This window comes from Sparus aurata, chromosome 11, assembly GCF_900880675.1.
Source record: "Sparus aurata chromosome 11, fSpaAur1.1, whole genome shotgun sequence".
NCBI classification, from domain to species: domain Eukaryota; kingdom Metazoa; phylum Chordata; class Actinopteri; order Spariformes; family Sparidae; genus Sparus; species Sparus aurata.
The window spans coordinates 146,736-290,914 of record NC_044197.1 but is presented as its reverse complement, the minus strand read 5'-3'; the positions used below and the strand labels follow the sequence as shown (position 1 = coordinate 290,914).

The 144,179-nt window shown below is 43.9% G+C and overlaps 4 protein-coding genes across 7 annotated transcripts in view; 2 read left to right on the top strand and 2 right to left on the bottom strand.

Moving 5' to 3' along the window:
• med16 (mediator complex subunit 16) overlaps nucleotides 1–3,513 on the bottom strand; it is a 6,249-nt gene extending 2,736 nt beyond the window's left edge. Inside the window, exons 1-8 of one of the 2 annotated variants that reach the window (XM_030433232.1) lie at nucleotides 3,152–3,513; nucleotides 2,407–2,591; nucleotides 2,119–2,226; nucleotides 1,736–1,905; nucleotides 963–1,244; nucleotides 738–887; nucleotides 360–465; nucleotides 127–282 (exon numbers count right to left, since the gene is read on the bottom strand). In XM_030433232.1, the coding sequence (XP_030289092.1) occupies nucleotides 127–282; nucleotides 360–465; nucleotides 738–887; nucleotides 963–1,244; nucleotides 1,736–1,905; nucleotides 2,119–2,226; nucleotides 2,407–2,545 (1,111 nt within the window). In that variant the 5' untranslated portion in view covers nucleotides 2,546–2,591; nucleotides 3,152–3,513. The remainder of the gene's footprint in view (nucleotides 1–126; nucleotides 283–359; nucleotides 466–737; nucleotides 888–962; nucleotides 1,245–1,735; nucleotides 1,906–2,118; nucleotides 2,227–2,406; nucleotides 2,592–3,151) is intronic. The other variant, XM_030433233.1, reaches the window with a different exon arrangement.
• Nucleotides 3,514–3,614: 101 nt separating this feature from the next.
• Nucleotides 3,615–20,353, top strand: tmem259 (transmembrane protein 259). Its single transcript, XM_030432797.1, has 10 exons — nucleotides 3,615–4,478; nucleotides 6,359–6,733; nucleotides 14,750–15,055; nucleotides 15,184–15,319; nucleotides 16,985–17,095; nucleotides 17,704–17,826; nucleotides 18,520–18,620; nucleotides 18,769–18,826; nucleotides 19,346–19,429; nucleotides 20,217–20,353. Exons 2-10 carry the CDS (start codon nucleotides 6,515–6,517, stop codon nucleotides 20,351–20,353), a joined length of 1,275 nt encoding a protein of 424 aa, XP_030288657.1. The 5' UTR covers nucleotides 3,615–4,478; nucleotides 6,359–6,514.
• Nucleotides 20,354–28,658: 8,305 nt separating this feature from the next.
• On the top strand, nucleotides 28,659–39,780 carry LOC115591116 (uncharacterized). Of its 3 annotated transcripts, none has more exons than XM_030432796.1 (11): nucleotides 28,659–28,842; nucleotides 30,080–30,785; nucleotides 30,923–31,163; nucleotides 31,340–31,419; nucleotides 31,527–31,570; nucleotides 32,470–32,672; nucleotides 32,943–33,013; nucleotides 33,840–33,962; nucleotides 37,035–37,221; nucleotides 37,495–37,521; nucleotides 38,056–39,780. In XM_030432796.1, the coding sequence occupies exons 2-11, from the start codon at nucleotides 30,141–30,143 to the stop codon at nucleotides 38,319–38,321; spliced, it is 1,887 nt and encodes a 628-aa protein (XP_030288656.1). In that variant the 5' UTR covers nucleotides 28,659–28,842; nucleotides 30,080–30,140; the 3' UTR covers nucleotides 38,322–39,780. The 3 variants fall into 3 exon arrangements, with proteins under 3 accessions (XP_030288656.1, XP_030288654.1, XP_030288655.1); XM_030432794.1 differs by having other exon boundaries at nucleotides 28,661–28,842; nucleotides 32,943–33,193; XM_030432795.1 differs by lacking the exon at nucleotides 28,659–28,842 and adding an exon at nucleotides 29,472–29,502 and having other exon boundaries at nucleotides 32,943–33,193.
• Nucleotides 39,781–42,263: 2,483 nt separating this feature from the next.
• On the bottom strand, nucleotides 42,264–118,167 carry grin3bb (glutamate receptor, ionotropic, N-methyl-D-aspartate 3Bb). The gene is given in 10 exon segments (XM_030434466.1): nucleotides 42,264–43,286; nucleotides 43,289–43,832; nucleotides 43,939–44,006; nucleotides 45,277–45,441; nucleotides 46,733–46,884; nucleotides 51,868–51,983; nucleotides 55,221–55,366; nucleotides 58,945–60,037; nucleotides 82,816–83,465; nucleotides 117,469–118,167. Coding segments are annotated over 10 exon segments (3,762 nt in total). The 5' UTR covers nucleotides 117,985–118,167; the 3' UTR covers nucleotides 42,264–42,974.
• Between the last annotated feature and the right edge of the window lie 26,012 nt (nucleotides 118,168–144,179).

Sequence of the window (144,179 nt, the reverse complement as noted above, 5' to 3'; positions counted from 1 at the left end):
GGGTTCAAACCGGGCAAAGACAGTCTCCTGTTCAGGTTAAACCTGAAGCTGGAACAGAGACCACCAAAAAATATTGACCTGGACCTGGTCCAGGTCCAAACTTGCTAACACTTAAGTTCTCCTCACCGAGTCCGGGGCAGAACTTGGTGTCTGACGCCACCTTCAGGTCGGTGTTGGAGATGGAGATGGGCAGTTTGGGCAGAGCGACTGCAGACACTCGCTCCAGGTCGTTGGTGGTCGTCAGGATCCTCCACTTCAGGATGGTCGGCTGCTTCTCGCCGACTGGACACAGACGGGAGGTCAGCGGTCAAACATCAGAATACATCACTTAGACCAGTTAGAACCAGTCTGTCTCTTACCAACTGGTGAGCGGTGCTGGAAGATATTGTTGACAGGAAGTCCCTCCTTCCTCAGAGACCAACACTCCACGATGCTTCCGCTCTGATTGGACGCACAAAGCAAAACCTACAACACACACACACACACACACACACACACACACTTCATGTTCTTCTGTTCTCTGACCTATCAGAACAGAACATTTATTTATATCTATCCATCTATCTATTATATATATATATAATATAATATATAATATATAATATATATAATATATATATACACACTATTATAATCCCAAATTGGGAATTTCTTTGATTTATAATTATTCTTTGTTTTAAACTATTGTTTGGTTCTACTGTGGTCCTGTCAGAGTTCTGTGTGGTTCTGGTGGTTACCTGTTCAGAGTTCTCTCTGGTGAGGAACTTGAGGTGTGTGACAGCGGGGTACTTCTCCCTCCTCAGGGGGTCGGTGGTGCAGCGCAGGAACAGAGACGGTAACAGTTCAGTGTCAATGCGACACTTCTCGCTCACCACGCTGACGACCACCTGAACACACAGAAAAACTTTATTTCATGCTGGAGGTGGAACAAGAAGATGATCAGGTGTGTTTGTGGTTTTGACCTTGTAGAACTGGATGGGGGATGAGCTGCTGCCATCGGTCGCCGCCACCACGATGTTCCCTCCTCCTGTGAAGGCGATGTCGGCTAACGCCACGCGTCCCCTGAGCCGACACAGGCTCTCACTGGCAGTCAGCAATGCGCCACCTGGCTTCAACAACGACACGGTGACCAAACCGCTCACCGTCACTGCCAACCATCCCTCCATCGGCTTCCCGCCAAACAGAGTCAGAGATGGAGAGAACTTCACCCGAGAGAACTTCTCCCCGAAGTTTGTAGAACCAGACTGAAGCAAAACAAAAAGAAAATAGTGAGATCCAGATAAAAAATTTTTTTTTTTTCAGATTTAGTTTTTTTTTTATTTTTAGGATCTGTTGTCTGTAAACATCAGTTAAGACTCAGTGGTCTTATATTTTAGTGTCAGTTTAATATGCAGTGACAGTGAAAAACTCATGAACAAGTATTAGTACTGTTACTTTACCTTTATTTCTACTTGTTTTTGTAGTGATCAAAGAAGATACTTCAAGTAGAGTACAAAAGTACTAATAATGACTCGAGTCATGATTCATTTAAAAAAATACTTTGTTTTATTGGCTGACCAGCTGACCAACTCTCAACATATTTTGCATGAATTAAAAAAAAGAATAGATCAATAAAAGTAGAGCTGTCATAAGAAACTTAAGGACTGACCAGACGTTTCAACTCCTGATCATACAGTTATATAGCGCTGACTCATCACTGGCTACAGCCGTGAATTTGTGTGTGACTGAGCGTTACCATCTCGACATGCAGGGCCAGCTTCACTCCGTTGTGTAGCCAGCTCAGAGCCACGATCGGATCTCCATCCAGAGAGCTGGACAGGACGCTCTCCCAGCTGTTCACCAGGTGATCAGACATCGACCAACATTTAATCTGACCATCCCCGTCTGCAGACAGCAGCCTCGAGCCTGCACACACACACTTAATACAATCAGTGATCCATAAATACACAAACAACGTGTTGACACAGATGTAAAGTCTCTCAGAGAAGACGTCATTTACAGAGACGTCTTCAGAGAGTCTGTGTCACATCCTGCGTCCTACACGAGGGATGAATGAGACTAAAATTAACTAAAAAGTAAACATATAAACTCACAGTGGACTGTTAAAGATCGGCTCACCTGATTGGTCCCACTCCAGACAGGAAATGACCTCAGTGTGTCCAGAATTGATGGAGTAAACGTCCCAGGGGTGCTCAGTGTCGATGATGTGGATCATGTGACTTACATCTGAAACACACACACACACACACACACACACACACACACACACACACACACACACACACATCTTGAATGATGATCTGGTACACAGAGTAAGCGCCTCACACATTCTTTACTCAGTCAGGTTCTTGGGTTGACTTCATGTGCTGACTTCCTGTTGGGCGTGTTTGCGCTGGATGTGTGTACCTTTGTCATCATCATCGTTCTTCAGGTCTGTGGTGAAGGCCACCAGGTTCCTGCAGGACCAGGAGCAGACCAGAGGGATGGAGGGACAGTGAGTGCTTTTTGGGCGTTTCTCCCACTCGCACACATACGCCAGCTCCATGATTTAACCACTGAAGAAGAAACTGGAAGCCAGCAGGAGGCTTCACCTGTGAACAGACACACACACGTGAACCAGGTGTTCAGCTTTTGATTAAACTCTGTGAAATACAATGAAACCTTGTCTACACATGAATGCGTCAGTGACAATAATCACATTATATATCAGTAAACTCAGTTTAATTCACTTAAGTAAAATATCGATTATCAGCATTTACTAGAGTATAATTTGTAATGCTTTAGCTTGTACTATAACAATACTTGTAGTATTTTATACTGCAGTATTGGTACTGTAACTGAAGTAAAGGATCTGTATACTTTAACTTATGCCACCCTGCTATTCGACCTCCCACAGCGAACATACTTTAAACAACTCTGAATTTAAGCAGATTTCTATGCGGCACTTTGTCCTGATGAGGTCTGTAGTTTCAAGCTAAACATCGAGACCTCCTGTTCAAAGCAGCAGCTCTGAGCTGAAGAAGTTTGCCGAATTAAACCAGACTTCAGTCAGAATACAAACATACATATTACGTAATTTAGAGTAAATTAGTACATAAATTAGTAGTGATACATTGAAAGAAGTGTAGTTTAGCCGCTAACGTTAGCTCACCTCTCTGTTTTCAGGTTCAGAGACGAAGATACGAATAAAATGGGCTCGTTTTCTCGATAAAAGATTAATTTTAACCTTTGAAATAAAAATATGAAATAAATCTGTGGAGTTCAATATAATAACACATAAAAGTGTTCATGTTAGCTGCTGGAACAACAAACCTTCCACTGTTCATTCAGTTCAACAGGGTCTCAGGACCCTACAGGTCGTACAGCTGTCTCCACACCCGCCTGTCTGTAAAATATATAATTACACTAAAAACATTAATTATACGGGAACTCTTTGTCTTACTGCTTGTATGATGCTTATGTGGCGTGTTTCAATAATCTGTACAGAGTTTCTATGATTTCTGTTAGACTGTAGATTGTGTTTAACTGACGTGGCGCCGCCGGACAGCCTCCTCCGCAGGAGAAACCAGGAACGATTAATCCCTGAGCTGAGTCTATCGGGTGCAGCGGTCTGCGTAACAAGGCGGAAAACATTTTTAATAAAGTGTGTTGGTTAGTCTTTTAGGCGTTCATGACAGGAGGAAGTCGTTCGTGCTGCTGTTAGACTGTAGAGTGCTATACAGGTGGGGCAGTGTAACAGCACAGCTCTTGTACCGTAGTTGTATTTTACTTTTAAAATCAGGAAAATGATCATTGTGAGAAGGAAAATGAATAAAGAGTGGCAGCAGCTCTGTGATCAGCACAACTTCACATTAATGAGCAGCCGACTGGTTCTAAACACTGTCCGCGACCAGGAAGTGTTCAACATGTATAGGATAAGTTAATGCCGTATAAATGACATAACGAGGACATGATGGAGTCATGGGCGGTGATTGGGTCACTTCAGGACTGATGGAAACTCCAGAAGATGGCGGCAGTGTGACTCTTTGGATAGCAGCAGCTGGTAAACCTGAGAGTGGCAGCTAGCACCTGTCAGACAGAACTCAGGGACTGCGGAGGCGGTGGAGGACCCGGATTTCCGCTCTGGTTGCGATTCCGTCTCATAACAGCAACCGTCAGTCTCCTGTTAGCTCCAGCTAGCCTCTGTTAGCTTGTTTTAGCTGAAGTGAAGCTCGGAGTAGATCTTGACGCATCAGACGGAGTCTTTAATGTCTATTGGATCAAACTGAAACGACTCCACGGGCTAGCTGCTAGCTAACTCCGCTGCTGCTGCTAGCTGCTTCATCGGTCTCTTCCTATGGACGACTAGCGCGCTAAAGGTGCCAGATAACTGGGCTAACAGTGCTAACAGCTAGCTGTTGCATTTATGAGCCTACCTGCTCTGATGAAAACATCGAGGGAAGACGTTAGCATGGACTCAGCTGTGGAGTAAATAATAGGTAAGACAGATGAATGTTAATCGAAAGCTAATGTTAACCCTAGCTTATCAAATTTAGAGATATGAAGAGTTACCTGGAGTGTGTTTACCTGTTCTGGCAGCTAGACAGCAGGCAGCAGGCCTCAAGGCGAGCAGGACAGCCAAAATACACGCTACTACTGATGCAAGTACAAATATATTATACACCTACATACAGTAGTACTAATACACACAGTGATGCAGATACACACAGCAGGCCCCAGGACGAGCAGGGCAGCTAATGATGTCAATATATATGTATACACTGATACAAGTACCGAACAGTGGTACAAATACATTCAGCACTACAGGAGACAGCATGACTACCAACATTACCTCACATGTATATTTGATACTGATACAAATACAGACAGACAGACAGACAGACAGACAGACAGGCTGGAGACGGACAGCTCAAAAACACTGTTGCTCTTTGTTTTAGAACAAAAGTCAAAGATACTGACAGGACAACCAAAAGTGACCAGCTAACCACAGTACATCTCCATAGTGTATGTATGTATATTTATATTTATATATATATGTACATGTATGTATGAATGTACAGATGTATGTGTGTGTATATATGTATATGTGTATATGTATATGTGTGTATAGTTGAAGAGCAGAGAAAACAGCATGAGAAGTTGTACAACTGTAAATACTTTGAAACATCACATGCTCAAGTACATGTGAAGTTAACGTCAATATTGATAGTACTGTCTGATGGATTAACTGATCATGATTGGCAGGAAGTGTTGTGTTAATGAGCTTCTAACAAACCTCAGTTAGTTTGAGTGAGAGGTGGTGTGTTCCGCTCAGTGCGGAGCTTCAGTCCTCCATTAACACACTGATCTACAGTGAGATATGAGCTCAGTGGGTCACTGATAATGGACCAGTTAACCTACATGTGTACAGCTGAAGGTCCTGACCTTTAAGTCTGTGAGCTGCTGCATCATAAACCCAACATGTGTCATTCAGCACCAACTCGCCCTGATAATCAATACTTAACCCTTGCCATGTCCTGGTTCTCCTGTGCTGTGTTGACTCAATGTCTTCTGTCTGTGCAACATACACAGACACTTTTCATTGGCTTCAGAACATTTCCAGTTTGTAAAGAGCTTACCAAATATCTGGACTGAAGATTAGTCTTGGCTCATGACAAACACATTTCTGACATGATGACTCGGATATGAAAATGATATGAAATATAACCACTGAATGAAAAAATATTCAGTGATAAGTATGAAAAAATGATATGATTGCAAAATCATTCAATGATGGTGATGGAGTGATAGAGCACCTATAACATTTTATGTGTTTAAAAAAAAAAGCTTTGAGGAAATTAAAATAATCATTGTTGGTAACATCTTCAGTCTCCATCAGTAGGTTTCTTATTTAACATGTGTGTACACGTGACAGAGCTACAGTTATACTCCACAGGGAAAACTAGTGCAGATATAAGTATCTGAGTGGTATTGATCCGATGACGGCAAACATTCTGCAACAACAATTTCAGTGAATACATGTTGTCAATGATCCTCGGGGTCTCTGATGCTCAGGACACATTTCAAACCAATCCAGTGAAAAATAAGAGGCTGGTGAGAATCACTAACATGATGAACTGCAGATCTGACAAAGTATCTGAGTACAGCAGGGTCACATCAGGGTCACAGCAGTTTAATATAAGATGTTACAGGAGCTGTGAGGGCATCAGTGAACTTGAATGAACCGGGTCTTCTCCCTGAGATGGCTGAACTGAGATCAGATTATTAAAGTTGATTCAGGACGTGAAAAAGATAAAAGTACATCTTTAAACTGTTGCAGCTTGTGTGACTGACCTGCTTCAGTGTTCTTCTGTCCCAGACTGTGAAGACGTTTGGTCCATCAGCAGGTGAATCCTCTTCAGGCTCTGATCTGAGGTCAGAGTTCACCTTCACTGTGACGGTCTGACAGCAGCCATGCTGACCTAGAATCAGCTGTTATAGTGCAGAGTGAGCAGAGTAACCAGAGACAGAGACCATGTCAGAGAACCAGGCCAACAACAACAACGTCCCTCTCAACAACAACAACAACAACATGGGACCCAACAGGATCCGAAACCCCAACATGAACCAGAACCCCCTCATCAATGTCCGAGACCGCCTCTTCCACGCCCTCTTCTTCAAGATGGCCGTCACATACGCCCGCCTGTTCCCGCCGTCCTTCAGGAGAGTCTTTGAGTTCTTCGTCCTGCTCAAGGTGAGAAAATGTCTTCAGGTAAACGCTTTGTGTCAGGAGCCGTTACACTGTTTCTGCTCTGCAGGTGTGACGACCCACTGAAGTGCGGCTCATTTCATAAAACGTACTGGAGCTGCTCAGCTGCAGCTTCTGGTTTAGGACGGGTTTTAATTTATGGAGTCTCAAACAATCTTCACCTCCTTCTATTGTCATACAACATGTTGAAAAATATGAAGGAACACATTTGTTATTCAGGTCCAGCAGTGTAAAGAATAGGGCTGTAACGATACACCAAACTCATGATTCGGTTTGTATCACGATTTTTGACCCACAGTTTGATACAAACCTCGATTTTATCTTTTTTTAAATTAAACATTTTGTTTATGTAACATTTCAATAACTTCTGTATGATACTTGTCTGATAGTGTCAGAGACACAGTATTGGCAAACTGAACCAGTGTGAATGGATGAGCCGGCTGTGCGTATAGAGGGCGTGTCTATCGATGGCCTGTTAACTACACAGGTCCTTCACTCAACTAAATAAAGAGAAATGTCCCACAAAGCAACGTTACAGAACAAAACTAAGGTAACATAGTAACTGTCTTTTGCAATGAGGAAAAAAATAATGCAGCTGTATGCGGAGCGCGTTCCTCCTCCTGTCTGTCCTCCTGACAAGTCATCACATTTCCACCCGAAAAACAGCGTCTGTCACCGGCAAAAAACTTTTACTCACCGAGTGTTTATGATGAAAAATAAATCACGGTGACGGTCAGCCCTCCTGACCGAGACTTCAGTGAACTTTCCCCCGGAAAACAGCCTCCGTCCTCGTAAGTGACAGAGTCAGACAGTGTCCTGTTTATTGATGGCGATTATACAGGGTTCGTACGGGTGCTTGAAATCCGTGAAAGTGCTTGAGTTTCAATGTTGTGTTTTCAAGGTCTGAAAAGTGCTTGGATTTTAGTTTAAGTGCTTGAAAGTGCTTGACATTATATATATGCTCATGTAATATACTCTACGTCTTTCACAAAATTGGGATCAGACTGGATAGTTTGCTTATAACAAGGAGAAATAAAATCAGTAAGAGATCCGTATGTGGAGATGTTTCCTCCTGGGCTCCGCGGAGCCTCTCTGCTCCTCTCCGCGACCTGCCGGTCTGTGTGTAGCCCCGCCCCTTTCCAAGAGAGACAGCAGGAGATGACAAAATGCCGGGAGGCTGTTGTTTTAACAAGCGTTGGCTTCAAAATGATAACTACAAACTGTGGTTAAGATAAAGACCGAATCAAAGAGTGGCGTCTTGCAAGGTCTGTAAAAATTTTTTGCAGATTTGTGCAATGGGAGAGCCTGCGCTCTCCAGTCACAAGAAATGTAAGTTAAGATTTTGTGAGTAACTTAGGCCAACACTGCACGTTAACACTTTATGTTAACCACTAACGTTAGCTAAACCATAACACGCTAAATAATAATTAACACACCATTAATCACGTTAAGTGACCTCGTTAAGTTAGCGCCTGATTGTCCGTGTGTCGTTACACATGCAGACTGGTAGCAATAGAGAAGGATGGCTGAAGAGAAGGTCGAATTTGATGCACCAGAGCTGAAAGTGCCAGAGTCAGAAACTGACTGTTCAGTTTGTCTCTGTAACGTCACATCAGGCACTAACATACGTAAGAGCTTTAAGTGTGAAAAGGAAATGTTCACTTTTCTCCCATTTTCATGACTTACTTCTAATAAAGTAAGATTAGCCTACATTGTAAGGCCCTTTAGCTAATGTTTATGAAGTTTTTGTATGTTTTATCTGGATACAGACTGATGTGAAACAGATTGACGTTATGTCGCTGTTCTATTGGCTGATATATTACAGTCAGTAGCCCAGCAGCACTAACCTGTTGAGGCAATGATAGCTTACCTTGTTATTGCTCGCCTGGACGGGGATCTTGCTCACAATTTTTCTAAAAGACGGAGAATCCACTGTTGAAAGTGGCAGCATATCTTCGACAACATACTCTGCCACAGTCTCCTCACTTCTTGAGGTTCAAGCATCACAGAACGGGAGAACGGCTGTTGGCGAATTTGTATAAAAACAACACACCACTTAATTTCGGGTTTAAAATGCATTGTAACGCGCGTTACTGAGATTTGTACCAAGTAAAATATTTTTTTTTGTAATGCCTTACATTACTGCGTTACAGCAAAAAGTAATGCATTACAGTAATTGCATTACTTTTGTAATGCGTTACTCCCAACACTGCATTTTGAAACATACAAATTTATGTCAAAAAAGAAAATTACAGGGTGCTCTCAGGTCTCTCTGTCTCGGTGCAGGTGTGCCTGAAGAACGCCAAGTGGCTTCCATTTTTTTGGATAAAACTTTGTGTTCTCCTTTAATTTCTAAACTTTTTGCTATTATGAAACATAATTTTAGAAGTTTACAGGATAACACAATGTACATAATTGTGATAAAAAGTGAAAAAAAATAAAAATGAGTGTATATATTCTTGTAGATCATGTATTTTACCCCAGCGATATGGTGCTGGAAAAATTTGAAAATGACCCTTAAAAGTGATGAAAAGTGCTTGAATTTGACCTTGAAAAATGTGTACGAAACCTGTATGTAATTTAAAGATTTTTTTTTTTTGGCATAGACACCTTTATTAAGCAGTAGACAGATAGGAAATATGGGAGAGAGAGGGGGATGTGACATGCAGCAAAGGACCTCCAGCCGGAATCGAACCGGGGTCGGCTGCGTTCATGGCACGCGCTCTAACCACTCGACCACCTGCGCGCCACGATTATGTAATTTAGAGTGAAAAACGTAACTTTGTTACTTTCCAGGGTGTTTGGTGGGTCAGGATCTCAATCATGACACATTATAACAGCATCCATATGATTATAACTTATCCGCGGGTTTAGATTGACAGGAGGACACCTGGGAAACACCTTGAAAACACAGACATCATCATCATGACGTGTGCCATCACGTCTCTTTAGGAGCTGCAGCGCCGGCTTTCGGTGTGACACATCGGTCTGTCTTTACTGCAGCGGTGCTTCGCTCTGTGTGAACGACCAACGGCGGAGAATTGGTGAACCACCCCTGTGGTGTTAATGCGGCGTCTCTGTGTGAAAGGGGCTACTTATAGCTCACAGGGCTCACACCGCGAGACAGGTTCATGGATCTGAGTGTCACAATTTCAGTTTCGATACGTGTATTGTAACAGCTCTACTGACGCGTCTTTCACAGTGGGAGCTTTTGGGAAAAAGTTCCCGGCTTGGCCACAATATAAACTGGCTTCAAGGCCTGGCGCTCTTTGTGGGAGCTTGATCTCGACGATGAGGATGGCCATCAGAGGAAGTTACCATTAAGCCAACCGCATTGAATAGTCCTCCTCCTCTTCCTCCTTGGATTTACTGGCGGACTAAAAACCATGTCGCCATCCACTGTGTCAGTATATAACATCATGCTGTTCACTGACGGCTGCTGTCTTGAGTGAGTGAGAACGAGACGTGCAGATCCAAAAATCGAAAATCTATATGTGGCGGAGCACCACAAATACATAAATGTGTGGGAAACGCTGCGTGCTCTCGGTCCAAACTTTATTGGACCGAATGAGGTGAATCGACTCATCTCATGGGGTTGTGATGCTTGAAAGAATTTCTCCACGTTTTACAGAAGCTTCTTTCTTAAAGGGATAGTTCAGGTTTTTTGAAGTGGGGTCATATAAAGTACAAGTTCTATAGTCGATCTGTTTCCTGCCGATCTGTGTTCCATGCGTAGGGATACGGGGGTTCTGCGGTTCTATAGGTGGATATCTATAGTTCGACTATAGATATGTACTTTATATGACCCCACTTCAAAAAAACCAAACTATCCCTTTAATGGGTCTGTTGTTATTTTCTCTCCTGTTAAAACCGATTCAGGCACGTTTGTGACGTAAAACTTGAAGTTTAAGATAAAAATCACAGACCTCAGGGAAGTGGGAATGTGGTCAATATGCGTTTCGTAGCATTAAAAAAAACCTGAGTAGACCCACTAATGTTAGGGGAAGAAGCTGTATTAGTCTTCCCTACATTGGGAAGGTGATGCCACTGCATCCACCACACCCACCACACAGCCAGGGCTTCTGATTGGGCTAGACCAGGGGTACTCAAATCTTAAAGGGCCACAAAGATTTTTTTCAATGACTCAAAGGTCCATGTATTGAGGTCGGTCAGGCCACATGCAATAATACTGTAATATTCATAATAAAATGTCCTTTTCATTCAAAACAACAAGAAAAATACAAACTAAAATAAAATGTCATTTCCATTTTAACATAAATGAAAACACATAGTTGAATATGTCCTCTTTGTGTTTGCCTTCAAACATTGTGTCCATCACTTCAGTCATGCATTATTTTATTATTTCTGCATCTGAGAACGGCTTCTTGTGCTTACCCAAAATCCACACCACTCTAAGTGAGCACTCAGTTGCTTATTGTTGTTGTGTCATAGATGATAAATCCTGCTTGCAGCTTGATATGATGATTTCAGTGCATTCATTTGTGTTGTGTTTACCTCTGAATTTTGAGGAAATGTCTCTTCAAAATTCCTATACTTCATCTCATAATGCCGTTTCAAATTGGAAATCTTCATCACAGCTTCTCCTGGCATATTGTAACGCCCCTTGACTCTTGGGTATTCTGTTGGTGTTGGTGTAATTATGGTTCGTGAATGTGTTTGTGAATAAGATGATATGTAATATGGTTGTGGGTTAATTCACGTCGTTTGTTCTGTGGCAGTCTGAGCAGTTTATTTGGAGCACGCCATTTCCAATCTCTTACAACCGGCAAAATGTGAATACACGAACTGCTCTGAAAATGAAAGTTAAAAATTGCGCTTGCAGCGGTGAGTGACCCAGCTGTCTGTGTTTCTTTGGCATGGAGACAAGTCCCGGTGTACATGTGCTGACCCAACCAAAACACATGGTGAAGGAATAACAGTTCGGGGGCCACAAACAGGAGGCCGGAGGGCCGGAGGGCCTATTGAGGACCGCTGCTCTAGACGTTATTTTCCTGGTGAGGGTTATTGGTTAGTGAGGGAGAGAAACTTGATTTTAGACGTTACAGATGAAGACGGTGATTATTAACATCCCATACAGTTAGGTCCATAAATATTTGGACAGAGACAAAGTTTTTCTAATTTTGGTTCTGTACATTACCACAATGAAATTTGATTGAAACAATTCAGATGCAGTTGAAGTGCAGACTTTCAGCTTTAATTCAGCGGTTTGAACAAAATATTGCATAAAAATGTGAGGAACTAAAACATTTTTTAGACACAGTCTCTTCATTTCAGGGGCCAAAAGTAATTGGACAAGTCAAATAACTGAAAATAAAATGTTCATTTCTAATACTTGGTTGAAAACCCTTTGCTGACAATGACTGCCTGAAGTCTTGAACTCATGGACATCACCAGACGCGGGGTTTCCTCCTTTTTAATGCTCTGCCGGGCCTTTACTGCAGCGGTTTTCAGTTGCTGTTTGTTTGTGGGCCTTTCTGTCTGAAGTTTAGTCTTTAACAAGTGAAATGCATGCTCAATTGGGTTGAGATCAGGTGACTTGGCCATTCAAGAATATTCCACTTTTTTGCATTAATAAACTCCTGGGTTGCTTTGACTGTATGTTGTGGGTCATTGCCCATCTGTATTATGAAACGCTGCCCAATCAATTTGGCTGCATTTGGCTGGATTTAAGCAGACAGTATGTCTCTGAGCACCTCAGAATTCATCCAGCTGCTTCCATCTTGTGTTACATCATTAATAAACGCTAGTGACACAGTGCCACTGACAGCCATGCATGCTCAAGCCATCACACTGCCTCCGCTGTGTGTTACAGACGATGTGGTATGCTTTGGATCATGAGCTACAGCTCACGCCCTCTCACGCCCTCTCCATACTTTTTTCTTGCCATTATTCTGGTAGAGGTTGATCTTGGTTTCATCTGCCCAAAGAAAGTTCCTCCAGAACTGTGATGGCTTTTTAAGATGTTTTTTTAGCAGTCTGATCTAGCCTTTCTATTCTAAAGGCTTATGAGTGGCTTGCACCGTGCAGTGAGCCCTCTGTATTTACTTCCATGCAGTCTATTCTTTATGGTAGACTTGGACATTGATATGCCTACCTCCTGGAGAACGTTGTTCACCTGGTTGGCTGTTGTGAAGGGGTTTCTCTTCACCACGGAAATGATTCTGCAATCATCCACCACTTCCGTGGTCTTTTTGCGTTGCTGAATTCACCAGTGCTTTCTTTCTCAGGATGTACCAAACTGTAGATTTTGCCGCTCCTACTATTGTAGCAATTTTTCAGATGGGTTTTTTCTGTTGTTGCAGCTTAAGGATGCCTTGTTTCACCTGCATAGAGCGCTCCTTTGGTCGCATGTTGTCTTCACCGCAAAATCTTCCAAATACAAGCACCACACCTCAAATCCGCTCAAGGCCCGTTATATGCTTAATAATGACAGAATGAAGGAATTGCCCACACCTGCCCATGAAATAGCCTGTGAGTCAATTGTCCAATTACTTTTGGTCCCTTTTTAAAAGAGGGTGGCACATGTTAAGGAGATGAAACTCCTAAACCCTTTATCCAATTTGAATGTTGAAAACTGATAGTCTGCACTTTATGTCCATGTCCATTATGTAGCTATATTTGGAATTTGCTTGATTAAACAGCTAAAAAAACAAAACTTGTGTCAGTGTCCAAATATTTATGGACCTAACTGTATGTTGAAAGGGTTCAGAGAGGTGAGTCTGTTCCCGGACCCTGACCCATCTTTGACTGAACTCATTCACTTTGACCTCGTGTTAATCTTTACTACATAAATCTGTGAGGAAAACAACAACAGCAACAGAACGTTCCTGTAAATGAAGCATTGTGTCTAATCTGAAGGAATGAGGATTACATTACTGATTTTGAATAGTCTGGTGTGAAGTCCAGAGTTTACGTTGCTCCATCAGATTAACAGCAGTCACACCTCCAGGCTTTACCAAAGTCCTTACAGGCAGCTGTTGTCGCTGGGCGGCCATGTTGTCAGCGCTCCTGTGCAGTAATGTCTGTCCAACACAGTCGAGCTCTGAGAGGAGACGATCACTGATGCAGACGACCAGTCGGCTCTGATGATCTGCCTCAACACTTCAGTTTGCCCACAGTGACATTTAGAACCCTTTTTCTCAACAACTTCTACTGCACACGATCAATAATATCTAATAATCTATATTGTGTATGAGAAACCTCCTCATGAAACCTGACTGTGAGTACCAACTCCTCTCTCCTCCTCTCTCCTCTGTCTTCCTCCTCTCTGTCTTCTTCCTCTCCTCCTCTCTGTCTTCTTCCTCTCTCCTCTCTGTCTTCTTCCTCTCTCCTCTCTGTCTTCCTCCTCTCTCCTCTCTGTCTTCCTCCTCTCTCCTCTCTGTCTTCCTCCTCTCTCCTCTCTGTCTTCCTCCTCTCTCCTCTCTGTCTTCCTCCTCTCTCCTCTCTGTCTTCCTCCTCTCTCCTCTCTGTCTTCTTCTTCCCTCTCTGTCTTCTTCCTCTCTCCTCTCTGTCTTCCTCCTCTCTCCTCTCTGTCTTCCTCCTCTCTCCTCTCTGTCTTCCCTCCTCTCTCCTCTCTGTCTTCCTCCTCTCTCCTCTCTGTCTTCTTCCTCTCTCCTCTCTGTCTTCTTCCTCTCTCCTCTCTGTCTTCTTCCTCTCTCCTCTCTGTCTTCTTCCTCTCTCCTCTCTGTCTTCTTCCTCTCTCCTCTCTGTCTTCCTCCTCTCTCCTCTCTGTCTCTTCCTCTCTCCTCTCTGTCTTCCTCCTCTCTCCTCTCTGTCTTCCTCCTCTCTCCTCTCTGTCCTCCTCCTCTCTGTCTTCTTCCTCTCTCCTCTCTGTCTTCCTCTCTCTCCTCTCTGTCTTCCTCCTCTCTCCTCTCTGTCCTTCCTCCTCTCTGTCCTCCTCCTCTCTCCTCTCTGTCCTCCTCTCTCTCCTCTCTGTCTTCCTCCTCTCTCCCCTCTGTCCTCCTCTGTCCTCCTGCCCAGGCACTCTTCGTCCTCTTCATCCTCGCCTACATCCACATTGCCTTCTCTCGCTCGCCCATCAACTGTCTGGAGGTTGTGAGGGAGCGCTGGCCTCGTGATGGCATCCTGCGAGTGGAGATCCAGAGGAACTCCAGCCGAGCCTCCGTCTTCCTGCAGTACTACGACTCCACAGGCCTCCAGGAGGAGCTGGAGGCTGAGGAGGGGGCAGGAGGAGTGGCAGGACTCAGTCTGGCAGCACTGCAGGAGGAGGAGGAGGAGGAGGAGGAGGAGATGACCCTTGAGATGTTTGACAACAGCTCAGTGCAGGTGAGCAGTGATGTCACAGTCAACAGTCAGCAGATGTAAACTAGAGTCAGCAGGACACAGGGATTTGTAGTTCTCTCTGTACTTCTACAGATCTTTCTAGTCTCCTGACATTTTTTTCTGTGTCTCAGTTTGAGCTGGACATCGAGCCTCGTCTGAAACCGTCTCTGATGGGAGGAGGTGTTGGAGGAGCAGGAGGAGGAGGAGGAGGAGGAGGAGGAGGTGTGAACGACAGCCAGGACGTCTCCTTCAGCCAGACCACTAAAGGTATGCAGCCGCTGAAGGACTCAGTGTCTGAGCTGGAGATGATGGCCAGAGCAGGTAAACCCTCCTCTTCCTCGTCCTCTTCCTCGTCCTCGTCCTCTTCCTCTTCCACTTCCACTTCCACTTCCCTTCTCCTCTTCCTCCTCCTCTCACTCCTCCCCCCTCCTCTCCTCCAGGACAGACACACCTGGTTGTGTTGCAGTATCTTTGATCAGTTTGTATTTAAACTCATTGATGAAGATATCACTTCACTTATTGATTAATTATTCAAAATATTTTGAGTAAAAATGGAAAAAACAGGAAAACAAATTACTTTGAACTTTGAACTGCAAGTCAGTGTGTCAGGTGTGGTTTTTCTGTTTCCTGTTGCAGTAAACTGACTAAAAAAACATTTGAAGTAGTCACAATTATAAATGATCAGTGAAAATATTAATCATGTTTCATTGATAGGTCTGTTTAACAGTTAACAGCCCTGAAGCATCGTGAAGCAGTGACATGAGCTGAGCGACTGTCAGACCAGCAGGTGGCAGCAGAGTCACAACAAGAATCAGTCATTAATCAGTGACGTCAGAAGATCTCCAGTGACACTGAAACTGGCTTATCGATCAGTGCATCTTTCAGTATTACTGACGAGTGATAATTAAAGTAGTGTCAGCTGTTTAAACTCAGAGTTGCTGCTTCGGTGTTCTGGCGGGTTTTTATTCTTCTTACCTGATTTAAAACACCCAGCTGAAGTCTCACTCTCTTTAAACTCTGAAACTTCTACATCTTTAAATAAAGAGTTTGTGTTTTAAGATGCATATGAGCTGCTAACATGCTAATGCGCTGCTAATTTTACACCAGCGGATTAGACTGTAGCCCCATTCACACTGGCTTTTGGATGCGGCTTTAGTACGCCAATTCCCCGCCTCCGTCTCAGTCTGAATCTCTTGGAGGCAGCGAGGGGTGAAATTTTGCTCTGGCCCTGATCGTCTCTGGAGGTCGTATCAGGGCATTATTATTGGAGAACCGAACCAGTGTGAACGGATAGGCCGGCTTCGCGTATCGGGGGCGTGTTGATCGGACCGTCGTTAACTACACAGGTCCTTCACTCATCTTAAAATGTCCCACAAAGCAACATTACATGACCAAACAAAAGTAACGTAGTGGCAATGACGTTTTTTGGTAACTTATATGAGGAAAAAAATACCGCAGATATACGTGGAGAAGCGTCCGTCCTCCCGGCCGTCCTCCCGGCCGTCCTACCGACTCTTCGTCTGCCCGAAAAACAGCTTCTGTCACCAGCAAGAAACTTGAACTCAGCGAGTGTTTGTGAAGAAAATAAATCACCGCGACGGTCAGCCCTCCCAACCGAGACTTCAGTGAACTTTCCCTCAGGAAACAGCCTCCATCCCGCGAGTGAAGGAGTCAGAATGACAGGGGGACGCCATGGAAACACCTTGATAAAACACCGACGTCATCTTCATGACATGTACCATCACGCCTCCTTAGGAGTTCGTTCTGTGTTAATCACCATCCACGGAGAATTGGCGAACCGCGGCTGCAGCTTTTATGCGTCCTCTCCTGTGTGAATGGGGCTAGTGTGTTAATGGACCAAAGTCTGTCTGTCTGTTGACGTGTCTGTCTGATTACATGTCTGTACATTAAAGTTGTTGTTGTCGTCATCAGTGTGGCCTCAGGAGGAGTACATCGTGGAGTATTCTCTGGAATACGGCTTCCTGCGTCTATCTCAGAGCACCAGGCAGAGACTCAACATCCCCGTCATGGTGGTCACTCTGGGTGAGACACTGATAACACCTGTCTGTCAGTCACGTGACTGTAACACCTGTCTGTCAGTCACGTGACTGTAACACCTGTCTGTCAGTCACATGACTGTAACACCTGTCTGTCAGTCACGTGACTGTAACACCTGTCTGTCAGTCACGTGACTGTAACACCTGTCTGTCACATGACTGTAACACCTGTCTGTCAGTCACATGACCGTAACACCTGTCTGTCAGTCACATGACTGTAACACCTGTCTGTCTGTCACATGACTGTAACACCTGTCTGTCAGTCACATGACTGTAACACCTGTCTGTCACATGACTGTAACACCTGTCTGTCAGTCACATGACTGTAACACCTGTCTGTCAGTCACGTGACTGCAACACCTGTCTGTCAGTCACATGACTGTAACACCTGTCTGTCAGTCACATGACTGTAACACCTGTCTGTCAGTCACATGACTGTAACACCTGTCTGTCAGTCACATGACTGTAACACCTGTCTGTCAGTCACATGACTGTAACACCTGTCTGTCACATGACTGTAACACCTGTCTGTCTGTCACATGACTGTAACACCTGTCTGTCAGTCACATGATTCTGACACCTGTGTGAGTTCAGATCCGATGAAGGACGAATGTTTTGGTGATGGCTTCAGCCGCTTCCTGCTGGATGAGTTTCTGGGCTATGACGACATCCTGATGTCAAGTGTGAAGGCGCTTGCTGAGAACGAGGAGAACAAAGGTAGAGAACTCGACAACCTCTGACCCTGTACTCTGACCACAGAACCTGAGTTCCTCTGACCCTGTACTCTGACCACAGAACCTGAGTTCCTCTGACCCTGTACTCTGACCACAGAACCTGAGTTCCTCTGACCCTGTACTCTGACCACAGAACCTGAGTTCCTCTGACCCTGTACTCTGACCACAGAACCTGAGTTCCTCTGACCCTGTACTCTGACCACAGAACCTGAGTTCCTCTGACCCTGTACTCTGACCACAGAACCTGAGTTCCTCTGACCCTGTACTCTGACCACAGAACCTGAGTTCCTCTGACCCTGTACTCTGACCACAGAACCTGAGTTCCTCTGACCCTGTACTCTGACCACAGAACCTGAGTTCCTCTGACCCTGTACTCTGACCACAGAACCTGAGTTCCTCTGACCCTGTACTCTGACCACAGAACCTGAGTTCCTCTGACCCTGTTCTCTGACCTACTCTGACCACAGAACCTGAGTTCCTCTGACCCTGTACTCTGACCACAGAACCTGAGTTCCTCTGACCCTGTACTCTGACCACAGAACCTGAGTTCCTCTGACCCTGTACTCTGACCACAGAACCTGATTACAGTATCCGTGTGTTCTCTGATTGTCAGTGTTGATATTTTGACCTGGGGGTCATCAGCAGGTTGGTGATGTCAGCATGTGGTTTCTTGCAGGGTTCTTGAGAAACGTGGTGTCTGGAGAACATTACCGCTTCGTCAGCATGTGGATGGCCAGAACCTCGTACCTGGCCGCCTTTGTCATCATGGTCATATTTGTAAGTAGTTCAGTTTTTGCAACAACTGAAGCTGTGATGGGTGACGTGATCAGAACCTGTGAGTGAGTGTGAGATAAATAATGTAAACAGTTGAAGGATTTTGAGGTGATGTGTTCAGTGTTTCGGTCTGTTCTTTTGTGTTTTTCAGACTCTGTCAGTGTCCATGCTGCTCAGATACTCTCATCACCAGATCTTCGTCTTCATCGGTCAGTTTCCTCACCAGTTTAATGTCACCAGTCTGGTCTAGCCGGAGCTGTTAGTGAGCTTTGATAACTGACTGTCCCTGATGGTGTTCAGCCGGCTGCTAAACGATGTTTAATGTGAAATATTACTACAAAAGATAGTAAACGTTCTTTCTGCTGATGACTGTTTGTTTCAGTCACTGGTGTCGCTGCTGAACAAAGAAGTTTATATTTAGATTTAGAGTGTTAAACCTGAAGCCTGGACTGTGAAATGAGTTCAGCACCCCCAGGGTCTGTTAACAACCACCGACACACGAAGCTGTTTATCAACTCGGTAATTCAACCAAGGCTTTCGACATCTCACCATGATGGGGTTCACAGAAAGGGAAGGTGATGTACCACGTTAGAAATGAACCGCTGTTGTAGCCCTGAAAACCAGAGTTAACACTAAAGTTACCTCAACAAGCACAGATCCTGCCTCAGAGTTCAGGCCTCTGGATGTTGAGCTGTGTGTTGATCTGGTCTTTCTTTGTCCCCCCTCAGTCGATCTACTTCAGATGTTGGAGATGAACATGACCATTGCCTTCCCAGCAGCCCCTTTGCTCACCGTCATCCTGGCTCTTGTTGGTAAGTTCAAATCCTGAAAGCTGTTCAGAGAGTGTGGATCTGCTCCTGATTCAGGATTCACTTTAACATCCAACAGAGACCAGCAGTACATGTTTCCCCACCTGAGCAGCAGATCAGAGTTGTACTGGCCAATTGTACATTTGTCCTGCTTAGACTTTGACTAGCCCTGATCCATCAGGTGGGTTCGAGCTAAATCCAGTTATATCGGGCTCAGGATTCAGAGAGGTGGCAAGTGAATCCTTTCAAACCTTCTCTGATTGGTCCTGGACAAAGACAGGCAAGTCAGACGCACAAGCCAAGTCCTGGATGCCAAGTCCTGGATGCCAAGTCCTGGATGCCAAGTCCTGGATGCCAAGTCCTGGATGCCAAGTCCTGGATGCCAAGTCCTGAGTCATGAAAGCCGATGCAGCTAGCTAAGTTCTAGTCCTGAGCCACGGAGTCAATGTACTAAGTCAAGTGGTCCAAGTTCTAACTCCAAAGAGACAAGTCCCAAGTAGAGCCAGTTGGGAGTCTCATTAGGTCTTCTTAACATTTGTACTTGGGGTTAGGTCAAGACAGACAAGTAAAAGTTGAGGCGGTCATGTTCTGAGTCCATTCTAAGAACAGGAAACCAGTTTTGAGTCCAGGCGGTCCAGTTCTCAATGCAGTCTTCTCTTCGATTGTTTGACCTAGATGTCGTCCCTCCTCAGTTAGATCTGAAGCGGCTGGTTGGTTCTGGTTTTTGAGCTATCCAGCTAAAAGGTTTGAATCGAAACGTGACCTGCTGATGTCACTTCCTGTTTAACAGGCATGGAGGCCATCATGTCAGAATTCTTCAATGACACGACGACGGCCTTCTACATCATCCTCATCGTCTGGTTGGCTGATCAGTACGACGCCATCTGCTGCCACACCAACACAAGCAAACGCCACTGGCTGAGGTGAGTCACATGACCAACAGATATGAACTCATTAACTTTATAGTGTCACAATATGAACTAACAGGTGGTTTCTGAGGTTGGTTGATGGATCAGAATGGTTGTTTGTGTTCTTCAGGTTCTTCTATCTCTACCACTTTGCCTTCTACGCCTACCACTACCGCTTCAATGGGCAGTACAGCAGCCTGGCCCTGGTCACATCCTGGCTCTTCATCCAGGTCAGAACCATCATCATCATCTTCATCTTCATTCTGTTCCACACAACAATGTGCTTTAATTACAAGATAAGTGCACTGAAATTTCAGATAACTGAACAATCAAACGTTTGACTGACTTAAGAAATGTACGCGATCATCGTAGTCTGAAGCAACGGCGTGTTGGTCTGGATCACTGGCTGTCTGACAGTCCGGGCCTCGTTCACAACAACAACAACATTTATTAACTTGTCAAACCTTTTATCTTTTGAACTTGAACATTTTCTTGAATTTCTTCCTTCAGCACTCCATGATCTACTTCTTCCACCACTACGAGCTTCCTGCCATCTTGCAGCAGATCCGGATCCAGGAGATGTTACTGCAGAACCAGCAAGCCGGTCAGGCCAACCAGACGGCCCTGCAGGACAACCTCAACAACAACCACAGTGCTGCTGCTGCAGGACCAGCACCAGGACCAGCACCAGGACCAGGACCAGCACCTGCCAACACCACCCAGCAAGGGCCTCAGACTGACCCCCAACCCGCTTCCTCCTCTCCAGCAACAGGAGGTGGAGGGGAGGTGAGGGCGGAGCTGAACTGGGTCGCTCAGACAGCTGCCATCATCACTGAGGCTCTGTCCTCCAATCAGAACACCACTTCCTCTGCTAGGGTCAGTGGAGGTCAGGGGTCAGCAGGAGCAGCAGAGGTCAGCGTGGTGGCCGAGTTCTGGATGGGAGCAGCAGCAGGAGCAACACCAGGAGCAGCACCAGCAGGAGGAGCAGCAGCACCAGGAGGAGGAGCAGGAGGAGCAGCAGCACCAGGAGGAGGAGCAGGAGGAGCAGCAGTACCAGGAGGAGGAGCAGGAGGAGCAGCAGCACCAGGAGGAGCAGCAGGAGGAGCAGCAGTACCAGGAGGAGCAGCAGGAGGAGCAGGAGTACCAGGAGGAGCAGCAGGAGGAGCAGGAGTACCAGGAGGAGCAGCAGGAGGAGCAACAGGAACAGCAGCAGAAGAAGCAGGAGGAAGTGAAAAAGATCAGAAAGTCATTTCAGTAGAAATTAAACCCTCAGCAGGAGGAAGTGATCCTCCAATCAGAGGGCTGCAGCCGCCTGAGGCTGCAGCCTTGGAGGCGGGGCTCTCGGAGGTGGCCCCCCCACAGACAGACTGCCCCCTCCCACAGAGGTCAGGTATAGACTGCAGAGCAGAGCAGCAGAGGCCGTCCTGAGAGTCTCTCATCATCACCGCTCCGACAGGTGCTTCAGTCTGTCAGCTGATCAGGGGATCAGTTGTGATTGATTAGTGATCGGCTCATCCACATCTTTATTTTAAACAAATGTCTGATTGATTGTTTAGTTCAGTGTTTCCCCACCTGAGGGTCGACACAACACAGGAGGTCACAGGAAGAATTTGAGAGTCCAAACATTTAATAACAGTAATTTGTGTTTGAGAATGAACCAAAAATTTCACGTCTTCAAATTAAAACCGAGACTCTGATTGGCTCAGCCAGTCAAGGATCATTAAGTTAATCTGAGTCCAGTTCAGTTTAGTGACCTCAGCACGACAGCTGAGACTCAGTTTACTTACAGGAAACAAGAAAAAAGATATGATGGATCGAGTTCCTGATCAGATCCTACAGCACACAGTAATTGTAAGATTCCACCGGGTGCGTCAGCGTCGCGTCACGGCTGCAGCACGATCGCGACTGTTCAGCAGCATCACGGCGTGTTTCAGTCATCGTCCGTCGGTCTGTCAGAGTCAGCGCGACATCTTCCAGTCTCCAGATTCTGAACGTCTGTCACAGGAGCAAAGTAACAAACTGAAACTGATGTGAATTGGTTCAGAATATTTGGAGATTTTTCCGAATCTGTGTGAATCTGAAATAATAAATCTCTTCAGACCCGACGGTCAGTGAATGCATCACAATTTGTCTTCATCACCTGAAGCTTGTCTCTATTTAACATTCACTCAATGTTCTCCTGACATTGTCCTCACGTCCTGTGTGTCACCGCCTGAGAGCTTCCTCTGATACGCACACGCACACATGCACACGCACACACACACATGCACACACACACACATGCACACACACACACATGCACACACACACACACATCAAAATGTGCTGCTGCCACAAACACTCACCAGAGCACCTAATGTGGATTCATTGGCCCTGAAAATAGTCCCCAACAGAAGCACTATTTCCGTGTGTGTGTGTGCACGGACTCACATGTTGGTAAAAACAACAGTCTGAATTCTTTAAGCTGAAAACTGAAACTCATTTTATTGACTGTTCTGATCAGTTATTGATGAGTTATTGATCAGCCGGATCAGGTTCTGACAGACTGAAGCATGAACTCTGAACTCTGTTGTTTTCTGTTTCCATCTGCTTTATTTGAAGAAACAGACTCTCTGAGAACAGGAAGTAGTTTTGGAGCATGGCGGTCGTCGGACTGCTTGACTTCCTGTCAGAACGGATGCCTTATCAATAATCCTCAGACTGTCAGCAGCCCAGCAAGCTGATTGGTTGTGCAGTATGATGCCAGCTGTGTCACATGTCAGACTCCGCCTCCAACAGAGGGACAGGCCTGTCACTGTGATGCACTCAGGGGACTGAAGGTGCGTTCAGGTGCTTCTCATCAGCTCATAAATGTCAGCGTTGTCTCTGTGGAGCTGCTGACCGCAGACACAGGAAACCCACCCAGCTGATTGATCATCTGATTGATCGACTGACTGACTGACTGACTGATTAAATACCAGACATTATTGCAAGAATTTAAATGTCACAGAACAGAAAGTCAAACAACAGAATAAGGAACAAATCAATAAAATATTGTCAATAATACCCCAAATATATAAATAATGATTGATAATCAATAATGGTAAGAACAAAAATAATTATCGTAACTTTGATGTTTTGATAATCATTAAGAATTCTGCCGTTTTTCTTTCCGAAATAATTTCTGTATAAAAACAAACATTTTCAGTGAAACATGTTTTTTTCTTCGCAGGAAAATGGTCAATTAACAAAATCATTCAGGTGTGTGTTTGACTAGTAATCAATGACTTTAATGGGTATTGACTGAGTTTGTTCAGCTGAGACGAGTCACCTGAACGCAGCATTCACCAGGTGATCAGACGGACAGACGGAGGACTCCTCCTCTTTTTTGTTTTTCTGTGTTAGGTTTTTTTCAGTTGGTGTTGTGGAGGGGGCGGAGCCTGAGGTGTGACATCAGCACCAGACTGGGGTTTGGGGGGTTGTTGGGGGGGTTTTGGTTGTTTTCTTCTTTGTGCCTCTCTGCTGGATGACTGTAGCCTCATTAGTCGACCTGAAACTCATCAAATTGTATTTAACTGTCCAGTAAAACCAGTAAAATCAGTAAAAGCAGTGCACAGCCGCCTGTTTGCACGACAACCGTGTGAATGTCTTATTTTCTTCTTCAAACAGACAAATGAAACAGGAAGTTCATTTTGATTATGAACCAGGTCACTAAGATTAAATTATTAATCCAATAAGTTATTGCTGATGAGGGCGAGCCAGATGTCTGTTCGACATTAAATTAAATGAGATTTAGTCAAAATATTGTGTGGTGAGTTTTTGATCTGAGGTTTTTTTTCAGTGAAATAAACTGAATGTTTAGTTTTGTAGCTTTTTTTAATTTATTTTTTTACACGATTTTAAAAAATACAAAGAAGTGTCGTAAATGATCTCCAGCTCAGTGATGTCTCGTTGAGACATTTGACTTAATATTGAAAACTACATTAAATTGTGTGTACTTTGTTTTATAATTAGTGGTCATATTTATACCTCAGCCTGGTTCATTAAACCAGTTTCTTTCATTCTGCTGCCTAATTTAACTGTGACGGCCTCCCAGATGTTCAGGTCAAACCTCAGACGCACCGCCGGGACTTTTACTGGTTCAAACTGTTTTCATTCACACTAAAGCTCAGTGTTGATTCTCCACTCAGTAACAGAAGGATTTTTTAATTAACCTTAGACTTTCAGGTGTGTCTATGAAAATGAACACATGCTGTCAATGAACCTTATAGTTTCTGGATGTTCAGGGCAAATGTTAAAATAATCCAGTGAGAAATATGACGCTGTGAGAACACACAGAGTCACTGACATGACATTTAGCTCAAAGTGGATCTCAGTACGTCCATCAATTTATCAAAAGTTAGTACGTTTTCATCCTGTGAAGACGTCATGTGTCCCGTCATGTGAAGACGTCATGTGTCCCGTCATGTGAAGACGTCATGTGTCCCGTCATGTGTCCCGTCATGTGAAGACGTCATGTGAAGACGTCATGTGAAGACGTCATGTGAAGACGTGTGAGCTCAGACAGCTCGCTGCTCCACCAACACTGTTGTCTCTTCACTACATGTGTGTCAAATGTCTTGGCCTACATAGAGTCCAGCCGGTGTCTCAGAGCAGGACATCCTCCGTCCGCTGCTGTTGGAGCTTCGAGCAGATATCTGTCGTCATGTTGAACATTGTCCCTGAGCAGCCCCAACTTTTGGAGGATGCACCGCCACGATCCTTCGCGGCTATAAATTGTCCAAGGTTCATCGTGCGCCTGAAAAGAAGAAATGCATAAATAAATAAATAAATAAATAATGGCGACCAAGTGGCGCAGATATCGCGTTTAAATGTAAGTATTGGGTCTATACTTGGTTTTTACTCATTTGAGCGTCAAACAGCAGATATACCATATGAACGACCTTAAAACCTCCAAATCTTTCAAATACGTTGGTAGTGCTCAGCTTGATCCCTTTTGGAAGTAAAGCCTTCAAAGCCTTCACTTTCAAACGTAAGACATTCAGAGGTTGACTTATATCTGATATCTTATTGTGACTGTTGAGATGTTAGAAACTATTTTTACTTCATATGCAGAAATGGACCAAGATGAACAGATTTCATCAGGCTGTGATCTCTGCTTTATTTCCAGACTGTAAAGCTGTAAAATCTAGCCAAACGTTTGAATAAAGAGCTAAGTTTATGATTATCCTTATGATGATTATATATTTTTTGCTGTATTAGAACCCTTTTGTGTGTTGACAGTGACACTGACCATCTTTTACATTTCATTGTGTTTTAGCTTCATCACTGTCCGAGGTCAGATCAGCATTTGTTCACAGGGCGAAACATTCCGCCGGCTGGATGGAAGTCAGGCAATAATACATAATAAATAATAAAAAAGCCCATGTGTCTGTCCTGATGTCACAAATCTTTGCATCCCTGTGTTAATGTGATCTTGTGTTGAGCTTTTCTCTTGCTTCTCTCTGTGTTCAGAACAGTTCTGGGAACAACGGGCCTGCAGGGGAAGCTCGAGTCCAGCAGGCCAGAAACAAGTGGGACCATTTAAAGAACAAGTACAAAGTAGCTGCAGGTTTGAATGATGATGTGGAAATGAAATTATATTTGTTTTACTCATGCATGTTAATAAATACTTTGCTGACGTGATTGATTTCCACTGCCTCAGGATTGCAGATATCCAGGGACAGCAGAGGGTCAGCGGGAGGCCCGGCGCTGCTGCTGCTGGGTCCTGGTGTGTCCTCATGGATCTCATGGATGAGGTGTTAGGACAGAGGCCTTCCACTGCCCCCCCGTCCTAACTGCCTCCATCCCTGAGGACACACCAGGGCCAAGTGACCAGGAGGAGGAGGATGAAGACGATGAGGAGGAGGAGAGCCAGCCAGGGCCGAGGAGGAAGAGGAGGAGGATGAAGACGATGAGGAGGAGAGCCAGCCAGGGCCGAGGAGGAAGAGGAGGAGGAGAGCCAGCCAGGGCCGAGGAGGAAGAGGAGGAGGATGAAGACGATGAGGAGGAGGAGAGGCAGCCAGGGCCGAGGAGGAAGAGGAGGAGGATGAAGACGATGAGGAGGAGAGCCAGCCAGGGCCGAGGAGGAAGAGGAGGAGGATGAAGACGATGAGGAGGAGGAGAGGCAGCCAGGGCCGAGGAGGAAGAGGAGGAGGATGAAGACGATGAGGAGGAGGAGAGGCAGCCAGGGCCGAGGAGGAAGAGGAGGAGGAGAGGCAGCCAGGGCCGAGGAGGAAGAGGAGGAGGGAGGATGAAGGAGGACATGAGGCTGCAGAGAGGATGGAGAGGCTCTTCTCTGCTCCAGAGGACAACCTTACATTATATCTGTTGTTATTTACTTCATTTATGAGTTCTTTTTAAATTATTTGTTCATCTTATATAATTCATGAAATAAAATGTTGTTGTATTGTTACACGTCGTCTATTCCATTCAGTATTTACAACTTAAGTACAATTTATAACAGCAAACGGCATCAAGTGCAACTTTTCAGGAACAAGAAGGGACTGAATGTTTTTTACAAAATTACAGCATAAATAACTATTTACAGATTATTATTCACTATTAACAAAAACAGTTGTTATTGAAAAGAATATTAAAACAGGTGATGTACAGTAACAGGCTGAGCAGGAGTCCCTGCAGTGCTGCTGGGCTGGATGTGTCAGTGGGACATCATCTGGGTCGGTAGCCTTCCCCGAAATATATCTGTCATCATACTTTGGATGTGGAAACCTGCCAGAATGTGTTTGTTTCTGTCGTCTTGTCTCCTCCAGATGAACCTTCAGATGTTTTTTTGAACTCGCTTCATAAACTGAACCAGAACCTGAAACTGGACCAGTTCTTCAGGCCTGCTTTGAAGCCTGATGGATTCACTTTCACACAGTTTAATGAAGTCACTCCTCCATATGTTCCGTCTGTTTTCATTCATAGAAAAACAAATATTCATAACAATATTGATGAAAGATGAGGCAATAATTGGTCCTCAGCGTCTCACATGTTGTCTCCAGCAGACAGGACTGTCTGGTTCTGCAGGTCGGTGTGTTCAGGTCACAGAGGAGACAACACATCCCTGAAGAGGTGATGTTGACTTGACTGAGCTCAGGTAAACCAGACACACCTGTTGGCTTCTATCCTGCAGACGGAACCAGGACTGGCCCATGGTCCGTTTACAGCAACAGATCATCTCCAGATGAAGGACTTGGTGTCTCATGTGTCCTCTGTCTCTCTGACATGTTAATAAAACAAAATCTCAGTTGGAGAATTATCTCCTCTGTTAAATTCTTCTTGTTCTTCAATAACCTGTTCAGATATGTTGATTTGAACCACTCAGGCAGGAAGAGCAGAAATCACTGTAAGGTATGACGATCAGTGGAGCTCATCCAGACTTTTATCAAACTGGTTCTGTCCCTTGAAGACACCGTCTGTCTGCCTCTTCCTGTCCATCCACACTTGTTCCTCTCACTGATCGCAGTTATTGATGATCAGGTTATGTGTTCATCTATTTTTAGATGACCTGTTTCTCAGTGGAAAGTTCTGTTTTCTAAAAAACATTTTAAAAGCCACCAGTGACCTGCGGCTCGTCACCACCTGACCAGAACCCAAACCAGGATACCAACAGCAGCTAATCCGAGGCAGAGGTGGGCGGAACCACTGAATATAAAAGAGGTGGAAACCATCAAAGTATTATTGAGTTATTAGTGTTGATCAGTTTTATTATCTATCGGTCTGCTGGTGGAGAAAATCCAAGAGATTAAGGTAAGAACCAACTACACTCACTGGGAACACAGTGTCTGCAGGGTTCATAGCACTTTTACTTCTCAGAAATACTTTTACTACTTTCATCTGATGGATGAAGACTGTTACAGGCAGAAGGTGGAGTTTATTAAAAGTGATGCAGTCCGTGTACTTTTACTGCAGTAACATTTTGAATTCAGGACTCGTTCAGGACTCGTTCAGGACTCGTTGAACATGAGGGACGTCTGAAACTGAGCTCAGAGTTTGTGACACTCGTATATGAAGGTTGTTTTGTCTCCCCAATGTACAAATCTGTGCCGTCTGGTGTTCAGCAGCCTCACTCATGGGCGGCGGGTAACGGAGGCTATCATGTATAATCATGTGTGCATATTATTATGAACGGGCCGCAGCTGCAGCACAACCTCAGTGTGTGTGAGGTTGTGCTGCAGCTGTCACAATGTTGACAAATATGAGAACGCGTTGCCATGGTGACAGTCAAAAAGAGCCAGTCAACACCCGCTGTCGCTTTGGCGCGTGATTTTTGAAATCCAACATGGATATCCGATCCTGTTTTAAACAGAAGGAAAAACCAAATGAAAATATTTCAGAAGCGGCCAGCAACACTGACCGGAATCCATCAGAGCGAGTGACGGACTGGCTGCTGCTGCTGCTGGGCGTCGGTATGCAGGCACGAGGCACCTGCCGGGAGAGGATGCAGCCCGGCCGGCCAGACCTCAGTCAAAGGCGCTGGTGCAGGTACCGGTAGTCTACCGTTGACACATGCTGTTGTCTGAGTCGCTACACGATCGCAACAGCAGAGGGCGCCAGCTTATGGTAGAGACGTCACTGACACTGTGGCTGCGGTTATCTGTCAATCACAGCGGAGAAGAAGTGACAGGAGATGAAAAATCTCCATTTTACGGAGCAAAGTGGATCAAAAGTGTGGCAAGTTAACAGACAGCTGAGGCGAGCTATGATGCTGATTTTAAGATAATGGTGATCAATACAACTGTCAGCCAGCCAAGAAATATGGAGTTACGGCAGTGGCGGTTCTAGACCAGTTTTAATAGGGGGGCCAGGTTGGGGCCGGCTTTTTTGTTAGGGGGCACAGACAACCCGGAAAAAAGGATAAATCCCTCATTCAGACAAAGCAGTGTTTACAATTTCAGCAATTGTGATTGGGTAGTAAACTGCTGAGACACTTTATTTCTGCTTTTCCCTTCAGAACAAAATCATTGCAAGAAATCTGTCATTGTATTATTGATGCAGACTCCCTGTCAGGGGGGCCACAGGGGGGTCCAGACTCAGAGTTACGGGGGCACTGGCCCCTGTTGGCCCCCCCAGAACCGCCCCTGAGTTACGGAGTGTAACATCCGAAGATGGCGGGTCCAAAAAGATCGTCTGAAAACGCTAACAGTAAGAGAAAAGCTTATCGTGGTCCTCTAAGCGGCCGCTTCCAAGAGACTGACAGGAGGGTATGTGAGCTTGTTATTGAGAAACACATTTTGGTTATCAAGAGTCTTTTTCTGAAGATTAGTCTTGAAAAGCGGGGTCGTCTTATTATCAGGGTCGTCCTATATATTATATTTAATGATCAGCAGTTTCATCCTGTGTGATCACGTCAGGCCCACCCGCCGTCTGTGGCCTCACTGGATCATGCTGCAGCCGCTTTACCAGTAATATTGTTCTATGTAGTTTATTCTGTTTACGTTCTTTATATCATTTCTTTTGTTTTCTTGCTTCGAGATGTTTTTCTATTGATTATCTCCTCAAAGCACCGGGATGGCATCACTTTTAGGATAAATGAGTGTGATTTTAAGGTTTGATTTTTGCTGATAATCAGTTTATAAGATCATGATATGAGTTAATCACGCTTGGTTTTACGAACATTTGACTTTATGTTCTGTCTCCGTCTCGTCCAGTTTTTGTGTCTTTTAACGTCTCATGTGAACTCTGTGTAACGTCTGGTTGTTCCCTTCGTCTCGTTTTACAGGAGGATCGTTCTTCTCTCAGCCTGTCAGTCAGAACAGGGCCTTGACCTGACAGACTGAATCATGGGTAATGTGTCGTCGGCGGTCCCATACAGGAGGCTGAAGAGGCGTGTGAGTGTGGAGACGTGGGGAAGCGATCCTGAGGTGGAGGAGCTGCTGCTGCAGGAGCTGCAGGAGCTGCAGGAGGTGGAGCTGTGGAGGCTGAACTGGAGTCTGAGTCAGGAACTCCTGCAGGATGTCCCCCCCGTCCCGTCCAGCTGGCTCCGCACCGCAGATGCCTGCAGCACTGCTAAAACCCTGCTGAGGTGTTACCACGATGACAGGGCACTCGGCGTGTTGGAGGCGGCTTTGAAAGCGATTGGCGGAGATGATTGGCTGTCCCTGCGCCACATAGTGGACCCACTGAGACCTCCTCCTCGGGTTCCACAGACACTGGATCCAGATTTTGTGATGACTCGTCGCAGGAAACTGATCAGCAGGATGCAGCGGCTGGATGCCATCCTGGACGTCCTGCAGGACCATAAGATCCTGAATGCTGCCAACAGGGCGGCTGTCCATGTCTACGCAGTCCGCAAGGACAAGAACCGCGCTCTGGTGGACCTTGTCCTCAGAAAGGGGGGAGAGGCCCAGGAGGTGTTTTATCAAGCTCTCAGCCAGTCAGAGCCTTTCTTACTGCTGGAGCTGGAAGACGGTCCAATCATTGACAAGGTGTGAAGTCCACATGTCATCCAGTCACTTTCAAATTCAGAAGCTGTCTCAGATTTATATGGTGTCATCAGTGTGTCATCATCCTGAAGTCTGATGTCATCAGTGTGTCACTTTGCTGCTCTCCATTTATTTCCCAGCATCCCTCGGAGCCGTGTGTCCTCACAGAGATGTTGGAGTGTCTCGTCTCAGATGAGCTCAGAACCTTCCAGTGGTTGGTCAGTGATCACATGACTGGAGAAAGCCTCACTCCTGTTGGTCGAGAGAAGCTGCAGCACGCAGACAGGCTGACGACTGCAAGACTGCTGCAAGAACATTTTGGACCAACGCAGACGGAGAACGTCGCCACGAACATCCTGCTGAAGATCGTCCCGTCCCTCGGTACGTCCCGTAAACTGTGCTAGGCTAGGCTAGGCAAACAGTTCCCCATGCTTCCACTCTTGTGCTAATCTGTCTCTTACTGGACAGACAGGGAGGAATTTGATCAATGACAAATATTGATCTTGAGTAGGGTTTCTGTATTAGTCATGTGATGTTACGCTGTCATCCTGCTGCAGGTGTCTGTCTGCGAGGGCAAGGAGTGACATCACAGACGTCGACTCACATCAGAGTGGAGACAAACGTAGACACTACAGTGGTAAAGGGCTCAGACACACCTGTACCTGTAACTGTGATGTCAGTGATGATGACGGGTGATTGGTCAATGTGTTCAGGTGTGTGTGATCAACTGTTTGATCTGTTTAGGTGAAGAATAAACCTGAAGTCTCCGAGGACGGCAACATGTTCAGGTAACCCACTGCAACCAGAACCACAACAGAAGCAGAACTGAACCATCATATTCAGTATCTGTGACACTTTACTAACATTCTCAGTTTTACAACCATTTATTTATTTATTTATTTATTTATTTAGTTTATTTAAGTGGGACAATGCACGGCTCTCAGCCGTACCAGAATTAGCTCCCAGCTAAATTTCATCTGTAGTCCCTGGGCAGGAACAAATAACATCAATCTAACACAGACAAGCACATACAACAAAAACAACAACAAAAAAAAAGAAAAAGAAAAACCAAATTCATCACACAAGCAGCCTTTCAAACAACAACAATAACATGGTTTCACACTCTTAAAACACAATACAACACAGCACAACACAACAAGAATAAAATAACAATGTTAAGATACACAACCATCAATAATCAATATTAATGATCTTTTAACAGCATGACTTTGTCAGCTGTAGCTGTAGCTACTCTTTTCTCTTAATTATGCACATGATGGCTACGTACATGCTAACAGACTGATGTTGATGCTAATTTTAACTAACTGCTAACATGCTAGCTACAGTAAAAACAACTGGATATGAAACACAGGTAATAAGCTACTTTAGCTTCCTTCGGAGGACAGCTCCATCAGGACAGATTTCTTTCTTTCTTTTTGAAGATTGTTTTGAAGCATAGACACCTTTATTTGACAGTGGATAGATCAGAAGGGGGGGGGGGGGTGTGACATGCAGTACAGGTCCTCTGGCAGGATTCGAACCGGGGTTCACTGCATTCGTGGCATCGCTCTAACCACTCGACTACCTGCACGCCAGGACAGATTTCTATTGGTTAACAGATGAATTCACATGAATTCAAATTTCCTGCTGCGTTGTTAAACAGATCAGTCCGATTGCTTATCTGTAGGTTGCGTTGTCGGCAGCTGGGAGTTTTCCTCTGCAGTGAGACCGGCCTGCTGCTGGAGGGCGTCGGAGACGTTGTCTATCAGACGGTTCCCTGGGACCTGGACTTCCTGTCCGCTAAAGGTCTGAGGCCGGCTGGACCGCTGTTCAGGTTCAAACTGCTGACAGGAAGTTTCCACCGAGTCCACCTGCCGCACTGCCTCTTAGGTGAGCAACACACACACATCCAGGACCATCAACACACACACACACACACACACACACACATCTTTGAGAGACCATGACCAGGACTCAGACCTGGATCGGGACTTAGACCTGAGTCTGGGTCAGGACTCAGAGGGTTGTCTGTCTGTGACTATCTTTGAGCTCTTTCCTGCAGAGATCACTGATGATCTATAATCAATACAAGACACACTGGGCGTCTGTCAACGTGTCGACAGTCTCTGGATGAATAACGTTTTTTCTTCTCCTTTGCAGATTGTGCTCAGCACTCCCTTTCCGTAGCTCACATCACTGGGGACAGCGTGGACTTCATCACACCTGGTCAGGTGACAGACAGTCATGTGATCATTGACATCTCCGGCTTCTCGTGTTTCGGTTTGGTGTTTCGGATCGCATCGCCAGACTCCGACCGTGGTGCGATCGGTGGCCTTGTGCTGCTCTTCCATCGTTTCAGTGATTCCTCGCTATTTGTCCATCTGCTGCCCAGGAATGTCTGTCTCAATAAGGTAAACAAGCCCCGCCCATAGGCAGGATAGGTAAACAAGCCCCGCCCATAGGTAGGACAGGTAAACAAGCCCCGCCCATAGACAGGGCAAATATTCCAGCTGCCTTCAAGACAGCTACAGTAAAGCCACTCCTAAATAAACCCACCCTAGACCCTCTCTGGAACGCTCCATCTACAACCAACTGTCCTCCTATCTTTCGCAAAACCACCTCTTTGATCCCAATCAGTCCGGCTTGAGGACGGCTCACTCCACTCTGGCTGAACTTGGCATCACTGACTCTGCTTTTTTTTTTTGGCCTTTTTATGGCTTTATTGATAGTACAGCTGAAGAAGGTGACAGGAAACAGGGAGAGAGAGAGAGGGAGTGACACGCAGGCCGGGAGTCCAACCCAGGTCCGCTGCACAGTCTCAGCACATGGGACGCCTCCTCTACCAACTGAGCTAAACAGCTTTTTTGACTTTTAAGGGGAGAAACCCTGAAACCCTTAACTGTGCCCACAATCCATTAAAAGTGACTGAACCTTTACGTTAATTCCTCAAACTCTGAATGTGGAAAGAAACTTTGAAGAACATGTTCAACTTTAAGATTAGGAATAAATAAAAATGGCAGTTTATTTGATTGATTCTTTATCTGATCTGATCTCCAGGTGATAAAGACGTGTAAGCAACGTATCCGAGCAGAGTACTTGGAAACAATATCTGACTGTGAGCTGATCCCAAATCAGACATACAAGCTGAGCGGACAGCCTGCCGTTTTCATACAGCCAGAGGTACACTGCATCTGCTTTCATCAGTTCATCTGACACTGCATCTGCTTTCATTAGTTCATCTGACACTGCATCTGCTTTCATCAGTTCATCTGACACTGCATCTGCTTTCATTAGTTCATCTGACACTGCATCTGCTTTCACCAGGTCATCTGACACTGCATCTGCTTTCATTAGTTCATCTGACACTGCATCTGCTTTCATCAGTTCATCTGACACTGCATCTGCTTTCACCAGGTCATCTGACACTGCATCTGCTTTCATCAGTTCATCTGACACTGCATCTGCTTTCATCAGTTCATCTGACACTGCATCTGCTTTCATCAGTTCATCTGACACTGCATCTGCTTTCACCAGGTCATCTGACACTGCATCTGCTTTCATTAGTTCATCTGACACTGCATCTGCTTTCACCAGTTCATCTGACACTGCATCTGCTTTCATTAGTTCATCTGACACTGCATCTGCTTTCATCAGTTCATCTGACACTGCATCTGCTTTCACCAGTTCATCTGACACTGCATCTGCTTTCAGCAGTTCATCTGACACTGCATCTGCTTTCAGCAGTTCATCTGACACTGCATCTGCTTTCATTAGTTCATCTGACACTGCATCTGCTTTCATCAGTTCATCTGACACTGCATCTGCTTTCATTAGTTCATCTGACACTGCATCTGCTTTCAGCAGTTCATCTGACACTGCATCTGCTTTCAGCAGTTCATCTGACACTGCATCTGCTTTCACCAGTTCATCTGACACTGCATCTGCTTTCACCAGTTCATCTGACACTGCATCTGCTTTCACCAGTTCATCTGACACTGCATCTGCTTTCATTAGTTCATCTGACACTGCATCTGCTTTCACCAGTTCATCTGACACTGCATCTGCTTTCACCAGGTCATCTGACACTGCATCTGCTTTCATCAGTTCATCTGACACTGCATCTGCTTTCATTAGTTCATCTGACACTGCATCTGCTTTCACCAGTTCATCTGACACTGCATCTGCTTTCATTAGTTCATCTGACACTGCATCTGCTTTCACCAGTTCATCTGACACTGCATCTGCTTTCACCAGTTCATCTGACACTGCATCTGCTTTCATCAGTTCATCTGACACTGCATCTGCTTTCATTAGTTCATCTGACACTGCATCTGCTTTCATTAGTTCATCTGACACTGCATCTGCTTTCATTAGTTCATCTGACACTGCATCTGCTTTCACCAGTTCATCTGACACTGCATCTGCTTTCACCAGTTCATCTGACACTGCATCTGCTTTCATCAGTTCATCTGACACTGCATCTGCTTTCATTAGTTCATCTGACACTGCATCTGCTTTCATTAGTTCATCTGACACTGCATCTGCTTTCATTAGTTCATCTGACACTGCATCTGCTTTCATCAGTTCATCTTTTCCTACAAGATGGCGCTGTGCCAGTGGCAGCGTATTGTAGCAGCTCCCGGTACTTGTAGTTTTTATTAAGTTTTTATTGTGTTTTTAGTGTATTTTTTGTATTTATTATTTGTACCCTGCGCTGTGGAAACACACTGTCCACACATCAAGATGTTTCTCCAAAGGTTTGGATATCTCTTCGTTAGTTTTTTCGTGCTTTGGTCTCTCCTGGTGACTGGAAGCCGTGCCTGCTCTACAGCCGGCATTGTTTACAGTCGCGACCAGCTGATCGCCCTGAGGCCCCAAACCCTCTTCGCCGGGGAGAGACCTACAGCACCGAAGGAGCTAAGGAGGAGACGGCGAGGCTGCAGAGCGGGAGTTAAACGGAGAAGGAAGAGGAGGAAGTTTAAACCCTGCATCCCGGCAGTTATTACTGGAAACGTAAGGTCCCTGGCAAATAAGATGGACGAACTGGAAGCGCTCGCCCGGATGCAGCGGGAGTACAGAGAGTCCAGTATCATGTGTTTCACGGAAACGTGGCGACACGAGCAGATACCGGACTCCAACGCCACCATCCCCGGCTTCCACACGGTCCGAGCCGACAGAGACACCACCGCGAGCGGCAAGAAGAAAGGAGGAGGGCTCGCCGGCTCGTCAACAACAGGTGGTGTCACCCCGGGCACATCTCTGTGAAAGACCGGTTCTGCAGCCCGGACATCGAGCTCATCGCCATCGGACTGCGTCCATATTATCTGCCACGGAAGTTTACCAGTGTCATCGCCATAACTGTTTACATTCCTCCATCTGGAAACGCCGACGCCGCGTGTGACGTCATCCACACTGCGACCGCGGCACTACAGACGAAACACCCCGGAGCCTTCGTCATCATCACAGGTGACTTCAACCACGTCTCTCTCTCATCCACTCTCACAACGTTTCACCAGTTTGTCAAAGGCACAAGAAGGGACAATAAAACCATAGATCTGCTGTATGCAAATATCAAAGATGCATACAGCTCCACTGCCCTCCCTCCCCTGGGAAGGTCAGACCACAACCTCGTCCTGCTCTCCCCATCATACAAGCCTGTGGTTCAGCAGCAACCAGTGACAGTAAGAACTGTGAGGTCTGGCCTGGTCTCCCGAGGCCATGGAGTCACTGCAGGGTGCCTAGAAGCCACTGACTGGGATGCACTTTACAAACCACACGGCGAGGACATTGATGGCATCACTGACTGCGTCTCTGATTACATTGGGTTCTGCATAGACAACACCATCCCCACTAAAGAGGTCCCCTGTTACCCAAACAACAAACCCTGGGTTACCAGCGACCTGAAGGCCCTACTCAACGAGAAAAAGAGGGCCTTCAGGTGAGGGGACCGTGCAGAACTCAAGCGTGTTCAGAGAGAACTAAAACTCAGCATCAGGGAGAGTAAGGAAAACTACAGGAGAAAACTGGAATCCAAACTGGAGAACAATGACACCAGGGATGAGAGAGATCATCGGTTTCCAGAGGAAAGGTGGAGGAACAGCTGAGGAGAACGAACAACGTGCGATCAAGTTTAACCTGTTTTTTAACAGGTTAAACTCCAGCTCCCCTGAGCAACCACCTCTGGACACAAAATGTCGAATTTTCAATCAGGATTTATAGAAATTAAACATAAAACCTCTTTCTTTGTTTCAGAGCTCAAAGTTTGTGAACTTCAGCGACTACAACAACTTCCTGCCATCGTTTCAGGTCCAGCTAGAGGCTCTGGAGGCTGACATGTCTCTGAAGCTGCAGCTGAGTCACTTGACTCCATTCCGTCTGATTGGCTGGCTGATTGGCTCCATAGAGTCTTTGGTGTGGCACCAAGTCCTCACGCTGAGAGGTAGATCCTCACTCAGGTCACACACACTAGTTGAACATGTCAACATGCTAACACAGCATGCTAACATGCTAACACAAAACATAAACACATAAAAGCAGTGGGCATGGTCACGGTATCTGTTGGCAACATAAGAGCAGGTTTCTGATGGGGCTGGTCCCAACCAATCAGACTGAAGTTGATCTGAGAACCCCATGAAGCATGTTGTGTTCTGTTAGTTTGTTTCTGTAATAAAAGCTGAAACTTTACTGAGTGTCACTGTTTACCTCCCTGCAGCTGCTGCGTCCTCTCCCTGTACAGAAGGTAACATCACCACAAACACACCTTCATCTTTGTCTTCATCTCAGAGAGTCACTCATTTACTTCTTCAGCAGATACACACTGACGTTTTTTACATTGATCAATTAATCAATATTATCAGATAATAACTTGCCTATTGCATTTACAATTTTAAATGATTTTAACAATTAAATATAAACAAAAACAAAATTACTTTTATTATTTATTAATATTTTTATTCTTTTATTATTCATATATTATTTTTGATACCAGTGGAGCCAGTGTATTGGCTGTAACAGATTCAGCACAACCAGTGTTGGGCTCGGGGTTAGTGCTCTTTGTGAATCCAGTGAAATGGGTTCAAGTCCAATGAAACCAGTGTTGTGGTCCCTCAGGATCCAGTGAAACCAGTTTGAACCAGTGTCAACAGTGTTGTGGTCTTTATTAACCAGTATTGTGGCAACTTTGATTTTAATGCAACAAGTTTGAACCAGTATACCTGGTGTTGTGTTCTATCAGAATCCAGTGAAACCAGTGTTGTGCTCTCATCTGTTCCAGATAGTGTCTCCGAGTCAGTGAATGTGATCCTCCTGCTGCACGGAATTCTGAAAAATCTGGAGTTGGAGGATTTTAAAACATTCCAGCGTCTCCTGAATCTGCGGTCAGATCCGATCCCCGTTTGCCAGCTGGAGGCAGCAGACAGAATGAGAACTGTGGACTTGATGGTCCAACAGTACCATGCTGAGGGAGCGAAGCAGGTCACTGAGGAGATCCTGAGGAAGATGAACTTCAATCACCTGGTTGATCAGCAGCTGAGGAACTGACTGATCTGAAAGCCAGCGTCTGGATTTAAAAACATGTCAGAACTTTTTAAAATTTACCTTTTTGATCCAAACCATTGAAGAAGGGCAAATATAATATAATCTTGTATTGTATTGTGTTGAATTTGATGTCTTGTGAGTGGGTTAGGGTTAGTGTAACTCTGCCACTGTGATCAGATTATGCAAATAATTAGTGATATTTATCAATGGATGGATGGATGGATGGATGGATGGATGGATGGAGGTATGGAGGTGCTGTGCGGAGGGTGGTGGGTGTTGTCCAGGACTGAGAGTAGTTTGTCCAGGGTCCTTCTCTGCCACTGTCCACACTGAGGCTCTCCAGCTCTGTGCCCAATATATTATATCACAATTCTAGAAAGAGTCCATGTGAATGTGAGCGTTGATCTCTGCCCAGCACGCAGGCAGCGCACAGAACTGACTGTAAACAGGAAGTGTCTGTGTGTCCTGATACTGTCAATATGTCTGATACTATTTTCAGGGCCACCCCTGGCCAAATTGGGGCCCTAAGCAGAATTTTATTTTGAGGGCTCCCCGTTACAAAATGACAATATTCCTACACTGCTGTTTGCTGCTGCAACACTTTAAATCTCTCCATTGTGGGTCAAATAAACTATTATCTTCATTTATGTTGTTTTATCTAATCCTGTATGACTGTTGTGAATTAAATTCACCAAGAGATAGCAGCATTTTACCTCCAGAAAAATAGCCCAAAACTTCTATTGATAGCATAGATTGATTGATAGGCTATAAACCGGAGCCAACTTACGACCACCAACTGGTCAATTAAGCACTCCTTTTTCAACAGAGGTGAATGTATATGCAGTTAAGACATTCAATAAATGATAATCAGGGCCGCTGGAAAATGTAATCTCCAGTCCACATGTAGACAGAATGATCCTCTCTTCTGTCTCGTGATTAGCAGGCTAGCAGCTGGAGTATCTTGTTTTGAATTTGTCTTTCTTTTGCTTGCTCCCGATTCATGTTGCCGTTTGGAGGCCATCTCTCCACCTGCAGCCAGCTGCCTGTCGGCGCATCTGACCGCTGATTGGTCAGATGCTGCATGCTGTCGATCATTGCGGCAACACGTGCTGTATCAGATTACTTTTTTTCTCTCTCCTGCCTCGGACTGCCTCGGTGCTCTACGCGCGCCTCACGGCAGCGATGTGCATCCTTTGTGCATTTGCATAGAATGTGTCCCCTTGCACAAAATGGGGCCCCCCATGGATCGTGGGGCCCTACGCACAGCGTGTGTTCTGTGTTTCATATATTATTGTTGTTATCAGTGTAAATGTCTTAATCTGATATCATGTTTGGTATTTTATTAGAATTCACTTTTGTATTACTCATATTCTATAACTTGTATTACGTATTTTACTTATAAATCATATTTTGCTCATTGCAAAAAAAGAAAAGCACTGTATAAATATGATGATGATGATAATTGCTATTAGTATTCATATTATTATTTTATGACTGAAGCTGAAACATGTATTTAACAGTTTCTTATGTTTACATTTTTTTTCCTTGTGGAATTTTACAATTTTAACCAGTTAAAACATTTTCAGTGAGAGTTAAAAACAAAACAAAAAAAGAAGTAACAACAACAGTCTCACTTTGGTAACACACTGACTTCCTTTTTAATTTTTCCAAATGATATGAAGATCAACATGAACAGAAACATCCTCAGTTTCACTTTTCACACAGAATAGACAAGACAGTGAACGCCTCACAGCTCACCACTTTCAACCGACGGGACAGTGAACGCATCACAGAAACAAACACTTGAAGGGAAGCCATGATTGAATCTGTGGGTACACCTGGTCTCACCTGGTCTCACCTGGTCTATCACAGAGTTTCATAAAGGGACAGGCCTCCCCTTTTTCTCTCCACTATTTGTCAGCGACTGTTAGCCTAGCTTAGCTTAAAAGACAGGAAGCGTCCTGTGTTTGTGTTTCCCTCTGCCTCCAGTTTGTGCTAAGCTAGGCTAACAGCCCTGGACACAGAAACATCTAAGATCTGAAGAATACAGCGGATTTCATAAAATGTGGGAATGTCCCTTTAAGTTGAAAGATATTGTGACTTCCGATATAAACTGTCATCAGTGCAAACATCAGGGGGCGCTGTTCAGTGCAGGAGGCTCACTGCATACCTGCTAGGTGGAGCAACTAGTGGCAGTTAGCGTCCAGAGCAGAAATAATGTTTCCTGTTGTTGAAGTCAGTCAGTGTTACTAAAAACACAGTAAGGGTTCAAAGACGGCAGCTTTCAGTCGTGCATCATGGTCATCCTGTCGACTCTGCCATCACAAGATTAAAAAAGCAAATCACAGCTACAACGCTCGGAATTGTTTCTTTCTACCGGACGGTGAACTACGGGCCACTTTAAGGAGGTAAAATCTCCTTAAACTGAGCAGAATCCATCTCTAAACACTCAAACATTTTACAGTCCATTAAATGACCCCTCAAACCCCCGGACTCAAGAGAAATCCTTAAAAAGCCCTTAGAAAGCAGGGATAATCAATAACGCCATGGCACATTAACAGTATTTTTTCTTTTTAAAAAGTAAGTAGTTTAAAAATGACATATTGAGACATCAGAAATCTTCTTTGTTTGGATCAAGGCGTCTTCAAAGGGACATTTAATACATGAATGCACTGTAACATATGAAGACATCTTAATAGATTATCTGCACAGTTTATCAATACAATTCAATTCAAAGAGTTTAATGCATGATTCACATGAATGAAGGGTTTTCTTAAAGGAGCAGAAATAAACGTACATACTAAATACCAACTGAACGCTGAGGCCCAGTTAAAGTTTAAACTACTAGATAAAAACTTAAAAAGCCTTTAAACTGTTCAGATAATAAATACCTCAAGATGTTACAATCTATTGATTCAGCCTTAAACTCCCATCAAAGTACCTCATCATTATTAACTGGTAAATAAATTATGGAGTATTTACTGGGACATTATGGGGATAAATAATGGATTATCTGCACAGTTTTAGGAGCCTCAGTGAGAAAAAACCTTAAAAACTAAACCCGGGCTTCACTCCACAGCGCTGGATCAGTGTTATGGTGCCACGTTATGGCTTTTCATTTTATAAAGCGGTTTGTCGGATCACTATAATGAATTTAGGGGTTCACCGTTGAAAATGTTCCCAACTTTTTTAAGCAAACTGTGCAAATACTCCACAGAAAAATTCTTATTTTATATGGTGACTGAAGATAAATAAATAAAATAAAAAAACTAGGGCTGTCAAACGATAATTTTTTTTAATCGCGATTAATGGCATTTTGTCCATAGTTAACTAGTTAATAGCAAATTAATCGCAATTTTTTGGGCACATTTTTTTCTGTTCTAAATGTACCTTAATGTATTTTTTTCATGTTCTTGATACTTTTAACAACATAAGAAAGGGCAGATATGCTTGCTTTATGAAAATGTTTATTCAACACTTAAAATCATGCAGGAAAATAAAAGTGTCAAAAAATATCCCCTCACCCTAAATGGGATCAAAACATGGTGATGTCTGCTTTTGGCGAGGGGGGGGGGGGGGGGGGGGGCGGTGGGCTCTCTGCATCTGCCGTGTGTTTGGCTGCAAATGATATTTGAGACTCGACGTACTTCAGTGGTAACTCATTTCATGTTGACAGTACGTGCAGATAACTTTTGACCTATGGACCGAACCATCTGGCAGTGTTTTGAAAGTGAATTTGCCGTTCATGAGTCCTTTCTCCATTTACTTTCACTTTCGCTTTTCAGTCTACTGTGTTTTTCCCGAACCGCCAACCCTGCTTCTTCTTCTTCCGATTCCCTTTCTTATTATTCTGCCGCTCTCTGGATCAAGACTACAGGTGCCATCGACGGCCATAAATCAAACAATGTGCCTTTCTTTTTTTTTTAATACCGAGCGTTAATTGCGCGTTAAAAAAATGAACGGCGTTAAGAGGATGTTGTGTTAACGAGTTATTACCGCGTTAACTTTGACAGCCCTAAAAAAAACCTTAAATGAAACTTTAATGAAACTGTTTCAGTTGAGGTGAAACTGGAAAGGTTCCATCACAAATGTGCGTTAAACACCTGAATTTGTTTCTTTGTTGAAGATGAAGGAAACTTACCTGTAAACTTCCCATTTAACATGAAGGTGCTGTTACACACAGAACAAACTGCTTATTGCATTGACAGCAACATTTGTGTTGGATGTAATTCTGCAGTTTGAGTCTCCACCTGGTTTACTTTTGTTTGGTGATGTGTTTACTTATTGTAGTTTTTCATCCCGTTGGTTCTTGGATTTCTTGTTGGTCCTGTTTCTTCCACACTCACAGCGGCCGGTCCAAACAGTCTGAGCCGGAAACTGAAGATCAGAGATTTAAATATAACTGATACTAAAAGGCGAGCGTCTCACAGAAACTCGTGAAAATGATCAAGAAGCTGCTTTAAGGAAGCACAACTGCAAAAATATTTAATCAAAGAGTCAAACTCATAACTGCTTTAATGTGGCGGACCCCAGGGTTTACTTTGGGGTCCGCTGTTGCTCCTCACTGAAATAAGTGTCCCTTCATTGTGAGTCCTCCTGACACAAGAATCCCTTAAAATCTCTGATCTTCTTCCAAGTTTCCGTAAGAGACTAAAGTTAAATTAATAAATTAATAATCAACAGTTTAAAAATGGCCGCTGTGTTCACAGTGACCTGCAGAAAGAGCATCACCTCCTCTGACTGGTCAGTCTGCTTTGGAGGGGGCGAACTTTGGACAAGACTTTGTGAGGTGGGTCCGTCATGGTCGTCACGCACCTCATGTTTGAAGGGAGCGACGTTACCGGAGTGACGGTGGTGGGCGGGGCTCCCACTGTTGCTGCTGTTGTTGTTGTTGCCGTCGTTACTGTTGTTGTGGTCATTGCTGCTGTTGCCGTGGTAACTGGAGTTGTGTTGTTGGTTACCGTGGCGACAGGTTTGGCCAGAGTTGTCTGGATCTCGGCTCTCCTGGCCAGAGCCATCCGCAGCTTCTCCCTCATCTGTTCGATCTGTTCCTGCAGCTCCTGCAGCTCGCCAGGCTGGGGCGGGGCCACTGCAGTGGGAGGCGGGGCCACTGATACAGGGGGAGAGGCAGCAGTTTTGGGTTGAACAGATGAGGAGGAAGAGGAAGAGGAGGATGCTGAGGGCAGAGAAAGCACAAGGCTGGCTAAGGAAGCTGCTGGCCCTCCATTCTCACACAGTCGGCTGTGAAGCAGTCGGGGCTGAGCAGGACTGCCCCCTTCACATTTGGCTCCACCTCCCTTGACATCAGAGGCTGCTATGCGAGCGAGCAGGCGGCGAGTGTTGAGGGTCTCCAGGTTGAAGTGGACTCGCTTAAAGTCTCGGGCATCCTTGGCGACAGCAGCATCGACGGCAGCGGCGGCGTCCTTACTGGTCTCGTTGTTCCATTTGGCGGAGGCTCCAGGGGCGGGGGGGGCCGGGGGGCCTGAGGGAGGCTGACACTTCTGCAGGTTACAACTGAACAGAAACAGAGAAACATGAAAACACTGTTCTTCAGTCTTTATCTTTCATCTGTTTCCCATTAACATGTTTTTAAAAAGCCCGCGATGTCATGATGACAAACCTTTTTTCTTTCTCCACTCGCTGCTTCTTCACGTCTTCATACGTCATGTTCAGAGCTCGATGGATTTTCTGTCAAACACAGGAGTCAGATCAGGTTTCACCTTCACAGCCGCTCAGTTTGAGCTCAAAACCCAGTGAGACAACAGCTGTCAGCTCCCTCTGCATCTCTGCCTGCAGAACCGCTACACCTCCTGCAGAACCTTTTACACCTCTCTTATCTCTGAAGAATTGTCGACACTCCCTGTAGAACCTAGAACATCTCCTCTTTCAGAAGATTGAACATCAACATCAGAATCTTTACCACCTCCTTCAGAACCTTCCAGACCCCTTCAGAACCTTCAACACTTCCAGCAGAACCTTTGACACATCCTGCAGAAGCTTTATCACTCAATGCAGAACCATTATCACACCCTGCAGAATCTTTAAGACCTCCTGCAGAACCCTTACACCTCCTGCATAGAACATTATACACCTTCTATAGAACTTTCCACACCTCTACCTGCAGCACCTTCACCACCTCATGCAGAACCTTTAACACCTCCTGTAGAATCTGTTACACCTCCAACAGAACCCTCAATACCTCCTGCAGAACTTTCCACACCTCTTCCACCACCTCATCCTGCAAGAACCTTTATCATTCTAATAAAACCTTCAGTATCTCCTTCAATACCTCCTGCAGAACCTTCAACACCTCTTCCTGAGGAACCTTTATCACCTCATGCAGAACCTCCTTAGAACCACTGGTGCATTACATGCCAATCATAGTGAACTATAGTGGAGCTTCATGACTGAGCTAACAGAGATTTAACATGACAGATGTTGAAGTGACTCATCGATCTCTCAACCAGTTAGAAACTGGACACATCAGAATGTTCTGGACTTAATGAACACACTCAGTGATAACTACTGATGAATGAATGAATGTTACAGCACACTGTGAATCCTCAGTGCAGCTGATTGATGAGGTGTGTTCAGGCGATAACAGCCCCATCAGCAGACCTGCAGTTTATGGAGTAATGAAAAAAACTTCAAATAAAAATGACTCAAACACACAAGGTCACTTTTTTGTCTGAAATCCACAGACGACTGTTGATTCTGAACAAGTCATAATGTTGTTTACATGGAAATATATTGTTAAATGATCAGATTCTGGTGTTCACCTCAGACTGACTTAAAAAGATTTTATTTGTTGTAATCACAGTGTTCAAAACACGATGCTGACAGTATTAGTCTTTAGAAGTCACCCTGACAGCTCTGGATCAAACGATCAAAGTTAATAAAGTCATAGATATCTATTGTGAACACACACACACACACACACACACACTCACTCACTCACCTGTGACGTGTGAAGCCAGTATTTGAGGTTCTGTCGGCGGCGGATGTGTGGCAGGACGAGTTGGTAGAAACCATGTTCACCCGCCAGAGTCAGCAAAGCTCCGCCCACTCCAATACACAACAACAAGAAGAGTCCTGAGAAGTGACTGATCCCCATCTGAAGAGTCTGACAAGAGACAGAAGAAGACAAGTGGAGATTGTGACAGAAGGAGACAGAAGCAGAAGAAAAGGTTTCCAGAAAACTCAAATTTCATGGAGAAATTTTTTTTTTTAAAGGTGAAAACATCACAGAGGCCTTCTGTCCTGTTTTTCAGCTGCATGTTTATGAATTTCAGCGAAAACAATGAAACAAAATGAAGTATAAATTCATAATTGCAGGAAAATGTGTTTTGTATTTGCATGCTTTTGTAATTATGAAATAAGGCCTGGTCTTAACACAAAACAGATTTCTGTTTGTTGTTATTGAATGAAGCAGAAAAGATGAGGAAAATAAGTTGAATTTATAAAATATATAAAAATGTAATGCCAGACTGAGAGTCTGCAGCTACGCTAACATCTCTGTAATGCTGTAGAAACAGCTGTTCTCTGAGCCAAATGCTAACATTAACATGCTCACAGTGACAATGCTAACATCATGCTAACATTAGCTTACTGTCAGTAAACAAGGAGTCCATGTGAATATCAACAGTTTTGCAGGTTTTGGTTCATAAACCAAATTATTGGACAAATTCAAATGTTTACCTGATGATGGCGCTACATAAGTGAAAACAGGACAGAAACACAAGCAATACAAATGTAGTAAAACAGGTTCAGACAGCAGCTGAACTGTTTCATCATCACATCCACGTGATTTATTTCTCTGATTCATCTGATTGTATGACGTGGTAGCACTTCCTGTTTGTGTTCATGTTTACTGTCAGCTTAATAAATGAACAATAACACGTCCTGATCATGAAGACTTGAAACATGTTGTGTCAATAAAGTTTTCATTATCCAAGATAATCACGAGTAGATGATAAAATAGTGTCAGTGAGTCAGAGAGACCTGCAGGGGGCAGCAGCTGAACACTGATACTCTGATGTCTTACTAATAACACCACTCATATGCAAATGTAACACAAATACACAATGTATACACACAATATCTTTAACATATTGAGGTTTAATTTCATTATGTTTGTCAAGATTTTTATTTACATTTTATTTTTCAATAAAACCAAAACTGGAATAATCCATAAAGAGAAAAATCTGTCAAAATTACAGCTTTGAGCAAAAATTATTATTTTTAAAACTTAAAAACGGTGTGCACATTGTTTGTAAACAATTTTTGCTTATTGTTTATGATGGTTGTGTACACCTTTTATGGAAACAATATTTACATGTTGTTTATAAATAGTTGTGTACATGTTGTTTATAAATAGTTGTGTACATATTGTTTGTAAACATGTTGCCACTGACCTCAGTGACGGCGAACACTCTGTTCCCACATGGAACCACTTTGTACCACTTGTCGTGCAGCAGGTCCATGTAACCCTCAGACTTATACCTGCTGATGAACTCTGAGATGTTGGAGGTCAGAGGAGAGTTCTGAGGCAGGCCGATACCATAACCTGTCAACAAACAGCAGACAACAATAAACAACAGGCCGATACCATAACCTGTCAACAAACAACAATAAACTGGGCTGGGCCATAGCACAGCTGGAGCTGGATCCCATAAAAAAAACATATAACTGAGTGAACTTCATGAATCCAAAGTTCTCATCAGATTCAGTCTCAGTTATGATGTTTATATATAAATCTCTTTTAAATTATTAAATCTTTCAACAAGCTTCATGTCGACCGAAGGTTTTACTTCACGCTGATAAACTCTGCTGCAGTTTGATTAAACAGCCTGTGGGACCCGATACGGTACAGAGAAAGATGTTTCATGATGAGCATGTTGTGAGAGTCATGTGACACTGCAGCATGTAGTGAGAGTCATGTGACACTGCAGCATGTAGTGAGAGTCATGTGACACTGCAGCATGTAATGAGTCATGTGGCACTGCAGCATGTAGTGAGAGTCATGTGACACTGCAGCATGTAGTGAGAGTCATGTGGCACCTGCAGCATGTAGTGAAGTCATGTGGCACTGCAGCATGTAGTGAGATCATGTGGCACTGCAGCATTGTCATGTGGCCGCAGCGTAGTGATCATGTGGCCTGCAGCAGGTAATGAGTCATGTGGCCTGCAGCATGTAGTGAGAGTCATGTGACCCATGTTAGTCTTGCACTGCAGCATGTAGTGAGTCATGTGGCACTGCAGCATGTAGTGAGAGTCATGTGACACTGCAGCATGTAGTGAGAGTCATGTGACACTGCAGCATGTAGTGAGAGTCATGTGGCACTGCAGCATGTAGTGAGAGTCATGTGACACTGCAGCATGTAGTGAGAGTCATGTGACACTGCAGCATGTAGTGAGAGTCATGTGGCACTGCAGCATGTAGAGAGAGACATGTGGCACTGCAGCATGTTGTGAGAGTCATGTGACACTGCAGCATGTTGTGAGAGTCATGTGACACTGCAGCATGTAGTGAGAGTCATGTGGCACTGCAGCATGTAATGAGTCATGTGACACTGCAACATGTAGTGAGAGTCATGTGACACTGCAGCATGTAGTGAGAGTCATGTGGCACTGCAGCATGTAGAGAGTGACATGTGACTGTCAGTCTGCGCACAGTGTAAACATGTATCAAGTGATGGGACTCAAGTTGAGTTGAGTCGACAGAGTTTTGAGGACTAAATGTCTTTAAACTGTCAGATTGTCTGCAGGGACACCATCCTCTCCTCTGATTGGTTCTTATGATGAAACTACACGAAATATGTTTCATAAACAAAAAACAGAGGAGGTGAACACACACACACACACACCAGAGGAGGCTCGTCCATAGAGGCAAGAGGAAGATCAATTGTTTTTTTAAGAAAGAGTAACTGGTTGAAATAAATCATTACCAAATCTCAGTATCATTTATAAAATATTATATATATATTATGTCATAAAAAAAAGTTTCTTCTTTGGAAGAAAATCCACTTTAAACGGTTGAACAGCGACAGCTGCAGACGGAGGAGACAGAGCAGTCTGTGAGCAGAGATGGACAGAGTACTCGACCCCAGTACTTGAGTAAGAGTACAAATACTACTGGTCAAAATTTACTCCGTTACAAGTAAAAGTAGCTCAGTCGACATGTTACTCGAGTAAGAGTAAAAAAGTACTCGCTTTTAAAGGTACTTAAGTATCCAAAAGTACATGCTTTTAAATTTACTTTAAGTAAAAGTAAGATTAAGAGTAAATTTCTTATTTTTCACATCAATGAATTACTATAATTTTTTCTAAATGAATTTAAGGACCTTTTAACTCTTGTTTCTGAGAATGAACTCTTTGAAACCACCTGCACTGATGTGCTTGCTTATAGAACCACAATGTTATATAAAGCCTGCAGAAACACCTATAAAAACAGATACAATGAATGAGATCACAGGAGGACAGCACAGTGATGTTGATAGGTTTTCAATGTAGTGAGTCCCCGGGACACACAGGTGGTGAGTCGAGTGGGTCCCTGGGAAATTCAGTTAAAAAAATTTATTTCTTTCTTTTATTATTCTCTTTCTTAAATTTTATTGAGTGTTAAACTCCTTTGATGGTGGTATGATATGGTTATAATAAACGGATATATTCATGTATGTTCAAAATGTATCTGAAATCAAACAAATAAAATGTGATGATAAATGACAGTTAAATATTAAATCTGTGTCTATAATAACCACACCCTGACATGTAAATGTGACATCTGTCTTGATTCGTTTAATTATAATATTTATAATAGAAGTCTACTGCAACTGTACTTTTTCTTTTTTACCATTAAATGTTATTTTATACATTATCATATTCTATAATGTTCTGTCATGGACTATGTCACTTCACTGCTAACAGAAAAGAGAGCTGCTCACTGCCAGCTGCAGCTTCTTATCTTGATCTGCAGTCTTTGTTAATTTTTTGTCATGATTGTTATTATTAGTACTTAGATTATCAAAAATCACAGTTACATGTCAGGATGTGGTTATTATAGACAGATTAAATATTTAACTGTCATATGTCATCACAGTAACAGCGTTACATACATTAGCAGCTGTAAACACATTAACACATTATAAAACACATCATGTGGTTTGGTGTCGACCTGTATACTGAACGTATCAGGAATAATCAATGTTTATGATCATCAGAGAACGTTACAGACATTGTATTTGGTTGCTCTCCGTTTCCAGAGAATTCACAGAGAAGCTGGAGAAGTTTGTGACATTTTCATCCCGGATTTTTGTGAGGAGGGAATTAAACGCCTGTCCCAAATAAACGCCTGGTCTGTTAAGTGGTTGAGACAAATAAACGCCCGGCTATTATTTGGTATTTTACGGCAGATCCTGCCTCATCAGCACGAGCTGAACAATAAATCTAACATAGCAAGAGAGGCGGGACTTAGGGCAGAACAGCCAGTCACCAGCTGGTCAGTCCCAAAGCCGGTGTCATGTTTGAAGCAGCAACAGGAGAGGAGAGGGAGGAGAGAGGAGAGGAGGAGGGAGGAGAGAGGAGAGGAGAGGGAGGAGAGAGGAGAGGAGGAGGGAGGAGAGAGGAGAGGAGAGGGAGGAGAGAGGAGAGGAGGAGGGAGGAGGAGAGGAGAGGAGGCAGCTGCAGCGAGAGCAGACACACAACGCAAGGCGTTTGTGCAAAACTGCAGAAAAAGTGTGGGTGTTGAACCCTCTCACCGGGAAAAGTGTGGGTGTTAAAACACACACATCCCCCACGGGTGCGACGCCCCTGGTTGAAATGAAATCAGTGGTGACGGGCTAGTTGTTTTGGTAGCGGCTAAATTAGGATGTCGCGATACTTTGTACAGGGGATCACGTTTGCGCCGAGTAGATGCGCAGAGGGTTGAAACAGCGCTTGTCCGGTCTGCTAACAACAAGGTTTCTTTGCCAGTTACTGTGATTAAACACGAGTTGTTTAATGTTCACAATGTATCGTTTTTCATGGGAAAAATGAGGTTCGTCCCCAGGACGCATGGATAGTGAGTTTAGTGCGTCCTTTCAGATTTTAATGCGTCCAGGACGCAGGACGCGTACCTAGCAACATCACTGCAGCAGATGTTGCAGATGCAGATGTTTATTAACAATCATGAAAACTGTAACCAAATGAACCTGCACCGTCCAACTAACTCTCTATCATTTAGCTAAGTTGGGAACTGGAACCCCCTCAAAGACCAATGTTGTTGCGGTTTTGTGTTGACAAACGCAGTCGAGAGCGTGGCTACTTTGGTGGTATCCTTATGGGGAGGGATGACGTATATCCGCTTTTACGTAGATCCCAGTGGAGAGCGTGCACTGTGATAGGTTTCCTTCTTTGACAAACACAGCTTGTTGTCCAATAGTATTTTAGAAAAAAAAAAAAAAAAAGAAGAGCAGACCTGAAAGTAACGAGTATTTTTCAGCCTTCCTAGAAATTAACTCGAGTAAAAGTAAAAATATTTGTCTTGGAAATGTATTCAAGTAAGAGTAATAAGTACCAAAGAAAACTAATACTCAATTAAAGTACAAATCCTCTGGATATGTACTTAAGTACAGTACTCAAGTAAATTTACTCCATTTCTGTCCACCACTGTCTGTGAGAGGAGCAGGGAGCAGGAGGGTGGGGGCTAGAGGAGGACGGAGGGCTTCTGTCCTCCGTGGGAGGGATCTCCTTCCATTCACTCAATGCATTCAGGATTTTTTCATGCTGATCTATGATTGGCTAAGACACGTAAAATGACGCACTAAGGGAGGACGTCCTCCCTTACCAATCAGCAACCAGAATACAAGATTGACAGCAGGTTGGTCCAATAACAGTTCCCAAATTTCATTCTCACATTTATACAACCGTAAACAAAAAATACTTCTATGTATTTTACAGCTTTCACTGCCAGCCATGCTCAGACAAGAAATATGGAGTTTTCAGCAATATTGGAATCGGTTTCAAAGGAAATATGAGCACATTTCTGAAAGAAAAACAACTGTTCGGAGAAATCAGAGAGAAGCAGTCAGAAAGATAATTCATAGTTTTTGTTTCGTTCGTCCTGCTGGAGGACATAACGTTAACGGCACGACCGGGACACAATACAGAGCAGCAACACAGTTGTTTTGGGCGACTGTGATGAGTGATGAGTGTGATGTCATGTGCTGTTGTGAACTATGTATATTGACTGCTGCGGTAACACAGTGGGTAGAGCAGTTACCTGCCACACAGGTGACTGGGGATTGAATCCCGGAAGGGGTACACATTGGTATTTTTTTTGTCTTGTATATGAGCCATTTAATAAAATGCTTTTTAAAGAAGTATTGTAAGTCATTGTTTTATTGCTTAATTTTCATTGAATATAAGAAAGTAGGGATAAGTAGTTGACTTGTATAAAATAACATGACACTGTGGACTGGTTTTCCTCCTGTCCTCCGCAATTTTTTCAGTCACCAGCCGCCACTGACACACACACACACACACACACACACACACACACACACAGTCTCACCTTCGATGGCGAAGGGTTTCCCGACAGTTGCCAGTTTACAGTCGGCGTCGATGGAAACTTCGTAGTCGAGCAGAGCTTTGTCCATGATGAAGGCGTCAAGCTGAGGAGGATCTGTCCTTCAACACAGAGCAACGCAGTTACTACAGCAACTGAACACAGCAACGGACAGCTGCTAACAAAACAGCAGCAACTGGTACGACCAGCTCAGCTGGAGTCTGGCCTCTGGTTCTGGTCTGTTCTGGTTTGGTGTTTCCAGTAACAGCCAGAGACCAATGTTAAAGTCTTTGTTTCAACATCTGTAAGAGTGAAACCAGTGAACTGTTTGTGGGACAGAACCAATTATTTAATCACAAAAATAATGTTCTCCTAAAAGAACAAAGTGTGTCCAAACCAAATCAGAGCAGCAGCTCCGTGATAAGACCACTTCGAACTGACATCTGAACTGCAGAAAAATTCATTCTGTCTAAAGCAAACATTCTCCATGTTCTGTCTAGTTCTCATTGGTTCTCCTCTGTTCCCTCTAGTTCTCCTCTGTTCCCTCTAGTTTTCCTCTGTTCCCTCTAGTTCTCTTCTGTTCCCTCTAGTTCTCCTCCATTCCCTCTAGTTCTCCTCTGTTCCCTCTAGTTTTCCTCTGTTCCCTCTAGTTCTCTTCTGTTTCCTCTAGTTCTCCTCCGTTCCCTCTAGTTCTCCTCTGTTTCCTCTAGTTCTTCTCCGTTCCCTCTAATTCTCCTCTGTTCCCTCTAGTTCTTCTCAGTTCCCTCTAGTTCTCCTCTGTTCCCTCTGTTCCCTCTAGTTTTCCTCTGTTCCCTCTAGTTCTCTTCTGTTTCCTCTAGTTCTCCTCCGTTCCCTCTAGTTCTCCTCTGTTCCCTCTAGTTCTCCACTGTTTCCTCTAGTTCTTCTCCGTTCCCTCTAGTTCTCCTCCGTTCCCTCTAGTTCTCCTCCGTTCCCTCTAGTTCTTCACCGTTCCCTCTAGTTCTCCTCTGTTCCCTCTAGTTCTTCACCGTTCCCTCTAGTTCTCCTCTGCTCCCTCTAGTTCTCCCACCGTTCCCTCTAGTTCTCCTCCGTTCCCTCTAGTTCTCCTCCGTTCCCTCTAGTTCTCCTCCGTTTCCTCTAGTTCTCCTCCGTTCCCTCTAGTTCTCCACTGTTCCCTCTAGTTCTCCTCCGTTCCCTCTAGTTCTTCACCGTTCCCTCTAGTTCTCCACTGTTCCCTCTAGTTCTCCTCTGTTCCCTCTAGTTCTCCTCTGTTCCCTCTAGTTCTTCTCCGTTCCCTCTAGTTCTTCTCCGTTCCCTCAAGTTCTCCACTGTTCCCTCTAGTTCTCCACTGTTCCCTCTAGTTCTCCTCTGTTCCCTCTAGTTCTCCTCCGTTCCCTCTAGTTCTCCACTGTTCCATCTAGTTCTCCTCTGTTCCCTCTAGTTCTCCTCCTGTTCCCTCTAGTTCTCTCACGTTCCTCTAGTTCTCCTCGGTTCCCTTCAAGTTCTCCATCTGTTCCCTCTAGTTCTCCTCCGTTCCTCGAGTTCTCCACTGTTCCCTCTAGTTCTCCCTCTGTTCCCTCTAGTTCTCCACCTGTTTCCCTCTAGTTCTCTCCTGTTCCCTCTAGTTCTCTCCGTCCACTCTAGTTATCCTAGTCCCTCTAGTTCTCCACTGTTCCCTCTAGTTCTTCTCTGTTCCCTCTGAGTCTCCTCTGTTTCCCTCTAGTTCTCCTGTCCCTCTAGTTCTCACTGTTCCCTCTAGTTTCTCCTCCTCCGTTTCCTCTAGTTCTCCACTGTCCCTCTAGTTCTCCCTACTGTTCCCTCTAGTCCCACTGTTCCTCTAGTTCTCCACTGTCCCTCTAGTTCTCCCTCCGTTCCCCTCGTTCTCCACTGTTCCGATCCTAGTTCTCCACTCGTTTCCCTCTTAGTTCTCTCCTTCCCTCTAGTTCTCCACTGTTTCCTCTAGTTCTCCTCTGTTCCCTCTAGTTCTCCACTGTTCCCTCTAGTTCTCCTCTGTTTCCTCTAGTTCTCCACTGTTCCCTCTAGTTCTCCTCTGTTCCCTCTAGTTCTCCACTGTTCCCTCTAGTTCTCCACTGTTCCCTCTAGTTCTCCACCGTTTCCTCTAGTTCTCCTCCGTTCCCTCTAGTTCTCCTCTGTTCCCTCTAGTTCTCCTCTGTTCCCTCTAGTTCTCCACTGTTCCCTCTAGTTCTCCACTGTTCCCTCTAGTTCTCCTCCGTTCCCTCTAGTTCTCCACTGTTCCCTCTAGTTCTCCACCGTTTCCCTCTAGTTCTCCTCCGTTCCCTCTAGTTCTCCACTGTTTCCTCTAGTTCTCCTCTGTTTCCTCTAGTTCTCCACTTTTCCCTGTAGTTCTCCTCTGTTCCCTCTAGTTCTTCTCCGTTCCCTCTAGTTCTCCTCTAGTTCTCCTCTGTTCCCTCTAGATCTCCACTGTTCCCTCTAGTTCTCCACTGTTCCATCTATTTCTCCTCTGTTCCCTCTAGTTCTCCTCCATACCCTCTAGTTCTCCTCTGTTCCCTCTAGTTCTCCTCCGTTCCCTCTAGTTCTCATCAGATCTTGTTGGTTCTCTTATGGTGTTTTCACACCTGCCTTGTTTAGTTCGGATGAATCGAACCCTGGAGCGTTTACTCCCTTGGTGCACTTTGTTTGGGAAGGTGTGAACACAACAATCGCAACCGGGTGCAGACCAAAACAACTGGACCGAGACCTTGTTGAAGAGGTGGTCTCGGTCCGGTTCCAAACGAACTCTGGTACGGTTCGTTTGTGTTGAGAACATGATCCAATCTCGATCCGACCCAACTGCGGGAAGCATCAGTGCTTAACCCTGAATTTCTACTGGATACGTGTCCGCTGCGTTATGCCCTGATCTGGTTTTGTTCCGCCATCCGGTAACCCCCATCGGTTGCGTTTTGAGTCCGCTTCGGCACAGTACGGTAGACAGCTGGTGTCGCGGTAATCACATGATCACTCGCGGCCGCAGTTATAAGTCTGTGTTATAAAAACAACACCAGGAAGTGTTCCTGACCAAAGGATTAGTAGAAGAGCTTGTGTTTGTCTCTTTTTTGAAATTTGTGTGCTGGTGTCGACACGGAGTGTTTTATTTTGAAAAGTAACCGGATGTGATACTGTTGTTGTTTCAGTGCTTGACTTCCTGTCTGCTCATTGCTAAATTCAGCTGAATTGCTGCGTTGTTTTCGAAAGTTGGACCAATTAGAGAGCAGTTTCCTCCTGCATCACACATTTTGGTCCGCTTGTACATGCTGCCGTGTGAACACAAACCAAACTCGAGGTAACATGCAACATCGTAAACAAGTTGGTCCCTGATTCGGACCAGAGCAAACGAACTATAGATGTGAAAACGCCCTTACTTGAGAGTGGCGACTCCTTCAGGTGTAGTTGGCTCGTTGAAGCGTCTCATGTACTCATGCATCTCCGGAAAACTCTTCTTCATGTAGTCCTCGGCGCTGCTCTCCCTCACTGTCCCAAAACGAAAACCCCATGATGGGTGATGCAGCTGACACACCAACAAAGAAGAACAAGAAGGAGGTGAAGAGGAAGAAGAACAAGGAGAAGAATTTTCATTTAATATATTTTTATATTATTTTCAATGTGACGGGTCGTTACATTGTTTTGAATGCACACAATTTGACAGACGAGGTCATGATTTAAAGTTTTCTTCACGTAATGTTTCATCTCGTTCTCAGACTTCCTTCCTCTTCCTCTTTCCTGAAGTCATAGTGACAGGACTTAAACACAGTGTTAGTTTGAGGAAACGTGTGGATTTGTCTCAATTGGAAATTGTTGGAAACATTTGTGATGATTTAAAAAAACAGCTCAGCAACATGAAGAACAAGGCTGAGCGTGTAATGGAGAAATCTGTTCTCTGGAGAAAGGAGCACACACACGCACACACACACGCGCACACACACACACACACACACACAAACACACACAAATGTAGGCACGCACGCACGCACATGCACACACGCACACACACAAATGTACGCACGCACGCATGCTCATGCACACACGCACACACACAAATGTACGCACGCACGCACGCTCATGCACACACGCACGCACATGCACGCACGCACGCACACACACACACATTTAGACAACATTCAGAAGGCATCACTGTGTTTTTCTGCTCTGTCAGTTTCTGCACATTCAAAATAAAAAGATAATCACACACAGATGGACGTCCATTTCCCCCCCCCCCCCCCCCCCGCCCCAATCTCCCAGCAGCCTCGGCTGTTGAAACAGCTTTTCATGCTTCAATCAGCTGCTGAATTAAAGTGTAATTAGGACGAGGCAGGTGACCCAGAGAACAAATTTAATCTGTCGCTATTTCAGCACAGGAAGCAGAGAGAGTGAACAACATGCTGGAGTCAGATTTTATGTTTTCATCAGTTTGACTTCTGTTTCCATTAAAACAAAATATATTGACCTGTTATTGGATCATCATTGAGTTTTCTTCCTGTCCTTCCTCTCTGAATAATGATCAATATCTTAACATAGAAGTTCATCACAGAGTCCTGATTGACTCCATCAATCGATTTAGTCATCAGGATCATTGATGATTGAATCCAAAGAGCTGATGAATGAGCTGATTCAATAATCACAGTGGCAACTGACTGCTGTTTGATGTTGTCACATCTCCTTCAGAAACATCAAACATATCAACACCACAGATCTCTCCACCCTGATCAGCTCCTACCCCAGCCCTCCCCCAGCATCCTCCCCTGCTGACCTGGTGACTCATTACAATAACTGTCTCTCCTCTTCCCTCAAGACCCTGGCTCCTCTGAAAACCCGCTCAGTCTCATTTAATCACACTGCTCCCTGGTTTACCCCTGACCTACGCCAGCTCAAAGCCACAGGCCGTCGACTGGAGCGACTGTACAAGAAAACAGGACTCACTGTACACAGTCAAATGTACTCGGACCACCTGCATCACTACAAGAACGCCCTCATTACTGCCAAATCCTCATACTACTCCAACCTCATCAACACCGGTACAGGCAACAACAGAGTCCTCTTTGCAACGATCAGCCACCTAATTCAGACTCCGAAAACCCTCCCACCAGACATATCCACCGATCAGTGCACTGCCTTCCTGGACTTCTTCAGCTTTAAAATCAATACCATTCACCAACAACTGGCCTCATCCTGCACTTCGTCAAAAGATCCAGCCTGGATGATCACCACTGGCCAACCTCTCATCAGCTCCCTCTCTGACTTCACCCCAGTATCAGAACACACCATCTCTGACCTCATCCACAAAGCCAAAGCCACCACCTGTCAGCTTGATCCTCTTCCCACCTCCCTCGTCAAAGCCTGTCTGCCATCCATTTCTCCCATGATCACCAACATAATTAACTCCTCCCTCACCACTGGCACTGTGCCCCCCACTCTTAAACTGGCTGCTATCACACCCATCCTGAAAAAACCTGGTACTGACCCAAATGACCTTAACCTTTACCGGCCCATCTCCAACCTCCCCTTCATCTCCAAAACACTTGAAAGGGTGGTTGCCGCACAACTACAATCCCACCTCGACACAAACAAACTCCATGAACCTTTCCAATCCGGCTTCCTTCCAAAACACAGCACTGAAACAGCCCTTGTCAAAATCACCAACGACCTCCTCTGTGCAGCTGACTCCGGACTTCTTACAATTCTCATCCTCCTCGACCTCAGCGCAGCATTTTACACTATCTCCCACACACTACTCCTGGACCGCCTGGCTGGCATTGGGATCACTGGTGCTGCACTCCGTTGGTTTACATCCTACCTCACTGACCGCCAACACTTTGTGCAAATAAGGGAACACAAGTCTGGGTGTTCGGGTGTTTCACTGGGTGTCCCCCAGGGGTCAGTCTTGGGTCCACTCCTCTTCATCATCTACCTCCTCCCCCTGGGCACAATCCTCCGTCATCATGGGATCCTCTTTCACTGCTATGCCGACGACACACAGGTCTACATCTCCTCCAAACCCAACGCCGCCATCCCTCCCACCTCCCTCAGCACCTGCCTCGAAGACATCCGGAGCTGGATGAGCAGGAACTTCCTGAAGCTCAATGGCAATAAAACTGAGGCCCTGCTCATCGGCTCCAAATCCACCCTCACTAAATCACAACACACCCCAGCCCCACCCATCATCATCGACGGATTCCCTGTACCCTTCTCCCCACAAGTCAAGAGCCTCGGCGTCATTCTGGACAGCATCCTCTCATTTGCACCCCACATCAAAAACATCACCCGGACTGCCTTCTTCCACCTCCGAAATATCTCCAGACTCCGCCCATCACTGTCCCAGTCCAGCACCGAAATCCTGGTTCATTCACTTGTCACTTCCCGCATCGATTACTGCAATGCCATCCTCACCGGACTCCCCACCAAACTCATCAACAGACTGCAAATCATCCAGAACTCAGCTGCCCGGATTATCACCCGCACCAAATCATCTGACCACATCACCCCTATTCTCATCCAACTTCACTGGCTCCCTGTACAATACCGCATCCACTACAAAAACCTCCTCCTCACATACAAAGCTCTCCACCATCTAGCCCCCACCTACCTCTGCAACCTCCTCCACGAATACAGCCCCTCTCGCACCCTCCGCTCAACCTCTACTGGACTGCTAACCATCCCCACACCACGCCTCAGTACCATGGGTGCCCGAGCCTTCAGCTGCTCGGCACCCAGACTATGGAACTCCCTCCCCCCACACATAAGACAGTCAGACTCCATCACAACATTCAAATCCAAACTCAAAACCCACCTGTTCAAACTGGCATACTCACTCTGACTGGTCACTGTGCACTACACCTTTCTTTTCCTTTTTTATATCAATGTTTGTTTTTAATATTCTGTGATATTATGTGGTGATATTACTCTGTGATTTTATGCTTTTATCCTATGTAAGGTGACCTTGGGTGACTTGAAAGGCGCCATCAAACAAATAAAATGTATTATTATTATTATTATGGTGATGACATCACCAGGTAGCAGAGGTCAGTACCTGCAGTCACCTGCATGTGTTGTTCAGAGACTCATGTGTAATCAAAGATCTGAAGTTCTCACCTTGGAGTCGTGGATCCCGGAAACCTCCTCGAAGGTCTTCTCGCCCACCATGACGGCGGCGAGGTTGGCAGTGTAGCTGGACAGCACCAGCAGGCAGAAAATGGCCCACAGGTTCATTAAGAAGCGACCCGTCCAGCACTTGGGCGTCTTGGAGGAGACGGTGCGTCCAAACAGGATGGCATAGCACAGGTTCAGAGCTGACGAGTACGAGAAGACACGCACCCTGTTGCGTCCGTGAGGCGTCATGCCGTACGGACTCTTCCACTCATACAGCGTGAGGAAGAGCGCTGTGATGTGCAACGCCAGGAAGATGCCCACCCACATGGACCAATGCAGAGGCCACATGAAGGCACCAATGGGTGCTGCTGTGTCCTTACTGCGCACCAGGATGCCCAGGCTGGTGGAGAAGAAGGGCGAGGTGAAGTCAATGACACGACTGCGAGCTGAGTTGATGCTGAAGGAGGTGACGGCCATGTCTGCAAGCCCGTTCAGGAGGTCGCCCACCAGCCCCGTCCAGCGTCCACCCTTCCACGCGCCGTACTTCCCGTCCCCGACAATGTAAAGGTCGAACTCGAAGCCCAGGTCCTCAGCAAGCTTCTCCAGCAGGTCGACGCAGTAACCATAGCAACACTTACTGTATTCTGGTGGCAGGAAGCTGCTGTTCCCGCCTGCCACTTCCTGGAAGAACCTCTCCAGATTCTCCGAGCTGTTGGTGCTGGCATCGAGGCAGTACTGCCCAGCCGGGCAGCTACCCTCATCGTCCACGTCCCGCGTGAACACGAAGGGATGTTCCACCAGCGTCACCACTCTCACCCGACTACCCAGCACCGGCATCCCAGCCCTCCAGCGCCCCCTGGTCCTCCTGCCCGTCCCCTCCGTCCTGTGTTGAGTTTTGGGTCCCTGCCACACCCCCTGCTCCTCCACCTGCAGCTCACCTCCCTCCCAGCTGCCCACCGTCACCCAGGTGGGCTGACCCAACGCATCCCGCCGCAGGCTCCAGATGTGGAACCGCTGTGAGGTGAGCACCTGAGATTGATTTTGATGGACCCGGACTGGACCCGTCAGACCAGAGAAAGACGTGTTGGATAGGAACCTACAGGACAGAATAAAACACAGTTAACTCTTACATTTGCCAGGGGCAGGGCCATCAAACTGTTTCCCGTCTAAGATGAATAACTGATGATGTCATGAATCATGTGACTTCTCTGTGACTTGTCACTTCCTATCATTCCCTGAAAACATCAGCTTCTAGTAAGGTGCAGAACAAAAATCCTAAACACATTATTACGACTGTGAATTAATAATTTTAGAATGATTGTTTTGTTGATCTCTGTTTCAGGATTCTGGCAGTAGGTTCAACTTCTAACAAGGTTTGTCAGCCAATAGTATAAGACCGTTGGTGTCACGTGGTATCTGAGTTTAGTCAGCATCAACTGTCTGTTAGTTGCCACTTTGTGGAAAGAAAAATAAAAAGCTAGCTAGCATTAGCAGTGCTAACACAAACTCGCAGCCACTTGAGGGGTCAGATAACTAGAACGACAGCAATGCAGTGATGTAAATTAGATCAATGAGATCAATAAAATCTTTAATGCTGACTGCAGCCCTTTCAATGACAAAGTCATTCATGGTTTAGTTTTCTGTAAATTAGGTTAAAAATAAGAGTCCAATTTGGATTTTAAACTAGAAATATTGACAAATAGAAACATTGAGAGTATAAACAGAAAGTTATCCTGAGAGCAGCAGTTCATCTCATTTAACAGCTTTCTAAGTAATAAATCAGATTGTGTTTCTCCTTTCTCCTCCTCCACTTTGCTAGAGACATTTATAACCAGTGATGCCGGTAACACGTTACTCTAATCTGACCACTTTTTTCAGTAACGAGTATTCTAACATGTTAATATTTCTAAACCAGTGATCAGATTAAAGCTATTTATTCAAGTCTCTGTGCGTTACAATTATTTTGTAATTTTCCTCAGTAAAAATATATATTTTTGCTTTCTTCTTGCATTTCAGGGATCGACGTCTATGGAGCCAGAACAGTCTCATAATGGATAAATGCACACAGAAAGGAATGAATGCAAGAAAAAGGACTCACAAATGTATTTGGGGAGTTGTGTATATATATATGACTCGATACACAAATGCATTTTCAATGCACGCATAAAATATGCTTCAATCCATACATAAGTTTAAAAGAAATTCACATATAAAAATAAGATTTGTAAACATATTTGTGACCACATGAGTGCCTCCCCACGAGGGGTTTTTAACTGACGTCATTACAGCGCGCAACAGATCTAGCCTATGGGGGCGGCCATGACAGATAACTACTTCCGCTGGCGGTGTTCTGTGTCCGGTTGCCTTGCAACTGCATGACTGACTGCTGCCGCTTAGCTAGCCCTAAACAGCTCGCGTTATGTCTTAAATGCTAAATTGTTTTTAAAATGAGCTCAGGTACAACATGTGCCGTTGTTGGTTGCCAAAACAATTCATGAAAATTGAAAGTTTTTTCAGAAACGTCTTGTGTAGAACATCAACAACTTAAACAAACATGTCCGTGCCCTGCGACCTACACGCCATGCTGAGGAAGGAGGAACGCTAAAATAACACTAAAATAAATATTTGGGTTTATGAATATCTTCCACAGTATAGCTACTGCATGACTTCCATAACCCGGCAATGTCTGAGCAGCCGCCTGTCTCCACGACTCCAATTTCCTTCAGCATTATCCAGCTGTATGTTTAGCTTGATTGACACTCTGGCTGGGCGCTACTGCTGCCTTCAGAAATATAAACTCGCTGTGTTTCTTCAACAGTACTTTCCCTATTTTTTTACTGTGCAGGTAGTTGTATGCTTCTCTGCTTTTGTAACTATGTTATTCTCCACCGTCAACACCTTCAGAAAATATAAGATAACTATGTCGATGTAGCTAACGTCGGGCTATTGCTTCATGTCATCTGCCCACTCCGTGAGAACTGATGGGTGAGGACTGTCCTCACGACTTATTAAAACATCCGTACTGTGTATCCACTTCCGATTTTTGTCCATTTTGTCCCTTTCTTTGTGTTAAAAGCCGTTATTTAGAGCAAGAATTTTAAGAAATTTTTTAAATTTAATTTAATTTTTTTTAAAGCTTTATTTAACTTTTCAAAAAAAAAAAAAGTGTTTTCAAAGGAAACATTAAATTGCATCTCTTTTCTCAATTATCAAAAATAAAATCTACAAGGCTTATTTAAAAAAAATATACATATATATATACATATATATAAATCAAATACAACAAGGCAAAAAAAGACAACAACAAAACAAAAAAACAGAATCAAGTAAATGCAAGGTCACAAATCAAGGCATCCTCTCTAATTGAGTCTCTTCTATGCCTGACACTCTGCACTGCGCAGCAACCTCTATCAGCCCACGAAATCCTTCATATTCATCTGCCAGTAAACTCAGGGCCTCAAAGTTCTTGTTCAACTCATTCTTAAAACACATCAATGAGGGTGATCTACCTTTCCACTTACAACAGTGTACGTGATATTTTCCTAAGATTATATTAATTAGATCAGACATTTTGGGGGGGACATTTTCATTGTATACCAGAACTTGATCCTTTTTAAAGGGTGTGATGTTATCTGTTTTATTTTTTAACCAGTCATGCATGGATTGCCAGAACTGGATCACTACCGGACATGAATAAAAAAGGTGCTCGATAGTTTCACTATCTGACTGACAGAAGCCACATGACTCCACCTCAAAACCAAATTTTCTTTTTAATGTGTCTGCAGCTGGATAATAACTATTGATAATTTTAAATTGTAATTCTTTTGCTTTTGGAGAGATTGGCCATTTCATATATTTAACATGCTTGCTTGAGATTTTTGAGTTGCTCTTGCTTGTTTTAATATTTGTAGCTCTAGCAAGATCATGAAAAATAATTTCTTTAAACTTGTTCCTTATGACTTTATTACTGCTTTTTTTATCTCCAATTTGGATTTGTCCAATTCGAATATCTGGCAAGATTATCCTCACTTCTGAATGTGAAAGTGTGTTTTGAATTTGTTGGATTAAGGGAGCTGGTACTGCATGACATATTTTACTGTATTCTCTATGAGAACACTGTATATCAAATTTATCTTTGAAGGAATCTATTTTCATGATCGACCCTTGATTATCCATCAGGTCAGCTACAAATATTATTTTCTTGTCATACCAAGTTTGTGTAAATAGAGTTTTTCTATTTATTGTGATTGTTCTGTTGTTCCATAAGGTGGAGCCATGCGGGCTAAAATTATGTGTAAATAACATTTTCTAGTAGTGTAATATTTGCTATTTAGCGCGAGCATGACAGCTACGCTAGCGTAAACACCGAGTTCAACCGGAAGAGCAAAGCCGGCTACCGCTGTGAACCATGGGTAAACTCCTAGATCCGTTGCGCGCTGTAATGACGTCAGTTAAAAACCCCTCGTGGGGAGGCACTCTTGTGATTGGATGTAAAGGAGTGAGATGTCTGATTGGCTGCAGATGACCCCCTTGTAGAAAAACACGCATTTGTGAATCGGAGTTGTGCTAGATGAGTCTCAAAAATCCGCACACAAATGCAGGGAGGTTTACAAATTAAAAACACTGAGACAAATGCGCGTTTGAAAATTCATATATCAATGTAACAACTTCCAAATATGTATTTGATGGAAATTGCAAATAACTGACGATTTGTACATTTGTGAATTTTTATTGCACATATTTAAAACAAGAAATATTTGTGTGCGCATCACAAATATGTTCACAAATCTTATTTTTATATGTGAATTTTTTTTTTTTTTACTTATATATGGATTGAAGCATATTTGTGTGTGCATTGAAAATGCATTTGTGTATCGAGTCATATATATATATACAATTCACCAAATACATTTGTGAGTCCTTTTTCATGCATTTATTCCTTTATGTGTGCATTTATCCATTATGAGACTGTTCTGGCTCCATAGATGTCACTTATGCTACACAAACACATTGAAACATTTGGAGTCGCAGCACAGTTCAGTTTACAGAGCGAGTCCCACCAGGTGGAGCTGCAAGCAAAGCCACGGCCCCGACTCCTGCAGGAGGTCCTCCACCACCCAAACAACACAAGCTGGACTTCAGTGCAAAACCAGTGAGTGGGGGAGAGTTGAAGAAGTTGATCTGCGGTGTGTTGTAGAGGAAATGCTGCCTTACACGGCTGACTCGCCCTCGTTTGGTGCAATGATGAAGAAGATCCTCCTGCTGTCACTGCCGTGCTCGTGTTACTGTTAAACATGCACTTCAATAAAGTGAGTGTTGATACTTTTATGTTGAGGCGGCGGAGGTGTTGTCTGCAGCTGCTGAATGTAACTAATAAAGTAACTTGTAATAACAAGTTCAGTAAAGTAACTTAGTTACTTTTTAAAGGAGTAATCAGTAACCAGATCACTTTTTCAAGGTAACTGTGGCAACACTGTTTATAACTTTCACTCAGACATGTTCTCAGAACACATGAGGCGCTGGAGTCTTTGAGGTGCGTTCAAGTGCAGCTTTTTGGTCGAGACACTGACCTTCATCACTGGGAGGTCTGATTGTTGAGTCTGGACACTAACAATAAAGCCAGTACTGAATGTCACTAGTCTGCTTCAGGGTTAGACAGATCCATATATATTGGATATACATTATATACTGTACATACATTATATACTGCACATACATTATGTACTGCACATCCATTATTTACTGTTCATACTGGTCCTGTTTTGAGACAGAGAGAGAGAGATGTTGTTACCGATAACAACAGCTGCAGCAACATGAGCTCCTGAAGATGATCTCTTTTTTTTGTTTTAAGATGAGATAAACTTTAAATTTTGTGTCAAATTTCAAAGAGGAAACACTTTTAGAGGAATTACCTTCCAAAAAGAAGAAAACAGACAAGAAAACAGAAGAACAGAGAGAGAGAAAGAGGAAGAGAATTGAAAAAAAGCTGCATCAAAAATGAGCTCCTGAATATTTCTCAAACTTGGACCTAAAAAGTGGGACATTTTACAAAAGAACCTCCAAATATTCTTCAGAAAGGACTCTAAAGAAGAGGTAACAAAATTAATTATCAAAACAGAAGAAAAAAATCTAATCTTTGGATATATATTTTATATTATTTTTCAAAACAACTAGCTAACTGTCAACTAGCTAGCTGTCAGGATTGGCAAGATGGAGTCCTAGTGTGAACACCTTGTCTTGTCAAGCTCCGGTGAAGTTTCCTGAATATCCGTCTAAAATACGTGTTCACCTGGTGAAACGTTATAAATGCGTGTGAGAGTAGCTCTATAATGAGCCTGGACGACTATTTTTCAACAAACAAACATCTCGGATGCAGGCTTTGGCAACGTGGGTTGGTGATGCCGAGACACGGATTTCAGGCGTGGAAGACACGACGGACGTGTTGCAGGCTAAAGTGACACAACTCGAAAAACAAATAACCGACATGGCAGACCATATAGATGATTTAGAGAACCGCAGCCGCAGATGTAACCTTCGTCTGGTCGGGCACGAAGGGAAAGGATGCAGTCACTTTGATGGAGACATGGCTCCCCTCATATCTCAATCTCACAACTAAAACTGGGAAGATCAAGCTGGACCGCGCTCACCGCTCCCTAGCACCAATGCCAGGCACTAACCAATGCGCCAGACCCATCATCATGAAACTTCACAACTTCGCTGATGAACAACGAGTGATGGCAGCAGCCCGGCGCCTTGCTACGGAGCCGAACCAGCCAGCGGACCGGATCAGAGTTTCCTTCTTTAATGATTATTCGGCGGCGGTGGCCAAGAAACGCAAGGCTTTTGACGAGGTGAAGAGTTGTCTGAAGAGGAAGAATGCGGATTATGTGCTTCTATATCCCGCTACGCTGAAGCTGTCTGTCAACTGCAAGGAGAAGAGATTTAACACACCGGAGGCAGCTGCGACTTACGTGGAATCGCTGCCCTAAATTTCTGTAACCACGGACTATTCCTTTCATTTAACATTGTCTCTCCGTCACCACCATTGTTGCAAGAAATCACTACACTCAGATCAGCACTGAACTGCCTTCTTACTAGAGATGCAGAGAAGAAAATGAAATATACTAGACAGAGGTTTTATGAGCATGGAGATAAAGCGGGTAAATGTCTGGCGTACTACGTTAAGAAGCGTGCAGCGCAGCACCAGCGCAGCTGTATCTGATGAAGAAGGCCACAAGGTACACGAAAATAAACTGATAAAAAACTGTTTTAAGCATTTTTACAAAAACCTGTACTCTTCCGATCAAGCTCCAGAGAGGGAGCAACTAATGCACAATTTCTTTGCTCAGTTTGACTTACCAAATTTGTCAGAAGAGCAGAAGACTGCCTTTAATAGTCCCATAACTAAAACTGAAGTGATCAAGGCTATTAAAATATTACAAATGGGAAAGTCACCAGGACTTGACGGCTTCTGTTGTGAATTATATGTATGTATGTATGTATATATATGATATGTTCAACCACTCCTTCACTGCAGTAGAATTCCCACAGACACTGAGGGAGGCCAATATTTCCTTAATTCTAAAGAAAGGGAAGTGCCCTGACTTTTGCAGATCCTACAGGCCCATAGCCCTCTTAAATGTGGATAGGAAGCTGCTTTCTAAAATCTTAGCCTCTCGTTTAGAAAATCTCTTACCAGTACTGATAAAGGAGGACCAGACAGGTTTTATAAGGGGTCGGAATTCAGCCACCAATGTTAGACATTTGTTGAACGGTCTGGTGCTTTCTCTCGATGCAGAGAAAGCATTTGACCGAATTGAATGGTCTTACTTACTGTATACACTGGGTAAATTTGGTTTGGGGGAGAACTTTATAAAATGATTAAAAAATATCTATACTAGTCCACAGGCAGCAGTCCTGACTAATGGGTTCAGGTCTGATTACTTCAACACTTACAGAGGGGTGATGCAGGGTTGCCCTTTCTCGCCCCTCCTATTCGCTTCGGCCATAGAACCACTTGCTGAGGCCATAAGGGTGACATCCTCAATACGTAGTTTAGAGATCGGACAGCTGTGTCATAAAATACCCTTATACGCGGATGATGTTTTAATCCTTTTGACTGACCCTGAAACATCCGTACCAAGCCTTATTGATGTGATTGACAGATTTAGTTGTTTCTCTGGCTATAAAATCAATTTGGCTAAATCAGAGGCCATGCCTCTTGGTACTCTTTCAACAATACCAACTACTGTTCCTTCCTTTCCTTTCAAATGGTCTCCCAGTGGGTTTGTGTACTTGGGAATCTTCATCACCCCATCCTTCGATCAACTATACAAAGCCAACTTTGCACCCTTATTTTGTAAAATTAAGCAGGACCTAGAGCGATGGACGTCACTTCCTGTTTCCTGGTTAGGACGTATTGCCCTGGTCAAAATGAATGTGTTGCCCAGGCTATTGTATCCTATCCAAATGATCCCTATCTTGTTTTCTAAAAGAGTATTGAAGGACATGAATGGATGGCTCAGCTCTTTTATTTGGAACAAGCGCAGACCTAGGCTTAAGATGGCAGCATTACATCTACCAAGTTCAATGGGTGGCTTGGACTTACCTAATATTAAAATGTATCAACTCTGTGCCCATTTAAGATTTGTAAACGACTGGGTTAAGGGTAAAACTTCAATCTGGTTGGATATTGAGATAGCATTATCACAGTGCGAACTAAGTGACCTATTATTTTGTAATAATTTTAAAGAAATTAAAACCTTTTGTACAAATCCTGTAACAATCAGCACTCTAAAAGCATGGCGGCTTGTCCGCCATCTCGAGGGAAGATCAAATATAACATCCATCTTTACCCCAATAATAAATAATCCTGCTTTTCCCCCAGGTTCTTCAGACCCCGGTTTTCAACAATGGTCTGATAAGAATATTAAATGTCTCAGTGACCTCTTCTCAGATAATAAACGTATGTCATTTGAACAGCTTACTAACAGCTACAAATTGGCTAAACAAAATTTCTTTCGCTTTTTGCAAAGAAGGCATTATATCATTCATAGCACAACCCTTATTGATCACCCTGAAATATCTGCTGTTGAGAAAATTCTGTTTCAACAACAGTTGAAAGTGTCTCTGAGCTCATTTTACCATGTACTTAATGGTTTTTCTACTACTGATGCGCAGGGGGTCAGAGGTGTGTGGGAGAAGGAGCTGTCTGCGACCATAGATGAAGAAAAGTGGGATACCATTTGGTCTCTTGCAAAAAGGATTTCAATTTGCACTCGGACAAGAGCAATACAACTTAAGATTTTACACAGATTACATATATCCCCTCACCGCAGGCACCTCCTCAACCGCTCTCTTTCCCCTTTGTGTCTCAAGTGTAAAACTGATGTGGGAACTTTAACTCATTGTTTCTGGTCTTGTCATAAACTTCAAAGATATTGGGTTGAAATTATAAGTGAAATGGAGAGAATTTTTCACATTAATATAGAAATGGATCCCATGTCCCTGATTCTAGGTCTTCCAAGTGACCGTCTAAAAACAGCAGTCAACAAAAGATCGCAGGGTGTGGACGTTTGCAGCTAGGAAAAATATTCTCTTGCAGTGGGTCAGTGACAAGATTCCCTCTGTCTGTGGTTGGCGTAAAATAATTTTTGAACTGATCCCTCAAGAATATCTTACCAACGTCATACATTACAGCGTAGATAAGTTCTACAGAGTGTGGCGCCCATTTCTGGACTATATCGGACCAGACCTTTCCACCATTTTATTAAAAGGACTGTTGTGCACTTGAACGACATTCGGGTACTGTAAGACTGACCCACTACCTCTTGTATTATGCCATATGTTCATCTCTCATATAAGAGCTGTTGTGTATGTTTTGTGATTGTTTTGTTGTGTGTCTAGTTTTTGTAGACACTGTTTTGTTGAATGGAAACAAAAACTGCAATAAAAACAATGAAGGAAAAAAAACAACTAGCTGTCAACTGTGTAACCTGATATCAACTGCTAACTTGGATACTACCTGCCAACGTTACCAACATTTACAAGGAGAAACTGCACTAAAGACGATAACAGAAGAATTATCCTATGAAGAAAAGAAGAAGAACAAACAAACCAAAAAATACTGCGTTTAAAGGCTAAAAAAGCAAAGAAAGTAAACAGTTAGCCTAGCCTCCTGTGGAGTAAACAAGTGATCGCCATGGAAACCGGTCAGAAGGCAGCTAACAGGACAGAAAGCAGGGAGGTTGGATACCCTGCTAAATGTAAGAGTGCAGCAGCTAGGGAGAAACACAAGGACAAGACACTACGGTCCTAGGTCCTCTTCACTGACTACAACCAACACAAAGAAGGAAGGAAGAAGAACAACCTCATATTCTTCACTGACTCCATCTACATTTGGAAAGATAGTCTGTGCAACAATTATGCATATGTATCAAGTGAGGGCATCGGCTCGGGAGGCAGATTAAAGATCTGTAAAGATGAACACCTTGACAAGAATGACCCTCTGCTCACCATCACTTACTACACCAAAGGAAAGATCATGGTCCAGGGGAATAAAACCAACCTGGAGACCTTTGAAGAGGCATTCTCTTTGTTAAAAGCTGAGGTGAACACCAAGAGGATCAATGTCCCCTCTGACAGTGAAGATGATGAGAGCCCAACAGAGAACCCAACCACCTTATCCATCTCTGCCCCTCCCACACCTGCCAGCTCCACCAATATGGAAGTTAAATCATGTCATTAATCAAGAGCATAGATTTTCAGTTTGAGAGCTTGATTTCATTCCTTTTCAGTGACACAGCTCCTTCGCTTTTACACTTTCGTGTAAAAGCATAATTACGATGAAAGAGGCACTTTTAAGATTTACTGTAGTTTTGTTTTCGGGCAAGCTAATTTACAATGGAGTGCTACGGGCACTTTTACGCTAGCATCATAGCTATTTTTAAAACACTAAGAAGTCTCGACACAACATGAAACTTTGCTCGTAGCATCACCAGGGTCTCTACGCATGAACACGAGCATTGAGAACATTGTTTGTGTAGACAGAGTTTACTAAAAAGAAGGTTTTTGAACAACTCATGTTAGCAGTAGCTAACATGAGTTGGCGCTACGAGCAAAGTTTCATGTTGTGTCGAGCCTTCTTAGTGTTTTAAAAATAGCGATTTTGATGGTAGCGTAAAAGTGCCCCCGCACTCCATTGAAAATTAGATTGCCCAAAAACGAAACTACGGTAAATCTTAAAAGTGCCTCTTTTGTTGTAATTATGCCTTTACACAAAGGTTTGACTCATATTCAATCAGAAATCAAGCCTCGGTTGCTTTCTGGCAAGAGTTTCACTTTAAGGTGCCGTCCAGGATGACACCCAGGATCCTTACCTGGGGTGATGGTGGGACAGTGGAATTGTTGATGGACATGGAGAAGGGGTTGTGCTTTGGTGGATCTGGTGCCAACGAGGAGGACCTCGGTTTTGTAACTGTTCAGTTTGAGGAAGTTGAGTGAGAACCATAATTTAATCTCCAGTAGGCAGTTGGATAGAGCTGTGGGTGGTAGAGTGGAAGTAGGCTTGGTGGAGATATAAAGCTGTGTATCATCAGCATAGCAGTGGAATTGGATATGAAATTTCCTGAGAATGTGAGAAGGTAAATAGTGAACAGGAGGGGGCCAAGGACAGAGCCCTGGGGAACACAGCTGGAGACTGGAGAGGAGGAAGATCTCTGGTTCTTGAGTTGGACAAATTGTGTGCGACCAGTGAAATAGGATTTCAGCCAAGCCAGAGGGATGTCAGTGATTCCAATGGAGGCCAGCCTGTCCAGGAGGATGTCATGAGAGACGGTGTTGAAGGCTGCACTGAGGTCGAGGAGAACCAGGATGGAGAGTAAACCAGAGTAAGTTGCAATCAAGAGGTCATTTGGATCTGCACCAGGTTTCTTGATAGTTAGAGTAATAGCAGCAGTCTTCAGTGATGATGGAACGACTCCAGAAGTCAGTGAGGAATGAATGATGTCAGTTATGAGAGAGGACAAGGCAGGCAGCCAGCTTTTTACCAGGTAGGTGGGCAGGGGTCTAACTGGATTTGAAGATGAGTCTGGTTATTTCGGAGACAGTGGGCAGTTTGAAACTGGCAAGTGGAAAGCTGATGGAAAATGTGGGCAGAGAGTGCAGAGAGGGTGTAGAGTTATTTGAAGCAGTCAATGTCTGGTGGATGTTTTCAATTTTGGCATTGAAGAAGGTGATGAAGTTGTCACAGTGTGCAGCTGTGAGTAGGTGAGGTGGTAGGGCATCCGGTGGATTCGGGATATTGTTGATGGTTGAGAATAGGGCTCTAGTGTTCCCATCCACTGTCCTGATTAAGGTTGAGTAGAATATGTGGTTTTGGCTTAAGAAATAGCATCCTGGTATTGGACTATGTGATTATGATGCATTTCTTTATGCACTGTTAGGCCGGTTTTGACATAAAGGCGTTCCCAAGCGACTGCCTTTGATTTTGAGCTGGCGTAGCGCTGGTGTAAACCAAGGAGGAGAGTGGGCCAAGGAAACAGACCTTGTTTTCAGAGATGCAAGAGTATTTATCAGTCGATGAAGTCCGAGATTGTAGTGGGATGCCACTTCATCTGTGGTAGATAAATTGTCTCTGCTAGGAAAATCATAAATTCCATTAGAGAGGGCTGACAAGTCAATATCTTTGATGTTTCGAACAGTGGTAGAGTGAGGCATGCTAGTCTTGGATAATCTTAGCATGTCATTAAAGGATATTAGTTTGTGGTCTGAGATGGGCAAATCTGAGGCATCACAGTTTAGGGGGGTTACACCAGAGCAGCAGATTAGATCAAGAATGTGTCCTTTGGGGTGTGTCGGAAAGTCAATATGTTGCTGTAGTCCAAAGCTGTCAAGGCATGAGGTAAAGTCCTTTGTAAAAACATTGTTGATGCTATCCCAGTGTATATTAAAATCACCTAACAATATTAAGTTAGGGGACACAGAACATAGGGTTGTTAGGAAGGCAGAAAATTCCTGTAGGAAGCCATTATTCGGCTTGGGTGGTCTATAGATAGTGCCCTTGATTTTTAGAGCAATGGACTCAAATGAGGGGTATACAGGCACTATAATGGAGGACACTTTCCATATTTGATTGTATAATATTGCCAGGCCACCCCCCTTTGGGGTTGTGATGAGTAGAGAAATGCAGGAGGAATAGTTTGATTAAGGTGTGAAAAATCATTAGGCTGCTGCCATATCTCAGTCAGGCAAAAGAAATCAAACTTACAGTCATTCAGTAGATCAAAGAGTCATGTATGTAGAGTGTCAGTACCTGGGTTGGCTCCAAGGGGGAACATGTGAGATACACAGTGCTGTGTGCTGCAAGAGTAGGTGGAGAGGAAGAGGGCTCCAGGTGGGGGGCGTGGCAGGTAAGTAGTCAATCACGCTGCGCAGCGTTCTGGATAGCATGCTGGAAGTTAGCTGCGAATACTGTGCTACCAGGACTGTTCGGGTGAAGTCCGTCAGAATGGAAAGGGAAGGACGGTTCCAGAACAGGTTGAAGTTGTCGATGAAACCAATGTTGTGGATTCTGCAGGTAGACTGAAGCCAGGTGTTCAGACTGAGGATTCTGGAGAAACGCCCAGCTCCATGGCTGAGAGTTGGGAGAGGTCCGCTGAGCCAGACATCCTTTCCACAGCTGTTTAGGAAGCTGAAGAGGGCATTAAAGTCCTTTTTAGTCAGCTTGACTGACTAGATGGTGAGAGAGAGCACAGTCGGATGGGAAGCTTATCGAGGATAACCAGCACCGTGGCTCCAGGAAAGCAGTGTGTGGCTGCGCAGAAAAAGCGAAACTTCCTAGTGATCGAGTCTCCTATGATGAGTGTGATAGGAGCGAAGAGACAACGAGGAAACGATGGCTGTGGGCTTTCAGTACTCTGTGTCCGAGCAGAGGAGTACTGTGGCTGTGTAGTAGCTACGTCCCTCGGGAAAGTATCAATAGCCGGCTTGATGTGAGGAAGAACATTAAAGCACCACATTACAGCATCCCTCAGAATGTAGCGCCGCGAGGAGGAGGTTTTGTAATGGGATGGGAGCTGCTGGTTCTGGCTCGGGCAAGGAAGGTCATCTAAGTGCGGCCAAGGAGGAGCAGCAGGTGTTGTCGTAAGGCGAAGGGTAGCTGCGGGCGTCGTTGTCAGGTGAAGTGGAGCAACAGGTGAAGGGGAGCTGCGGGCGTCGTCGTCAGGTGAAGTGGAGCAGCGGGCATCGTCGTCAGGTGAAGGGGAGCAACAGGTGAAGGGGAGCTGCGGGCGTCGTCGTCAGGTGAAGGGGAGCTGCGGGAGTCGTCGTCAGGTGAAGTGGAGCAGCGGGCATCGTCGTCAGGTGAAGGGGAGCAACAGGTGAAGGGGAGCTGCGGGCGTCGTCGTCAGGTGAAGGGGAGCTGCGGGAGTCGTCGTCAGGTGAAGTGGAGCAGCGGGCATCGTCGTCAGGTGAAGGGGAGCAACAGGTGAAGGGGAGCTGCGGGCGTCGTCGTCAGGTGAAGTGGAGCAACAGGTGAAGTGGAGCAGCGGGCATCGTCGTCAGGTGAAGGGGAGCTGCGGGCGTCGTCGTCAGGTGAAGGGGAGCAACAGGTGAAGTGGAGCAGCGGGCATCGTCGTCAGGTGAAGTGGAGCAACAGGTGAAGGGGAGCTGCGGGCGTCGTCGTCAGGTGAAGGGGAGCAGCAGGTGTCGTCGTCAGGTGAAGGGGAGCTGCGGGCGTCGTCTTCAGGCGAAGGGGAGCTGCGGGCGTCGTCGTCAGGTGAAGTGGAGCAACAGGTGAAGGGGAGCTGCGGGCGTCGTCGTCAGGTGAAGGGGAGCTGCGGGCGTCGTCTTCAGGTGAAGGGGAGCTGCGGGCGTCGTCGTCAGGTGAAGGGGAGCAGCAGGTGTCGTCGTCAGGTGAAGGGGAGCTGCGGGCGTCGTCTTCAGGCGAAGGGGAGCTGCGGGCGTCGTCGTCAGGTGAAGTGGAGCAACAGGTGAAGGGGAGCTGCGGGCGTCGTCGTCAGGTGAAGGGGAGCAGCAGGTGTCGTCGTCAGGTGAAGGGGAGCTGCGGGCGTCGTCTTCAGGCGAAGGGGAGCTGCGGGCGTCGTCGTCAGGTGAAGGGGAGCTGCGGGAGTCGTCGTCAGGTGAAGTGGAGCAGCGGGCATCGTCGTCAGGTGAAGGGGAGCAACAGGTGAAGGGGAGCTGCGGGCGTCGTCGTCAGGTGAAGGGGAGCTGCGGGAGTCGTCGTCAGGTGAAGTGGAGCAGCGGGCATCGTCGTCAGGTGAAGGGGAGCAACAGGTGAAGGGGAGCTGCGGGCGTCGTCGTCAGGTGAAGTGGAGCAACAGGTGAAGGGGAGCTGGCGGCGTCGTCGTCAGTTGAAGGGGAGCTGCGGGAGTCGTCGTCAGGTGAAGTGGAGCAGCGGGCATCGTCGTCAGGTGAAGGGGAGCAACAGGTGAAGGGGAGCTGCGGGCGTCGTCGTCAGGTGAAGTGGAGCAACAGGTGAAGTGGAGCAGCGGGCATCGTCGTCAGGTGAAGGGGAGCTGCGGGCGTCGTCGTCAGGTGAAGGGGAGCAACAGGTGAAGTGGAGCAGCGGGCATCGTCGTCAGGTGAAGTGGAGCAACAGGTGAAGGGGAGCTGCGGGCGTCGTCGTCAGGTGAAGGGGAGCAGCAGGTGTCGTCGTCAGGTGAAGGGGAGCTGCGGGCGTCGTCTTCAGGCGAAGGGGAGCTGCGGGCGTCGTCGTCAGGTGAAGTGGAGCAACAGGTGAAGGGGAGCTGCGGGCGTCGTCGTCAGGTGAAGGGGAGCTGCGGGCGTCGTCTTCAGGTGAAGGGGAGCTGCGGGCGTCGTCGTCAGGTGAAGGGGAGCAGCAGGTGTCGTCGTCAGGTGAAGGGGAGCTGCGGGCGTCGTCTTCAGGCGAAGGGGAGCTGCGGGCGTCGTCGTCAGGTGAAGTGGAGCAACAGGTGAAGGGGAGCTGCGGGCGTCGTCGTCAGGTGAAGGGGAGCTGCGGGCGTCGTCTTCAGGCGAAGGGGAGCTGCGGGCGTCGTCTTCAGGTGAAGGGGAGCAGCAGGTGTCGTCGTCAGGTGAAGGGGAGCAGCGGGTGTCGTCTTCAGGTGAAGGGGAGCAGCGGGTGTCGTCTTCAGGTGAAGGGGAGCTGCGGGCGTCGTCGTCAGGCGAAGGGGAGCAGCAGGTGAAGGAAAGCTGTGGGCGTCGTCGTCTTGCGAAGGGGAGCAGCAGTTGTCATCAACAGGCAAGGAGGAGCGGCAGGGGGGTCATCTAGATGAGCCAGTAGCTTGGTCCCAAACAATCGTGTCCTGGAGGATTGCACTGAGAGAAGCGATCTCTTTAGATTGTACGGATGCTACATCCATGAAGTTGGATAGCAGTGACTCTTTCTTCTGGAGTTCATCAGAGAGCCGTCGGATATCATCCTTGAGGTAAGAGATCTTTGTTTGCTTGCTGTAAACAGTCCACGCTGGGCATGGTTATCAATGTTGTTGTGGTTAGCTTAGCCGTGACGCTAATAAGCAGTACCTCAGATCGTTTTTAAATGAGCGTAGAGAGGTTTTTCAGTAGTCGTGTATCAGGCTGTATGTCTGCTCTATTGTGTGAATGGCAATCTTAGCAAGATAAACGTATCAAGAACAAGCACTTGTCAATTGTACTGGCTGGAGACAGACTAGAACCAGGAGCTCAGGAAAGAATTCAGGCTCTGCAGTTCTCACTCGTACAGGAAGTCAACCAGAAATATTACTCCTAATGAGAGATTATCACTCTTTCTATTGTGAACTTTTTGATCCCTGCAGGTTTTATATTTGTAAAACTGTTTCTCGTACATACGCAATTCGCAAGAGTTTTTTTTTTTTCTATGATCTTGTGAGAGCTATACGATAGGATCTGGCCTCTCATACATGCCTTAAAGGCCTCCCATATAAAAGCATGAGATGAGAAATTAATATTCGTTTCCATAAATACATCAATATGAGCTCTCATAAATCTAATGAATTCAGGGTCCTTCAGCATATATGATTTAAACCTCCAGGTAAAGGGATTCGATTGTGTAGCATCAATCTCCCAGGTCATTTTTATAGGATTATGATCGGACAATGTAGCTGATAGATAAGAGCAATCAGTGACCCTGGCAGCCATATTGTGGGGTATTAAAAACATGTCAATTCTGGAATACGACTGGTGAACATTTTAGAAGGATGAAAAGTCTTTAGCTTTTGGGTTAAGCTGTCGCCAAATATCACACGGTCCCAAATCCCTCATCCCCTGAGCAGTGCTGAAGCAGCCTTAGAGCGATTAACAGATCTTGCCGTGGATCCAATACCAAATTGAAGTCACCGCCAACCAAACAGTGCCCCTCGGCAGAACACAAGGTCAATAAAAAAAAGCAGGGTCGTCGTGGTTGGGGCTATATATATTAACAAGTGTAACCCTATTGGAGTTCAATTCACCCTTAACTAAGATAAATCTTCCATTACTATTTTTTTTTATTAATATGTATTCGAAGTGAAATTCTTTATTAATAAGGATGGCAACCCCCCTAGCACAATGCTCTCAATGCTCATGTTCATGTGTAGAGACCCCGGTGATACTACGAGCAAAGTTTCATGTTGTGTCATGTTGGGGGGGGGGGGGCTTTTATCAGCTTTATTGACAGAACAGCTGAAGATATGATAGGAAACAGGATGAAAGAGAGGGGGAATGACACGCGGCAAAGGGCACCCAGGCCGGGACTTAAACCCGGGGCCGCCGCAGCGAGGACAAAGCCTCTGCACTACCTGCCTGCTCTACCCACAGAGCTAAACGGCGCCCAGTGTCGAGCCTCCTTAGTGTTTTTAAAATAGCGATTTTCATGCTAGTGTAAGAGTGCCCGTAGCACTCCATTGAAAATTAGCTTGCCTGAAAAGGAAACTACGGTAAATTTGACCTCTTTCGTCGTAATTCTGCTTTTACATGAAGGTTTGACTCGGATACATTCACAAAAAAAGCCTAGGTTGACAAGTATGTCAGAATTTTTCTCCTCTTAATTGGAGAATTGATTACCCTGATATTTAAAGAGATTAAGTTTAGTTGGCTAGTCATACCTTAGTAACAGATGCGACTTAAGGGAGCCTCAGTGCTTACATATAAAATGAAAGTTAGGGGAGTAACAATGCTTTTAAGTGAAATCCATACCAAACCCCTATATGGGACCCGCCCATTAGTACCCTTAACACTAAACATCCCCATTTGGTAGGAAACTCTCTACACGACCTCTCTAGCAAATGTTATTCAGGTGTTGCTACATTTTTATCCATACCCAGTTTGTGTTGCTCAGTACAATGCAAAAAATGTAATGAAATAAAACAAAGTGAAATAATGATTATAGTAGTTAAAACAGCTCCACTTTAAACATTTTAGGTGTAAAATGCCACATGCAGTAATATAAAGAAATAGGCTATGTACTGTATACATTTTACTTTTTAAAGTGTTGGTTAGTGTTACAGTTTTCTGATAATACTTAGAAACTTTGAAGGCTTTGAATACAGAAGTTACATTTGTAATGGTGTATTTTCATTATTATTTGTGCAGTAAGTTAATTATTGCATGAATTAATTAAGATTATTGAGTTAGGTAATCGTAAGATTGCATGGAACAGATGATATAATATGCTGTTATAATCAATTGGATTCATAAAACCTGTTTTTAAAAACAAAAATCCATTCCATCATTTGTTTATTCAGGTTGAGCTTAGACCGAGGGCAGAGGATGACACCCACGCCAGCTCCAGCTTAAATTACTTTAAGCGCCCCAAGTCAGACAGTCACAGCCAAGAGGTTTTTTTTTCTTACCACCCTCAGAAAACGACAAAATACCTGACAGCACAGCGAGTGTTTAAACACAAAGATGGCACGGACAGAAAGTGGCTAACGTACTGTGAAGAGAACCATACGATACTGTGCTCTTAACACAACATCTAGTCAACATCAGTGCTATTGCTGTAATCTGGATGGTAGAGTGTCATGAGTCATGATTAAAGTACTGTGACACCCGTGCCAGGCGTTCCGCGTACCGATTGTTGTGGGCCGGCCGGGTCAAAGTCCAGGGCTGTTTTGTAGTCCAAGTCCGTCCCTGAGTGAATCTATTCCTTTTATCTCGCGAGGCGAATTATTTTCTCCTTGTTCTTAAAGTTGAGGAGCTTTGCGATCATGGGTCTCGGCCTCGGCGCGTCTCCTCTGCTGGCGGGGCGTTTTCCCAGGCCGTGAGCTCTCTCGCAGGTAATGGGGGTTGGAAAGTTTTCGATGCCATGGATTTCCCGTATGACTTGCTCCAAAAATCCCGCAGCATCGCGGCCTTCAGTGTCCTCTGGAAGGCCGTGTACGCGGATGTTTTTGTCCACTTTATCTTTGAGGGACTAGAACTCCTTTGTTTCCCAATGTGAGTGGTGGCATCTTTAATGTTGTCCTCATTTTCTGATATGTGTCCCTCTATTTCTTCGACTTGGTCAGCTAGTGTTGACATCGCCATTTAAATTTTAGAGAGTGAGGACTGGATGGAAGTTATTTTAGCATCGATCTGTCTTGGTATCTTTTCATTGCTTTCCTGAATGACTGCCATCACTGCATCAAGAGTAGGGTTTCCACCTTTAGGAGAGCCGGTCGCCATTTTGGTTGTGTGCGCGGGTCTGACTGTTTGCTTAGACAGCGGTGTAATATCCTTAAGACCCCTTAAGTTAGACTGTGCCATGTGCCACTACAAAGAGGCAATTCTTCCCTAAGTTTTTAGTATCATGGTTTTGAAAAGTTTAATGGAAAATAAAAGCAACTGTTGAGGTACGCCTGTGGACCTCATACTTGCATGTCCTCCCTCGCTGGCTGCAAACCAGAAGTCCTCCCAACAAGCTGTTTAAATTAAATCCTACTTACAAATGAGCCCCAGACAATGGAGACAAATTCATCATGGCCTTGAACTCATGACATATCAATATATGGCCAAAACCAATATGTCTCTACCAGAGATGATGTAAACAAGGCCACTGATGATATCAATATGATATTTCATAAGGCAGCTATAAAAGCTGACCTCATAAAACAAAAAGGGAAGCCTGTTAAAAGGCAAAATGCTGAGAAATGGTTTGATCAAGAATGCAAGACCATCAGAAAAGACCTGAGAAAAATAGCAAATGAAAAACATCGCCAAACAAACAACCCAGCCTTACGCATTAGATACAATAACATTTTAAGGATACATAAATGTACAATTAGGAACAAAAAACTAGATTATACCCACATGAAACTTGAAGATATTGAGAATGCCATTAATCCAAGTCAATTCTGGGACATGTGGAACAAGTTCAACACGAAGCAACAGACATCACCCATTCAAAATGGTGACATCTGGAAAGCAGTTTGAAAATCTATACAAAGACATACCAATAAATAGAATAAATTCAGATCAACATATTATACAAGAAAAACTCCAAATATTAGAAAAAACTATTAAAAACAACCAAACCTCCTTGATTTCCCAATTACTTGGGAAAAACTGACCACACAGACAAAATCTCTCCAGCCGAGGAAAGCTTGCGGTCCAGACAGCATTAAAAATGAAATGCTCAAATGCAGCAGCCCAGAGATGCAGGGTGCAGTGTTGAAGTTGTTCAATACTCTACTACAGTCAGGATGTTTTCCTGACATCTGGTGCTCATTCATAAGAGTGGGGACACATCAGACCCTAATAACTACCGTGGCATCTGTGTCAGCAGCTGTCTGGGTAAACTATTCTGTAGTATTCTCAATAAAAGAATACTAGATTTCCTTGAGGAACACTCCATCTTGAGCAAAAGCCAAATTGGCTTCCTCCCACACCGCACCACCGACCATGTATATACCCTTCACACCTTAATTAACAAACATGTACACCAAACAGAAAATGGTAAAATATTCACTTGTTTCATTGATTTCAAGAAGGCTTTTAACTCTGTTCGGCATGAAGGGCTTTATTACAGGCTCCTCCACTGTGGTATAGGGGGGAAAATGTATGATTTGGTCAAATCAATGTATTCGGAAAATATGTGTGCTGTTAAAATTGTAGACAAAGAAACTGAATTCTTCACCCAGAGAAGAGGTGTACGCCAGGGCTGCAGTTTAAGTCTGACTCTGTTTAACGTGTATATAAATGAACTTGCTGTTGAGTTGGATCAGTGTGCTGCTGCTGGCCTCTCCCTCCTAGATAGAGAGGTGAAGTCTCTGTTTCATGCTGATGACCTTGTTCTACTGAACAACGACCACAGCAACAGCTGGACATAGTAGAAAAGTTCTGTCAGAACTGGGCCCTGGCAGTAAATATGAAGAAAACTAATATCATGATCTTTCAAAAACACCCCAGATGTCAGGAGAACAAACACCAGTTTACCATAAATAAGTGAAGTCTGGGGTCCATCAGAGCTATACCTGCTGGGACAAACATTCAACAGAATCTTTACATGCAGAATTCTGCAGATACGTCTTACACGTACACAGAAACACACTAACAAATGCATGTAGAGCAGAATTAGGCAGATACCCACTTATAATCAACATTCACAAGAGAACACTCGACTTTTTAAACCACCTGAAATCCAGCCCCCTCCAAACTCAGAGCTGAGCCCAGAACAGAGTCCACTGTGTCAGCTGGTACTGAGGCTAACTGCCCCTCTCAGACAGTCTGACCAGCCTCACAACAACACTGCTCTCCAAACACCAATCACAGTCAAGCTAGTTATAACACAATGTAAAGAAACCTATCTGGAACATTGGAAAGAAGAAACTAAAAGCCAAAGTAGATTAGAATGTTATCTGGCCCTAAACAGAGATTATGAACCAGCAGAATATCTCTCTACTGTCAGAGATAGAAAGCAGAGACCTGAGAGAGATCCTGACCCGGTCCAGGCTCAGACAGAACCTGACCCGGTCCAGGCTCAGTGACCACAAACTGACAATCCAAACAGGAAGACACAAACAATCATGGCAACCAAAAGAAAACAGAGCATGTGGTCACTGTTGGACAGGTGAGGCTGAGACAGAGATGCACTTTCTCCTACTATGTGAAACATTCAACAAAACATAAAAACATTTATTTTAACAAATCAGCTCTATAATCTCAGATTTCAAAGAGCTGAATGACCAATCAAAACTAAAAATACTCCTGGGAGAAGGAGACAGGGCACATCTGCTGCCCAATATATATCAGCATGCTGCAACCTGAGGGACAGTGAGTGACCCACACACACAGACAGAGAGCTTTAGGGCTCTATCTTGCACTCAGCGCAATTGACTTTGTACACTGGCGCTTGTGTAATTCCTATTTTGCATTCGACGCACATTGGAATTTTCCCTCCGCAGACGCACGTCCTTAAATTAGGGAATGAATTTGCGCTCCTGGGGCGGTTCAGCAAAAAGAGGAGGCGTGTTCCGGGGCAAACGTTCACTGGTGCTATTTTGTCGTTTCAGAAAACAATTCCGCCACAGACCAGGAAAACCCTAGTCTAAAGTCAGTGGCGCTTATTCAGATGCTATTTTAAGGGCGCATGCTTGACCATAATGTAGCGTGTGCTCAACGTGCATACACTTTGCTTCTCTCATCTACAAGGAAGCAGTTCCCATTTTTGCAAACCATACAAAAGAAAGTTGAAAAGATTTAAACAGAAGAACTAATTATTTTTTCCTCTGATATGCGACGTGCCCGCTGTAGCCGTGAGGGTCCGGGAGTGGCAATGCGCGATGTGCTCCTACTGAAGCGGGTGGACGGAGATGAGTGGGAGGAGGAGGAGGAAGGAGGAAGGTGCACAACAGGGGCAGGTAGTGCGTTTGGAGACTTGAAGCGATGCGCCTGAGAGGCCGCAGCAACATCGCCACCCGGTCAAGACGGGCATTAATACCTTGCCGCATCCCGGACAGTGCGGTCCGGTCTGACAATGCCACCATGGCGTGTAGTGGGTCTGGATCCTCTGCACCTTGGTGTTTGCGCTGCTCCCTCATCAGCTGGCCGCTGCGCGCTGCTCGGCCCGTGCGCACTGCTCCCGAGGCCCGGTGCGATGTCCTGGGGATGCCAGCCGTAGAAACAATTGTGGCAATTTCCTCCCACGCCCGTTTAACCAAAGCTAATTTGGATGGGTTTCTCCCATCCCATACAATTCCACTTCCCGGTCTTTTACAGCCCTGACGAGAACGTCGGTCTCCTCGGCGAATTTGCCAGGCGCATGCCAGGAGCTGGCATGCGCCTGGCAAATTCGCCATTGTAATAGCAATTCACCGTGGAACAAGCGCGCCTGCTTTTAAAGGGAATGTGAGATGACGCTCTGATTGGATTATTGCACGTTACGCCCAAACCACACCTATGACTAATGTAGCTACTTCAGACCAACCCATCTTAGATTTGCGTCGGGCGCAAGAGTCATTTATCCCGCCGGCATAATAGCAACAGCGCCTGAGATCCGCCCACAAAGATACTTGCGTTTTGCGTTTGATACTTGCATTTCAGATCGTTAAGATAGAGCCCTAAGTCTGTGTAATTAATCTCCTCATGAATAAAGTTTAACCCTCCAACGTTTATACTGAATAAATATTAATATATAGGCTCCTAGTGTGTTTGTGTGATTCATCATGAACATTAATTTTCTTCACTGATCACAACCAGAATATTAAAATCCATTTTAATCAACTGGAGACAAACAAACACTTATGAACATGCTCTGAACACACAAACATGTTTTTTAACGTTTGAAATTTCTGCTGTCTGAAACATATTTCATCTTTTCTACAAGAATCACAGACAGAGTGACAAACATGATGACAACATTGAAAAAATAACAATAATTATGTTGTTTTCTAGAATATAATAACAGGCTGCTCTTACCTGGACAGGTACTGTCCTGATGACGGCACCTCGTGTTTGTTGGGTTTGTCATAGCAGTTCACCATGTTCTGAATCAGGGCCAGGTCTGGTCTCACCACGGTTGCCGCGGCGACAGCCCTGGTGACGAGCTGCAGGGCGTCTCTGATGTAGAAGTCGAGCGGTTTCTTCTCCACCTCTCCGTAGGCCAGCAGGCCGAGCGGCAGCCCGATGGCATGCAACGCATCAGGGCTGAGTGGCTGGCCAAGCACCCAGTGCACCATGGGTAACGTGAGGCCCAGGTCCTGCGCGCTGCGAAGCACCGCTGCTGCACACAGCGGGTCGGCTCCAAACAGCAGCACCGACGCCGGCGAGGGCTCATTCTGTGTGGAGAAGTGTCGGGACAGGAAGTCGTGGATTTGAGTGTCATCATGTGCTGACTGAGTCAGGTTCAGGATGGCTCGCAGGTGCCAAGTGGCCCCGCCCTCACCATCCCAAAATTCACCACTCCCGCTCTGACCTCCGAGGAAGTGCAGGAGACCCCGAGACTCCTCCCAGCCACGGCACAGGACCGCAGTACCTTCCCTCCAACCGGAACGCTGCAGAACAGTCAGCAGCAGGTTGGACAGACCAGACTCTGGAACCCCCATCACCATCTGCAGGTGGAACCGATTCTACACAGAACCAGGACCGAGGACCAGGGGGAGGACCAGTGGGAGGACCACAGGGAGAACCACGGGGAGGACAATGGGGAAGACCAGCGGGAGGACCAGTGGAAGGACCAGGGAGAGGACCGGGGGGAGGACCGGGGGGAGGACCAGTGGAAGGACCAGGGAGAGGACCAGCAGGATGACCAGGGAGAGGACCGGGGGGAAGACCAGTAGGAGGACAAAGAGAATATATCAGAGTGGAGACAGGTGGAACATCAATCAGAAATCCTTGTGTCCTCTAACCAGAGGAGACAGTCACATTAATTATTAAAACAGAATCACAGAACTCATGAATTAAAGGTACCAACAACATTTAACTTTTTACATCATTTATTGATTTAATCATCATTTTTTAAGACTGTTGGGCTGAGACGTTTTCAGGTTCTTTCAGGTTTTGTGTAAATGTTTCAAACGTGAGTGTGCAGCATAAGAACAGACGGTTCTGGAGGGTTGTGACGAATCACACTGAATTCAAACATCAAACGTCTGAATAAACAGGAAGTGATTCAGAGAGTTTGTTCTGTCCTCAGACTGACTCTGCACGGTTAAAGTGAGAGAAGCTTCAGGCTGAACGTCGTCATCAGTTTATCATCAAAGAAACACAATAAATCAACAGGGAGACACACTGACGTTCGGGCTGAAGACTGAAGACTGAAGACAAACAGCTAAAACCATCTGAAGCCTGCAGTTAAAAACCAGGCTTCAGCTTCTTTCTTTCTATCTGTTCAGATTAAAAAATAAAAGCAGGAGGAATGTCCGAGGGCAGGGTGTTAATGAGGTCATCATTTAATAATGATAACCATTTTAATTAGCTGAACTCACAGAGGAGCTGGAGTTTATCTGAAACAAAGTTTTTACTTCTGGTACTTTTTGTTACAAGTTCCAACTTTGTGTTTCTGAGTTTGGTGTCTGTTTTGATGTTGTTGTCCAGTGCTGTGGGTTACAAAGTAACGCGTTAGAGTACTCTAATTACTTTTTTTCGTGTAACGTGTAACGTAACGCGTTAATTTCGTGCGTCAAGAAATCATTAACTTTGTTATTTTTTTTTTTAAAGTAATCCGTTATTTTAAGAATTTCTCCCGATAAGGAAAGGAAAATCCCGACTGCAGCCTGCTTTCTGTCAGACAGTACTGTGCCACCTGCGGATCTGTCAGCGGAGGCGCAGCACTGTGATGCGTCTGTGCCCTGCTGCTGACCTACGTTACCTGTGTGTGTGTGTGTGTGTGTGTGTGTGTGTGAGTGTTTTTGAAGCTTTTGCATCGTGGAAGTACGCACATTATTTTCAATTCGCCAGCGAAAAGGACAAGAACAACATAACGGTAAAATGCACACTCTGCGTTGGTGAAAAGCTTCTGTCGACCGCAAAAAATTCCACTTCAAATTTAAAAAAACATCTTGTATCCAAGCACCACTCTATCACCCTGGTAGCAAAGCCTGCTGAGGAGGAGGACGACGACGGTGGTGCACCAGCTTCTTTCCTGTTATTGTTATCCTGCAGAGTTAATTTGGTTGTTTGATGGTAACGTTGTAACCTAATTAACTGCTTTCCAAAGCAACTATACCCAACACTGTTGATGTCTTCTCCCTCTCCACTCTCACAAATAACTACCACAATCAAACAGAAACAGAAATATGAATGCTGAGCTGAGATCATGACAGCTTGTAAATGATATGTTGCACTGTGCATCTCTAATCTAATAATCAATATCAATTAATCAGTGCAGATCTCATCCCAACACATTCCCAGACTTCATCTCAGCTTGTCGTTGAGATTCTATCAGTCCCTGCCTGCCGTCGCTCCACAACTGTTTGATATCATAATAGTTATAAAGAAGTCTTTAAACAGACTGAATAAATGTATATTTGATGTCAGTGCTTCACTTTCATCACAGTTTCATCATCGTCTCTTTGTGAAGTTGGTTTCTGTGACTGAAGGATTAAACTGTGAGATTCAGCAGCACGATGAAGGTCATGTCGAGTTTCTCTGACATGAAACCAGTGTTTCATTCTGTCGGTAAATAAATCGATTCTCTGAACGCCGGCCTCGCAGAGGCCAGCCAGCCATCAGCCAAACTGCAGCTGACACTCAGCTAACAGGCTGCAGTCGCTGAGATGAGACTGAAATTGTACTGCCACCACCTCCCCCTCCTCCAGCTCCTCCTCATACAGAAGTATCTGCTGGCATATCACCAGATTTCAGAGCAGCTTCTTGACTCCTGAACTCATCTTTGTTTTTTTCTCTTATGTTACGTCCCTTGGGCCATAAAAGCACTAATCTTCATTTTATGACCCAGGTGTTGTTAACCTTGCCTCACTTCACCTAATGTCGCCTAACCTCGCTTTGCCTAACCTCACTTCGCCTTGCCTCACCTAACCTTGCCTCGCCTAACCTTACCTGGCCTCGCCTCACCTAACCTCGCCTTGCCTCACCTAACCTTGCCTCGCCTAACCTCACCTGGCCTCGCCTAACTTCACCTGGCCTCGCCTAACCTTGCCTAGCCTAACCTCACCTGGCCTCGCCTCACCTAACCCTGTCTCGCCTAACCTCACCTGGCCTCGCCTCACCTAACCTTGCCTCGCCCAAACTCACCTGGCCTGGCCTTGCCCAACCTCGACTGGCCTTGCCTTGCTTAACTCCCCCTAACCTCGCCTAACCTCGCCCAACCTCGCCTCACCTTGCCTTGCCTAACCTCGCCTAACCTCGCCCAACCTCGCCTCACCTTGCCTTGCCTAACCTCGCCTCGCCTAACTTCGCCCAACCTTGCCTCACCTTGCCCTGCCTAACCTCGCCTCGTCTTGCCTCACCTAGCTTAACCTCGCCTCGCTTTACCTCACCTCGCCTTGCCTAACCTCGTCTCGTAAGATTGCGTATGATTTTCTCTGCAGCAAGTTGCAATGCATTCTAGGAAATTTTATTTAATGTGAGGCAGAATCTGAAGCGGGAACAGGAAGTGTCAAGGAGACACTAAAAGTCTAGGACAAGTTAAAACCTGATTAAGATGAAGAGAAGGATGAGAGTGAAGAGCAGGATGAAGAAGAGCAGGATGAAGAGCAGTATGAGGAAGAGGAGGATGAAGAGCAGGATGAAGACCAGGATGAAGAAGAGGATGAAGCAGAGGACGAAGAGGAGCTCTGTAACAGAAGAACTTGAAACAGTTTGTTTGTGTCGACTGAAGCAGAATCGTTTCCTGAAGTCAAAATAAAACCAGCTGACTGTTTCACATTTTTACAGTCCACCCTCTGGCTGCTCCATCCCAGAGCATCCTGGGAAATGTAGGAAGTCACTGGGTGAAGCAGACCTGATGTTTTTGGCAGCAGTAGTCCTCTGAGAGAGACTTCCTGTCGCTGACTGGATTCATGATTTATGATTTACTTCAACGAGTATATGAGTATAATAAAATATATAAAATATATGATTTATATTTATAAATTAACTGTTCAGAGACTGAAAGATGTTTCTCTCTCCTGAAACTCGTTCACACAAAGACGAGGACATCTGATTCACTGTGACTCCACATCATCTACATAACATGTGTTACATACATCAAGTCTGTACCTATCTCTCTCTCTCTCTCTCTCTCTCTCAAACACACACACACACACACAATCACAGAATAACCGTTTTATTTCTCTGATTCACTAACATTGCTGTTACTGTAAGGCCATGGGATGAAGGGAGTCACATAGTTAAAATAAAACTGGGTATAAAGGAGGGCAAAGAAACAGGTAGTGGTAAATCAAAAACGACTTTAATTATGCCAAAAAAAACCAAAAACAATCAAGTCAACCAAGATGCTATTGTCTTAAGAAAAACTGCAGGATGTAGCTCAGGCTCTCTGGCTCCTGCATATCACCGCCCCACTGGCATCAGCAGCACTACTTTATACCACTTGGTAAGTGGCACGTAGACTCAGGTGTGGTGCTCCACACACTGGCGAGGAGGAGGGGGAGTACTGAGAACCTGAGGACTGAACCTGAGGACTGAACCGGATCAAAATCAGAATCAGAATACCTTTGCTGAGAGATGGGCTATGTGTAGAGTTTATTTTGCACAGTGAGGTCCTACTGGGAGCAGAGCTGGTTGTAGAGAAAACAGGAAGGAAGGACCTGCGATACCTCTCCTTCACACATTTGTGCATCAGTCTATCACTGAAGGAGCGGCCTGGTGCTGTGACAGTGGCCTGTAGGTTGGACTCCTTCACCAGCAGCGATGACAGCTTGTCCATCATCCTGCTCTCTCCCACCACCTGCACTGGGTCCAGAGGATCCCAGGATGGAGCTGGACTTGCAGGTCGTAAGAAGTTTATCCAGTCTCTTCCTGTCTGCTGCTGAGATGCTGCTGCTCCAGCAGACTACTCCATAGAAGATGGCTGATGCCACCACAGAGTCATAGATGGAAGTCAGGAGGTCCTCTGCAGTCCAAAGGACCTGAGCTTCCTCAGCAGATACAGTCTGCTCTGACGTTTCTTGTATGTAGCTGCAGTGTGATCAGTCCAGTCCAGTTTATTGTTCAGGTGAACTCACAGGTACTTGTAAGATGTCACCATCTCAATGTCCATTCCCTGGATGTTCACCTGTGTGCAGGGTTGTTTGTGCCAGCTCTTTGGTCTTCCCGGCGTTAAGCTGGAGGTGGTTCTGCTGGCACCAGTCCACAAGTCCTGAATAAGTTCTCTGTAGGCTCTGTCATTCCTGTCCTGATAAGGTAGACGATAGCAGAGTCGTCACAGTGTACTGGGTGAACAGGAAAGGGGCCAGAACTGGTCCCTGTAGGCCCCCGTACTGCTGTGTCTGACAAACAGTCCCGAGTCCTCACATACTGCGGCCGGTTGGTGGGGTATTGGACCAAAGAGCTGGCAGTGGACCTTAGGAAAACCAGGAAACCAGTGACCCCAGTTTCCATCCTGAGGCATAACGTGGACTACACTACAAATATCTGGGGGTGTTCATCAACAATAAACTGGACTGGACTAAGAACACTGAAGTCCTCTACAAGAAGGGACAGAGCCGCCTCTATTTTCTGAGGAGGCTCCGCTCCTTTAACATCTGCCGGACTATGCTGAGGATGTTTTATGAGTCTGTGGTGGCCAGTGCTATTCCGTTTGCTGCTGTGTGCTGGGGCAGCAGACTGAGAGTAGCCAATGTCAACTGACTCAACAAGCCGATCAGGAGGGCCAGTGACGTTGTGGGGGTGGAGCTGGACTCTTTGACAGCAGTGTCAGACAGGAGGATGCTGTCGAAGGTGCGGGCGATACTGCAGCATGTCTCTCACCCTCTCCACAACGCTCTGGTCGAACAGAGGAGCACCTTCAGCCAGAGACTGATTGCTCCCAAATGCATCACTGAGCGCCACAGGAAGTCATTCCTACCTGTGGCCATTAAACTGTACAACTCCTCCCTCTGATGATAAGACTCAAATGGCTATATATACAGTCATGGACAAAAGTATTGGCACCCCTGGAACCTTTCTAGAAAATGCACCATTTCTCACAGACAAGTGTTGCACTACAAATGTTTTGGTAAACACATGTTTATCTCCTTTAAGTGCATTGGGACAACACAAAAAAGCAGGAGAAAAAAAAGCCAAATTTGACATAATTTCACCCAAATCTCCAAAAATCAACTGGACAAAATCATTGGCACCCTATTAAAACTGTGGGTAAATAATTTCATTTCAAGCATGTGATCTTCGTTTAAAGTCACCTGTGGCAAAACTGATCACACTGTGGAAAGATATCAACAATCTCAAGGATACAAGTCAATCTCCAGAGATCTTAAAGTTCTTTGTCAACTGTGCGCAATATAATCAAGAAGTTTATTACCCATGGAACCGTGGCAAATCTCCCTGGACGTGGACGGAAGAGAAAAAATTGATGAAAGAATGCAACGCAGGATAGTTTGAATGGTGGATAAACAACCTCAATCAACTTCCACACAAATCCAGGCTATCCTGCTGACTCAGGGTGCAACGGTGTCAGCTCGAACCATACGCCGTCATCTGAATAAGATGAAGCGCTATGGCCGGAGACCAAGGAGAACCACACTTCTGACACAGAGGCATAAAAAAGCCAGACTGCAGTTTGCAAGAATCCTTGCAGGCCTCAGGGAAACTATCAACAAGTAGGAAACTTGTTGATGGTTTTAGGAAGCGATTGGTTTCAGTTATTTTCTATAAAGGGTGTGCAACCAAATGTTAATTTGAGAGTGCCAATGATTTTGTCCAGTGGATTTTTGAAGTTTTGTGTAAAATGATGTAAAATTTGGCTTTTTTCTTCTGCTTTTTTGTGTTGTCCCAATGCACTTAAAGGAAATAAACATGTGTACACCAAAACATTTGTAATTGCAACACTTTTCTGGGAGAAATGGTGCATTTTCTGAAAAAGTTCCAGGGGTGCCAATACTTTCGTCCATGACTGTATGTATATATTTATATATACGTGTATATTTCCCATACCATATATATTGGACTGTATATCTGTGTATACTTGGAGTGGTCATTGAACACTTGAGATTATCTACATAATTTTTTATTTTATTGGCTCATATTTCATTTATATCTTTATCTCTTGTTTCCATTCATGGTATATTTCTATTTTTCACTTTGCACGGAGCATCTGGAACAAAAACAATTTCCCCCGGGGATTGATAAAGTATTCTGGATCTGAATCTGAATCAAGGATCCAGGATGTGAGGTGGTGGTCCACCTGTGAGCTCCAGCTTATCCTCCAGAAGTGCAGGCTGTATGGTGTTGAAAGCACTGGAGAAATCAAAGGACATGATCTTCACAGTGCTTCCAGGCTTCTCCAGGTGAGACAGTGATCTTTTAAGGAGGAAGATGATGGCATCATCCACTCTGATGCCAGGTTGAGGGCAAATTTGAGTGGGTCCATAAAAGGAGGGCGGAGATGGACGAGGACCAGCAACTCCAGGGTCTTCATCAGGTGTGCAGTGAGAGCAACTGGCTCAAAGGAGTTCAGGATCAGTTTTATTTGTCTAAATTCTGGTTAATCTTCGTACCATCATGAAATGTGTTTCTGATGAGAAATCTTGTGTTTTCTTTGCAGCTGTTTTTCCTCCACCCTGGTGGAAAAATATCATTAATGTAAGCATGGTTTGAGCTGCTAACCGAAGATTTTTCTGTAATAATGTGAGCTGACAGAGGAGCCGCCGGCTGCTTCACTCTCTTTAAATATTAAAGAGCAGTTTGTCCTGCTGTAAATATGCTCTCATTACTCTGAACCCTGAACCAGTGAAACCAAGCAGCGCTCCTCTTCATCACAACACACTCTGCACTCATCATGCTCATGATTTATTACGTCCTGCAGCCTGGTGGCACTAAAGGAATGATTAGTCTAAGGAGTTCATCCTCTGAGGAGCAGGGCAAGCTGAATGACAGGATCAGAGGTTTGATGCTGTCAATTTGTTCTAAATACAATAAAAATGTATTTCCAGCTGAACTCAGAGCTGACCTGAGGACCTTCACAAACCACATCACTGCCTCTGGGACGCTGAATCAAGTGAGTCCAGACAAGAGTCCAGGAAGCTCTGAGAAACATCAAAAGACATAAAATATACTGAATATACAAACACATACAGTGCCTATGAAATGTATTCACCCTAGGGCTGGGCGATAAAACGATTTAGATCATTTTCATGATAAAATGTACCACGATAACAATGATACATTTTATGACCTTTTTTTCGATAAAGGATTTTTTTTTAATATGTTTTTCTCTACCTATGTAGTATCTGACAAAAAATGAATGTATTTTATAAACAATAATTAACCTCCTGCTTTGTTTTGGGTTCTGTCCTTAGGAGAATAATCTTAAAACTGTGAATTCAACATTATTGTTATTGTTGAATATATATTGTACTAATTATCGACATCGATCAATATAAAAAAACATATCATGATAACATTTTTGGCCATATCGCCCAGCTCTTAGACACTCCCTTGGATGTTTCTCCCCTTTCTAACTTTAATAAATGAACTCAATATTAATATAAGGTCCCTGAGATGGGAGATACTCAACTGTAACAAAGCTTTATGGGAGAGTGGCAAAGACAAGCCATTGTTAAAGAAAACTCAATAAATCTCCACTAGAGACTTCAAGGTCCAGTGGAAGAAGGTTCTTTGGTCTAATGAGACCAAAACTGAGGTTTTTGTCCATCAGACTAGATGCTATGTTTGGCGGACACCAAACACTGCACATCACCAGCAACACACCATCCCCACCATGAAGCAATGTGGTGGCAGCATCATGCTGTGGGGATGCTTCTCAGCCGTGTAAGGCTTGAAAGGTAGAGGGTAAAATGAATGCAGCAAAATACAGTAAACTCCTGGAGGACAACCTGATTCAGTAGGAGAAGATTTATTTTCCAGTAAGACAATGACCCAAAGCAGACAGAGAAAGCTATGTGGAAATGGTTTAGAGACAACAAGGTGATTGTTCTGGAAGTGGCTGAGTCAAAGTCCAGACTTCGCCTGATCCCGGTCAACCTGACAGAGCTGGATCAGTTCTACAAAGAGGAACACTGTAAAGAGTAAAACTGCAGCATCCAGATGTTGAAGCCTGATTGAGATTTGTTTGTACATTTTTCATCAAATAATCAAAATTATATTGACCATATTGATAAAAGCTATACAAGTGGAAAACACAGAGGGTGATCACTTTTTATGGGCACAAACATCTATACATTATATATACAGACCAAACTATGTGTTTTATCATTTAATGTGAACGACATGTTTATATTCAACACAGTGAATGAAAACGACTGTTAATGGACTTTAATCAACAAGATGCAGTCAGTGAAAGGCGTTCGGGAGCTAAAATGAACTACTACCTCTGTTGTACCCCTCTATGTTACCCCTCTATGTTACCCCTCTATGTTACCCCCTCTATGTTACCCCTCTATGTTAACCCTCTATGTTAACCCTCTGTTGTACCCCTCTATGTTAACCCTCTATGTTACCCCTCTATGTTAACCCTCTATGTTACCCCTCTATGTTACCCCTCTATGTTAACCCTCTATGTTACCCCTCTATGTTACCCCTCTATGTTACCCCTCTATGTTACCCCTCTGTTGTACCCCTCTATGTTAACCCCCTATGTTACCCCTCTATGTACCCTCTATGTTACCCCTCTATGTTAACCCTCTATCCCTCTATGTTACCCCTCTATGTTACCCCTCATATGTTACCCTCTATGTTACCCCTCTATGTTAACCCTCTATGTTACCCCTCTATGTTACCCCTCTATGTTAACCCTCTATGTTACCCCTCTATGTTACCCCTCTATGTTAACCCTCTATGTACCCCTCTATGTTAACCCTCTATGTTACCCCCTCTTGTACCCCTCTATGTTAACCCTCTATGTTACCCCTCTATGTTACCCCTCTATGTTACCCCTCTATGTTAACCCTCTATGTTACCGCTCTATGTTAACCCCTCTATGTTAACCCCTCTATGTTACCCCCCTATGTTAACCCCCTATGTTACCCCTCTATGTTAACCCTCTATGTTACCGCTCTATGTTAACCCTCTATGTTACCCCTCTATGTCTCCCCTCTGTCGTACCCTCTATGTTACCCCTCTATGTTAACCCCCTATGTTACCCCTCTATGTTACCCCTCTATGTTACCCCTCTATGTTACCCCTCTATGTTAACCCCCTATGTTACCCCTCTATGTTACCCCTCTATGTTACCCCTCTATGTTACCCCTCTATGTTACCCCTCTATGTTAACCCCCTATGTTACCCCTCTATGTTACCCCTCTATGTTACCCCTCTATGTTACCCCTATGTTACCCCTCTATGTTACCCCTCTATGTTACCCCTCTATGTTACCCCTCTATGTTACCCCCTATGTTACCCCTCTATGTTACCCCTCTATGTTACCCCTCTATGTTACCCTCTATGTTACCCCTCTATGTTACCCCTCTATGTTAACCCCCTATGTTACCCCTCTATGTTACCCCTCTATGTTACCCCTCTATGTTACCCTCTATGTTACCCCCTCTGTGTACCCCCTCTATGTTAACCCCTCTATGTTACCCCTCTGTTACCCTATGTACCCCTCTATGTTACCCCTCTATGTTAACCATCTATGTTACCCCTCTATGTTTACCCCTCTATGTTACCCCTCTATGTTAACCCCCTATGTTAACCCTCTATGTTACCCTCTATGTTACCCCTCTATGTTACCCCTCTATGTTACCCCTCTATGTTATAGCTCTATGTCTCCCCTCTGTCGTACCCTCTATGCTATCTCTCTATTGTACACCTCTGTCGTACCACTCTGTTGTATCTCTCTATCATATCATTATATTGTATTGTCGTGCAGGAGCTAAACTGAACTGCAGAGAGCATAATTTTTTGTTTTTTCTCATGGCTCATGACAGGCTGACATTGAACAATAGGAGTCAAGAGCACTCTAATAGAAACCAATCAGCTGTTAGTGAAACGGTCACATTAGTTTCTCTTTTTTTCTCTCATTAGGTTTTCAAAAAAGACAAATCCTCTCTCTCCGTCTCTCTCTCTATCTCAGTGTTAATGATGCTGACTCGCCCAGTATCAGATTTATCACTAACTGTAGAGTCGGCTGTGAAATGAAATCATACCTGAGAACCTCGGTGGGCTGATTTTGTCTTAATTTATCTTTGTATAAAAGCTGATTGCTCACATTTATTCTGTGGCTGTTCATCTCGGTGGCCAGAGGACTCGAGTGTTTCAGTTCAGAGTCTAAGCTCTAATATTGGACAGGAAGTTTGAAGATGGCAGGTTGGCTCGGAGGTGTGTGCTGCTGTGCCAAAACTGTTAAATTAGTTTTTAGAGAAAATGGTTGTGATGAGCTGCAGTATTAAATTATTTCTAGAAGTATTTTGACTACAGACTTCAGTCTGATTAAAACACAGAAACCTGTCTCTGGATCAGTGAACAGTCCTGTGCTCATGTGTACCCCTCTATGTTACTCACACTGCCGTCTGGATGCGGGGATCCTCTGTGTGAAAGTCTCAGAGGCGGCTAGGGGTGTTCATCTGCCTCTGGAGGTAGAATCAGAGGCGCAGTATTGGCGAATGGAACCAGTGTGAATGGATTAGCTTGCGTTGCCTAATGAGGGCGTTAGTCTGACAGTCTGATAACTGCACAGGTCCTTCACTCAACTAAATACAGAGAAATGTCCCACAAAGCAACGTTACAGGACCGAACAACAGTAATGTTGTAACTGTCTTTGGCAACCTATGAGGAAACAAATACGTCTGTCCTCCTGTCTGTCCTCCTGACTCTTCCTCATATTTATGCCGGAAAAACAGCGTCTGTGACAAAACTTTCCCCCAGAAAACAGCCTCCGTCCCTGCAGTGACAGTCAGACAGCGTCCAGTTTACTGATGATGATTATGTAATTAGTAATTTAGAGCGAAAAACGTAACTTTGTCACTTTCCAGAATGTTTGGTGGGTCAGGATCTCAATCACTACACATAACAACAGCATCTATATGATTATAAACTGTCTGCAGGTTTAGATTGACAAGAAGACACCTGGAAAACACCTTGAAAACATACTGGCGTCATCTTGTCTCTTTAGGAGCCGCAGCGCTCATTTCTGTGTGAATCACACAGCGGTTCATCTTTCAGTTGGAGCTGCTTTACTCTGTGTGATTCACAAGCGGCGGAGAATTAGTGAACTACCGCTGCGGTGATGAAACAGCGTCTCTGTGTGAAAAGGGCTGGTGAGAACAGTGTTATGTGGATCCTTGATCTGGTGATTTTTAACTATGGTTAATCAGTTATGGGTGATGATACGGAGCTATACAGCTCTACTGAGGGCTATTCAATTGGTTCTGTTTCAGTCATGTTTTCTTTATTTACACATTGCTCTACCGACCAACAGTGAGTTCATACATCTTGTTCTCATTTCTAATGAACCTTTTTTTCTTTGTTGTGGCCTGAAAGCGGAATATTTGTGTCATGATCTTATAAAATATAATTGTGTCAGTGCTGTGGTTCAGTTTTTATTCAGTCTGCAGCAGGGCTGGCCCGAGGCGTAAGCAAAGTAAATGGCTGCTTTTTTTTTTTTTACATATTTTTTTTTGACAAGTCACTTGTTTGATGGATGAATGAATGAATAATTCAAAACAAGATGATTCTGATTTCATGATCAATATACCTGCCTACAACTGCTGTGTCTGCCAGCGTTTGAGTCTTGCGCATAAACTAGACGAATCAAGGATGGATTACTGAATGAGCCTACCAGGCCCAAGAGGTCAAGGGGCCCTGAAGCCCAAGTCGTTGCGTGAAGTCACTACCTCAATAAGTCAAAGAGCAAAAGGCGTTGAATCTGAAATGTAGGTATTGCCAGAATTTTCTGGGGGAGGACTCCCAGAGCCCCCTTCCTCCATTTGCACCCACTTTCATACAAAAAAGTTAGGGGGGTCCTCAGGCATCTGTGCCCAGGGGACAGTAGTTCATAATCCATCGCTGTATTAATACAATTTATATTGTAACATTATAGTGTGACATTTGTGTCAATAATTGTCAAGCACAGGGGACACCGCAGTGGTGGGAGGGGGGCCCTAAATCAAATTTTGCTTAGGGCCCCCAAAAGGCTTGGGCCAGCACTGGTCTGCAGAGTCGTGGCTCCTTTTTAAAAGCAGTCTGAATCTTCATCTCACTAAAAGCTCAGCAGAGTCCAGAGTCAGACAGATCAATGAGTCCTGCTGCCTGCTGGCTCCAACCCAGCCTACATCCATCACATCCACCACAGAATACATTACACCACTCACTGTTTACATCCAACATTTAGGAAATCACTGCTCCACCCAATCACCCAGGCCCACAGCCAGCTGGAGGCTACACTGATCCACCTCCACCAGGTTCAGATCTGTTTGTTGATGAAGTCCAGAGGATCTCTGACCATTTATCTGCCAGCTGAACTTGGTGCTACATGACCAATGAAAACAGAGACAAACAGAAAACCTACAACAACCAGAATTCACTTTGTTGCAACAGGCCATAAACACTCCCGCTGATGGTTTGGGCTCAGAGGCCACTTTGCAGACAGGAAATAGTGAAGCAGCCAGTTGGTAACAAACAACATCATATTGCAGCATAGTGTCTGGTTACAGCTGATCAGAGATCAATGAGACGGTCCTCGCTGATCAGAGAGAGCAATCCCAATCCACTCTATGTGACTGTGGCAGAGAACAACAATCTGTAGATCCAACAGGCAACACATTTCAATTAATTTGGAGGAATTTGCTGGTTAAAAAGTGGAAGCTCTCTGGGAGGGAACTTCAACACTGTTCATTCACATGAACTACAAGACTGTAGCAATACAAAACTGGTTGAAAGTTACGATTTTAAGATAAAACTCAAATCTGATCAATCTGACAAAATGTATTTTCTTAACATGAATAATAACATCAATTAACATTGTCAATGAGTTTCTTTAAAATCTATTTTTTTTAAATAATTGACATTCATGTTTAGATCAGAACATTCTAGGAACTACCTCAAGTCATCTCTCTGATGGAAAAACGGTTTGTTAATCAGCTGATATATATATCAATAACCCTCTAACGAGCTAATATCAGGCGGCTGTACAATAAACCAGTTTATTTTCGACACAGCTGTCAGATATACTCAAGTGTCTGTTCTTGTTGGTGTTGAGGTGTGATGGCTTCACTGTAAACAGAATTTAAAGCTTAATGAATTCACTCATTACAAACAGACTGACTGATCCCCCCAATGTCACAGTGGTGGTCTGTGATGAGAGGTCAGAGGTCAGCTGATGTAATTGTTGTTGGAGATTGAACTGACTGAAGGTCACAGTTTTTACAGCACTGATGCATGCTGGGTAAATATGGCAGCCTACCAGGTCAGTTTCACAAAGTGTTACAGAGCGTGACAAACAGCATTATCTGTCAACACACAAATACACACACACACACACACACACACACAAAAACTCACTGAGCTTATTCAGAGTGTCTGGATGAATGAAGAGATGAAAATACCAACATGATTTTCAGTCTGCAGACAGAATAAAACAGAGTTTTAGTTGTCAGTCAGTTTGACTGTTTCTTTCTTGTCTGTTCTGATAAAACTGTTCCATATATAATAAGTCTGACAGGAGGAGGTTGAGATTATATATATATATATATATATATATATATATATATACATATATATATATATATATATATATATATATTAGGGGTGTGCCAAAATATCGATGCTACGATATATCGCGATATTTCGTCTTGAGGTACGTTATCGATACACTGGTGCCAAATATCGATATTTAAAAATGTAAAAAACCCACCACCACAACCCCTCTTCGGAGGACAGCTTTATCTTTATTCAAACATAGGTATACAACCAAATAAAATTTAAAAAATGGTTTAAGTAGCTCTGAAACCCACACATATAGATATTTAATGATAGTTGTAGTCAGTGTGTGTGTTAAGAAGAGTCACTGTGCAATACACTCTTTGTTTACTTGGCTGTCATTCATCTGAAATTGATTGACAATGTTTTGTAATTCCTGTGAAATGGATTCAGTGCAGTCAATAAATTCTGAATTTCTTCAGTGACACAGATATCGTGATGTATCATGGATGAAATTTAATTTAAATTTTAAATTTAATGTGAGCATTCACCTCTGAGGTATTATTGTTATGATATCGTCAGTGACTGAAGAGACTGTGAATGAAGTGAGCTGCTGCGCTGAAACAGTAATAATGTGAGGCTTCACCTCTGAGCTCTGACTGCAGATCTGTGAGGCTGGAGAGAAAAGCTCTTTATGCTTCAGAGACGTCAGCAGCTGCACGCTGAAGATACTGAAACCCAAAATAAACCAGCAGCAGCACCGAGACACTGAACACACGGAAACATCTGGATTTATGACTCAAACAGCTGTCCATTTACATCTTATTACTAACTGCAACAAGCTGTCAGTTCAAATGATCCACAGAATCATTAATAAGAGATCAACAAGAACTTATTAACCTGTCTGACATCATCTGTTAGGACTCATCAATAAAACAGCACATCTGAATAAATTCAATTCAAATTCATATTCTCAGTGTGAAGTGAAAAAAAACATTTCGACCAAACATAAAGAGGAGTGAAAATAGCCTCTACACAGCAGTAAGTAAGTAAGTCAAATAACAATTTGTTCTGTCACACAAGAAAGATGAATCAGTTTCAGGTGTGACCACGACACCTCAAACCTGACCTGTCAACGCTTGCCTCGACAGAACTTTTTTTTTTCATGTTTTTCCAGTCCCCTGATTTTAGTCATGACATCCATAACAGCACAGGCTGATCATTTCCTGTTTCTACACCGATCAATATAAACCTTCTGATCAGGAATATAATGATGTTCAAGCTAAAGGATCAGCTCGTCTAACAGTTCGTGAAAGAGAGAGACATGAGGAAAACCAGACAGATGAGAGATGGTTAATTATTCTGTTCTGCCCTGTGATTGGATGGCATATACACATACATATATACATACACACAAACACACACATATATATACACATATACATACACATGTATATATATATATATATATATATATATATATATATATATATATATATATATATATATATATATATATATACCAACAATTTATTGTAACATTATACAAAATATGAAAATAAAATAAAAAATAGAATACTGTTTTAAAGTGCTGCCTGGTAATAACTTCAATTAATTATTCTCAAATAAACAAAATTTATATAAAATGAGCTTTCCAATGAATAATAAATTCTCAAACAAAAAAATATATGAAATGTTATAAAAATAAATTCCTCACAGCTTGTTTTAGGCAACAAGTACAGCACTAACAGTTCCAGCATGTAGCCCTGTTCAGTTTTACTCAACCTTCATATTTTTTGACAGAAAGTTTAACTTGCCCACATTGACTCCACCCATGAGTTATTTGTGAGTACAGGCTTTCATTACGAAGATATAAGGATGACAATATGCACTTTTGGATGATTTATTGACAGTTGCGTTTTTTTGGACAGGCATGGACACAGTCACCTACACTGTCACTGTGTGCTCTGTAGCGCTTGTCTAACAGTGGTTTGCAGGTCGCAGACCCCAGCCACCAGCATCTACATGTGGAATAGTGTTCAAGCCACGTCATTGATAGTACAGCTGAAGAGGGTGACAGGAAACAGGGAGAGAGAGAGGGGGATTGACACGGAGCAAAGAGACCAAGGCCGGGAGTCGAACCCAGGTCCGCTGCAGAGCATCAGAACATGGGACGTGCGCTCTACCAACTGAAGTGACATCCCATTCTTAATCCATAGGGTTTAATATGACGGCGGTCCAACCTTTGCAGCTGTAACAACTTCAGCTCTTCTGGGAGGGCTTTCCACAAGGTTTAGGAGTGTGGTACACACTGATGTTGGACAGGAAGGCCTGGCTCTCAGTCTCCGCTCTAATTCATCCCAAAGGTGTTCTATCGGGTTGAGGAACTTTACACTTGGCACAATGCAGTCAGACAAGTACTGTTCTCCTGGCAATCACTAAACCCAGACTTGTCTATCAGATAGCTGGATGGAGAAGCGCGATTCGTCACTCCAGAGTCTCTGCTGCTCTAGAGTCCAGTGGCGGCGTGCTTTACACCGCTGCATCTGACGCTTTGCATTGCACTTGCTGATGTTTGGCTTGGATGCAGCTGCTCGGCCATGGAAACCCATTTCATCAAGTTCTCTATGCACTGTTCTTGAGCTAATCTGAAGGCCACATAAAGTTTGGAGGTCTGTAGTGATTGACTGCAGAAAGTTGGCGACCTCTGTGCACTCTGAGCCTCAGCAGCCGCTGACCCGCTCCGTCAGTTTACGTGGCCTACCACTTCATGGCTGAGTTGCTGTCGTTCCCAGCTGCCTCCACTTAGTTATAATACCACTGACAGCTGACTGTGGAATATTTCGGAGCGAGGAAACTTTACGACTGGACTTGTTGCACAGGTGGCATCCTATCACAGTACCATGCTGGAATTCACTGAGCTCCTGAGAGCGACACATTCTTTCACACATGTTTGTAGAAACAGTCTGCATGCTTTTATACACCTGTGGCCATAGAAGTGATTGGAACACCTGAGTTCAATTATTTGAAAAGGTGAGTGAATACTTTTGGCAATATAGTGTGTATATATATATATATATATATATATATATATATATATATATATAGATATATATATATATTTACATACATACATACATATATTAATGTTCCTGTTCACCTGTTCAACTGTTCATGTTCCTTCAGTCAGCAGGAGTGTCTGTTAGCTTGAAGCTAGCTGTATGCAGAGGAGGAGCTCCCACTCTGATAGTTATTTATGACGCAGAGGAGCTTCCTGTTGCTGTGAGAGCAACGCCCTCTGGGAGAACATCTGCTCTGCTTTAGACAGAAAATTTAATGTGATGTACAAACGACTTGCATCAGCTGAAAACCAGGCAGTCAGCTGAGAGTACAGCTACTGCTTTTTGATTTTAAACTTCAGTCAAACTGCAGGCTTATTTCTTTATCAGTTTCTGTCTTTTATATGTTCACAACAGTAAGATACAACTGAATACAAGACAAAAGGATGAAAACATGTTCATCACTACATTTACACAGTTAAAGAATGGAACAGAGACCAGGGTCACAGTTAAAGACTGGAACAGAGACCACATCAGTACACCAGTTCAGTTAATCTTACCTCACATCTGACCCTCATGTTGGCCAAGACTCTGAGAGACTCAGTCCATCCTGAAGGTTTAGGGTTAGGGTGAGTGGAGAACCCTAACCCTTATCCTGCCGTCAACTGTCCCAGTGGTCACTGGAGGTCCAACCACCCGAGTTCACCACACCCACTCTCTCAACACCTCCTGTTCTGAGACAGGAAGTTCAACACCCTCTCAGAACATATTGAACTGCCTAAATACAGACTACAGCTGCACATGGAGCCTGCAAACATCCATGATCCCTCCTGGATCCCTGCAAGAATAAACAGCTGCCCCACTAATCCAGTACCAGGACAGAATCAACAGCAGTCCTCCTGACCTCTGTCAGGGTTAATCCTTTCAAGTCTGCCTCCTTCTCGTCCCTGCTGAAAACAGGTCTTGGCTGAGCCCTGACCCTCATCCTGAGTCATTTTGGGGGCCTCCTGGGCCAGCCAAGCTGCAGTGTTTCTGTTATTGTTGAATCTGCTTGTGTTCAATTTATTTGAATTACTTATCTTGCAGTTATCGCAGCCAGCACCTCCACCTTCATCACACATTGAGCAGAAAGTTTCCATGTCCATGACAAAGCAGAGCTCTTGTTCATCACGTTCTTTATCCTCACCTGTCTGTCAGAGAGAGGACCAATCATTTAAACCAACAACACAGTCAATGTCAGTGCGGAGAGAGAGACTGAAGCAGACGTCAGAGAGTGGGAATGACAGCAGGATAATCCTTCTCTGATCAAAGAGTTTCTAAACAGGAAATAAATGTTTGTGTTTGTGAAGGTTTTCACTTCATCAGAAAAACATCCAGCAGCTCAAAGTCACACTGGATTTATTTCACACCCAAACACAACAACACTTGAAGTGAGTCTCTGAGAAGAAACACTGCTGCAGGATTCACTCTTCACATGAGACAAACACATGAAAATACAACAACAAACTCAGAGCTCTCTGGAGGAAAAATATAATAACCTAACTCTTATGTAACTCTGAAGAATTAAAAAGGTTTCCATCGGGAGCTGCAGACTTGTGTTGTGGTTAAAGAATAACCTGTTGAGCTCAATGATAACACATCGATATGAGTGAAATATTGTCACTGAAATTAGGAAAAATTCACAGCATCAACATCAGTACGACAAACTCAACCTGTAATGTTATTTATTATTCCGCCTTTTTACAGTTAAGTGAAATCATTTCCTCACAGCCTGCAAATAAATATTCAGTCACCCAAAAACGGCTGAGGTTTGATGTCCATGACTCAGAACCAATAAGATCAGCGTGGTCAACAACAAGATCAACAACAAGATCAACAACAAGGTCAACAAGGTCAACAACAAGATCAACAAGGTCAACAACAAGGTCAACAACAAGATCAACAACAAGGTCAACAAGGTCAACAACAAGGTCAACAACAAGATCAACAACAAGATCAACAACAAGGTCAACAACAAGGTCAACAAGGTCAACAACAAGATCAACAAGGTCAACAAGGTCAACAACAAGATCAACAAGGTCAACAACAACATCAACAACAACATCAACAACAAGATCAACAACAAGGTCAACAACAAGGTCAACAACAACATCAACAAGGTCAACAACAACATCAACAAGGTCAACAACAAGATCAACAACAAGATCAACAACAAGGTCAACAAGGTCAACAACAACATCAACAAGGTCAACAACAAGATCAACAACAAGGTCAACAAGGTCAACAACAACATCAACAAGGTCAACAACAACATCAACAACAACATCAACAAGGTGAACAACAAGGTCAACAACAACATCAACAACAACATCAACAACAAGATCAACAAGGTCAACAACAAGATCAACAACAAGATCAACAAGGTCAACAAGGTCAACAACAAGATCAACAACGAGATCAACAAGATCAACAACGAAGTCAACAACAAGGTCAACAACAACATCAACAAGGTCAACAACAACATCAACAAGGTCAACAACAACATCAACAACAAGATCAGCAAGATCAACAAGGTCAACAAGGTCAACAACAAGATCAACAACAAGATCAACAAGGTCAACAACAAGATCAACAAGGTCAACAACAAGATCAACAACAAGATCAACAAGGTCAACAAGATCAACAACAAGGTCAACAACAAGGCTGAAAAAAGCTCATATCTTGTATTGAAGGGGAGCGAACTTACTCTCTTTTAAAAAGAGTCAGAGTCTGATTTGAAACAGAGAACACTTTAATTGTTTAATTTCTCTTATTTCTTAAGTAATATATTTAGGTATTTTTCAATCAAGGTCTTATGTTGGTCATTTAAGAGGTGGTAAGGCAGCACCACAGCACCCTCTATGGATGAGGCACCACTGATCTAAATTTAGAAAACTAAATGAACTTAAGATGTTTAAAGCTGCAGTCTGGAGTTTTGAGAAAAAACTGGACTTAATCAGACTATTAGAATGATACAGCTCCCAGGTCAGTCCTTCTTCCTCTCTGCCTTCTAAGCCCCTCCCACAGAGGAGCCTGCTGTGCATGAGCAGGCTTGTAACCACGGTAACAGAGGACACCAGATAACCAAGATGTCACATTCAAAATAACAACAACAATATAAGCCCTGATTGTTCTATATCTGATCAATACAACTAAATTACAGTGACGAGTGCCTCATGCAGATCACTGTACATATCCAGAGTAACAAACAGTATAACTCACATCACTGTAGACGAGTTACTAGGTAATCATTCAGGTCATTTCTGAAGCACGAGGAACGTTATTCCTCAAAACCAATTCAACCACTTCAGAGCTCCTGAACACAAACTAACGTTATTATAATAATAATTTTGCAACAAGCTACGTAGCTCAACTGCAACATCATAGGGCGATATCAGCTATTGTGTGAGTATTAATGTAACCGCCACCAACTTAGCCTTGTGGTTAAAACATAGAATGAAACATTCTATGTTTGTTTCTATGGGGGCGGTGTGTGTGTGTGTGTGTGCACGAGAGTGATTGACAGAGAACTGGTGAAGGATGAGACAGAACATGGCGCAGGTAGCTGCGTCGCAGGTGGCAGAGACAGACACTGGTAAGCGTGGTTTGTTGTGCTCCGCGCTGAAAGTTCTGCTTCTACTTATCAACGTTTTACGTGTGTGTAAGATAAACAACCCGCCGCCTCGACCCAGAGTGAGTAGCTACGAGCAAACTTCAAGATAACCTACCAATACTACTCACATGCGTATTGCTGACGCTGGTACCTTTGAACCCTAGCCTACACACGTTTGGCTTTGGTTGCCATGTCATTTTTTCCTGCATACTCAAAAATGGCCAGGCACGAACATGCACGCCAGGTCCGAAGAACGCCAATCACACTCGGAACAATAAGCGCGCCTGGATAAAAACAGCCATCATTCACATCCTGCTGATATTGCTAGCCGGTGATATCCAACTGAATCCAGGCCCAACGAAACCCTACAGGGAACGCCGAGTCTCAGCTGCATGCCCACATCCCCAGAGGGGCACTCTGCGGGGACGCACTCTGCAAGCGAGAACCAGACCGCGGGGAGAGTTACCAACTGCTCCATCATGGCACCCGACCTCGCGTCAGGAACCCTGATTTCCCAGCCAGAATCGGACTGTCTCGCATTGGGGGGTGTTGGGTTGAGAGCTGGAGGCGACGTGCGACCTGGGGACTCCAGCTGGTTGCTGCTGGGGGAACAGTGCGGAGGCAACCGTATACATACCATCCACAGCTCCAGGCAGGGCGGACCCAGCTGGAGGACGCATCAAAACTGCACCAAGTATACCAAACCGACTCTCAAACAGACCAATATTTTTCAAACATTCTATCATGCTAAAGCTATATGGGACCCTGCTGTTAAACCTAGGGGTATATTTGGGGGGCACCTAAATATTAGAAGCCTTCTCCCTAAATGTGATCAAATCAAATCATTATTGTTGGACTCAAACCTGGATTTCTTGTGCCTTAGCGAAAGCTGGCTTCATGGCAAGGTGTTAACCTCAATTGTTGACTTGCCCGGGTACAACTGTTTTAGAAAAGATAGGAAAATTGGTAGAGGGGGTGGAGTGGTTGTATACATTAGGAACTCCTTCAGATGCGCTGAAATTGAGTTTGACTGTGATGTTTCTATTGAGTGCCTTGGATTAAATGTTTATCTATCACGGAGATGCATTTCCGCATTCTAGTCCTATATAACCCGCCCACATTTGATAGTGGATTTTATGAAAAGTTAGAGAAACTGCTTAAAGCGATCTCTCACAAAGCAGAGGTGATGATATTCCGCGATTTCAACATTAACTGGGCAGATAAAAAAGCTAGAAGTAAACTGAAAAGTACTAAACTAAAAGTTCTAAACATGATTTCAGTCAAGTAATTATAGGGCCAACGAGAATCACTAGATCAACTCAGTCCCAGATAGATCTAATATTCACAAACAGGACTGAACGCATAATAAAAACGTTCAACCTCATAACGGGCTTATCGGATCATAATATGATCTTGGCAGCTAGGAAATTAACCAAGAAACGTTTTGTTAATCATAGACTAGGCCTACCGAACGCAGATAAACTCATAATACCGAAGCAAGATCTACCAATTTTGGAACGCGAACTAAGCGAGGTAACATGGAACGATGTTCTGCAAAGTACTGACCCGAACACATGTTGCAGCGAACTTATGAATGCCATTAATAAAATTATCACAAAGTTCCGCAAAACAGCTAAAAAATCTGAAAGGAAAAATTCCCTTCTGTGGGTTAATTCATCTATTAGACAACTAATGAAACAACGGGATTTTGCACTCAAGGCTTGTTTAAAGAGCCACAGCATACTAATATCTAAACTTGACAACTATAATTTTGCAGAAAAAACAGTGGCTTGCTTCAAATCATACCTTTCAAACCGTGAACAATGTGTTGCCATCAACAATGCAAAATCATCATTTTCAAAAACAAAAACTGGAATTCCATAGGGGTCGGTGTTAGGACCGATACTCCTCAGTATGTTTATCAATGACCTCCCTGATTCATGCCAAGGGGCTGATTTTCAAATGTATGCGGACGATGCTGTTATTTATGCCCAAGTTAAATGAACATCTGGAGGCTGTAGCTCTTTGGCTTGATAGGTCTTGTCTAGCGCTTAACAGTGTCAATAAAACAGTGTCAATTTGCTTTTCCTCTGGGAGGCGCCCCACACCAATCCCTCTAAATATTAACATCAATAATCAACCAATTAACCAGGTCACAGAAGTTAAATATTTAGGTCTAATGCTGGATGCTCATCTCAAATTTGATAAACACATCAACAAAATCAGCAAAATAGTTAGACTGAACTTATTTACCTTCAGACCAATTAGAGATTGCTTAACATTTGAAGCAGCCAACATATATTTACACTCAATGATCTTCTCACACCTCTGCTATTGTGTAACTGCATGGTCGCAGGCAAGTCTTTCATTAATCAAACCTCTGGAGAGACTCTACAATCGTGCACTAAAGACCTTAGGTAAGAGGCCGATAAGATCTCATCGCTGCGATGTTCTGCGGGACCTGAACATGCTCAGCTTTGATAATTATATAGCTTCATCCAACATCAGCTTAATTTACAAATGCCTGCATGGTCAAGTCCTTCAGGTTCTCTGTGACCTGGTCCAACCGATGCAGGCTGCAGGGCAAGAAGAAGATCTAGAAGGGAACTGTGGGGTCATAAAACCTCCCTTGGCCAGTCATCATTCCTTATTAAGGGAGTTAATATATGGAATAGTCTGCCAACCGAGCTCAAGGCCATTCCCAGTCATGGGCGGTTCAGGAGCAAAATGAAGGAATTCCTAAAAGACAACCAAGTATGCAGCCACACATAGGGAAATGTGGGTATATTTTAAGAGTGAGTGAGTGTGTGTGTGTGTGTGTGTGTGTGTGTGTGTGTGTTGGGGGGGGGGGGGGGGGGGGGGGGACTGTGGATTGTGTGTGTGTGCATGAATGTATGTATGTGCATGTATCTGCATTATGTTAGTTAATTTCTAAGCCCAGATTTAGGGAAAGATAGGCTAATATGTAACCATGTTATTTAATATATTTATGGATGAATGGAGGGATGGATGAATGGATAGGAAGATATTGCTTATGTATAGATGGATAGATGGTTGAGTGGAGGGTTGGATGAATGGATAGGATGTTTCTTAAAACAGGTTCTTTGTATGTTATTCTAAAGGCCCCTCTAGGGACGGGCATTGGAAATTAGCTAAGGCTATAAATGCTATGATGCTTTCTGTTGGATTGTTGTACAACCCACATGATTTGTATCTGTCCCTATCAAATAAACCATATACAATACAATGCAACACATGTCTCATGACCCCCCCCCCCCCCGGCTCTGATTGGTGGTATTCTACTGGGAGCGGTGGATTCTTGCAAATCAAATTAGGGCCACTGGATGGAGCCACAGACAGCTGACCTGTATCTGATTCTCCTGTCAGAACATAATGATAACTTTTTTTTTTAACCAAAAAAGGGTTACAGACTACAACTTTAACTGCTTTTTAGCAGTTCGTTTCTCCCCTGCAGTCACAGAGTCTGAGTCCCATCTGATGAACCTGAACAACACATCTTCGATTTGATCAGAGTTACAATCCAATCTGGAGCTGTCAAGCACACATATCATGTTGACCTCTTTAGAAAATGTGCTATGAGTTTTCTCAACAGATAAAGTACAACCTTGAGGAGAAAACAGGTGAGTTTGTTATTATTCAGTTAGTGTGATGTTACAGAATAAATAACCTACTTTAGCTTTTAGACTGAATATAAATATTTCCGATCTCTGTTATCTGCTGGAAATGTTTCTCAATGACGTCGGAGAGCCTGAAGGCAGCTCAGGGCTCAGTGTGTGTGTGTGTGTGTGTGCAATAAGGGGTCTCCAGCTGGTCTGGGATCAGCTGATATGTTATCAGCAGTCTGTTTATCAGCCTGCTGAGACTGAAGTGTCAGCAGCTAATTATCAGCTAGTTAAGTCTCATTAGGATGGAGTCTTAACAAGATTCTGGACTCTGACAGTTCATTAAGACATTCACTAAAACAGAATCAGAATCAGAACTTTCTTTATCTGTCCCGCAAACGGGGAAATTTCTTCATCACAGCAGCCAAAGGACCAAAATATTGTAATCAACAATAATAATAGTAAAAGAATGAACAATACAATAACGTAAGAAATAGAAACAGACAAAACTATGGCCCTAACACACTGTCACAGGTCTGATTAAAGGGTCAAAGGTCAACTCTAAGTGTGCACTGCTCTACACTCATTGGGTCCTGATAAAATTTCCTGTAATTTCTCATTAATAATAGAAAAACTATTTGTACAAACAAGTTTGTTTCAGTCCGATCTCAGGGCAGTTGTACTTTTTGAAATATGTCAACATCCAATTTAACAAAGTTTTCTAAAATAAATAATTAATTAATAATTCCTCATGTTTAAAAGGAAATATGATGGTGGTGGTGTCAGGGACTGCTGTTCCAGACAGTGTTTCATCATTTGTCAGCATTAAAGCACTGGATATTTTCAACGAGACGTAGGGACATTTTCGAGCCGTGATGGAGAAACAGAACTTCCTAAACCAAACCACAGCACAAGCACAGAGTTTATGAAATATAAAGGGTTAGGGTTGTATCTAACACTAACCCAAACATATCCATGAATTGCAGTAATGTACATTACCAACATTTTCATTAGTGATTGGGTTGAATTAAATATTTACAAAAATATTGATCATATTAAAGCTCATTTACAACACAAAGACGATCAAATTGTCATTTCACGAGAACATGACATCATAAACCTAAACTATCACCAGAAAAATAATTAAGATCAGATGGAGGTTTATAATGCAGTGATGGAGGTTTATAATGCAGTGATGGAGGTTTATAATGCAGTGATGGAGGTTTATGGTGCAGCGATGGAGGTTTATAATGCAGTGATGGAGGTTATAATGCAGTGATGGAGGTTTATAATGCAGTGATGGAGGTTTATAATGCAGTGATGGAGGTTTATAATGCAGTGATGGAGGTTTATGATGCAGTGATGGAGGTTTATGATGCAGTGATGGAGGTTTATAATGCAGTGATGGAGGTTTATGATGCAGTGATGGAGGTTTATAATGCAGTGATGGAGGTTTATAATGCAGTGATGGAGGTTTATGGTGCAGCGATGGAGGTCTATGGGGCAGTGATGGAGGTTTATAATGCAGTGATGGAGGTTTATAATGCAGTGATGGAGGTTTATAATGCAGTGATGGAGGTTTATGATGCAGTGATGGAGGTTTATAATGCAGTGATGGAGGTTTATGATGCAGTGATGGAGGTTTATAATGCAGTGATGGAGGTTTAAGGTGCAGTGATGGAGGTTTATAATGCAGTGATGGAGGTTTATAATGCAGTGATGGAGGTTTAAGGTGCAGTGATGGAGGTTTATAATGCAGTGATGGAGGTTTATGGTGCAGCGATGGAGGTCTATGGTGCAGTGATGGAGGTTTATAATGCAGTGATGGAGGTTTATAATGCAGTGATGGAGGTTTATAATGCAGTGATGGAGGTTTAAGGTGCAGTGATGGAGGTTTATAATGCAGTGATGGAGGTTTAAGGTGCAGTGATGGAGGTTTATAATGCAGTGATGGAGGTTTATGGTGCAGCGATGGAGGTCTATGGTGCAGTGATGGAGGTTTATAATGCAGTGATGGAGGTTTATAATGCAGTGATGGAGGTTTATAATGCAGTGATGGAGGTTTAAGGTGCAGTGATGGAGGTTTATAATGCAGTGATGGAGGTTTAAGGTGCAGTGATGGAGGTTTATAATGCAGTGATGGAGGTTTATAATGCAGTGATGGAGGTTTAAGGTGCAGTGATGGACGTTTATAATGCAGTGATGGAGGTTTATGATGCAGTGATGGAGGTTTATAATGCAGTGATGGAGGTTTATAATGCAGTGATGGAGGTTTAAGGTGCAGTGATGGAGGTTTATAATGCAGTGATGGAGGTTTATGATGCAGTGATGGAGGTTTATAATGCAGTGATGGAGGTTTAAGGTGCAGTGATGGAGGTTTATAATGCAGTGATGGAGGTTTATGATGCAGTGATGGAGGTTTATAATGCAGTGATGGAGGTTTAAGGTGCAGTGATGGAGGTTTATGATGCAGTGATGGAGGTTTATAATGCAGTGATGGAGGTTTAAGGTGCAGTGATGGAGGTTTATAATGCAGTGATGGAGGTTTATGGTGCAGCGATGGAGGTTTATGGTGCAGCGATGGAGGTTTATGGTGCAGTGATGGAGTAGCTACCAGCTACCATTACACACTGACTGACCACAGACTGACTGACTGACCACTGACTGACTGGTAAAAAGTAGCACCAGTCAGTCTGTGACTGGTGCTACTTAATTTTCTTTTTTAAATACACCTTCACAGTTTCCCATCAGCTCACTGGTCCCTGCAGAGCTCTGAAGTATTTTTAGTTTTCATGTGTCGGTTCAGCGTTCAAGGTGAAATTAAACCAGTCAGACCCGCTGAGGTCAAACAGAAAAAGACGAATGAGGCATGATGGGAAGCTGATCTGCTGCAGACTAACTTCAAAGGGATTGAAGGATTCACTTATTTCACCGTCAGGCTGAATTTAGCTTAACAGCTTCACTCATACACCTGGTATTCTCCACCTGTCTGTTGTCAGGAATGTTATTGATCAGATTACCAGCTGCTCTCATTGTTATGTCATCACTCTCAGACTGTGATTCATTCAACAGTCAGAGTTTCCTCTTCCTATTAACGATAATCTCAGTTCACCATTAGATTCATTTGATTGGAACCAAAAATGTTGGTTCTTCGTCTTATTGGATTGGTTTGTTTTGAATGTCTCACAGCAGCTTTGTCTCCGATCAATAAATCAATTTGTGTTCAACTCATCCATCCATCAATCTGAAAATGTCACTGTGTCTTCAATGTGACAGAAAGTTCTCAGTTAGCTGAGGAAATTTGAATATTTTTTTCACATTTTTGTGTAATGGATGTTTGCAAAGCTTACAGCAATAACAGTGCAAGATATTTTGTCTTATCATCTGTCTGCTGCCAGTTATTGATCACTGATCAAGTCAGATTTTCTTGCGGATCAATCTGGCTGCTGATCAGTGAGGAGCGACAGCAACATTAATTTACTGCACAGAAACCCTGTAAGATTTAGTGATGGGGTTAGGGTTAGCACAAAACTTTATACAGATCTTTTTACATTTTAATCTCAGACTGAGGAGAAATGTAACAAGCAAACCTCATTCATATTTTATTATCATTTAAAAGATGACGTATACAGTGAAAAACAGAACAGAAACAATCAGCAACCAAATTAAACGGCTTGTTTCACTGTGAATGACACAGTATGACACAACATACATCGAGGTGACCACCACACAAATGAAGGTGGTTCTAATAATCATCAGGAGACCTCTCAGATTTAACTGTGACTCTTTTAGGGATCAAGACCCTCGGGTTTGGAACCATACAGAATATAAAGAGTGCAATGAAACACAGAAAACAAAGCAGAATCTTTGAATGAAGCTTAGCTGAAACAGAAAGTGCGCTGCTGTTGACTCTGAGTGTGATGTGTACACATCAAACAGCAGCTCGTCTCCTCTCTGAGGCTCTGAGGCTCTGAGGCTCTGAGCAGATGTTGGAGCTCCTTCACAGAATCTCTGAAATCAACAACAACAAACAACAGCAGGACGAGTGGAGTCGAGCACAGAAACAAACACAGCTCCATCAGCTGCTGTGTCCTCATCAGTCTCTGACGTCACAATAACACAGTAAAACATGGGCTGACTGAACGTGAGCTGATTCAGCTCTAATCTTCACAACGCATATTCATTCAAAGCCAATAAACACAACTGATGATTATACATCGTGCTGCAGCCTCCACCTGTTGCTCCACTCATCTACCCCTCTCTGAATCATGCTTCATCAGGTGATCGGTTTCTTCAGGGGACAGGGTCTGGTTTAGATCCTGTCCTTTGAAGGTTTCAGGTTGACACAGAAGCTCTCCACGTGTGTGCCATCTAAGCTCTCGATCAATGTGGAGCCTTAAATATTTAAAGGGAGGAACCTGTTTGATGTCAGAGATCTGGGATCCAACATCATTTCCTCAGTTTTACATAGATTCATGTGCAGCTTGTTCTCAGCGCACCAGTCCACAAATCCATCATGTTCACACTCACAGTTGCAGTGATCCAGTTCTCTGATCTGATTGGTCGAGGAGCTGATCTGCAGCTGCTGTCAGCTGTGTCTTCACTTTATCTGATGATGAGGAATCACTTCAACAGATAGATGAATGATCAATAAACTGATCAGTTTGATTTGAAGTGATGAGTCCAGATTGATTTGTCTCAAACACGTGGAGCAGCTCTCTTAACTTTTGTTTGACATTTAACCCCCGAGTTCTGTCTCTCAAGTAAAATTGATCACTCGCCTGTCACTGAGGTTGTCAGACTGAAACCGTACACCTGCAGCTGTCACACCTGACAAAAAAGCAATAATGAGTCAACCGCTGCGTCGGTCCTGAAAAAACAAAACACAGCATCAGTTAGCTGTTACAGAGACAAACAAAACCAAAGGTGAAGATCCGACCGTGGACACGACTCTGTCTTTGACTGCTCTCACTTTTAAACTACAGTTCCCATGATGCTTTTGGGGGGTGTTACTTGCTACTTATTCAGTGAGTTAGTTGTGAGCTTACTTAAGCACATTTTATTTCTCTGTACCAGCGACTGCTGTTTCTGAAGGCATTGCTTTTTCCATCTGTCTTGTGAATGTAATATCTCAGAAACACCTGGAGGGAGTTTCTGCTAATGTGGCACCAAATTCCACTTGCTGCTCCAACGTACACTGAATACATTTTATTCAAATTCGTTGAAGTCTTTGGTACATTTGTGAGTCCAGACAGACGTGCATGTAACTCTACTTTAAGTCTACCGTTTCCATTTGGTCAGATGTTCTCCATTTATCATGTGCTGACTGAGCTGTTAACAGCTCCAGTTATTCTCAGGGTCAAGTTCTTTGAGTCTTCTCTGAAAAACTGGATTACGGATGTTTACTCTGATGGACATCAGAGATAACACTGTGACCCACTCAGGTAGAGGTGTCACACTGAAACACATCAACAAAGGTGTCTCTTTCCAAACTGAAAATAAAAGTGGATGATGAAAACAGACAGTTTCAAGACAGGTGAAACCTGCTGTTCTAAATTAGTACAATTTCAATCATCATTACTTGACTAAACACGGAGAACAATATGAGAAGTATGAGGGAGACGAGAAGAACAACGAGCCGTGCAGCTACATAGAAGATTATCGTCTCAACAAGGTCTTTTCCATAAAGCGAAGGAGGATGCTGATGATGCAGATGAAGAAAGTTTTGTGGCGAGTTATTTAATCGCCAAAGCGGGAAAGCTATTAACCGGAGGGCTATTTCTGAAGGACCGCGTGTTGCAAGTTGCTCATATTCTGTGTCCAGAAAGAAGATCTGACACAGCACCAATAACTGCGGCAGAACGAATTCACGAGTTATCAAGCTACATTTATGAACATTAGAGAACAAAGCCTGAAGTGTACTGCTTACTCTGTGGCGCTTAATGAAAGCACAGACCAGACCGACAGTGCACAGCCAGCCATTTTCATCAGGTGTATTGATGGCAAATTCAAGGTGACAGAAGAGTTGCTGAGTTTGTGTCCTGTGCATGACTATGCCAGCACTGAGGATCTCTTTCAGCAGCTGTGCAGCTGAAAGAGTCTGTCAGTAGTACTACAGTCAGTCTGTGTCAGTAGGACTACAGTCAGTCTGTGTCAAGAGGACTACAGTCAGTCTGTCAGTAGTATTACAGTCAGTCTGTGTCAATAGTATTACAGTCAGTCTGTGTCAGTAGTATTACAGTCAGTCTGTGTCAGTAGGACTACAGTCAGTCTGTGTCAAGAGGACTACAGTCAGTCTGTCAGTAGTATTACAGTCAGTCTGTGTCAATAGTATTACAGTCAGTCTGTGTCAGTAGTATTACAGTCAGTCTGTGTCAGTAGGACTACAGTCAGTCTGTCAGTAGTATTACAGTCAGTCTGTGTCAGTAGGACTACATCAGTCTGTCAGTAGGACTACAGTCGTCTGTCAGTAGGACTACAGTCATCTGTGTCAGTAGGGACTACAGTCAGTCTGTCAGTAGGACTACAGTCAGTCTGTGTCAGTAGGACTACAGTCAGTCTGTCAGTAGTATTACAGTCAGTCTGTGTCAGTGGGACTACAGTCAGTCTGTCAGTAGTATTACAGTTAGTCTGTCAGTAGGACTACAGTCAGTCTGTGTCAGTAGGACTACATCAGTCTGTGTCAGTAGGACTACAGTCAGTCTGTCAGTATACTACAAGTCAGTCTGTGTCAGTGGGACTACAGTCAGTCTGTCAGTAGTATTACAGTTAGTCTGTCATTAGGACTACAGTCAGTCGTGTCAGTGGGACTACAGTCAGTCTGTGTCAGTAGGACTACAGTCAGTCTGTCAGTAGTACTACAGTCAGTCGGTGTCAGTGGGACTACAGTCAGTCTGTCAGTAGTTATACAGTTAGTCTGTGTCAGTAGGACTACAGTCAGTCTGTCAGTAGTACTACAGTCAGTCTGTTCAGTGGGACTACAGTCAGTCTGTCAGTAGTACTACAGTCAGTCTGTGTCAGTGGGACTACAGTCAGTCTGTCAGTAGTATTACAGTTAGTCTGTCAGTAGGACTACAGTCAGTCTGTGTCAGTAGGACTACAGTCAGTCTGTCAGTAGTATTACAGTTAGTCTGTGTCAGTAGTACTACAGTCAGTCTGTGTCAGTAGGACTACAGTCAGTCTGTCAGTAGTATTACAGTTAGTCTGTGTCAGTAGGACTACAGTCAGTCTGTGTCAGTAGTACTACAGTCAGTCTGTGTCAGTAGGACTACAGTCAGTCTGTCAGTAGTATTACAGTTAGTCTGTGTCAGTAGTACTACAGTCAGTCTGTGTCAGTAGGACTACAGTCAGTCTGTCAGTAGGACTACAGTCAGTCTGTCAGTAGTACTACAGTCAGTCTGTGTCAAGAGGACTACAGTCAGTCTGTCAGTAGTATTACAGTTAGTCTGTGTCAGTAGTACTACAGTCAGTCTGTGTCAAGAGGACTACAGTCAGTCTGTCAGTAGTATTACAGTTAGTCTGTGTCAATAGTACTACAGTCAGTCTGTGTCAGTAGGACTACAGTCAGTCTGTCAGTAGTATTACAGTTAGTCTGTGTCAGTAGTACTACAGTCAGTCTGTGTCAGTAGGACTACAGTCAGTCTGTCAGTAGTATTACAGTTAGTCTGTGTCAGTAGTACTACAGTCAGTCTGTGTCAGTAGGACTACAGTCAGTCTGTCAGTAGGACTACAGTCAGTCTGTCAGTAGTACTACAGTCAGTCTGTGTCAAGAGGACTACAGTCAGTCTGTCAGTAGTATTACAGTTAGTCTGTGTCAGTAGTACTACAGTCAGTCTGTGTCAAGAGGACTACAGTCTGTCTGTGTCAGTAGTATTACAGTCAGTATGTCAGTAGGACTACAGTCAGTCTGTCAGTAGGACTACAGTCAGTCTGTGTCAGTAGGATTACAGTCAGTCTGTCAGTAGGACTACAGTCAGTCTGTGTCAGTAGGACTACAGTCAGTCTGTGTCAGTAGGACTACAGTCAGTCCTAGTCAGTATTTCACATAAATCCTGCTGTAAATCAGCTTAATATCAGTTTGCTGCTGTTGCTCAATCACCTGATCTGACCTGTCCTTTTTGAAATGATCAGTTAGACAAATAAATCTAAATCTCTCCAATTCAACAAAAATTTTAAGTTTTATAAACTTCATGTTATTATGTCTAAACATCTCACATTTAAACCAATCAGCCCTTAGATCAGATGACAGGAAACCGTTTCCCATAATGCCCTGGGTCAGAACAGTTGAACTGCCTCAGATCTCCGTCCTCATGCTAATGATGTCAAAGCGAGTGGGTGCAACTCTGAGCAACATCGTTTCTGATTGGCTCATCTGGAGCCAGACTGTTATCACTGCAGCTGGGAGACATGAAGGCGACTTTTATACTGAAAGGATAAACGTCTCAACAATGAAACGTAATTATGTCAAAGCATGTTTTCCAGGATTCGATTTCAATGACTTTTCCAGGTTTTCCAGGAGGAACCTTGAGAAACATCAGTAAAATGAGTGAGTCCACGAAAGAACATCTCTGACCTCATTCAGACAGCTGAGCCTGAACGCATCAACGTCCTCTCACACAGTTTATTATCTGAGCTCTGCTCTGGTTCTGAGCTCTGCCCTGGTTCTAAGCTCTGCTCTGGTGTTGAGTGCTGCTCTGGTTCTAAGCTCTGCTCTGGTGGCTCTGGTTCTAAGCTCTGCTCTGGTTCTGAGCTCTGCTCTGGTTCTAAGCTCTGCTCTGGTTCTGAGCTCTGCTCTGGTGTTGAATGCTGCTCTGGTTCTAAGCTCTGCCCTGGTTCTGAGCTCTGCCCTGGTTCTGAGCTCTGCTCTGTTTCTGAGCTCTGCTCTGGTGTTGAATGCTGCTCTGGTTCTAAGCTCTGCCCTGGTTCTGAGCTCTGCCCTGGTTCTGAGCTCTGCTCTGGTGTTGAGTGCTGCCCTGGTTCTAAGCTCTGCCCTGGTTCTGAGCTCTGCTCTGGTTCTGAGTGCTGCTCTGGTTCTGAGTGCTGCTCTGGTTCCGAGCTCAGCAGCTCAACATGTGAAGAACATACCAACCGGTTGATTCAAGGAGCAGCTGATGGCGGACCTAGCCGTGCTGCCCCCCTCCAACACACACATCACAATACTGAACAGCTTCACTCTTCATGATACTGAGGAGCTGGAGATAGCAGGTCTGCAGCCCACACTGACCTAATTGTTGAGTTTTAAATCCTCTCTTCTGGACTACTGCAGACTCCAGAGACCAGAAAACATGAAACCTGTTTGGAACCAAAAACAAACCAAACCAGAGACTCTGATCGAGTTTCCATGACTCCTCATCAGCAGCTGCAGGCGCCTTGCCACCTCCAAACATCAAAGGCATCAAGGTCAAACCGGATTAAACAAGACCACAGAGCGAGACTCAAACCGGGGACAGATGGGGGCCACTCGTCAGCCCCTGGAGCGCACGTTTCGCCAGGGGTCCAGGTGTAGTGATGAGACTCTTACCTGCGTGCACAGCGGTTCTCCGTGATCGAAGACACTGAGGAACGGGATCTCCAGGAACGAGGCCATGAAGTCCACCTGTAGCAGCTCCTCGCGGCTCTGCGGGAAGGCGAGGACGGCGGACACTCCCTGCACCACCACGCCCTGACACACGCACCGGAACAGGGACTCCGGGTCGGCGGCGGCCGGCTGCCGGGACACCAGCTCCAGGCTCAGGTTGTAGGGCAAAAAGTTGTTCCGCTTCGGCTGCGTGTCCCGCTCCAGCTCCGGGTCTCTGTCCGGCTCCGGGTCCCGGTCCTGGTCCCGGCTCATCGCGGCGGCAGCGCGGCTCAGCGCCGCCTGCACCTGCACGCGAGCCGCCCGCTGCGCCGGCAGGAGCGCACCGACGCGCACCGTGTATCCGATCTGAGCCAGGAGGTGGCACGGCTGCGGGTGGAGGAGACACGGGGGCATCAGGAGGAGCTGCACAAGGAGCAAGACTCGGAGGGTCCGGGACCAGGAGGAGGAGGTGGAAGACATAATGCCGCGCTCTCAGCATCGCTCTGCCGCTCCTCCGCGTTCTCCTCCTGCTCCTTCCGCCAAAACACCGATACGCTGCTGCTGCTGCTGCTGCTGGAGACACACTGCTGCTCCTCCTGCTGCTTGGGGGAGACTGGGGGAGGAGGAGACAGAGGGGAGGATGCTCCAAAAAACAGGAGGCACAGAGGAGATCTTGACTGGAGAGGAGGAGAGAAAATACACCGAGACAAAGTGTGAGAGAGGAGGTGTTAGAGAGAGGAGGAAGGAGCTTAGGAGGTGCAGAAAATAAGAAGAAGGAAGAGAGGAGACGAAAAACAGACGATGGGGAAAGTGATAAAAGAGGTGCTTTACAGAGAAGGAGACACCGGAGGTGGAAAGGAGGAGGAGCAGGTGTCGTCCCAACAAGAGGAGGTGCAGAGGAGACAGAGAGGAGGTGAAAAGGAAGTGAGCGCACATAGAGGAGGAGGAGGTGAAAAGGGGGGAGGACACTAAAATAAGGAGGTGTAGAGAGGAGGTGAGGGAGAAGTAGGAAAAGATGAAGGTCAAACTGAAGACGGGGTGTGTAAGTGGAGAAGAGGAGGAGAGGAGGAGAGGAGGAGAAGGAGAAGAGGAGGGGGCTGAGAGGAAGGAGAGGAGGTGCCAAGAAGGAGGAGAAGAACAGAGTAGAGGAGGTAAAGAAGAACAACAAGTGAAGGTCAAGGTGAGAGATACAGAACAGGTGGAACATATAGAACCCATAGAACCTATAGAACACAGAACCTATAGAATATAGAATACATAGAACAAATAGAACAAATTACACATAGAACACAGAACATAAAACACATAGAACATGTATTATAAAGAACATTAGATTTGATTGGCTTTATTGATCCCACAGTGAGGAAATTAACTTGTTACAACAAGAAAAAGAATCACGTGAATAACATGAATAAGAAATACATATAAAAAAAGATATTCACAAAGAACACACAGAACATAAAGAACACATAGAACATAAAGAACACATAGAACATGTAGTACATTATGCAGGTACTACAGCAGTGTGGTAGAAGTATTACAGGAGTACAGTTGCAGTAGAAGTACTACGGGAGTACGTGATAGGGACATGATATTTTCTGCAGAGGATTTTTGGGGAGAATCCAGCTCGTTTTTACTCTGTGAGGTTTTGATTCGTCATCCTGAGAACATCACAGCTGAGAGCTGAGCCACAGTTACATAACACACACACACTTATATGTACATATACACACTTATACACATTAAATACTCCCATATAAACCAAATCTCCCTGAGAAAAAGTGGAACACCACAAATCAGTTCTAATTAGAAAAATAAAACCAGCTGTTTGATCTTCGGATGTGACGAGAGAAGAACAAACTGACCTGAAATCAGCTCGCTTGCTCTCTCTCTCTCTCTCTCTCTCTCTCTCTCTCTCTCTCTCACACACACACACACACACACACACACACACACACACACACACACAGAGTGTATAACGCAGTGTGTGGTCTTTCACTGATGATGATGTTTCATGTAAACTGTGATGGTTATCTCACAGACAAGTGTTTTCACCATAGTAAGCACTGAATCTAGATGTTAAGCTGCTGGACTGGAGGACTTCAGACTTCACATTATGTCCACAATACAGAGGTGTAGTCTGTAGCTCTAACCCCAGAAATCAGTAAGCATGGAGGCAAGTCCTGTTCCCTCGTCTCAAAGTCTGAGTGTTAAATGTGTGTAATAAGCTGTGTGTCACCACAGGCAGAACATATTCACATGTTTTGTTCTCCAACATAAAATCATCATTAATGTCCCACAGTTTAATTGTGAAGCTCTTTGTGTGTTAACAACAGTTAGCGGTTGCTAACGAGTGTCTGAATGAGACTACAGAGGTTGTCGGGGACATTAAACGTCCTCACAGCGAACACGGAGACTCATCTACTCACTAGTCCATCTTTACAGCCACTTTAGTTACACACTGTTCTAACTCTGACTTTACAACTTGTACATTGATCAGTTTATAGAAAACCTGGATAGTAATTGTGCAGTAAGACTCTTAGTGGTGGTGATGTTTCAGTCATGTGACCGTGATGTCGTCTGTTTGTAGCCTAGCATTAGCTTCTTAATGCTACACAGTGAATTTAGCTTCAAACATCACAGAGTGGAGTTCATCTGTGGAGATTATCTGGATCAACAGAACCTGCAAGGATCAGAAACATGTCTGACACAGATTACTTTCTGTAATTATCCAAAATCCAATTCAATAATCTCATCGGCTTTTTGTTTAGGGCGATGCTAACTTCAGTTAGCTATAGAAATATTTCATCCCCACATCACTTCATGCAATAAACTGCAGGTAATTTAATCAGTCAGGAAGATTCTTGTGGTCTACAGGAAGTCTTCTTGAGGCCTCTTGTGGACTAAAGGAATTGTGGGTTTGGAGCCCTCAGAAGTCCTGTTAGCTGTAATGTATTGCTGCTGTTAACTAGCTAGCTCAGTAAGCCCTTGAGCTAAGTGGCTAATGGCTGTCTGCTGAAGTAATTCAGCTCGATTTAGTTCAGGCAAAGACAGAAACTTGAACTCAGATGGTGGATGGTGTAGTGGGGCGGCCTCGCTGACAAATTGTGCACTGTGTGATAAAAGCATGAAATTTGGTACAGTTAAGGCCAAAGGCAGTCTGAAAAAAACTGTATATTGGGACATTGTGAATTTTCAACATACCGGCCGTGGTGGCCATTTTAAAAATGACTGCCACTGACAACAGTATTCAGATCAATTTTGTTATTTGCATGGTATATAATATGATGTTGATGATCTTGTTAGTTGAATGTATTTACCATACCTAGTTTAAGGAAGTTTATACATGAAGAATACATAATAATCAATACAAATTCAAGACGGTTGCCACGATCAGCATGAACATTTTAATTGTAATAAAGTTTCATATCTTGCATATGATATGGTCGATCTCTATAAATAATTTCACATTTTTTCATGCAGAAATAAAATCTGCAATGTGTAACAAGCCCAGAATCTTCATTTGTTCTCACAATTCAAGATAGCCACCATTTACTTGCAGATATCACACACAAATGTAAGCGGTGCAAGTTTGGGAATTTAGTTTAATTTCAATCTTTTTCCTCAAACTTCTCAAATACCTAAGTCTCAAAAATAGTGACATGCTGATGTCACCTTCAAGTCCTTCAATTCATTTGAAAAATCAAATGTGACTTGACCATTGCAACATGCCTCGAGTTCATATTTGTCATATGCTCGGCTCTAGGTAGGCTTACAACTAGATAAATAAAACTTATTTTGAAACTTATTTTGTTTTTACAATTAGCTCACAACTAGGGCTGCCCGGTAAATCGAATTTTCATTGTCATCGCAATATGAACATGTGCGATAAACACTTCACAAACGACTGCCTGACACGCCATGAACTAAAAAATCATTTTGAGTTAAAAATGCACTTTTTCAATTCTGATTTCAAACTGAATTGGTCAATTTTATGTATCATTTAATGCTTGTTGATAGGGGTGCAACGGATAAAAAAACTGACGGTTCGGATCGTTTCGCGGATCAGAGTCACGGATCGGATAATTTTTCGGATCGGCCAAAAAAAAAAAAAAAAAAAAGACGAGACAAATGCCGCGGTGATAAGCGGTTGTTAAGCAGTCTTCGTTCTCACTCCTGTCAGTGAAACACCTGGGTGATGTCGCTTCAAATGCGTGGCCATGCTTGATGTGTTTTTGATGTGTTTGTGCCTACACACCGTCACAGTTTATTCAAGGTATACCATGGTATGAAAAAGTCATGGTTTCAAAACCACTAAAATTTTCCGTCATACCGTTCCTGCAGTATGAGCGTTTTTTTGTTGTTTTTTTTTAATGTGACGTGACGTCTCGTCAGAGAGAAAGTAGAGGTCCCTCACGCCGCGTGCAGCTGCAGTGTAAAGTGCCCCTCCCCCCGCACCTGGTTGCTGTGAGTGACAAACAGGCAGCATGATGGCTGAAGGAGGCGAGCCCCCCGAACTTTCCCCCCGTCTAAAAGGACCAAGTCGGCTGTATGGGAGTACTTTGGCTACCATAAAAAGCCAGACAGCCATGGCTTGGAGGAAGAGGGTCGCCCAACGTGCAAAACGTGCTTGAGGACAGTGGCAGCCGGAGGAGGCAATACAGCAAATATGACCCATCGCTGTATGCTAAATTCAAGGCAAAGTTAAGGTTGTCTTGAAATGAACAAGCGTATTAGCGTCTGACATTAGTGAAATGAGCTTGTTACTGAGGCAGATGGTAGTTACCATATCTTGTCATTTCTTTATCTCTATGATAGTAACTTTTTTTTTAAAATTTTTTACTGAGGCAGATATGGTAACTAGCATGCTAAGATGGATCCATCTTAGCATGCTAGTTACCATATCTGCCTCAGAAAAGTTATCCATAACTTGTTTTCTTTCATCAGTCTTTATTGCTAAGATGGATAACACCAGCTAGTTTCCTCTCCAACATGAGGTGAAGAAGAGAAGCACATGTGTAATGTTTTTTTACTTTAATGCTACAATTAAGTTGAGCTTGTATAACCTGCTGTGTCATTACAAATTCAGGTTAAATTCACATGTCTTTCTTATTTTTTTCTTTTTAGGACAGCAGTAGCTTTGGCAGCAACAGGGCATCCACCTCAAAAGCTGAAGGTCAGCCCACAATTCAGCAATCATTTGAAAAACAAGTCACCTATGCACCCACATCAAAGCATGCTAAAGGCCTGAACAATGCTGTGGCATACTTCATTGCCAAAGACATGATGCCCTTTCAAGCTGTGGAGAAACCTGGGTTTCTGAAATTGATGAATTCCTTGATGGCACTTTAAAAAGTGCCATCAAGGAAATTCTTCTCAAAGAATGAAATCCCTAAGATGTACTCTGAGGTCAAAGCTCATGTGCAGAAACAAGTGGCAAAAGGGGTGTGGTTTTCTGCAACAACTGATTTGTGGACTAGCAGTGGTGGTGGTGGCGAACCATACATCAGCTTCACAGTGCATTTCCTCTCTCCAGAGTGGGAGCTAAAGTCCTTCTATATATTGTTTAAAAATAAAAGACTGTTCAATGGAAAAGTTTTTTACTTTTTTTGTTTTTAAATACAGACATTCAAAATACACATTTTAGAGCTGTAATCATAATACCGTGAAACCGTGATATTTAGGTTATCATATCGTCAGAATCTCATACCGGCCCATGCCTATGCGCTATTTTATTGTTTTCTTCAGAAATTGAATAATTTACGTTGTAACATTAATGCATAGTGAATACCGCTAACACTGCTACGTTATCCAGCTGTTGTGTGCTGTTTTGACCATTAACATAAGTTTTGTAGATGTTTTCGTCTAACTTTCTTGGCACCATTGTAACGCAGCAGACCCGCCGTGTATAGTAAATGAAGTACCGTTTCGGACACCGTAGCATCCATTAATTCATGTAAACTCTGGTATTTTGTCTGTTTAGGAACAGAGGTGCAGAGAAGGAACAAAACACAATTAATGTGTATTACTGTCTTCTGCAGGTACGTTTTAAATTGCCAACAGAGGTCGCTGTCCTCCCTTTTTATACATGTTGTCATGGTTTTGAGGAGATATGTTGTTTAAGTTGAAATGTTTTCCAGCCAATTTAAATAGCTCTTGGCTAGTAACGTGTATAATAAGCTGAATACGTACTGTAATATTAAAATAATGTGTTTATATGTATTTTGAGGCAACACATTGCCGCCTTGCATTGTTGAGGGAACAGAGGTGCAGAGAAGGAACAAAAGGCAATTAATGTGTATTACTGTCTTCTTCAGATAATAAATGTGGGAAAACAAGTCCTTGGCCGATCTTCTTTCATCCCCTATTCACACCTGTTACACATGCGCCATGCATGCACCTTGAGCATGCCAACATTTAGCCTATCAGACGGAGCCCCAGCTAGCCGTTAGCTACCCTGACAAAATGAATCGGCATCAGTTTGGTGGTGATTGGCAGGTTATGATGGCTGAGAGAGAAAAACCATGAAAATGTGGTCGACGAAGACGTAGTGGTGAAGAGAAACAGCACTTCTGCTATATGGACTGATTCTGGATTCAGGAGAGACGACGTGTTACAAACACAGGTACTGTGTAAAACATGCCGAGCAGTCGTTGCAACTTCTAGTGGAAACACAACCAACATCCATCACCACCTGCAATACAACCAGAAAGACCTACACCAACACTTCAAAACTAACGTCAGCCATCATTAACTGTATAGTTAATCATATGCAAACTTAAATATTTGTTTATTTATCGCATGTTATATCGTCATCGTGATATTGAACAGTGTTATCGCACATAGCAGACTTTCCTTATATTGTGCAGGCCTACTCACAACTAGATAAATAAAACGTATTTAAGAAAGACCCTTATTTTTTCCCCACTGACACCCTGTTCACATAAATAGTTAACGTGCTAACGTGCTAATACCACGTTTCAAATGGTGGACTGCTGTTAACATAAAACTACTTAGTAGGAAGATACTGCAGACTGAATAGTGAACATGCTGATGCATTCGAAATGTGGAAAGCTCTCTCCCCCTCCCCATTCAAGTAATTTCACAGACTAATCAGAAACCTCTCTGAGTTATTCACCCAATGACAAAACAAGATATCTTTCAAATGTCAAAGAACAGAATGCCCTCCTTCCCAGGCAGGTATATAAGGCAGTTCTTTAAGACAGATCCCACAGACAGATCCTTTGAAACTTCTATGTACTCCTTTGATATTTCACTGCATCAAGCCTGTTATTAGATTGCTAGAGTAACTTGAATCTTTGAGAGTGATTGTGTGCCACATTATTTTTGCTCTTCCTATACTATTGCTGCTGGTGGTGAGGGTTATCTGAGGGTCATTATGAACCATTTTGGACATGCCTGCCTGATGCAGGCCAGTCCAGCGATGAACTTATCTCCTGCAAATGTAAGAAGGGTTGTGTTAAGCAGTGTAAGTGCAAAAGAGCTGTCTTAGACTGCACAGCTCTCTGTTACTGTGAAGGGAATTGCTGAGAGTCTTCTACAGTACAGTTACTATTGTCAGTTAGGCCTATCTTGCATTGGGAGCTTCCAAATAGGCTAAATACTAGGGGTGTAACGATGCATGCATTTGTATTGAACCGTTTCGGTACGGGACGTTCGTTTTGGTACAGGGCTGTGCACAGGTGAGTTCCCGGAATGGAAGTTGCGTGTGTTTATTTTCCGCCTGCAGCTACACGTGCAGCCCGTTTACGTCATGGCTAACCCTAGCGAGAAACCAGAGCTTGAAGACCCTCCCTTTTCGCTAAAGTCTGCTGTTTGGGAACAGTGCAGCTTCTTGGTTAAATATTGCAACGGAGAAAGACATGTTTCTGGAGTGACAGTTTAACTGGTGTTCATTTTAACTGGTGAGGGTCCCAGGTGTGCTGGAGGTGTGGTTTGAGAATCTCGTCTCGAGAGGGGTCCTCGGTGATGTTCGCTAACCAGGAAAAACATTCCAATCGCCCTGCTCATCGATCCATGTCATATATATGTATATTCATTTTAACGTGTGTCACAAGGGTAAGGTAGTGTTATGGCCCGGCTCTTGAGCCATGAACAAAATAAGAGGTTTACAAGGTAAACTGCAAAATGAAACAATTTATTAACCCAAATAACCAACCAATACTTAAAGTCCGGACCTAAAAGGCCAAGGCCAACTAAACAAACACATGATGCTCTTAACAAAAGAGCTCAACAGAAGGGAGCCAAAAGATGAAAGAGGAAGTTCTCGAAAACAGCCAGGTCTTAAATACTCCTGGGAGGACTGATCAGGTGCTCCCAGGGTGGTGATTATAACTCTGCCTACGTGGAACCTGCAGGGTGACAGAAACATAAGACACACACACACACACACACACACACACACACAGCAGGCCCTGCTGAAGCAGGAGGCTGTCACACCCTCCCCCATAGAAACGGGGTCCCAACCCTGGAACCAAGTAATTTTACCATATTATAACAGTTATTCTTTTAGATCATCCATATCTATAAAAAATAACTGATATAATATGGTTAAAGTATTTGGGGGCTCGTCCAAACTTTGTGCGTAAATTGTTGTGTAATGGTTGTAAGTAATTATGAATGGGCTTGTAGAGAAGTTGTGAATGGGCTGATGACATCAACTTTACTACGGAGCCGTGTTGTTGCCAGCACGTGGAGCTGGCGCCTTGATTAAGTATTTTTTGAGAGGTACGGGTTTTGTTAAGTGGGCTTAAAAGATGTAAGGTGACAGTATTAGGTGATCACGTTGGTGCCGAGAGGCGCATACTGGTAAGTGTATAATTCCCTGCGAGGCATAGCAGCGTTACTCCTTTGGGTTCGTTGGTTTGTTTTTTTGTGTAGTGTTGCAGTAAACGTGGTTGGAGCAAATGCTCGGGAGCACAGCTGTGGCCGTCGGGGTGGCCATCCGTGGTGGCTTTCTACGTGCTCGGTAATCAGTGCATAATTACCGCCATCGGAACTGCATGAAGACTAGGCATGAGTTATGGTCAGTTTAGATTTTGATGATTAGGTAAGCGATAGAGGGAATTTTCACTTTTTGTGGGTTTGCTTGCACCCTGTATGCTTTTTTGTGACATTGATGGATCCCTGGTATTTTGCACAATTAGACGGGGTTTAGTCCTCGGTTTGTTTGTCGTGGGAATGGCTGAACTAAGTGATTTTGTTAAAGCTCCGTCGGAGGAGTTTTTTGGCAGCGGTACTAAGGAGCAGCTGTTAAAGATAGCGGAGCACTATGAGATCCAGATTTCTGATAAGTGGTTGTAGGACACTGTTAAAACTATTTTAAAGGCAAATTTAGGTGAAATGTGAGTCGGATTTTTCTGTTTCTCCAGTTTTGGCAGCAGGTAATTTGACATTTGAGGAGCAAAGGGAGTTACTTAGGTTACAGTTGGAACACGACAGAATGAAGCAGAGCACAAATATTGAAACGCAACTTGCAGTAGAAAAGATGCGCTGTGAGGCAGAACAGGCAAGGCTGGCTCTAGAACGGCATAAACTCGACTTGCTTGGAAAGGGTACATTGAAAACTGGTGATTTAGTGGAGCTGGGAAGTTCTGTGCTTTGTCCTGAGCCAATTGAAGAGTGTTTTGATATTGTGGGTCACCTGCGATTGTTGCCAAAGTTTAATGAGAGAGATCCAGAGAAATCTTTTCCGCTGTTTGAGTGCGTGGCGGACAGAAGAAAGTGGCCAGAATCTGCTTGTGCGTTAATGCTGCAGTGCGTTTTAACTGGGAGAGCGCAGGAGGCGTATTCTTCATTGTATTGACAGCTTACGAGTTGGTCCCTGAGGCTTACCGCCAGCGGTTTAGGACATGGCGGAAACATGATACGCAGACGCACCTGGAGTTTGCTCGTGATTTGACGGCTCATTTTACGCGTTGGTGTTTGGCATTAAAAGTGGAAAGTTTTGATAAACTGTGTGATCTTATAGTCCTGGAACAGTTTAAAAATTCTATCCCTGAAAACATTGTTACATACATTAACGATCAAAAAGTAAAAACAGCTGCTGCAACTGCTGCTGTAGCAGATGATTATGTTTTGACACAGGCGTAATTTTGGGTTATTGCGCACTCGCAACAGAAGATCTGACATGAAGGATCGTAGCATGAGAAATTTGGACAAGACCTGTAATTTCTGTAATAAAAAGGGACATTTGAAGGCTGACTGTTATGCTTTAAAGGCAAGAACTCTACCAACTGGCGCAGCACAGCCAAGAGGGGCATGTTTAGCTGTGCCTATGCCAAAGTTCTCCCCGCTGGTAAATGATGTGCAGGAGGAAGTACCTCTACCTAGCAAGTGGGATTCTTTCTTACCTTTTGTGTCAGATGGTTTCGTTTCACTGGCAGGAAGTGATGTGAAACTGCCAGTAAAAATATTGCGTAATATGGCTGCGTTTGACTGTTTTATTCATGCTTCAGTTTTGCCGTTTTCTGAAAAGAGTGACACTGGATGCACTGCTCCTGTTGTAGGCATGGGCATGAAAATTTTGCAGGTTTCACTACATGGTGTTATGTTATATTCTGACCTTTTTCAGGGCCAAGCTGCTGTTGGGGTGCGTCCGGCGCTGCCACTTGAAGGCATTACGCTGATTTTGGGGAATGGCGTAGCAGGGCCGCATGTTTGAGCTGCTGTTCCTCCGCCACCCCCTGTGGTTTCCTCAGTCCCGCTGGTGAGGAAGCAGCCTGAGAGTGAAGAGCTGTCTCCCGAGGCTTTGAGTGCATGTGCGGTAACATGCTCTATGAAACAAACAAATCCTGATTGTGTGTCTGGTTCTGGGAAGTTGGACTGTGAGGCAGCAGAATTGTGTGCTTTCTCTCTGGTTGATGTACCTCTCACAGTTTCACAGGAGGACCTTGCTGCTGAACAACAAGCTGACCCTTCTTTGAGGGGCCTGTTCGAGCAGGTACCTGCCATGGATGAGGTGAAAAATAGTTTTCAGGGGTATTTTAAGCACAACAACCTGCTGGTGCGAAAATGGATGCCGCACGGAGACTGTTTTGGTGGGGACCCAGTTATCCAGGTTGTGTTACCGGTTAATTTAGAGAGTCTGTGTTGAAGTTGGCTCATGATGAAGCAGGACATTGGGGCGTAGGAAAACATATGATCGGGTCCTGCGGCATTTCTTCTGGCCGCATGTGAAAAAGGATGTGGCGACATATATTAAAACCTGTCATACTTGCCAGCTCACGGGGAAGCCGAATCAAAAAATACCACCTTCTCCTTTGTCCCCCATCCAAGCTGTCGATCAGCCGTTTCAGCATCTGATTATTGACTATGTGGGTCCATTGCCTCGGTCTCGAACTGGTGCAAGTTATCTTCTTACTGTGATGTGACAAAGTACTTGTTATCCGGCTGTGTATCCGTTGCGCACAATAATGGCCAGATCTGTGGTGCGTGCTTTGACGCAGTTCATCTGAATTTTTGGTATCCCAAGAATTATTCAAACTGACCAGGGTTCAAACTTCTCTTCCCATCTTTTTTACCAAGTACTGAAACAACTTCACGTTAAGCACAATAAGGCATCCGCGTATCATGCGCAAAGTCAGGGGGTGTTGGAACGATTTCACCAGACTTTAAAGTCATTGTTGCGGGCTTATTGTGTTCAGATGGGGGGAGATTATTACCAGATATGTGCGTCGGGTTCACCCGAACAGCCGTCTCCAGCGTGTGCGCAGCCAGTGTGCCGTGGGAAGGGTGTCGGTAGTGTCTACTCCTCAGACTGTGGCAGCTGGGCTGGAAGATGGGTTGCTTGGTCTGGATGCTGCTATGTTAGAAGGCCGTTTAAAGAACTCTGAGTCACTGTGCCTGTTACAGGTTTTGCTGGATCACTTATCAGAGGCAAAGCAGGCAGATTTATCTGCGCTTATAAACTCTTTTCCGTCCTTGTTTGGTGACATTTCTACTCAGACGCACCTTATAGAACATGATATCGATGTCGGAGTTCCTCCACCAATCAGGCAGAGGTTCTATCGGGTAAATCCAGAGAAACATAAGACACACACACACACACACAGCAGGCCCTGCTAAAGCAGGAGGCCGTCACAGTAGTAATTTTATTGTGTGTATTTTAAGCTCCCAGTGTTTTTAACTTGTAACATTTCTGATTTTATTGTGTAGTTTTATCAGTGTGTTTTTATTGCATGTATTGTACACTGGGAGAGTGTTGTGCTTTTATTTTTAAAAACCTTATCCCGGTTGTGACACCCCTCTGCACAATCAGCCTACCTGAGAGAGTGAGATTGGCCAGACTTTAAAAAGCATCCAAAGATAGCAGGCGGGCAGAAAGAGACAGAGACAACTAGACACCGATGGCGTGAGAGAGGACGGTGGACGCAGAACGCCGGGACGGTGGGCACCAAGCAAGGCGGGTGCCATGGCACAGAGGGCACCAGAACGCCAAGAGGCGGGTGCCTGGAATGGTGGGTGCCGGCCGGGAGACTACAGACTGAACAGAGGACGTGTTGGCGCCCCTTCCCCAGCGACAGAGCCAACCCCACCGGCAGGCTGCACATGTGCTGCTGCCTTCCTCCGCAGATAAGACTCTGCAGACTCTAAGACTCTGAACTGTAGCTTTCCTCATTTAGCTTTTTAGCACCCTTTTTCTCATGGACTTTTTACCTGTGGTTTTAACCTGATTTTATTATTATATTATTCTGTGAATAAATATCAGTGTTTATCCTGTTCAGCATCTGTTGTTTCTTGGTTTTAGCAATTGCTCTCTCGCCTGATTTTAAACTACACAATCAGTTTTAACTAAACATCTTTTTAATCATTTGAACTTTTTTTTTTTTTTTTTTTTATGTTTTTATTGGAGACCAGCGTTTCATAAGCATCAATATAAAACATACCGTTATTCCACAGCTGTTTTCCAGCATCTTTTTTATATGGTACATTAGAACAAAGAACCAGAAAAAGAACATCTAAGAGCAAGGAGGGAGAAAAAATAAGTAACAAAAATAATTAAAATAAAATTGATAATAATAATAATAATAATAATAGTGATAATAAATAAATAAACAAACAAATAAGTAAAAAAAAAAAAAATAGATAAATACAAATATAATTAGTTAGTAAGTGAAGATAAAACAAAATATAAATAAAAAGAAAGTAAAACTAAATAAAATGTGATATAAAAGGGAGGCCAGAGAGAAAAATAAATAATCATAATGATAAAAAATAGATAAATGAATAAAGGATGCCCAGCGTGCTCACTAAAATAGAAATAAAAAGATTGGATACATCAAATTAATTCAGTTGGAGTCCAGAGAGGTGAGGGTGTTTACGTATGTGATAAGAGGTTGCCATCTTTTATAAAAATTAGCTGTTGAACCTCTTAAGGCATATTTAACTTTTTCCAGAGACAGGAAAGACATTAAATCACTTAACCAAGATATAGTGGGAGGAGCGTTTGGGCTTTTCCAATGTAAGAGAATATGTCTGCGGGCAATGAGAGAGGCGAACGCAACAACATCAGAGTTTTTCTTAGTGAGACTAGTTGGATTACGAGGTACACCAAAGATGGATATCAGTGGGCATGGTTCTAACTTGATATTGAGGGCATTGTTTAATGATTCAAAAAAGGATGACCAGAAATTGACTAGTTTGGGACAAGAAAAGAACATATGGACATGGTCTGCTGGGGATAAACCACATCTGTCACAGATATCATTCGTACCTGGAAATAGCCTACTAAGTCTGTTCTTGGTGAAATGAATTTTGTGGAGAACCTTTAATTGGATTAAACTAAGACGAGCACAGGAAGATGTAGAATTAACCCTGATCAGCGCCTCCCTCCACCACCCATCAGTCAAACCAAAGCCAAGTTCCCTTTCCCAACCACTCTTGACCATCTCAAGGGGGGACATATTCGAAGATGATGTCAAGTCATATAAAACTGAGATCTTACTACGAGCCATTGGAAGGGAGAGTATCTCAGTGATAAGAGATCCCGCTGGGGACTGGGGGAAAGGAGTAAAATGTGTACGAGCTTAATTCCGCGCTTGGAAGTATCGAAACACATGAGACTGAGGTAAGTTAAATTTAACATGGAGATCATTAAATGAGGCGAATGTGCCCTCCGAATATAAATCTGAAAATCGAACCAGACCTCTCTCCCTCCATAAAGTGAAAGCAGAGTCTGCATTGGAGGGGGGGAAGAGATGATTACTGCAAATAGGGCTTAATGGAATGGGTGTTGAAAGTTTGAAATGTTGCCTGAATTGTTTCCAAATTTTCAAAGAGGAAAGTACAATTGGGTGCTTAATATAACTAGGACAGTGAGAAGCCAGAGGGGCACAGACCAGAGCCACCAGAGATGAGGGATGGCAAGAAGCATCTTCCATTATACACCAGTCCAAGCCAGGAGAATTACACCAGGCATGGATTTTTTGAAGGTTGGCAGCCCAATAGTAAAATAATAGGTTAGGCAGTGCAAGGCCCCCATCTGATTTGCCTCTTTGGAGTGTTGTTTGACGTGCCCTTGGGTTCTTACCAGCCCAAATAAATTTAGAGATCATTTTGTCTAACGTTTGAATAAATGATTTAGATAAAAAAATTGGAAGACATTGGAAAAGAAACAAAAATCTCGGAAGGATATTCATTTTAACAGAATTGATTCTGCCCATTAGAGAGAGAGGGAGAGAGTCCCAGCGCGCCAAATCAGACCTAACCTCCACAACCAACTTCATGAAGTTATTTGTATGTAATAACGAGGAAAGGGAGTGAAAGGGAATATTAATACCTAGATAGCGAAAGCTATTATGAGCTAAACGAAATGGTAGTGCCTCTGCTGAGATCCGCTTAGCTGCATTGTTTACTGGAAAACACTCGGTTTTACTGATGTTTAATTTATAACCTGAGAATGATCCGAAAGTTGTCAAGATTTGTAAAATATTATCTACACAGCCAATCGGGTCTGTTACATATAACAACAAGTCATCAGCATAAAGGGACACTCGATGTTCCAGTCCAGCTCTAAAAATACCAGTGAAACATGAGGAAGATTTCAAAGCAATGGAAAGAGGCTCTATTGCTATGGCAAAAAGCAGAGGAGACATTGGGCAACCTTGGCGGGTCCCTCTTGATAGAGGGAAATATTCAGACCTTTGAAAGTTGTCACACAAGCAGAAGGGGCCGAGTATAAAAGCTGTATCCAAGAAATAAATTTAGACCCAAAGGCAAATTTCCCCAGAACAGAAAACAAGTAATCCCATTCGATTCGATCGAAGGCTTTCTCCGCATCTAAAGAGATAACCATTTCAGCAGCTTGGGACGTGTTGGGAGATAGCACAATATTTAAAAGTCTTCTGATGTTAGATGATAGTTGACGACCTCTAACAAACCCTGTTTGATCTAAAGAAACTATGTCTGGTAAACAAGGGTCCAAACGGCATGCTAGTACCTTGGCTAGAAGTTTTACGTCTGAATTTAATAAACTTATCGGTCTCCAGCTGCTACATTCATCTAAGTTCTTGTCTTTTTTGGGAATAAGCGAGATTGAGGCCTGATTTAAAGTTGGAGGCAAAGAGCCTCGCTTCAGTGAGTCATTAAACATGTCTAATAACAATGGAGTGAGTTGTTGGGAGGATTTTTTATAAAAGTCAACCGGGAATCCATCCGGCCCTGGGGCTTTGTTGTTTTGTATTAGTTTAAGGCAAGAAATTAATTCTTCCAACATTATGGGTTTTTCCAACTTTTCTTTAATACGAGGGTCTATGGTAGGTATATCTATGTTATCCAGGAAATTAGCCATTATGGTGTTATTTGCAGGAGGTTCCGATTAATACAGGTTAGAATAATAGGAAGCAAAGATGGAATTTATTTCAGCTGGACTGGTAGTTAAGGTGTGAGAGGAGTCATATATTTGTGATATAAAATTTGAGGCTGACTGACGTTTAAGTTGGAGGGCAAGGAGACGGCTGGCTTTGTCACCATATTCATAGTATGTCCCTTTGGTCCGTCTTAACAGGTGCTCTGCTTTATCTGTAGAGAGGATGTCGTAATCAGATTGTAATTTGATTCTTTTAGCATATAGTTCTGGATTGGGAGAGCATGAATATTCTCTATCTACGCTGAGAATTGCATCAATAAGCTCTTGCTGCTTTTGTTTATTTTTCCTAGCCAGATGTGTGCTATATGAGATAATATCTCCCCTAATTACTGCTTTTAATGTTTCCCATAACAGAGAGGGCGACGTGGACTCAGTTTTATTATTTTCAAGGAAGACACTAATTTTCTTTGAAATACATTGACAGAACTCAGCTTTAGCTAGTAGCCCTGTATTAAACTTCCACTGTTTTGTACTGATAGGTGACAGTGCTAAATTTAATATGTGTGGAGCATGATCAGAAATAGCAATGGCAGAGTATTCACTGGATTTCACTGCAGGTAGAAGAGCCCTGTCTATAAAAAAGTAGTCGATACGGGAATAAGCCCGGTGTACTTTAGAGAAGTAAGAAAGTTCCTTTGAAAATGGGTGGAGCAGGCGCCAAGCATCTATGCAGCCCAATTGACTCATAATAGATGAAAATGTCTTCGACATGGCAGAGGGTATAAGCACTTTCGGGTGGGATCGGTCAAGTTTCGGGTCTATTACTAAGTTCAGGTCTCCCCCTAGAATGAGACGATGAGTATCCAAGTTGGGAATTTTTGAAAAAAGGGAAGTCATAAAATTTGGATTATCCCAATTAGGGGCATAAACATTAACCAATACAACTGAGGATTGAAATAATGTGCCACTTACTATAACATAACGCCCATGGGGATCAGATATAATTTGATGCAATCCTCGAGGCAAAATGTGCCGGCAAAATAGGAGAAAATCCCTCTTTAAACAACTAAGTGTATGAGGAAAATACATTAAAATAAAGTAGTTTCAAGCCATAGATTGGTAATTTCAAGTCATATGTAAAGTGAAGGGTACAGTGTTTTTAATATCCACATGTCATTAAATTAAGAATATGTTTCTTTGAATAAATACCACATTTTATATATAAACAAAACAAAAAGGCCACACATGGAGTAAAGCAAAACAAATTGCGGCTGACCAAGATACTTGGACACCGTCCACACCTAACTGGAGGTGGGAAGAAGTAATATGTGGTACTGTTCACAGTCTGTGGTCCCCTTCAACAGTGTAGTTGTGCCTTACCTTGAGAAAGTCCAGCAACAAGATAGAAAAATAAAGATAATGGTCCCAGAAGAATTGGTATGATGATGATCATACCACTCGCTCCCTCTTTCATGAGTCTCGTATGTGTTCCTCGTAAAACAGCTCCGCCTGCTCCGGGGAGTCGAAGATGTGGGTCACACCGTTGAAAGTAACACGCAGCCAGGCAGGGTAGATCATGCCGAATCGTAACCCTTTCTTAAAAAGCAAGGATTTCACCTGGTTGAAAGCAGCTTGCCTCTTCGCCACTGCAGCGCTGAAGTCCTCATAAAACTTGATGTTATGACCCCGATATGTCATATTGCGGTGATCTTTGGCCCATAGTAACACTTTCTCTTTATCGATGTAGCGGTGAAAGCGCACTATCACAGGGCGGGATCCTTGACGAGGTTTGGGTCTGAGACTACGATGAGCACGGTCTAGTTCAGGTGTGGAGTCCGATAGAGCCTCCGCAGCCACTTCCTTGAATAAATCTGCCATGAATTGTCTCGGGTTGTTACCTTCAATGTCTTCAGGAAGCCCAATCACTCTTAGATTCTGACACTTTGAGCGAGACACCAAGTCCTCCACGGTGGCCTGCAGAGCACCGTTCTCCTCCGTCATCGAGGTTAGCTTGGAGCGTAGCTCCACTACGTCGTGCTCCAGGCTAGTGATGTTATCCGAATGGGTCGAGAGGGCCGCTTCCATCTCCGAAATTGTAGAAGTATGTTTAGCCACGGTGGCGGCGATGGATTCAAGAGCCGAATTAATCGGGGCGAGGGCCGCATTCAATGAGGCAGTGAGCTCCGCAGTGGTGCTTTTCCTAGATTTTTCCAGTTCGATGATGAGCATTTCCAAAGTGAGGGGTGAAGGCCCTGTCACCATGTTGCTAGCTTCCCGACCAGAGAAGGGGAGAGTCTGTTGCTGTGCCTGACTTTTCCAAGTTTGTTTACTCATTCTTGCGCAGGTTCAGCGGGGCGTTAATTAAAACGGATAGTTACACTGAACATATACTTGAAAAGTTGACGTAAATAACAAATTTTTCCCGAAATTGTAGGAGGTTTGCCCCCACACGTCCGTCCTCTACATCGTCAAACCGGAAGTCCATTTTAACTTTTTAACACACATATACCATAGCCAGTGTTGTGCCTGAACGCGTTCAATGAATGATCGTTCATGAACTCCTTCATATTTTAGGCGAACGTGAACTGAACGTACTGTATTCTGCCCGATGAACGTTATTGTGAACGTGTTTATTCTGGCATTTGTGAACGGCACGTTATCACAGTTTAACTTCGTTCAAGACAGTGACCGACTTCCATCGAGCCTTCCAGGCGAAAACCGGCTAAAACACACCATGAACAGGCCTTAATATGGAGCGGAAAAACACCCAATCTGGCTGTTGTGTATAAAAAGGACGCTGGACGAGAGGTTTGTGCAACTCGCTTTACTTTCGATCAAAACGAAACTTAACTACTGTATTTCAAACAGAAACAGCTGCATACCAAACATGAAGTGAGACATTACCAAATGAACACAGATTAATTCGTCCTGAACGGACACAACACTGGCAGCACCTGCCACCACAGAGTCGCACCGCGCATGCGTCATCAATGTGCTAAGCATGGAGGCAAAAACAAATGAAGGCTTCACATCTGTTTTTTTATTATGATATATCTCAAAAGTTTTGGAGTGATGTTGTCGGATCTCATTTTTTTGATGCTGCTAACTCTGTCCATTCTCTTACCCTTAAACATGTTATTTGCTGTTAACCCAGAAGATAATGCTCTTGAACACATGATGAACTTTGTTATCCTATGCAAAATGTTTTATTCTGGTACTCTGGTACTGTCCTCAACTGGTTTTGTTCCTATCTCACAGATCGATGCTTTTATGTAAGTATGGATACATGCTCCTCAGGAACCCATGAAATTGGATGTGGGGTTCCCCAAGGGTCAATTTTAGGTCCACTTCTTTTTAATCTTTACATGCTTCCTCTTGGGGATGTCATCAGGAGACACGGCATCAGCTTCCATAGTTACGCTGATGACACACAACTGTACATTGCCGTGTCTCCTGATGAAACAGATCAAATTGATGCCCTTCTTAACTGCATTGTAGACATCAAGTCATGGATGGGAGTGAATTTCCTACAGCTCAACCAGGACAAAACTGAGGTTTTAGTTATAGGTCCTGAAGGCCAGAGAGAGAAACTTTTTCCAAAACTACAGCATCTTAAACCAACACAATCAGTAAAAAATCTGGGCGTGATTTTTGATTCTGAGCTGAATTTTATTCCACATATCAGAAATATGACAAAAATAGGTTTTTATCATCTTAAGAACATAGCCAGAGTCCGCCCGTTTCTCTCCCAGGCCAGTACGGAGGTGCTAATGCATGCTTTTATTTCCTGTCGCTTAGATTATTGTAATGCCCTGCTCTCTGGTCTTCCCAAAAAGAGTACTCTAAATCTCCAATTATTACAGAACTCAGCCGCACGAGTGCTGACGAGGACCAGAGGGCGGGAGCACATTACACCAGTTTTAGAGTCACTGCATTGGCTCCCCATGCGCTTCAGGATCGATTTTAAGGTTTTTTACTGGTTTTTAAATGTCTTAACGGCATTGCGCCCTCCTACTTATCTGACCTGCTTTTACCATATCAACCCTTGTGGACCCTGAGGTCCTCCGGCTCTGGCCTTTTATCCCTACCAAAACCAAGAACTAAAACCCACGGCGAGGCGGCATTTAGCCACTATGGCCCCCGCTTGTGGAACAGCCTGCCGGAGAACCTCAGGTCTGCAGAGACTGTTGATATTTTTAAGGGAAGGTTAAAGACACACCTTTTTAATCAGGCTTTTAACTAATATTTTAAATTCTTATTCCATTCTTATGTGGTTCTATCGTATTTTATGTTGTTGTTCCCATCTTGTTTTTTTTTTTGTTTTTTTTAACTATTTTCATCTTAAATAATTTTTTTTTTTTATTATTTATCTTCGATACTATTTTATTTTATTTATTATTATCTTATGCATTTTATCCTTTTAACTGTTCACTTCATTTAATTATCTTTTGTCAGGGTTTTTATCCTATCTTGTGTTTTTAGTTTTTAAGGGTTAACTCCAGAGTTTCCTCAGGGGGGTCCTCCACACTGGGAGCTGTGTCTGGGATGCTGCTGGGGGTGCTGTCCCTGGGTCCCTTTGGCCCAGCCAGTCGTTGTCTGTCAGGGTCGGGGGGCCTGGGCACTGGTGCCCCCCGTGGCACAGCCTGTGACTCCTCCCAGTGTGGACGGCCCCAAAGGTGGCGTTTCCTCAATCCTCAGTGCCTTGCCATGTCTCCTTATTTCCTGTAGTAAGAGTGTGTGTGTGTGTGTGTGTGTGTGTGTACGTATGTGTGCATGAATATAGTACGGAGGGTGGGAGGGAGGGGCTTTCTTTATTATTGTTTTATGTTTCCTGTGTAAAGCACTTTGTGCTACATACTCATGTATGAAAAGTGCTTTATAAATAAAGTTTTTAAAATTATTTATTAACTTATTTATGTATTATTTTATTTTAAATATTTCATTTGTACTCTATCCTGTACCACAAACCTGAAACGGCACATTGAATTAAAGCACCTGGCGAGCCTTTCAAGGTATGTGCAAGTGAATACAAAATCAAAAGACACAGCAACGGTGAGCCAAAACAGATCCTCTACCACCCAAATTGCATTAACGGTGTACAGTTGCGGCTCCGCTGTCTTCATCTCCCAGCCGCAGTTAGACAACCTGGTTCTGCAGAATACTGTGGGAGAGCTGCAGTTTCAGTGTTAAAACTGATAAAATAATAGCTGTCTGTGGTTCTATATGGGCTGTGGCAATAATTTTTAAAAATAATAGCTCGCATCAACATATTGAAAAAAAAAAAGAACTATGAACTAGTTCATTTTTGGAACTGTGAACTTAGTTCAAAATTTTGAATTATGAACTATGAACTGAACTAGTTCATTTTAAAGTTTGTGAACTGAACTTTGAACTAGTTCACGTAGAAAGTGAACTTTCCCAACCCATAAACTCCCCCACGTTACACGTGGCTTGAACACTACTATTCCACACGGAGATGCCGGGGCTGCGCTATAGAGCACACAGTGACAGTGTAGGTGACTGTGTCCATGCCTGTCCAAAAAAACTGTGACTGCGACTGTCAATAAATCATCCAAAAGTGCATATTGTCGTCCTTATATCTTCGTAATGAAAGCCTGTACTCACAAATAACTCATGGGTGGAGTCAATGTGGACAAGTTAAACTTTCTGTCAAAAAATATGAAGGTTGAGTAAAACTGAACAGGGCTACATGCTGGAACTGTTAGTGCTGAACTTTACTTGTGGAAAAGTTTTGTTAAAAGCCTAAAACAAGCTGGGAGGAATTTATTTTTATATTTTATATGTTTTTTGTTTGAACATTTTTTATTCATTGGAAAGCTGATTTTATATTAAAAAAATTCTTTGAGAATAATTAATTGAAGTTATTACCAGGCAGCTCTTTACAACATTATTCTATTTTTTAATTTTATTTTCATATTTTGTATAATGTTACAATAAATTGTTGGTTTACAAAAGTTCTGATTACACAACCAGCAAATTTATGTTTTGCATTTTGTTCCCACACTGTACCGAAAAAGAACCAAACCATGACCTCAAAGCCGAGGTATGAATCGAACCGTGATTTTTGTGTATCTTTACACCCCTACTAAATACTAGAGTTGCCACCTGAATTCCTAATCATAACAATGTTTGATTTGACCCCAATATCATTCATATCACAGGAATCCATGCAACTTTGAAGCAGTAACTATCAAACTAGTCATGGCGGCAAATAACAGCCACCTTGAAATGTATTTGTATCATTCATGTACAAACTCCAAAGAGGTAAATAAATTTAGCTAACTGTATGATCAATATGTAAGGGATAATGTATAGAATGGCAGTCATTATCTGGAAAATAAGTCCCGACAGAGCGAACCGGGACTGATCTGATTCGTCCTGTCGGGACTTATTTTCCCAGTAATGACCACCGTTCTATACATTATCCTGCTTATTCGAGGCTACTTGCCAACACGAGAAAAAACTTGACATTGTGTCTTTTTACAATTTATTTGTTACCGTTCATAGTGTTTTTCAGCAGAGAAATATTGTTCGCCAAACCGACGCCCTTTTGCTTCTCCCTCTTCACTGCTTTCCTCTCTTTTTCATTTCTTGACCGGTGACGACAACTCAGCCTTTTGCCAAGAGTTGAAATCATCGTATTCTCCAAAAATATTAAAGTTAATGTGAAACTCATCCATAATAGTGGCCTAGGAGTAAGTTTTTTCTGATGTGAAGTAGACTACAGATCAGCTGACATCACTTAGTGGCCTGATATAAATTTTCTTTTGGACTATCTTTGGCTATAAGGGGACCAGATTTCACGCTTTTATCACAAACTGCACGATTCTTTGGAATTAAGCTGTTAAGCCACATCAATAGTAGTATTTTTCTGTTAAGAAGGAAAACAGGTGTCAAAATTGTACATAACAATAGTATAAATAATAGGAGATGACACAAGAAGGAACACCGTTCCAACATAGGAACACCCTTCATTAAACGAACACCCTTCGTAAAAACTAATCGTTTTTTTTTGCTAATAGTTTTAAGCATCAGTATATATCAGTATATATTCACTGTTGGAAAGCTGAGACTGTCGTGATTATTTTAAGCCCAAACACAAAAGAAAAAAGTTATTTCCAGACCATGTAATAGCCTTCTAAACTCACCATGACACAACATTAGAAAGAGCCCTCTACCGCAAGAAGCAAAAATGCCTACATACCTTCACAGTGTTCCCTTTTTCCACAGCTACAACGTCATGCCACAATTTTTTTTTCATAGTTTGCCAAGAGTCCATAGAATGGGAATATCCATGTCATTTTACCCAAAACTAGCTACAAGTGTCGAACCAGCAAGAAACCCCAGGGTCTTAGCTTTCATTTGAGACCAAGATTATGTTTCTAGGTAAAGGAGTTCTCCAGTTATAAGCCTTTGAATCTCAGCAGGCGCTCTTGGAAAAGAAGGCCCCAAGCAAAACGCACAGACATGCCTTTAGAAAAAAAAAATGAGAAAAATCAATTTTTTACTCTTTTGACTTCAGATTTTGAGTGTAGCAAGCTGAGACCTGTGGCTGTGGCCTCATTGTGTCTGCTGTGTCCATAGACATACCTGAGCCCTTATTTCTTAGTCAGTTTATTGACATTTGAATTGGACGGAAACCAAAACCTGTGTTCCAACCTCTGTAACTCTGTGTTAGTGTGTCATAGAATCACACTTACACTTCTAGAAAACACTTGAGGGTGTTACCTTTCCAATGGTACCAAGCAAATCCCTGATTCCCAAACTATGTGGAAGCTGTCATGCTTATAATTTCGGAATGTCGTTTTGGAAAAAGAACCTTAAAATGGGGCCGTTCACTAAGAGGTTAAAGCAAGGAAATTATCATTATATTGCACTAACTCAAAACCAACATATCAAAGAGAGCAGAGTCTCTTCTTTGTCCCCCCTCTATCCTCCCAGAGCTAGTGAGGTGTGCTCTTGTAGTATGGGGGCCCAGCCCAGGTGTTTCCAGCAACTAACGACAATCCAGACCTAGAAGGCATGGCCTTCACCTCTTGTGGCCGTCTTTATGGCCCCCTATAAAGATGAGGTGCCATCTGCAACCACGACAATCCACTCAAATAAATAAGAGTACACAACCTGCATGCAACACTCCCCATCAACCTCAGCACCAGGATCCTGTTATGCAGAAGAGGAGAGGTTAATACATCACAGGGGGTCTCCTTTTCGATTACAGAATAGTTAAGTTGATGCTTGTTTAATTTCTTTGAAAAAAAACTTAGAGGCCTATCCATCCTTTGACCATTGGACTGACCTGGCCCTGTCCCACAAGATGTCCGAAGTACGTCACTGTTGCACGAGCATATTTGCATTTTGCTAAATTAACTGTCCAGCGGGCCGCAGCCAAAACGTTCAGATAACTGGTGGGTGTGAGAGATATGACCGGTCCATCTGTCATTGAAAATAACCACATCATCTAAATAGACAGCACAACCACCCAAATCACCAACCACCATATTCATTAAACGCTGGAATGTAGCAGGAGCATTCTGTAGGCCAAAAGGCATCGCATGAATACAATATGGAGTCACAAATGCAGAAATTTCCACTGCTCTTTTTGACGGCACCTGCCAATAGCCTTTCAAATTGAATTTACTCACAAATGTCAAAGACCCAGCTTCATAGATGCAATCAGCTATCCTTGGAAGTATATATGCATCCAGCTTGGTGGCATTGTTGACCTTACGAAAATCTGAGCAATATCTGAGGGTGTTATCAGACTTGGGGACAAGCAGACATGGGGAAGCCCAGATATCTCTGCATCAACATACTTACATTTATCAGCAGACACACAATAAAAACAATGCTTGGTCGGTTTTGCCTCCCCCACTTCAATGTCATGCTCCAACAGATGAGTCTGCAAAGGCCTATCACCAAACAAACCTGGAAAAATGCTAATTAGCTCAGCCAGCCCCACATGCTTTGACTCATGCAGTAGCCTAACAAGTTGTCCAAGTTGCTAAGGGCTTCTTTAGTCGACCACACAAATATGCCTGACCAAAACTGTGAGTCTCTTCCACCTCCCTGCCAGTGCCACTGACTAACAGGAGGAATTCATCACCTTGTTTGCAAAATCGGCTGACTGAACATGCTCACAACTACTCAAATTTACCACACATTTACCGACATGGCAAAGTGACTTCTTCCTTTGCTCTGGAGTAGAAATCAAATAGTTCTCCTCTGAGATCTGCGTCAGCACTGTCTGAGGACCTGTGAACCTGGCCTGAAAGGATGAACCAACAAACGTCAGAAGTGCCAGCACTTGATCGCCAGGACTGAATTAGTGCCACTCAGCCCGTTGATCATAAAGATGCTTCATCCCCTGAGCTTTAGCCAGTTTCTCTCTTGCCAGTTCCCCTGAAACATACAGCCCCTGCCGGAACCCGTTCACATAGTCAATCAGGTTTTATGGAGGTAAACTACTCCTAAAACTGTCCCTCAACAGAGTGTGGCGTGGTGGAAAGGGAGTTACGGTGTTCTGACAACGCTTTATTTAACAAAAAGTAAATCAGCAAAAAGAATTTAAAAAATCACACACACACACACACACACACACCAGTTACCTATAATAATGACACATAAAATTAGCACCCTGCAGGAGCAGAGATTAAAGGGCAGGGCCGTAGTTTACAAGGCGGCAGGGGCAAACCAAAAGTAGAACGGTCTATAAATTAAAAACACCTGTGGCACTGCACTCACACATACTGGACACTCGTGAAGGGGACCACAGGCAGAGGTCCAACAGAGTTAATGATAGTGTGCTCGAAAGGCTCACACCAATGGCAAGTATTGGGTGCAATAGGGCAGGCTTATTAACCTGGTTTGGTTTGCCAGTTACTTGACAAGTATGGCAAGACCTGACGTACTCTGACACGTCCTTCTTAGCCAAGGCCAAAAGAAGTAGCGTAGAATGCGGTTATATGTCTTCCTAACTCCCTGATGCCCTGATTGGTCATGGGATACCTGCAACACTAATCTACGGAACTAAGCTGATACCACAACCTGAAACAGTGGGCTTCCCACACCAACTTCATTACAAGGCAACCATTTCCTCACCACCACACCATTGTCCAGGAAATAGCCATGTGCCCTATCCTTCACTTCTGCCACAGTAAAGCCACTCCGAAAGAAACCCCCCCAGACTCAGGTTACATCTGAAACTACAGACCTGTATCTCTTCTTTCATTCCTCTCGAAAACCCTGGAACGTGCAGTCTATATCCAACTGTCCTCCTATCTTTCAGAAAATGACCTCCTCGACTCTAATCAGTCAGGCTTCAAGACTGGTCACTCCACTGAGACGGCCCTCCTCACAGTGACTGAGTCCCTCAGTGCCGCCAGAGCCTCATCCAACTGTCCAACCGAGTCCAACTCAACTTATCCTCTGTGTTTGACACAGTCAACCACCAAATCTTCCTCTCCACTCCAAACTCGGCTGAACTTGGCATTGCCGAATTTGCTCTAACCTGGTTCACATCATGGCACCTTTCAGGTCACATGGAATGGCTCCTTGTCCAAACCCTGCTTTCTGGAAACTGGTGTCCCCCAAGGTTCAGTATTAGGTCCGCTTCTGTTTTCACTATACACTAGATCACAAGGCTCTGCAGTCACATCGCATGGATTCTCCTACCACTGTTATGCTGACGACACCAACTGTTCCTCTCTTTTCTCCATCCTCCTCCAACACCCACGTTGTGACATGCATCTCGGAATGTCTGCAGACATCTCTGCTTGGTCAGCTGCTCATCACCTCAAACTCAACCTTAGAAAAACTGAACTCCTCT

Bases quoted from the DNA above. Each gene is read 5' to 3' on its own strand.
- LOC115591116 (XM_030432794.1), top strand. From the start codon at position 30,141: ATGGGTAATGTGTCGTCGGCGGTCCCATACAGGAGGCTGAAGAGGCGT. The intron at 31,571-32,469 runs GTAACCCACTGC...GCTTATCTGTAG, and splicing joins GAGGACGGCAACATGTTCAG to GTTGCGTTGTCGGCAGCTGG. The intron at 37,222-37,494 runs GTAGATCCTCAC...ACCTCCCTGCAG, and splicing joins CCAAGTCCTCACGCTGAGAG to CTGCTGCGTCCTCTCCCTGT.
- tmem259 (XM_030432797.1), top strand. From the start codon at position 6,515: ATGTCAGAGAACCAGGCCAACAACAACAACGTCCCTCTCAACAACAAC. The intron at 6,734-14,749 runs GTGAGAAAATGT...CCTCCTGCCCAG, and splicing joins AGTTCTTCGTCCTGCTCAAG to GCACTCTTCGTCCTCTTCAT. The intron at 18,827-19,345 runs GTCAGTTTCCTC...GTCCCCCCTCAG, and splicing joins CCAGATCTTCGTCTTCATCG to TCGATCTACTTCAGATGTTG.